This window comes from Podarcis filfolensis (genome assembly GCF_964270895.1).
Source record: "Podarcis filfolensis genome assembly, chromosome: 4".
Lineage (NCBI taxonomy): Eukaryota > Metazoa > Chordata > Lepidosauria > Squamata > Lacertidae > Podarcis > Podarcis filfolensis.
The window spans coordinates 36,912,655-37,056,833 of NC_139607.1; the positions used below are offsets into that span (position 1 = coordinate 36,912,655).

General features: G+C 40.6%; 1 protein-coding gene across 1 annotated transcript; it reads right to left on the bottom strand.

Moving 5' to 3' along the window:
* Nucleotides 1-29,860: 29,860 nt before the first annotated feature.
* On the bottom strand, nucleotides 29,861-116,678 carry ANOS1 (anosmin 1). Its single transcript, XM_083612129.1, has 14 exons — nucleotides 115,849-116,678; nucleotides 100,644-100,691; nucleotides 68,542-68,604; nucleotides 64,881-65,103; nucleotides 58,755-58,939; nucleotides 56,911-57,040; nucleotides 46,421-46,626; nucleotides 44,731-44,875; nucleotides 41,637-41,780; nucleotides 36,760-36,857; nucleotides 35,368-35,539; nucleotides 34,685-34,905; nucleotides 34,414-34,552; nucleotides 29,861-33,984 (listed from the first exon to the last, which is right to left on the bottom strand). The coding sequence occupies exons 1-14, from the start codon at nucleotides 116,089-116,091 to the stop codon at nucleotides 33,926-33,928; spliced, it is 2,076 nt and encodes a 691-aa protein (XP_083468255.1). The 5' UTR covers nucleotides 116,092-116,678; the 3' UTR covers nucleotides 29,861-33,925.
* Nucleotides 116,679-144,179: the final 27,501 nt, after the last annotated feature.

Here is a 144,179-nt window from a genome sequence, read left to right on the forward strand (position 1 = left end):
GCTTTTCAAATATTACTAGCTTGTAAAATGAGGTTGGATGCCAGTGAAGCCAAGCTGGCAAACGTAAGTCATTATGGTATTGGTTCCAGAGTTCCAGTTTCCCTCTTGGCTTCCATTTTTCACATGTGATTATTCATCAGGAACACCTAAAATACTATTTAAAGCTTTACAAGCTATGACTTGGTGACTGCATAATTGAAATCAATACACACAATATAAAACGGGATTATAAAAACAAGAGCGAGAAAACTGACAGGAGCACACACTATCAAGTGGAAATAGATGAGACAGCGATTGCAAGCAGGCAGTAAAGTGAGATGCACAGTTCATTCCACCCAATGCAAGTAACAAACACCTGGCCATGTCTCCTGTGTTTTCCTCTTTTTATAGCGTTAAAGTGCTGGGACCTGTCTCAGGCACATTCGCACACCAGTGCCAGCCAATCTGGCAATTAGTAAGAGTGCTAAAATAAAGTCATGTGTCTCTTAGGTTTGCTCCTTTCCCAACACTAAAAGGTGGGTCTTGGCTCAAGCATATATCACGCCATGTGTTTAAACAATGTAGTTTATGGCCTCTTCAGAGTAATCACCTTTCAGGGTCACTGTGCTAATCACTACTCATTTTAAATCACAGCAAATGAGGGGGAAGGGGAGAGGGAGGAAAAGGAAAGCTGGCTGATATATTGTCACTGACATTTTCCTGGTTCATAGCTTACTTCATCCCAAGAGCTTTGCTTTCCAAATTCCATCTCCCAAATAGCCATAGGGTAGATTTACAGGACCTACGGCACCTTTAGGTAATGTGTACCAATCACTACAAAGCCATGCCTGAAGCTTACCATCGTGCAGAAGACATAATGTAAGACGTGGCACCTTCCAGTATTTAGCTTTCCCCTCACTCTCCTGTAATTTCACTAAAGAGAGGCAGCTTGAAATGTGTTGGATAAAGTTCCCTTCACCCATTTTGTGTTGGATAAAGTTCCCTTCACAAATGGCTCAACTCAGATCGGGACTCTATCATGCCTTCAACCCCCTGATTTTCCCTCTGTTACTCTTTTCACAAGTCCCCACTTGTGAAAAGTAACAGAGTAACAGGTAACATTACCAACCATATCAACAGATTGGTAACCAACAGTTCCCAATCATACCAACAGTAGAGGCCCCACAGGGTGGCCTCCTCAGACGGGATTTTTCAGCCACAGATCAGAGTGTTGGCTTGACCACAGACCCCACTATGGCTGACCCTACCATTAAGAAAAGTGAGACTGTTGCTTCAGGTGGCAGATGTTGGTGAGTGGAGAACAGCAGGAAGATGTTTGAAGACAGAACTTGTATGTAGACAATGGCCTGCATTGTGCTTCCTAAGCCAGTCTGCTGCTCTCTGGTTCGGTCAAAGACAGTGTCCCAGTAAGTATGAATTAACTGTCATTCTGGTCAGCTTTGATACATGGAATAGTAGGCAGTGCCATCTTGTCCTTTGCTTCAGGCAGCAAAATGCCTTGAGCAGTCTGGCCCAGAACCCCATGATGCATGACTACAAAAGATGCACCCTAGCCTCGCCTGTTGGGGTGGGACAACATGGAAGCAGGAGCAGTGGCTAAACTGGGCCGTTGAAGTGCTCTGTCAAACACTCTTTTAAAATCTATGCACCTAATTGAGCATTCTTTGGAATGTTTGAATTGCCTGATTTCTTTTCTGGGACAGGCAGGAAAAGCAGACTCCTTGCTGTAGCACTTTCAATGATTACAGGAGCACTTATTAAATATTTTGAATTTATTTATTCAAAGGATAAGCTGTTCCAAAAATCCAACCATGACTGCATTTGGATGTTATTCTCTTCACCTTATCCCAAGGGACAGTCAGGTCATGTTAAACCCAGGAGATTTGGGCTTTGTGAACTGCCACAATTTATGTCCACATCTCTGGGAGGAAACAAACAGGCTGGCCAATATCAGCATATTTATGCTTTTTTTAAGCTATTGCAGGAAATATCAGAATATCTTGAGATTGTTTAAAGATAAGATCAGGAGCTGCCTAGGAAATTTATTTAACATGAAAATTCTCAGAATAAGTAGGTACACACGCGTGCACACACACACAGGATCACAGCCCACATGCTCAATCACATCAAGCAATAAATGGTTTTCCTTCCGCATGGTTGGGAAGTGTAGATTTAGTTACCTTGGGCACGTATTCGTTTTATGATAACGTTATGAGTCAGTTTATGAATAACAATAACTAAAGGCTACAGAAGTTTCTCCAGTCGCTGACAGGGCTGAGAAATGGGAGCCAGGTTTTCCCTCCAATGCCACAGAAACAACACAACCCGCAAATGAAATATTAGCAGATGCCTCATCAATAATGTACTCGCAATCTGATTTGTAGCCACCAGAGGTTGAAGAATTGCAGCAACAGGGGGAATGACACATCATCCAGGGAATCTCAATTATTTTCCTGCTTTCCAGATCAGAAGAAACCGACAAGCACAAAAAGATGGTGTTTGGGCTTCATGCTGCAGAGCTGTGTCACTTTACATGATGTCTAGTGTCTTCCTCTAGATTGGCCATCTGGATCCAATTCAAGAACATTTAGGTAACAGTAATTATTGTGAGGTAGCATGGCTGAATGAAACATCTAGCTTTTGTCCATAGAGCAAATAAGCATAACACCCGTTGGTGGATGCAAGCAAGCTATAAGTTCAGGGGCAAGCTACCATATCCACAATACACAAAATTAGCTCTCCAGTTAATTCTCACATTAGCTTTAAATGGGGCAAATCACCGCCAGATATATGCTTTCATATATATCTGACACTGAAAGAAAGGGGTCTCCAAAATTCACCATTCCATTTACAGGTAGCAAACGTGTGGGGATAAGGGAGCTGAAACAGGCTAGATAATTTTGGTTTGCAGGGTGCCTATCGCAGCAGTCGGTGGTAGTATCCTCTTTTTCACACCTGTTGGCCTCTGCCACTTATCACTATGATAAGTGAACACGAACCTTTCCACTAAAAACATTTGAATTCTTTTTCAGGTCTCCACTTCCAAAGCTTCAAAACCAGTTTCAGGACTCGAAATAACTGAAAGTTCAATTTCAGCCCTTTTCGTCTGGGCCTAAGCATGTCCATTTTCATATGTTATATGAGGGCGTGGAAGGAAGGGGAATGAAACTACACATGGCTGGTCTTCATACATTCATATGTAATCTGAAAATCCCCTCGGCATTTACTGTTCTACATGCAGAAAACTTGCCTCAAATAATCAGGAATCCTCTGAAAAGATCCTTTTATTTACTTAATTTCAGACAACTTTGAGTATAAACATTTTTTCTCTTGTGTGGTACATATATCATTCTTCACCTCATAAGACACATTCAGAATATTTCCCATATGAAACTCATTTCATGGTAGCTTTATCACATCAATTAGTAACATGACAATTAGGCTTCATTTCCCTCCAACAAGTGTAAAGAAGCAAATGACGTCTATCTCCAAGCTTTAATCTTTATTTTCAGGCTGCTGAAGAGAAATCAACAGATGGCTTTTACATCCTATAAAATTTCTTGTTTGACTTTATTCAGTGAGTAAAAATAGAGCTTTTCCTAGTAGTCTTTGCAGAGATTGGCCTTTAATAAATATCAGATTGCTTTTATTTGTTTTATTTGTTTATTACATTTTCTTATACTACACTAGTGCACTAGGGGAAGTGTACATGGTTCTTATTCCTAACCCTGCTTTATCCTTACAACATCCTTGTGACATAGGTTAGGCCAGGGGTCAGCAAACTTTTTCAGCAGGGGGCCGGTCCACTGTCCCTCAGACCTTGTGGGGGGCCGAACTATATTTTTTGTGGGGGATGAACGAATTTCTATGCCCCACAAATAACCCAGAGATGCATTTTAAATAAAAGCACACATTCTACTCATGTACAAACACACTGATTCCCAGACCATCTGCAGGCCAGATTCAGAAGGCGATTGGGCAGGATCCGGCCCCCAGGCCTTAGTTTGCCTATGCATGGGTTAGGCTTTGAGATAGTAATTAGCCAAGAGAACTTCAGATCTTAGTATGATTTGGAGCCTAAATCTTCTTGATTCTAATCATAAATAACTGCTGCACGCACACACCTACATTTCAGCTGTGCTTCCTACTATAAACCTGCAAAGTGTGGAGGACCAGGGTAAGGTCCTTCAGATGTTGCTGGACTTTAACTGATAGGAGGTAGAGTCCAACAACATCTGGAGATCCATGGGCTCCCTTCTCCTGACACATACCCTTTGACTTTCTAAGTCTATGTATATCTGAAGACATATTGGTGTGTATCCAACAAAGCTGCCCTGCTAGAGCAAGGACCTCCACTTGTACAATGGAACTCCCTTTCCTGTCTCCATGCCTCCCCATACTCCTCAGTATGCTCCAGAGGGTTTGGAGCAGATTTGAAGTAGAGTTCAGGGGAAGGAGATGGAGAGGAATGTCTGCTGTGAAAGCGGAAGTCCTTGGACTAATGAGATGACTTCATTTGATATAGCCCGTTGCACACTGGTATACAACGACATCTCACACAGAAACACCAGCATGATATCTGTGCAGAATATACAGCCGTCATGGTTTCAGCATAAAGATAGAGCTGTCCTGGGTGATTCATTTTTGCAAAGGGTAAAAATATGCAGTTCTGGCAGAATCAGAGTCTAAGATGTAAATTGGTGGTGTAATGTCTGTTGTCTGCCAGATGTCAAGGACCAGAATGTTCTTGTTCCAGACTGTCCATGTTGCCAGTGGGCAGTCTGGAACAAGAACATGCACGTCATGGAGTTACTGATATTACTTCAAGCTTTCCCTTTTACTAACCCCATCCAAAAATTCACAAACAACTGAAAGTTCCAGTACAATATTGTAGCCTGTTTAAATTTCATGCATGGGTGTTGGGATAATGAATCATTGTTTTGAAACATTTTTCTGATGTGCACTTATTATTACTATTTATTAAATCTATTAGTCATTTTTTTCTTGCTACAGGCAACTCAAAGTGACATAAAGAAACTTACCCCCAGTAAGCACCTTTGAAAATAATGAGATTGCTTCTGAATATATATGCACAGGGTTATCTTTTTAGCTCTACACATGCACACACCAAAATCAATGTCTTTTTAATGTGACTGAGCCCTATGACCTTATGCAATTCAGATCCAACTTTATAGGCTAGTTAATGCTGTACAAGCTATTGAGATGATGCCAAAATGGGATGTGGTGTTTAATCATCAGATAGGATGAGACATGAACTGAATTATCGGTATTTGTGATAAGAATATTGCAGAGTCTATGATTTGCTTGTCTGAAGTGGAGATGTTAATAATTTTAATCAGTGAAAGATTATATTAGCAAGCTGCTGTACCATCATGCAATTTTAACTAAAGATTATCTTTGCACACGCCAACTCTCATTTTTTCTAACAAAAACAAAAGCAAAGAAGCCCTATGCTTCAATTGGAAGTTTTCAAAATGTGTGGTTTTTTAAAAAAAAATGCAATAGCACCCATCTCTTTATTATTTTTATAGAATATATATATATTTCTTTTATAAATTACATTATTTGTAAGTAATCAAAGGGGAAGAAAATACAGACATGTGGTGAACTCTGCACATTTGAATAAACACCATCCATTATTCTAACATATCATTTCTACTCTCTGGCGATACAGCCACAATATAAACTCTCTTCAGGGAAATAATAATAATAATTGTACCCTGCCCATCTGACTGGGTTGCCCCAATCACTCTGGGAGGTTTCCAAGAGAAAATAAAAACCCGGAAAAAATTAAAAACTTCCCTATAAAGGGCTGCCTTCAGATGTATTCTGAATGTCATGTAGCTGTTTATCTCCTTGACATTTGATGGGAAGGCGTTCCATCTTCAGAAAGTGCTTTCTTTCAAATAAAATAAAAAGTTACCACAAAGAGCAGCTGGATTTAAGCCCAGAAGCTATATTTCTAACAGAAAGTTCGCAAGGTCATGATGGAAAACTTATTTTCTGCCACATTGCCTCCTACCACTGAAGGGGTGAGGTAAAATTTGGGCCACTGAAGAAAGTGAGTCTTCCCAGCTAATAGGGGGAAATGCCCTTCTCCAGAAACTGACGTTCAAGCTGGAAGACAGAATCTAGATTTCTGTAGTGGCTATTTTATCAGGGCAGATGACATTTGGCTCTCCCACAGCGTTTTCTTTGGAATGTGTGGTTTTTCTTTTTTAAAAAAGGAACTGGGAAAACTGTCTCTTCAAAGATACTGGCTTTATAAGAATATAAATGACATGAGAGGAGACACGAAATTTTCTCCTACTCCACTACATAGAGCAATGATGAGTTGATAGTTAAGGCTGTAATCCTGACCCCACCTACCTGCAAGTAATTCCCACTGAATTCAACCGTAGACGTAGTTAAGATTGCAACCTTACTATAAAAAAAAATCTATCTGCCAAGGAATGCTGAAGTCCTAGAGTCTCCACACATTGCGAAATAATCCTAGAACATCTATCAACAGCTAATTATCTTTGGACAGCTAATCAATTTAATTCCTATCTAAATATTTCAGGTTTCTTGGCTTATTAAGTTCTCATCTACTTTAAGTATTAACCCACATACATATAATTCCCAAGGCAGCAATCCTAAATCCCTCAGTGGGAAATAAGTAATAATGTAAGTTTAAGTTTAAATGAAAATGGCTAAACTATTGAGAGCATAATTATCCCAAGCTGGGAAATGTAGAGCTGAAATACAGTTTACACAGATACAGATAATGAGATGATCTATTTTTTCCTCTAAACTCTCAGGTATATTTTAAGTTTTGCAAGTATATTTAAGGTACAAACAGTTGTGTAAAATCAGTTCATGTAGACTTTGCTAAAACTATTTTTTTCATCAACTGCATGCAATAGAAACAGCAGATATAAATCGCAGCCCAGTTTACCTTAGCTTCCTTGACTACGGATGTTTCTACATACTTTTTGCACATCAAGGTCCCAAGCCACCCCCAAGGAAATAAATTCACACTGAAACATAATTTTAGTTTAAATGTTACTGGACAAATTTTGGCCTCAACTTTATTGATTACAGCAATGTGAGCGGTATTGCCTTAGGCATTGGCAACAGACTATATTGAACTCCTGCCCCCCCTGCAGGGTAAACCACCAAAAGAGGGAGCTCCGTCGATAGCGACCAACTGAAGCTCACCCCGGGGTTCCCGCTGGGTTCTGGCATGGCCCTAGCCCCCCTTGGACTTCGGACTAGATCCAGACCCCTGGATTCTTTTAACGGAATACCCTTATTCATGGAGGGGCAGGTGATGGCCGCACCTCCCCTCTCCCCCACATCACTAAACCAATGCCTAACCGCCAGACCTTACAAAGTTGTGACGATTGCTAAGAGGTAGGCAAAACCCAAGTGGCCACTGCCAATCTTCCAAATGAAATAAAATTCCTACCCAGCCCCTGTTCCAAAACAGACGAGCAACCAAAGTCCAAAGCAAGGCCAAAGGAAAATCCAACTACAGGGCAGGTGGGTGGGTGTTCATCTGCTAGAAGCAAGCACTAGTCTCACGACACGCAGCCCGCCCACCCAAAAACCATTGGCTGCAAGAGCCTGGCATGATCACGGGGCCATCCCAGCAGGGTTAGGGCAAAGCCCGGCCCCTGCCAGGTGGGGGGTGGACCGTGACCCGTGCGCAAGCAGGACCCTTGTCTAAGAGGATCCCATTACCCAACTTCACCCAAGATATGAGAAAAGGCCAAATTCACAGCTCAGTTGTATGCACCATCCAGTGAAAGTTAGTGGTGAATAAAGTTTTGTTCACACAGCACTAGTGAAATGGGAGTCACTTCCACATAGGAAGAGTTTAAAGGCGTCTCAGGGGGCATAAAATATTGTGGACATTTTCCTCTCTACAGGTCTAAAGGGTAGGAAGGACTGTCCTCAGATATCTCCTTGTGGTCACAGAAACCTCCATGACCATTTGCCCTCTGGAACTTCTATTGGGTGGGGAATATCAAAGAAGGCAATGGATTCCCCCCCCCAAAAAAAAGAATAAATCTATGCCAGCCCAGGAACTGGTGTAACAAATTTCCTTCTTAATTTGTCCCAAAACAATATCTAATAGATGGTGCTGTTGGTAGGGTTTTCGATTTGCCTGTGTTATCAATGTTTCTCAAGATGTCTGTAATTTCATACTTACGTGAAAGAAACTGGAAGTACAATGGCCATTTTACATTTGAAAATATATTGAGATAAGCAAACTTTAAAGGTGACTAAGCACAAAACACCCTATACCAATCTGTCAAAATTTTGGCAGAATTAATCCCGTCTGATGGAGCTATAGTGTCTGCAGGTTTCATGCACCTAGGTGAAAAATCAAAATAATGGCCATTTTGGTTTTCCAATGCAAGTCAATGGGAGGATGCGCGCAGATATCCTGAAGTGATCCAAAGTGAATAGAGGCTTGATCTGATGCACCAATGTGGGCCCTGAAACAAAGTGAGAACTGGAAGATGCCTGATACTGAGTTAGACCATCTAATTCTGTCTACACTGACTAACAGTGGCTGTTCAGAATTTGAAGCTATGGCTTTTCCCCCACCCTCCTTTGGCCTTTAAACGTATGCTAAAACTGTACAATACTGTGAAGATGGATGAAGCTGCAAGAAATCAGCATCCCTCTTCTTGGTCACCCAAGGCTTGATGATGCAAGCCTAGACTCTTCATCCTGGATCAAGCCCTCAGCAACAGCTGACCAATAAATGAAGTCATCAAAGGCAAAGCATTTAAGGGATACCACATTATATTTTGGATATATTAATTAAAACAACAAACTACTCTTTGCCATTAAACATCGAGACACACTACAAGAGTTTTGTTAAAGATCCATTGGGTGATCCTGCACATCACAAATGCTCAAATTTACAACAAAAACAAAATGATACCAGCAATATTTTCTGGCTTTCAAGGCAAGGTCCAAAATCATTACATGGTTTACTTTAAGCTCCTAACCAGTTTTCTGAGCAAACACAGATTATATATGCAATACAGTGTATTTATTTTTATGAGAAAAGGGCAATTATAATTAAATTGAGGTTTCTGATTGTGGATGTACTGTACATATCTTTAGTACCATCAGCTTTAGTCCCAAGAAAATCTGAAAACATTAGATGACCTACATGTTGAGGAACGACATCATGCTTATAAATCTGGCTGGGCGGAGGGGGTTGAAATTAAACATTAAAACAGTATTAGTTTTAAAATCTCGATCCATTAGATCTGATTAATCTTCTCAAAATGAACTTTATTGCTATTGTCTCAGCATACCATCTGGACATAGGAGGAGGGAGGGAAATCCAAAATTAATCCTTATTGAAATGAAAATTAGAGAAACTGTACAACTAAAAATCATTTTGTTTTAGCTGATATTTAGCAGATATTTTGCTATAAAATTTCTTTTAAAACATGTTTCACTGCTGTACAGTGATTTCAGTGCACATAAGCAACTTTTGTGGCAAGCAATGAATTCCTATCTATGTCTATTCAGAAGTAAATCCCAGTCAGTTCAGTGAGTTACCTTTTTACCATCTCAGTACTTCTTTATTCTCATATCAGCCTGTGATGTAGGTTAGGCTGAGAGAGAGTGACTGGCCCAAGATCCCCCAGTAAACTTCAAAACTTAGCAGGGGTTTACAATCCTATACCAGCACTGTAACCAGGACACTATACCAAGTGTTAAGAGCATACAGGGCATTTTCCAATGTTGTAGGAAATGGTAGGGGTCAGTGGGTGTGCTTTATCCATATCTAAAATGTCCTGTGCTTCGATCTGTGATTTTGGTTCAGAACTGCTCTGTATAAAACAAAGCTTTGTGATCCCCATTCACTCTTATGGAGATTCTAAAAACGGCTAAGACATTTTTCCCTGTTGGCAAAAGCAGAAGAAATTTGTAGGCACATAAGCCTTCCAAGAGTGGATTAAACCTACCACATTCCTGACAAATATGTCCAGGGGTTTTAGTGAGTTATATAAAAGAGATCCACTTTCTTCCATAATCAATATTAGGGCAATACCTGTATTAGGTGTCCTGAGCACACCCAGCCCAAGGCAGTCAGACGGCCAGTAGTTTAATTCTTTATTGACAAAGCACATACAGTAGCTCCTAAGGTGCACTGAGCACACACACACACCTGGTGACTAGGTAGTTGGCATCCCCTTCCCAGGTCTTTACCTGGCTCTTCAAGCCCCACCTAGTCCTTGGAATCAGTGGGGAAAAGGACGGAGGGGATTCTACCAGCCTGGCCCTCTCAGGAACAGGCTTTTCCCGCACCTCCGATGGATCCTGCACCTCCTCCCCTGTCTCCAACTACTCAGACTCTTCCCCTTCCTCCAGCGCCGGTTCCTGACTCCTGGGTAGCACAAAATCCCATAAATTGCTGACCCCTTCCCCTGTGTAATTCCTTGCACTCCTACTGAATGTCTGAAGTGCACTTTTATTAACCAGAGAAACAATAATGCAATAATCTAGGATGTCATACATTTATTAAATATGCTAACATTGTGATTTGTCACTAACTCAGTACGTGTAGATTTTAGTGAACAGCTTGATGAGCATGCCCGTAAATATTGCTTCAAGTAATGAGAGAAAACACACCAATTTTATACAGGGAAGGTTTTTCAAAGGACGAGTCTAGACAGTGTTTTATAGTGTTTTGCCAGAAGTTACAAATCATTTAACTTTGTGTCAGCTTTGTCTATCAGTCTATTTGGCTATGTGTCTTGCCTTTTATGGTAAGCAAAATGGCCTCGATTTCATAGAAGAAAATACATTAAATTGAAACTGTATTCTTAATCATTCTATGCTATATATATATATATATATATAAACACTTTTTAAAGTTCTTTTTCAGCTGAGTGAAGGCCAGGTCCAGTGTTTATTGACTCTTGTATGCATTTACTGGTCTGTTATATTATGCTCCTTCTGATCAGTCTTGCATGAATTGGCAGAGTACCTGCCAAAAGACTTAGGCTTCAAGATCTTACTGAAGTGGAACGTATCACATCATTGCTTCAAGGCCAGCAGGCAACACTCCCATTTCCTTGTATTGTCTTGTGAGTGCAGTCTCATTCAGTGCTGGTTGGTTTTGACTGTGTTGCCAGAGAGCCCATTTCATGTCCACTTCAGGACTCCCAACACCATGGTTCTGAAAGTAAGACCAATGACATGAACGGATTTGATGGGTTGTTGCCTTCAGAGTTCAAATTACTGAAGCGGGAGATATAGGAGGGCCCTTAATGAAGGCCACAAACTTGTGACACCTTTTAGTTCTATCTCATTTGGGTCAAATTGTAGCTTTTCCCTGGAACCTTCTAGAAAGAGGGCCTTCACACAATATATAAAGGAGGCTGGCCATTTCTCCCTCCATTTGGAGCACTGGTTGTTTTTGATACATAGAGTAAGACCTCCCCCAGCCAAAGCAAATGATAGCACAATCCTGTGCATTCAGAAATATGTCCCACTGAGTTCGGTGGAACTTACATAGAGTAAGTGTGTACAGTGGTATCTCAGGTTACATATGCTTCAGGTTGCATATGCTTCAGGTTACAGACTCCGCTAACCCAGAAATAGTACCTCGGGTTAAGAACTTTGCTTCAGGATGAGAACAGAAATTGTGCTCCAGCGGCGTGGTGGCAGCGGGAAGCCCCATTAGCTAAAGTGGTGCTTCAGGTTAAGAACAGTTTCAGGTTAAGAACGGACCTCTGGAACGAATTAAATACTTAACTCGAGGTACCACTGTACAGCAATGCAGCCTTAACATCTTTATGTACACAGCTACCTTGTCTATAGTTGGCACTTTGCACTTTCGGCCTGCAGCCTAAGGCTGTTTGCCATGACATCAACAATTCCCTGGAGCTTTGGGTTCTAAAATGAATGTGTGAAAGGTTTCCTCCCTGAGATCAAATTAGAGATCATTTATCTCTTCACTTTAATAAAGGAAGTCGATTCTCAGCAATAATATTTGTCAGAAGCTTTGCAAAAGACCTCCTACACCACAGAAGTAGGAGAGGGTTTGTGGTTGTGAATTTTCAAGGCTGATACACTGCTGTGTCAGTTCATTTAAATCATGCACTTTGGCATATTTTACACACATTTTATACTCATTTATAATGTAGTGTGTTGATCCTTCCTTTGTTCAAACTCATGGCTAAGATCTATCACAGCAATCAGGTTGTTTCCTCTAATGAATCCTGCCAAGAGACTGATCGTGTATGAATTATTGTTGTGGTCCCACGCAGAATGTTCACATCAGTAACAGTTGCATAGCTTAAAATGATACATTACTTTGCTGGGGCATTATATAATATTGTTTTTCTTATGTGACACTTCCATGAATCAGAGAAGGGGCAGCTGCAACACTTTCTGGACAGACAAGGCATGGTCACTGTCATCCATGTTCTATTCTCATCTAGGCTAGACTACTGTAATCTGTAGCATGTAGGGCTGTGTGCTTGCACCATTGCAGCCCTGTTTAGGGAAGTTTTTAATGTGTGACATTTTAATGTATTTTTAATCTTTGTTGGAAGCCGCCCAGAGTGGCTGGGGAAACCCAGCCAGATGGGCAGGGTACAAATAAATTATTAATTATTATTATTATTAAGAAAGACACAGAAACCGGCCAAAGCAACCCCTCTTCTTTTTTCTCACACCAACCACCAAGTGCTTATCATTTTCTTCCTAGCTTTCTACCAATGTACCTTTCACATTCCTATGGATTTTTGACCCTCACTGAATCCAAATTTAGCTGGGATATGGAGTTAATCTAGCTCACTGACCATTGCTGCGGGGGGTTAAAAAAATCTCTTTTAAAAAGGACTCTAATGATTGTGCAGTTTTTATTGTGGGACCAGCACAGACACCAGATAATTTTAGAACTGTAGAGTTTGAAGGGACCGCAAGGGTCATCTAATCCAAGCCCCTGCAATGTAGGAACCTTTTGCCCAGTGTGGGGCTCAAACCCATAATTCTGAGATGAGCCCCATCCTCTACCAACTGAGCTAGAGCCAAGTGAGCAACTACAGAGATTAGTGTACTATCTAGTACAATACTAGTAGTGGAGTCTCTTATGCCATTTTGGCTGTCTCTTAGGTCATATTGAGCCTGAGCTTCAACAGCCACTGGCCACCACAAACCACCATTGGCAGGAATGTCAGCAGCAGATACGCTGTATGCTTAGGATAATATTTTATTCTTTTGTCAGTTATGTGGTTTTAAACGTGCATTTTATATTTGGCTTCCTTTAGAAAGGTTTTCTTTTGAAATATTGGAATTCTTTGTCAACTTTGCTGCATAAAATGTGTCTTTTGTAGCTAACCTTTGTAATGTTTTATTTTTGAAATATTTAAGATAATATTTTAGCTTCCTGTTAATTATGTAACTTTGAATGTATACTTTATATTTGACTTCCTTCAGTAATGTTTTATTCTGGACTGCTTTATTTGATGGTTAATGTGTTGTACACCGCATTGAGATTTTTTCTTTAAAATATAAAGCAGTATACAAATGAAATGTTTATTATGATGCTGTTAAAAAACTTAGTAGAGAGAAAATAGACTTCAAGCTCTTTGTTTTAAAAATTTTTGAGTTGTGCTTGGAATAATATACTTGTTCAGCTTTCTTTACTGTTGAATCTCCTTCCAGCAGTAATTTCTGCAGGATTTTGGCCATTACTCTGCTTGAATACATGGAAGCTGACTTCAGACCAGTGGTCTACATTGTATACAGTGATTGGCAGCCCTTTCAAGGCCCCAGAGACATAATTCTTTACAAGTACTGCTACCTGAGATCCTTTAGCTGGAGATGCCAGGAACTGAAATAGGACCTTTGGCATGCAAAATATGCACTTCAGCAATAAACTATGGTCTCTTCCACTTGGCTTCAGTAAAACAACCTAACTCTGTTCAGCCACTAAGTGAGCTGTGCCACATGCTATGTCCAATGGTGCAGCATCTGTCACCAAGAATGTTCTCAAAAGAATGTGTGTAAACATCCCAAAGTTTCTTCTCTCCTGAAGTAAGGCTACATGCCTGGAAAAGATATTGGGTCATTACTGCCTTCTAGCTTCGATTAAGCTAAGAAATATATATCTCTGGTGTTGCACGTATTTGTTCAACCAGATTAAATCATTTGGTGGCAGTTATATTTAACATTTAGCGCAACTTGGAAGAAAGTTCAGAAAACACTCGAAAAATGTATGAGCATTTGAACCTGGTAGTTTGTACTTCGCTACACAATTCTGTTTGTTTGCTCTCCATCTTTCTGATAATACATAACTACTGAAATTTTGTTTCTTTGTTCTCTTTATAGTTCTACACATCCCCTTAATATTGTTAGGATAATTTCACCATCAATGTGCTTGACATTGTACAAGGTGCAAGAGGAACCCATGATAAAAATATTGACACAGAGGAGACAGAAAAACCAGGGAGGGAACAGAAAAAAAATAATATGCTTATTATTATTTACATGTATACTAAGGCTGTAATCCTGTACACACTCAGTGAAACACACTTCTAAGTAGGAATGGACAAATCTGAGTTTTTCTCAATTTCAGTTCAGTACATTTCCTCATCAGTTTGCCATTTTTAAAAGTCCTTGTTAAAATTAATCAGCATTGTAGTGCACACAGACACATTTTTGCATGCTGTTTCCCCTGAAATAATGCATTTTTTGTTTTCACTAATATATGCATTGTTGTGTACACTTTCCTCCAATATATGCATTTTATACATTTCTTTGAGAACTACATTGCAAAAATTGGAATAGGTTGAATTTCAAAGGGTAAGCGCTTCTCAGTTTGCACATGGTTTTGAAAAATGCAGATTGTGGGGTATGTCATGCCTCATATAGCTAAGGTGCTTCACTCTAAATAATGCATGAAGGGGTAAAGACTAAGCAGTCCTTCCAGGCTTAGCAAGGTCACACCTCCTCACTTCCATGTGAACCCTACCAGGAAGGAGGTCTAAGTTGGATGCTCCATCTTTGTGTTTCTATGCATATAATAAATAAACATTAACATTTTGTAACCTAAGTTAAACTGTCTGCCTTTTCTTGCTGCTGTATGGAAAACCACATGAATCTGACCTTTAGAAAGTTTGTAAGTAAACCATGTTTAGCTTCCCAAATGTGTGGTCTCTTTCTATGCTAAGGGAAGTGGGGAAATTTAGAAGCAATTTAGAAGAGAATATTTTAAAGATCTAACACAACCCAAATTTCCATGTTTTACTTTGCTGCATGTTTTGTGATTTTAAATGTCTGTTGGGGCTCTCACCAAAGAGTACTTGCACCAAACCTGGATCTAGACATCCAGGGAATCCCATTTGATTTTACCATACTAAGTATTTCCCCTTTTAACAAAATACCAACACAAATTAGGTAGGTTTGCATTAAAATGCAATGCAAAGCAGATTTCTCTCCCATCCATACTTCTGAGTAGACATTGCACTGTCAACTTTGCTTTGGTAAGTTTTGGGGACTAAATGGTAATCCATGACTTCATTATCATATGCTACTTTTAAAGAATTCTTTCAGCATTCAGTAAGCGGCATGTTACTGTTTTAAAAAATGCTAGGGATCAAAAGTGGTTAAATTTTATAGTAAGTTCGTTATACTTTGTCACTTTCTCGTTTCTACAGACATTGTCCAGGTGACCACTCTCGCTCTCTCGCTCTCTATTTAATTGAAACCAATAGGCTCCATTTGGAAGTACTCAGAGATTCTTTTCATCTTTATTTCTTTACGAGTGTGGCCCAAACACATTTTTTTAGGTGAGTACATAATTCTCTGGAAGCCATTTAGCTAATTTATGAAAACAAGTCCACCGTTTGGAACGTGCTTCATGTCTAGAAGGCTTAATGATTCTGCTTTATATTCCGTCCCCCCTCCCCCCGCCTTTCTTTCTGGAAACAATCAGTCATTCGCGTGGTAGCAGTAATAGGTCAATATAGACTTCCCAAAATGCCAAACCTTCAAAGAAACTTCCCAAACAGAGAGCTTGGTGGGTCCAATGGATAGTAGACATATATGGAACAATGTGACATGTTAGGTGAAATGTTAGCCCACAGAGTATAATAAAGTAGTTCGGAACCTAGGAAGAATTTCAAAGAAGGAAATGGTACATAAAGCTGGAAGAGAAATAATGCATTGTTTAAGTCTCACCTACTTACAACAAAAGGGATGCAGGTGGCGCTGTGGGTTAAACCACTGAGCCTAGGACTTGCCGATCAGAAGGTCAGCGGTTCGAATCCTTGCGACGGAGTGAGCTCCCGTTGTTCGGTCCCTGCTCCTGCCCACCTAGCAGTTCGAAAGCATGTCAAAGTGCAAGTAGATAAATAGGTACCACTCCGGCGGGAAGGTAAACGGCGCTTCCGTGTGCTACTCTGGTTCGCCAGAAGTGGCTTAGTCATTCTGGCCACATGACCCGGAAGCTATACGCCGGCTCCCTTGGCCAATAAAGCTAGATTAGCGCCACAACCCCAGAGTCGGTCACGACTGGACCTAATGGTCAGGGGTCCCTTTACCTTTACTTAAAACAGGTAGGTCTGCAGTGGCATCCATGTTTTCCCTTGAAAATACCACCCAGCAGATCACTGAACATTTGACCCTGCTCCTGAGTTAGACCCCTAGACTATCTACTGTCTAGGCCTCCATTTGGAAAGATTGGTCCAAAGTCTTCAATAGGGGTCTTGTAAAGCTTTGACATCTGAAAGACCAGATTTTTAAAAACATGCACAACTCTTTGACGTGTGTGTTTTTCTCCACCTTCAGCCATCCCATATGCCAAGTCTTGGTGCCAATGACTGAACTACAATGGCAAATCTAAGTAGCTGAAACCAAAAGCTCTCATATTCTTGTGCACTGTTGCATATTAGAAAGGCTTGCATGTCACAGGGTGGATAGGATTAGTGGGTGTGAAAAAATGTCAAAGGAAACAAGATTATGGTACATGTGATGCCCAAGAAATCACAGGTTAAGTACGAAAATAGGGTCTTTGTTGGGTCAGGCTGCCAAAGCTGTCCTTTCAGTTTGACAACAGGTAGGAACAGCTTTCTGTTCTGCCCTTGAAATGAGTCAGCTAATTAATCGGCCTTGATTTTATGTACCTTTGACATACTTTCATGTTCTGCTAAGGGTAAGTATTTCTTTGAAGTGCAATGCACTGGAAATTTGGGCGAGAAACCTACCAGATCTTTTTGAGGAGAAGCTAAGTTTAAAATTTCATGTGGTGTCAGCTACAAAAAGATTGTGACAGGAAATAGATGCCCCAAAGGTGAACTATGAAGCTTCCCAGAATGTGAAAAGATATTACGATAGAATACTTGAATCCCAAACATTTCATGGTGGACATGGTCGCCAGGTGTAGAACATACCTGCAATGCATAGTGAGAGGGAGAGAAAGTCTCAAACAACTTGCTTGCGCATCTAGTGGCTCCCTGGACTCAGCTATGCAGCTGCAAATAAAGTGTTTTAAGTGTGTTGTGAAATATACAATTGTGACACTAGATGGCGACAGTGAGCTATGGCAAATTCAATATATTTTTCAAAACTTTTTTTAAAAAAGCTTTCTCATAGCATTTTTATATGGGTGTAAATTCCACCCGTGTCAGATTAGAACTGTGAGGAACTTTATCTGCTGTTAGAAAGGAACTAGTCTTAGTCCAATTGCCTGCCTAGATTCAGTTGCATTGTCTCCTTCTTCCCCTGCCTAGCAGGGAACAGCTGCTCTAAATGGCTTGTAATGAAGCCTTTTCAGCAGTCATCAAAGGTAAATGGATAGAAAAGGAGGGCACTAAGTTTGGATTTGGGCCTCATTTTCTACACTATTTCCCCTTTCTACCAAACATACAATTAGAACTGTGAGATGTAACTCAACATGAGTGCAGTAGTAGACTTTCATTGCTGAATTAAAACTAACAGAAGATTGTGTGTGGCACTAGTAGTCTCATGTTCAGTCTTCTATCTTAATATGCTCAAATTTCTTCCTATCCTTGGCATTCTATGTGGTTGCTGGGAATGCAGTTGGAAGTAGGACTTGGGGTATTGGCATCCTATATCATAAATACAGCTATGCATCCAACCTAAAGCCGTAAAATTGTGCAATTCACCTAGGCCATTCCTAACAGAGAATGGTCGTGTGGGAAGCTCTCCTCAAGGAGAAAGACTGCAGGTTCTTCAAACACTGTTTATTAAGCATTCCCTCCTCAGATTTCCAGCAGAAAGTCTCCTGCAGAAATGTCAAAACACTAGTTCAAGAGGGGAAGGTAGACAGAGATTTGAAGTCAAACGGGGCGTTATTGGAGAAAAAGGGAAATGTTATTCTCTAGAGGATCATACTATACCATAGGTGTATATGAAGTTGGTGGTTTTGACGTGCACTGAGATGTGATTAGTGCCTTATGCTTAAACATCTACTTTCCTTAATGACAGAAAATTGATTACAACAATGCAATTTACATCCATTTTAGAAGCACAATTCACAGTGCAATGCTTTGTAATAATAGGTGATTTTTCAAAAGCTCAGGTTTTATACAAGTTCAAAACCACTGAAGCTTATTTAAATTCTGTGCTAGCTGTTTAATATAGCACCTGATGAGAGAGTATTGGGATTGCTTGGTGATAGTATCAAACTGTTTATTCTCTAGATTTTTTATTTGTAAATTGTGACAATGCGGGGGAGGAACCAGGCAGACTGATATTTAGCATAAAGGAAGCCTTCATTTTTCAAAGTACAGAACTCTACCTTTCCATGGTGCATGATAGTATGCTCCCTTAACCATAGGTCCAGCTTGTGGGAAATTCTAGTTACAGTGGTACCTCGGGTTACATACGCTTCAGGTTACATACTGTAGTGGTTCTAGGGGTTGCTCGTGCGTAAATCGGCGCCACACCTGGCTGGGTTACCTGGGTGAACTCTTTCTGTCCAGACAGCCACTCACCCGTGGCTGTCTCAATCACTGGCAGAATCCGTCAGTGGGCGTTTCTTGAACTTCTTCCAGCAAAGAAGTTCTTTGACGCCTAGTCTCCGCCTACTCTCCCTGCGCCGAAGCCTTCTGCGCAGGGAGGGTGTGGGCAGCGGAGGACCCGTGCTCTCCCCGCTGGTCTCCGGCGAGGAGTCATGGAGCCACCTCGCCGATTCCCCCTTCTGCCCCCCTTCTCCACTGGTGCTACGCTGATTTCCTTCCCCAGAAGATGGGCTGCTTCTCTCCCTCCCAGGATGCTCTCCGGAATCCCTCTGGAGCCCTCCCTCTCCCTCTGGCTCCGATGGCTGTTCCCTGACACATACGCTTCAGGTTACACACTCCGCTAACCCAGAAATAGTGCTTCAGGTTAAGAACTTTGCTTCAGGATAAGAACAGAAATCGGGCTCCGGCGGCGCAGCAGCAGCAGGAGGCCCCATTAACTAAAGTGGTGCTTCAGGTTAAGAACAGTTTCAGGTTAAGAACGGACCTCCGGAACGAATTAAGTACTTAACCCGAGGTACCACTGTATCAAATTGGGATTCTGATTTCAGGATCATAAATCACAATAGACTTTATGCGACTTCCTACTGTTCACAGCCAGGGTGGTTATACAGTGGGGGGGGGAGCATTTGATCCCGTGCTAAATTTGCCCATTTGCCCTCTGACGAAGAAATGACCAGTCCATAATTTTAATGGTAGGTTTATTGTAGCTGTGAGAGACAGAATAACAACAGGAAAAACCCCAGAAACCCAGAATCCTGGCAGGGGAGACACCTTGATCATAATTTGTTCATTTATTCGTCTATTTTAAATATATACTCTTATCAAACTGCAGGATATTACAATAATCCTGCCAATGTTCTTATCTGTTTACAGTTTGCTTGTAAATATTCAAGAAACCATTTCCATTCTTTTATGAAAAGTTTGTTAGCTTGATTTGTGATTTTCCCCCAGAGGTAACTATGTTTCAGGTTATTATGACACATGTTCTAAAAATGCATTGGTTTTCTGGAATTTAATCTTGAATATATCTAAGAAGAAGTATTTGATCCTTTCTGTGAACCTTTCCCCCTCTACAGAAACCTGCAATGGTACTAATTGCTATCAACAACCAATGGAATCACTGTTTTTTGCACCAGGGCGGTCCCTCGAAGTAAGCATGTAATATTCTGTCATCCCCCACTCTAAGTGGGCTTTGGGATGAGGTGATGCAACGTCAACATTTCAAAAATGTGGGACTTTATTAAACCTATGGGTTTTAAAGTAAAGAACATCTGCTTTGTACCACAAAACAGCAAGGTCTTGGAATAAGAGATAATCCCATGGGCACCGTTTAGAGAAGGAAGAAAATATGTAGGACTGACTGACTCTCTCAAACACAGAGACACAGACACAATGTGGTCTATGTTTCAGACCACATGTATTCCTCAGATGCACCTCTGCCTCTCTGGTGATTATGAGCAAGAAGTAAAGCACAACATATGCTCTTAAGTGATAGTGCTCTTTTGCGATTTCGTCTTGAATCTACCACCTGCAGGCTTTAGAATTTCACTAGGAATTTTCCACGACCTCATAGACAATTGCCAGGCTCAGTCCTCAGTTACAATTATACTTTATATTTGTATATACTTGACTGTGTTTGATATTCAATTGAATCACAAGCAATACTGAGGTCCCCACCATTCTACTATGGTGACATAACAAGCACTAACTGCATACATTTAAAGCCCTAAGCTGAAGCATGGGGACATTTCAATTTTAAACTGCTTGGATGCAGATGCATTCTGATTAACATTTCTGATGGGACTAAAGGACATTTCCTTCATTCAGTGTAACCTATTTCTGATTTCCATCTCTCATAGGTTCTTCTAATCACACATCCATTTCAAGGTTCAAATGACTTATAAATGGCGTACTATTTAAATTGCTGATCAATATTTCTGATACCAATGGAATTAGTTTTTTTTTTTAAAAAAAACCAAAGTCCTACTCAAGGTGGACCCATTGAAATTAATGACATTAAGTTAGCCCTTTCCATTAACTTCAATGGGTCTACTTAGAGGAAGACAGGTATTGAATACCACCCAATGAAATTTATTCCCAAGCAAAAATGTTTAGTATCTCACTGTAAAGCCATGCTCCTAAAAAGGGGTTAAGCTACAAACTTTAGACTGCTTACTTTGGAGTCATGCTATTGAAATCAGTTGAATTATTCTATAGTGTATGTGGTTTAAGTCCTGCGGGCCGTAAAATCACATTTTGAATCTGAAAGAAATGTTTAATCCATTTAAATCTCGAAGCTCAGCCTTGGCAGAAGAATTGAACAGTGATTTTCCTAAATAAGTGTGCAATTATTTTTAGCATTGTAAAAATGTCTAAGAGTATCTGCATGCATGCATGCCTCTGTTAGAATTCCTGATCTATGATTGCAGTCATGGGATTTTTATCTATCACATGACGGTGTATGTTTTGACTCCACAGAGTGGGATGTGACGGAGACAGAATGTTTGTGTTACTGTGTTCCGTGAAGTGGGACTATTGTCCTTTGGTCTCTTTTTCTTTGCTGTTTGATGCTAGAGAGAAAGGGAGCCATATCACAGTGCTCCGTGTGTGTTTATATGTAAATAAAGTAGATTAGCCAAAATGCTGAGTTGCTGAAGTCTGTTACGCATGATGCGCAAACTCTGCGGATCCCTAAGTGTGCCAGTGTCGGTTGGCATTGGTCGCTGTGATGTCCGGGCAGAAGAAAGCTTATGAAGCTCCCAAACGATCGACCAGGAGGGAGAGAACATGCTAGTCGGGCATGTGTCTCTGCCAGGGTCCTACTCAAGTGTAGGCTGAACTCCTGACAGCCTCATCATGGAAGCTGATTACTGGTCCTGGCAAATTATTCTCCTCTGACCCATTCTCTGTAGTGCAGATGGAGAGAAGCATTTCATGTGGCGAGAGGTGACAATGAATGCAAGAACCCCAGAATTCAGAATTCCTTAATTCAGAATTCCTGAATTAAGTTCGAAGGCAAGCAGGGGATGGGGAAGGAAGTACTCACAGAGTGACAGAGTGACGGAGCATGGCAAGGCCATGGGGCTCAATGCACAGGAAGCACGAACACAGCAGGCGCTGAGATGTAGGGAGCATCGGGAGGAGCGTTCTAGGATGCTGAGGTGGGTCAGGGCCCACAACTCTGCTCCTTAGCTGGTGGGGTTTGCAGGCTCTGGGAGAAAGTATGTGATTCCTCAGCTGGAGTAGGCTCAGAACAGGTGAGGGCCACATGTCTCATCAAGCCCAGATGCTGCAATCAGCATGCAAAGTATCTAAGGGAAGCAGGGCTGAGGTGCTGTGTCTGCTTAACTATCCATGTTGATGGATGCTCCTGGACCTCTATAGAGCTGTTCTTTGGGTTTGACTCTGTACCCTGACTGATGGACTTCAGACTTGGCTTACTTGGATTGACACTGGACTATGTTTCCTGACCTTTGGACTTTGCTTGCATGGATTGACCCCCGGACTTTGAACCCTTGACTTGACTTTGTAGGTGTGCTGACAGCTTGGCTAGGCCTTCAGAACAAAGAGGAAAGTTCCTCTGCCCTGAGCATATCTGGTTGGATTAGTAATTATAATGGCTAGAAGCTTGACTTCAATAGGGTTAGTTCCCTCCTATAAAGAGCTCACTCATTGCTTCAAGGTGTAGGGCTCTAGAAGCACTAATAGCTGATATATCCCAAAGGTTGTTAAGGCAGTCCATTGCATTGACACTGATGCTTTCTAAAATATTTATAATCAGTGTGTTTGCATGGGCTTGCAAGGAGAAAACAAATATGGAAGAACCTGCTCTTGGAGTCTTATGTTAGATGCAGACACTCACACCACTTTCCATGTATATGAGTAGTTATGTTTAAGTTATCATGGGGTAATCCTACAGATGACTAACTCAGCATGTCTTCAAATTTTGTGAAGGGGTGAGTGGGCCATGTTCAGTTAATGGACACCCATTTCCATGGTTGCTGCTGTTCTCATTTAGTATCTTTGGGAAGTACTGAAACCACTTCAAAAAAAATGGCTGTGTTTAAGGAGTGAAGCTACACTAGTAGGCTACGGCACTGTAATTTTATTCTAACAGCAGTTTGTTAAGTTAATTTAAATTTTAAAACCATCATTAACCAATCCTTGCATTTAAGATAAAACAGGGTTCTTATTTAAATAAAATAAGCTAAAGGAATAGTTTAAGCTTATTGGAGCTCTGAGACTTTTATCTTCTTTCTAGTTGATGGTAGTCCTCCGTGGTCAACAGCAGGAAGCAGGTGCAGGAAGAGGCATTGTCAATATTGCTTCCTTTGTCATCAAAAGCTCAGCTAAAATGTTTTTTTTTTTTAGTAACAACACACAGCACTTTAATTAGAAAGCCTCCTTGAAAGGTTGTTGTGTCAGTAGCTGGTTGGAGACAGGTGGTTGATCAGTATCTAGCCACCACTGTTCAGCATCTAGCCAGTCCCTTGATGTTAGTCAACTTCTTGTGCCCACTGAGCATGCTCAGTATGCACTGGCCTGCCTTGAGTCCCATTCCCCCCACCGCCGCTGCCGCTGCTGCTGCTGCCTCTTTTAGATTTTTTCCTACTTTCCAAAGATTTTGTCGTTGCTGAACTTCTGCAAACCTTGGATCTCTCCCTTAGATTGCTGATTCCTCCCTTTCGGGTATAAATGCTGCCTGTTTGACAACATAAGGAACAAGATAATATGAACCAGTGCTTCAGCAATAAAGTGGTGTCTGTAATAGCAAGACACCAATGGCAAGAATCCATAAACAGGATTTGAGGCTCAGTAATGCTTTTAAAAAATTATATTATTACCACATTCCTTTCTGTGTAGAAAAACACACACGGAGAATATATGTCTTCGAAGGAAATGCAGACCTCTCTCACACATATTATTGCCATTTTAAACAAGTGGGGCTTCTATTTCAATGAGATAAGAAAACAAGTCATTCTTTGAATATGTTGGGTATAGTTTATTATGTGATGATAAAATCAACTGCTTATTGTGGAATAATTTTGCCCGCTATCTGAGCACCAGGGAAGTCTAACATAACATTTTCATATCGGTTAAAAGGATTTCACTGCAAATCAAGTTATCAAGTTCTATCTGACAGATGATGAGAGATGGGATCGCTCCTACTGTAACTCTTACTGCACTAGAGAGAGAGAAAATCCCCCCAAATATGGATTTTTTTTGCTGATGAAAGCAAATCCCTTTTCCAGTGGTATATAGACCTAAAGCAGCTTCAATGCTAGGCCAACAAAGTTGGCCAACAAGGTCTGGAATTTCTATCCAAGCTTTCTATTGCCCTTTCACTCCATATTGTATTGCATAGTTTCAATGTGGGGTGAGAGCCCCACTGACAGAATAGCCTAAAATCTGAACTGTAGCAAGCCACATTTAAATTAATTAATCCTGTGGTGCACTTTCCAGGAGCACATGCACTGCAAATTACAGAGGAGCACAAATACTGTTTCAGCCTGCATTCAGAAAGAACAAATCCCTGCTAACTTTGTCACTGTTCGAGTTCATGTTGGGAGCAAAATAACCCTTAATCTTTGTGCGAAGGCAATTGTTTTGACTTCTGTATGATTTGATTTGTCTAACTAAATTATCCATGGCATTCAGACACATTTTTTCCCATGAGGTTTTTATTAGCCAGTTAATGTCAAAATGGGTGTTTAATTATCCCGTAACCAAACATAGATTTTAAATGCAGAGATTTTATTTTGCAAGTAGCTTTTTTTTCCCCATCACAAATATGGTAACTTTGTGGATGAGAAATAATTTTACAGCTGTAGAGATAAGCTAACATACAAAAATAAATACCCTCAAAGAATTCTGACAAAAATTATCTATGAAAAAATATACTGTCTTAAATAATCGAATAAAGGCTTCAAGAAACCATAACTGTAAAAAAAAATAAAAAATGCTCTAGTAGCCCCAAGAACAGAAACTTAAGCTGAAGTCTTAGCTTGGATTTCAGGAAGAGAAAGAATCCCAAGGCAAAATAAACCAAATAGGATCAAAAATGGCCTCTCTTTTACGTAGTATTTCGTATTTAGCCTGCACATGTATTGCTACATTCGCTAGCTGACTTTAGGATAATTATTATCAGAAAACTCTGAAACAAAAGTTTCTTTTCGCACTGCTGAGACTACATATGAAAACAAAATGCAAATCATTCAAGTGAGATACCCGCCCCCCGCCCCCCGCCCCCAATAAAGGTATGAAATGGATACACATTTGTAGTTCCTGAGGGACAGACATACAGCAAAGATTTAAAGTAGTGTCAGCTTTGCGCTGCATGATATTATCCAGACATAGGGAACTTAAATTGCTCTTTCTGGCTATCCGGTTATCGGACCGTCTCTGCTATTCATTCACATCTGTTTAAGGCAACTAACTGAAAGTGGGTTCTTCCACAATCTAGGTCATGTAACTCTAGCATAATTTGTACGCCTTGCAGAATTTGCCAAGCTATAGGTGACAATTCAACTTTTTTTTTAGCAAAAGTATTTGGCAAACACGTTTGAAGCAATATATCTGGGCAAGTTACAAAGTAGTCTGATGGAACTGATAAGCAGCTGCACCAAACAACGTATAAATTATGCTACTTCTTGAGATCACTGCAGCCAAGTATTTCAAAAGATGATGCATATTTGACATGGGCAAAATAAAGTAAAAATCTCAAGAGTAATCCAGTAGGCCTTTACCATTGGGAAAGTATCTAATTAATCACAGCCAAGGTTATTAAAACGAGGAGTGGTCTGTCCTTTGTTTTTCTCTGGCTTTCTGGCAGAGATAAATTCATAAAGCAGGTGTGCAGATATCACAACCTGTATTGGTTTAAGATGTCACATTCTGCTTTCAACTGTTAGAATGATCTCAGAGTTGAAGTACTTAAGCAGAAAGTGAGCTCTGAATGCAGTTATTCGGATCAGATCAGTGAGATCAACTCCCAAGTATGTGGGTATATATGCAGTGAGATTTTTTTTTCTTTTTTGCAAACTTTAATTGCTGTTAACCTATTTTCTCTTCCAGTTAGGTTCAGCCCACTTAGCTTCTTTTCAGCGAATCATACTGTTCATTTTGTGTTGATCATGACCCCAGAAAGTGATTGACTTTAGTCACCCTAATGATTGCATAACATGATTTCAAGTTCAAAGAGGCAGCAGACCGGCTACTAGACTTTGGAAAGAATATCATTCTCTATTAGAAAAGAGATGCAGTTCATTGTTGTTGTTGTTTAGTCGTGTCCAATTCTTCATGACCCCATGGACCAGAGCACGCCAGGCACTTCTGTCTTCCACTGCCTCCCGCAGTTTGGTCAAACTCATGTTAGTAGCTTCGAGAACACTGTCCAACCATCTCGTCCTTTGTCGTCCCCTTCTCCTTGTGCCCTCCATCTTTCCCAACATCAGGGTCTTTTCCAGGGAGTCTTCTCTTCAACCTAAATTAGACCCTACCAAGGGGGATCTGCTCCTTTTCCTTTTGAGTGTAAAAATTAGGCCAGAAACAAATATTTTAGTACATAAATTCCATCCTTTCCCCCACCTTACTACCCAGCAAGTTATGCCCTCATTGAAACCTACATGCATAGTAAAAAAAAAAAAAAGCAATCTCTCCAATGGACTTTCACTATGCCCTTTCCAATCTGTATGTCCTCCAGAATGTATGTCCTCCAGAATTTATGGGGAAGTACAATGTGTTATCTTTGGGAAGGTATCCTATTATTTGCCTTTACTTCTGCAGTTTCAAGAATGGTGGCTACAAACCAGCTCCAAATGTTAAGAAGACACCAAGAAGTGTTACCTTGACAGCAGGAACAAAGGTGGGAAAATCCAGCGTCTTACTGGCAAGATTAATTCTCTGTCGCATCACCTGCAGTTATACATTTTCCAAAGCTCATATCTATCTGCAATCCACAGTCTGGTTCCTTTGATTTTCCTTATGTTGTATTGTCATTGGAGAAAAGCCAGTATTTTGGCTTCAGGCCTTTCTTGAGGAGATTGGGTTCATTCCAGGTAATAAAATTATATCACCTGGAAACAAAAGATATAGACATTCCTCCCCCTTTGCCAAACATGCACCTTGAATAGTGTAATACCGGTAGCATATTTGAAGAGCAATAAACTATCACTAAATCAGATTCAATTTGGTTTGGTGCCACATAGTATTGTATTTGCTATATGTAGGCTCCCCCTCCCAAAAATAGACTTCCAGCTTGAAATGGTTAATTGCCTCCTGCTTTCACAGCCGCTAGTAAAAAAAATTGGCCCCTATCAATGATACCTATGGGATTTTATTTCCCAGCAAGTATTTAAAATACAATTGAGCTGACCTTCCTGATAGTTTGGCCAGTGAATGAACTATCATTAGAGGATGAGTTCCAGCCTAAAAAATTAGGAAACGGAACATATAACACAGATTCTACCTCCAGGCTCTTACAAGGAGAAAAGAACACCAGCATATCTACCAAAAAGCAATTTTGAGAAGGCAATAACTTAACTCTGTCCACAGTAAAAGCTTTTTGCTATTTAACTACATGCAAATCCCTAAAACAAGCAGCTAACTGAAATGGATCAATGCTAGGAATGACTAAGGTACAAGGCAGGCAAGCAAAGCGGTCCAGAAAAGAATGAGCAAAACGGTCCAGAAAAATATCCCATAATCTTTGCTTTACCAAAGTCGATGCTGAGTGATATTCCCAACTGAAGAACAAGGGAGGGTGGAATTCCAATGCTACAAGCTTCTAGGGGTGACATGTTTTGTACAAACACTACAATCACTGCCATCAAGAATACACAACAACAACCCTGCTGCCATCCTAAAGGTATAAATTTTAAGCAGGACAGCCTGCCTGGCTCTTGCTTCGAAAGGTTAGCCCCCTGTTTCCAATATCATAGCTGCATTAGAAAAAGGTATAGGAATAAAAGGGCTTGTAAGAAACACCATTTAAATCCAAAGACGCCACCTTGATTCAAATAGCAGCTCCATAAAGGACTTGAAAAATTATCTTAGCATTGAGAACTTTAATAACAGAGGCAATAGAATATGGTTACCAGACGTCCCCGGTTCCCTGGGGACAGTCCCTGGATCCACCAATCTGTCCCCGGGCAGAATCCGCCCCCCCCCCGGAATGTCCCCGGATTTAATGTAATGTCCCCAGATTAATCATATGCCTGGGGACTTCCGGAGAGGAAACATGGCGGCCGCCTGCAGCCTCAGTGGCAGCCTCAGCAAAACCCCACTGCACCTCTGGCTCATGAGGAGACCCTCACCAGTGCCCGAAGCAGTCATCTGGTACAACTCCAGAGAGGGTCTCCTCAGGAACTGGAGGTGCAGTGGGGCTTTGCTGTAACTCTCCCACCTAACAGCTGAGGCGGGAAAAGAAACCTCCCTGTCAGCTCTGCAAACAGCCCTGCTCCTCCTGCTTGCTTGCTTGCTTGAGCTGGGTCTCCTGTTTGCTCAAGAGGAAGGAGCACTTTTTCATGCCTTTAAAGCCCCCTTTGCTGCATTCTGCCTGTGAGCTGAGCTACCAAGCCAGCAGAAAGCAGGATGCTGCCTTGAGCCTTCCCTTCGCTCGTCTTCCCAGACAGAGGCTGTTGCTTCAAAGTTAAGGGTGGTGGTGGTGGGGGAAATTGTCTTGCCTCTTTTGCTCCATTCTGCGTGTTTGAGAGCTACATTGGACTGCCTTCCCTCCTTCCCTTCTCTCTGTGTTACTGTCTGTCTCCCCATTTTTTCCTCCCTACTCATAAACTCTTCCCAATTTTCCCTTAGTCTTTTCACACATTTGGTTCCCCAACCCTATACATCATTATGTGCTGCATGTATGCGCTGCTTCTTCATTTTTCTTCCCTTGCACCCACCCTCACTAGCAAAAAATAAAAGGGGAGGAGGAATGTTTTATGTTTATTTTGGGGGGTGTTTATGTTGGTTCCCCCTTAACAGCTTTCGTGTTCCCTCATTAAAAATGAACCTTAAAAAATTAAAAGGAACCTTTAAAAATATTAAAGGAGGCTACCTCTGCTTGCTTGCTTGCCTCCCTCCCCTTTGATAAAAAGGGAGATATTGGTGGGATGGGGCTTGGGGGGTACCTTCTGTGTCACAATAGCTGTAAATGGAGCAGGGAAGCCTTATGTTCTTTTAAGCTGAGGCTGCTTGAGTTGAGGTACCTCCATTGCAGGGGGTTGGCCTAGTTGCCCCTCCAAGGTCCTTTCCAAATCTGTGATTCTGTGATCATCCCACAGTCGTATTCTCAAACTCTGCTTCCAACTCCATCCCCCAGGTTTCTCTCCTGCTCTGGACTTCTCAAGACAGCAAAACAGCTGATGTATAGATGTAATTATGGATAATAAAGCATGTAATTAAAAAAAAAAAAAACAGTGTCCCCGGATTCATTGAAAAAAATCTGGTAACCATACAATAGAAGAAACATAAACTGGTGTGGAAGAAACATAAATTGCAAACTGGTTAGCAGGAGTTTCCTGAGAAGCAAAGAATGTGTGTAGCCCATGCACACCACCTTTCAAGTTTCTTTAAGAAAACAGTAAGCCAAGTGAGAGCAAGAATGCCTTCTGCCTAGTGCTGCACAGTTGTTTAGAGCAGGGTGTGGGTATGCTGAATTTAGTCCTCCCTCTCTACCCTAGATGCATTAGACTAGAGTATAAAACAGAGGCTATGAATGACCTAGGTCATGCCTAGGTTAGAATCGCAACCACTCTCTATAGAGAACTGTGGTTATAGGCAGGCACTTTGAATCAATGAATTAACAATTACATGAGACTAAATTTCTATATAGAAGGGTAGTTTATTACTTAAACTTATGTACAAAATCTAAACATTAAAATAATGAGGAAACAGCAGCCTATTTACATTTTTTTTTACAAAATGTTTTTACAAGGATTATTCTAAGTAACATTGACACGCACAAATGAACCATCTTTTGTAAAACATATATAAATAAATACTGACTTTTAAATGACTGTTGTAAAAACATGATTTCTACAGCCAATTTAGTTAACAGATAAGTAGTTTTGTTATCTCCACACTACAATTTAATTACATAAAATGGAAAAATATTTTTACATATAGAACCTCTATTAATTACTTTTCAAATTGTACCTTACCAATATATTCAAGAGAGGTAATACAGCTATAGACTTCATGCCTATAACTGAATTATGAGTTTTGGCATGCAAACCATATAGAGCCATCAACATCTGTAGGTATTAATTTACTAATTTAAATAAAGTTTTAATTTTTTATAATAAAAAAACATGCAACAACATATAAGCATCATATTCCTGGTTACAATGTGCAAGTGTATATGACATTTATAGCAACTTGCATGTCCACAGGTATCAATCAAAGGTTTAAGAACACTTAACAGCCACAACAAAAGGATTAAGGAAAAGGATATGTATTCTGAAAATAAATAAGTTAGTATTTACTGTTATATCACCTTTTTTGTCAAGGGCAATACATTGGAATAAAACTATTTGGGCCCTGATCCTATATTATTCAAGATCTGGTTGAAGGCAGATGATATTCTTGTAGCTAAACTCATCCCTACACAGACAAGCCCTGGCATAATGATATAACTCAGTGATTTCAATGCCATTTAAGTATCTGTTTAACTGTCTTCAGAACTACACAGATATCAGCTGAAGTTTTACTCTCCATGCTCATGGATGTTCACTGATACATGTGATTAACTTGATTACTTGCAACTGATTACAAAAACCAATGCTATTGAACAGCATTGGCCACATTCACGTCCAACACTCTACCATACTTTAGGGCTAAAATCCAAACTGAAGAGATTAGAACTCAACATGTATGTGGGTTTTTGTTCTATCTATTGAACAGAAAGAAAAAGCATTACATGAAAACTGAATGCATACAAGCTGTTCTCAGTCCCTCAATATTTGGAAGCTGTCTCCATATAACTGTGTTCACCATCCAGGTGATATGAAATGGCATAAAAGGTATATATGATTGCAATGCTTGAAATGTAATGGCTGCTTCATAGGTGTTAAAGTCTTCTCTTGATACTGTGGTGAAGTGATGAACACATGTAACCTCTCTGAAACAATGAATTGTATTTGCAACAACAAGTACAGAGTTGTTGCTCAAGCCCATAAATGTCTATGGAATAATTCAAGGACATCTGCCTAGTAAGCCTTAAAATGTTGCCTCCACACTTTGTTTTCTAGCTTTCTTTTATAGAGTGGCTTACTTTAAAAAAAGAAAAGAAAATGAAAGCTAAAAATCCAAGCCTGCTGCTGAGGGTGGGATGAGGGAATGAACATGAAGATGAACTAGGTATTGTTCAGAATTCTACACCCTCCCATGAATGTAATCCACTTTCGGATCCCCTGGCAATTATGTAGGGTTTCCATATTTCAAAAAGTAACATTCCTGGCACCCACAAAATTTCCCCCTGACACCATTTTTACACCCCAAAACCAGGACATATCAGGAATTTTCCTGACGTATGGCAAGCCTAAATTATGGGAACTACTTTCAAATGTAGTTCAGATATTCTTTATTTCTAAGTACTGGAAAGCGACACCCCATAATCAAGTTTGACTGGACTTAACCATCCATGGTTCCTTTCCCTTTTCCTAGATTTTTATTCTTCTCTATGAATACAAAGCTTAAAATGAAGGGCTAATGAAGACTTTAAAAAAAAACAACCCATGTGTTCTTAGATTTTTTTTTAGAAGTTAAAACATAAAAATATGAAGGGAAATGTCTTCTAGTGCTTATCACCAAAATCAGAACTGTGCATTAATTAACATGCAGGATATCTAGAAACTTTCTATCAAGCATGTTAATTTGTGCTTACAAAGCAAAATGGGCAAGAGAAAAATGATTAACTGTAAATCTGAAGGCGTCACCCTGTACTATTTTGCTGAAAACATGTGGAAATTATTTAGGCTAATAAAGTTTGGCTGCGGTGCTTCATAACACAGTAAAGGAGGTTTCATGTAAAAAAAAATATTCAAAATCCTCAGAGGTGTTGCTTAGTTCAATAAAATGACATCAATATTTGAATTTTTAAGAACACATGTAATTCTAACAGCTTCATCCTGAGGATCATGTGTACTGGAATTTCTACATGAAGTTCTCTCTGTATCTGCTTCCATGTTCATTTACATTAGAGGTGGGAAACCTCAGGCCTCTCTATCCAGTCCTCAGAACTCTCAATAAGTCACAAATCTTCCCAAAGTTAACACCCCTCACTGTCCTTGCTCTGCACCCTCTTCAAATGCATTTGCCTGGCTGGAATGTGTTCTTGAACTGTAATAATGTCTCTTGCTTGCCTGAGAGATGGAGAGATTGGCGGAGTGGACTTCTGACTTTTTCATAACAGGAATGTAGCCTACTGTACAAAGGTACGAGTTGCCTAGTCCACTTTTTTCATCTAGTCTATCCAACCACTGCCAGGTGGCCTGGAAAGCTCCCCATGTAAGAATATTTCCTTCGAACTGAACAGAGTTTTCCTTTCTCTGATTTATGGCAAGAGAACAGATTGCAACAAGCATTCTTGTGCATGCACACAAAATCCATTATTATTTAGATAGTAAACCTCTTGTTTGGGGGAGGTGTAGTGCCTCTGGTGTGGGACACGTTGTGCTCCTTCTGGGGTAGTTTGTCCACCTTTGGTCCTCACTCTGCACTCAGCTCTTACCTGTGGCTCCTAAAAGCTGCCAGCATGTGATAGCAGCCACACCCGAGAAATGGCTTCAACTGGCCAGCTAAACCAGGTGATGGTAGCCAATGGGTCTCAAAGCCTCTGTCAGTTAGGGATTGCACCCACATGCAGAGAGAGGCTCCAGTGGATTGAGTGGATGAGATCAATAATGGATCTAATGGTCAAAAAGGCAGTTTCTGCACATGTTGTAGATGGAAGTGAGGGGCAAATGGGGATAATCAACCTGGGAAGGTAGGCCATCTAGGAAAAGGAAAACTCTGATTTTAAACCCCCACTGCCTTGCAGGTTATCTTTGGGAGAAGAAAAGGCTAAGGAGTAAACCCTATACAAATCTGGAGGAGAGTCCCTAAGATGTTTGGATGGCACCTTGTACGCCTCCTTCCAGCAACTCCTGCCATTGTCTCTTGGGACAGATGGATGCCAACAAACCTCTTGTATGTTTCTCCTAATGCACACACCTTTCTGCCAAGATGATCTGGGATTGGCAGCATTTACAAATGAATGATAACACTTTAGCTGGGGGGTGGGGGGAGTTCCCCATCTGCCACAGTGCATCAAGGGTCTTCATTAAACCAATCAAAATATGGGATTTGTGGGTGGTGGCCATCTAAACAGTTACTCCGGCCCACAGAAATAGAAGTAGGAAGGGAATTTATACTGTGCAGCTAAAAGTGGTTGTGCTTGCATTGTAACTGGAGACTGCCCTGTCAACAGATTCTGTTTCTCTTGACAAATAGTTACAGGATCAGAGATATAGTAAATTGATAACAGATAAATGTTTGTTTACATCTATACATTTAAAACTCTCTATAATACAAAAAAACCACCATGCATATAGACAGTAAAAGACTGAGAAGTGTGTGAATGTCAAACAGTGTACGCTATGATGCTGGCAAATCACTATATTCATATACTCTTTAAATTTTCATAGACGTTGGATGTTTCTATTTACGTGAATACCGTGATCCTTGCCTGGCATACTTCATCCTGGAGTTCATAAAGCATTTTTTCAAATGATGAGCATCCACTGAAAGCACAGGCCATTTCATAGTCCAGTATAGATGTGTTTTTCTGATATTTTCACAAGAGCTCTTTTATGTTCCTTTCCAGTTAGTTAATAATCCAATGCAACTTAGTACTTTTCAGGTGGTGGCTTATAATGATGTGAGTGGTGTTGCTTCAGATGAGGTCCTATAAAGAAAAACATTATAAATCAACTATGACTGATACAAATCTGTATTAATCTTGGTAGAAGAAAAAATATTTTCTTTTGCATCACTCAGGGGGGGCGTTCTGGGCGGTAGAAGGCTGGCACACATGTAAGCTGCTCATTGCAGGCACCGATAGTTTTCCTGCTTCTTAGAAGTCTGGTGCACAAACCTGAGCCACTGAATCAAGGCCACGGTGTATGGTGAATTCTGGCAACAGGGTTTGGTTTCACCATGTTTAAATGAAACAAACAAAAATACCCTCGAGTGGGCATTCCATCAAGGTTTGTATGGGCATCAAAGTACCTGCCAGGTGTGATCTGTACCTCAGAAGGACAAATAATCTTCTAGTAAACAGATATACTACCTGGACATCTTTCAAAATACTTCCCCATAAATTGTCAATACTCACTGTGTGGAGACATCAGCAAGTCAGGTGTTCGGAATGATTTTATTGTAGCTGGTCCCTCTCCACCTGTTGTCAGAACTTGTACTTCTAAACGGTAGAGGGTCGATGGCCTCAGGTTGGGAACTGTCAGAACATAATGATCCTTAAAAGAAAATAGAGACAGTAAAAATAAAAGCATTAGCTAGATCAAAGATGTTCATTACAATGGTGCATATGTTATTGTCCCCTCAAGTCTTCCCTCCTATCTCACAACACAGAAGTAGCAGATACTTACTACTGGCAGTATTTGTGACTGGGAAATAATGCTGTTGGGCAAGCTGTTTTGTCTGCTCTCAGTTGTAACCTCTGCCCAAGTGACTTGGAACCCTGTCATGGGTTGGTGAAGATTTACTTTTGATATTTTCCAGGAAAAGTGCCCAGTAATGTTGATGTCCTGGACAATGAAAGAGGCAGAAAGATTCTCGGGCTTGGCCAACACTTTGGGGACAACTGGAACTGCAAAAATCACCATCACAACAAGAAGAAATTAGCATTATTAGCATTTCTTTCGAGCTTAAAAACATAGACACATAAAAAATATAGACACACAGAATTCTTTCACTTATTCTGCCCCTATTTTACTGATTCTCACTTTTCCTCCCTGCATCCCTCCCTAGAGGGCTATAGGTAAGGGACAGTTCATTCTTGTCAGGATTCTGAACTGACTGCTTGCAGGACTCTCCACCACCCCAGAGTTCCACCTGCTTTGACTTGCCAACATGCCTATTTACAATGAACTCTCTCATAATTTTATTTTATTCTAATCTTTCGGAATGGTTTTCAAGAGATACCAGATTGTGTATATTGTGATTTTATGTTGTGAGCCGTCCTGAGATCTGCGGGTATTGGGAGTGATACAAATTCAATGCATAATAATAAAAAATAAAAATTCTGCCAGTTTTCCAGATCTCTGCTTACCTCCTTCAGTGGGGCAATTGATGTGCTTGTGCTTCTTTCCTTTAAGATCAGAACAAGGCGGAGTAGTAAAGAAAATACTTTCAGCCTTTAATTGGCCTTTGGATCTTGCTGGCTGGACTGTAACTTTGTATTTGCAGGAAAATAACAGGTCTTGAAGAATTATATAGTTTTCCTACAAAAAGATAGTTTACATATAAATCAGTTTATTAACTTTCATTTGAGGTATCTGGCTTCAGATTGAATGTTTACTCCCACCCCTACATCAAGCTATCTATGCCAGTCGTTTTGATTTAGAAAACAAGATTACAAAAATTAAATGACTAGTTTCCTTATCACGCAGTTAAGTCATCTTCTGCTATCCTATCCTGTTCAACGTATGCCTACCATCGTCCAGACATGAACTATCTCCAAACCCCAGTTCAGAGTTTACACCACCCACCTAGCATCTGGGGTTATGGAAATGAAAGTTATGCCTATGTGTCATCAGCATAATCCAAGCTACTTGATGGCATCGCAGCACCCTGAAACCAAAGGACACAGAGTGGAAGAGTAGTCCTCAAACTACTTGACCATCCAGAATTTATGGGAGCCATCATAAATCAGCAACTCTTGTTCTTTCTGATGTCTTACACAGTAGTAGCATGTGTGGTGGAGCTGCCATCCCAACACAGCATCACTAATGCTTACCTGGAAATGGCTGGGGCACGGTGGGGGTGTAGTGAGATCAGGGCTATGTGAATGCACCAGTACAGCCATGCAGTCCTGCTCCCTGCCCAGGTAAGCAGCAGTAATGCCAGTGTCAGGAAGGAGTTTCCATGCAACCACTACAACACACCACTACTAACCTTACATAGGCCAAATGGACAGGAGGGGAAGAATGCAATTACATTTTCTTACAGCTTGCTTACAGTTGGGAATAAAGATGTAGGATATAAGTCACATGCCGCACAGAATAGATAGCTTTTGAGGTGTGCTTTGAAGATGGGAGGGCTGAGGAGGCATCATCTATTAGGGGGGACGTTCAAGACATAAAAGCAGCAAGGAAGAACAGCAGAGTCATTTAATGTAGCAGGAGATCTTTGGCTGGCTCAGGTGCTAGAGATGGAGTATTTCATGGATGGAAACATAATGAGAAACAAGGACCATAAGATAGTGTGAGGTTTCAAAAGGTAAGGACAAGGAGTCTGTGCTAGATATGGAAGGGAATAGGTATAGGATGATAAATGGGATAACAGAAGAAGTAGTTTTCCTCTGTTGTGGCTCCTCTGAAAACAGTGAGAAGAATTGGATGCAATGGATTTTTTATAAAGATAGTTTCCATACCCCCATATTTTCTTTATTAAGATACTCCTCTTTCTATTTTCAATTTTTGATTACTAAAGTTCTACTTACATACGTTATACCACTGGATTTTTCAGACCCTTTTGTATCATTGTGCAAACAAGACTCTGGGAACCATTGGACATGATATCTGCTCCTGCTGCTGGCATCTTAATAGAACAAAATAGGAAAATACTATTTACACGTTAAAATAACTTGCAACTTTCAAAAAATCACTGCCAGTCCCTCATCATTCATAAGTATTTCACAATCTCATGTACAAAAAAAGGAAAACATAACCAAGTAAAAAGGACACAGCTAAGCCAATATATAATATAGCAGAAATGTAAGAATCAGTTGTTATTTCCACAGAAGACAGGATAGCCTTCTCTTGCAAAATATGTGGTGAATGATCAAAGGGAGTCTGTGCAAACTTTCTAACTTGTTATACATTCAGAACATTGCGATGCAGCTCCACACAAGATCTAAATGGATAGTGAGAAGGAACCGCGTGCTTCATCTTCTTGTTGAAAGGTTGCATGCACCCATGTTATACCCAAGAAAGAAACATATTTCAATTTCTTGGTGTGGAGGACATTCTAAAAAGAATACTGATTTTATATCTCATTAGTGGATAACAATATGAATGAATGAGCATTCCTATTGATTCTACAAAAGCAAAAACCTTGAGAAGGCCTGAGTCAGCAATCCTTGCTTAAGGGAATACTTTAATTAAGATCAGTATCAGCTGCATGAAATAGTTGAGAGAGAGAGAGAGAGAGAACTTTCTTGTGATGACACTCACTGGTATAGAATACTAACGCCCATTTTTTAAATGTCTACCTCTTTTTTGCCTCTATTTTACACTGGCACCCTCATTTTGTGCTGGTGCACACCCAGTATATGTGTACCAACAGCTCAAAAAAAATTAACCAATAAAGCAAAGGTGTAATACTTTGTTCCTGTTTTTCAACGTTTTTTATTATTGTTAGTTGGACATTTATTTCAATGCAAGATTTCACAAACATAATCATTTCTGTATTAGGTCCTGTTATCACAATTACTTCTACATGAGGTGACCATAAAAACAGCCTGCCCATGTTTCTAGTCTTTGATGGCACAGTGATTTGCGCATGTTCTGCATGTGTGGCCAAGCATCAAATTCAACTTGTTACACTATAGGCCATATTAAGGTAGATTTCAGTTGCATAATGATGGGATGAGCTCAGCTCAAGACAGCATTAGATGATCTATTTTGTCTTATTGAGTATAACAAAGCTGCCTATGGCACAGGCACAGCTGCCCATGAACAGGTTCTTAGTAAACAGCAGACTAGGTACTGCTTGTTCCACTGTGGTTTGGAATCTGCCACATCAATGAAAGCCATGTGTAAATCATGCACATCAATCAACAAGCTATGCTTGCTCTCTAGCTTATTATATATTTCCAGTGCAGTCCTTACTGTTGAACCAAGGTTTATTTATTAGCTAGCACACTTTCCATTTGCTGAAAATAGTACTGGACAAGTTGAGTGTAGGACAGGAGATTCTCTACATGACATCCAACCACTACAAGTATTCAGATGGGAAGAGCAGATATTGTACGCTACACAGAAACTGCAGTCATTCTGAGATACTCATATATAACAAATCACCCAGGGTGTGCCTGAGTATAGTACACAGTTTCATATTAAGTGTGAGCAACACTTATCATTAAAAGGTAATTGTGTTGCTCCAGACACTCCATGTGCAGCCTTTGGGGAAAACAGTGAATGACCCAAAGGATAATAAAATAATCAGCACAAAACGAAAATATGCATCCCACATTTGACGTAACTTGGCTAACCTCATGGTGACTGGGGTGGGGGGAAGCCAAATAGCTCCTAGAGTGTTTGAATAGAAGTACTCACAAAACTGAACATCCCTATTGAATACTTGAGAGCAGTATCAAGGTGAGGAGGGCAGAAAAAGAGAGTGGTAACAGCAAAAGATACTCCCATAACCTCAGCATGTGTCTTCTCCCACAGGGGCTACTAGTCTCAGAGTCCTTATGACAAAATGTCCAAAAATATTCTGGGAGTGCTCTCTCCACCATCCCTGCTGCTGCACATAAGTTGCTGGGCTCTCAGGAAACCATCAAAGAGTGAAGTGTAGGAAGCAGAATTGGTGATCCACAGTACCTTCAAGTTTTTTGTGCACATCAGAACTGGCCTTTCAGAAATACTTGATCCCTTTTTTTTGCTTGTGCATCCCCAATAGCTACCCAATTCTCCAGACTGCTCCAAAATCTCATGGCTTTCATAAGCACTAGATTTCTCATGCCACTTCCTTCCACCTAGCCCAGCACCAATGAGATCAGAGGGCCAAGGGTGAGAAAGCTTCTTACTTTAAGTGGCAAAGTGATCACAATTATTGCAGTAAGTACGAACCGATTAAAGCCTTTAAAAATTAGGGGAAGAAACATTTTACTTTAAAAGCTTGAGGATATTGACACTGAAAGGACTTAGAGGCGTCTCATACAAATGCGAAACTCCCAATTCTATATTCATCAAACAGTGGAGCGGAGAGGGTGACATGAGAAACTTTAATTTTAGCAATTTCAGTACTGCACATGACCCTAATTGTCACATGCAGTTAATCATCTCAGGCTGAGAGTTGAGCATGCATCTGTTCCTGGCAACATACTCCCAGAGTTGTCAGCTCCCAGTGCCAAAGAGTTAAAAGCATTTGAGTAAGTTCCCCTGTGTTACATAAATAGCACATAATTTCTAATTTCACACAGCTAAAATGGCCAAAAAAATACAGCCGCAAGCACCCCCCACCCCCACCCCTCATTGACAAGGGTTGAATTCAGGCTGTTTGTGGGATCTACAGCATTTCTCTAATCCCAGCTCTGTGTCAAAAGGAGCAAATGAAAGACATCTTTTATTTTTCCAAAACAGAAACCCATTGTCCTCACCTAATTGCTATATACTTCAGTGACAATTATACCTAAGTAAATCATGAATATTTCCTAAACTTTTTATACTACCTCAGGCACATGTCTATTCATGTTAATACGCATCCCAAAGTGAATGTATTATTGCTATCATAAAAACAGTATTTCAGCCTTAATTTCATTTTAAAATGTGATTAAGATTTTAACAAACTATTCCAGATACTGCATTCTTTGCATTCCACAAATGCTTTCGGGCAGTGTGGCATACTGGATAGAGCACTGTATATGTGAACCTGGCTTCCAGAGATTTAAATCCCAACTCAATAATTAACTCGCTGGGTGGCCCTGAATAAGTGACATACTCCTAGATCCCTGTATGTGAATAGCAACAACATTAGTCACTTACAGCTCATATAAGGGGGAAATAGTTTCTTTTAAAAAAGAAAAAAGGATGTTGTCTATTACAATATGTTCAGTGAAGTCACATAAAAAGGAAGATTATACCAAGGGAAAATAGGCTTGCTCTTCAAACATCACAAACTGATAAATCTAAAATGACAGGAATAAGGAATAATATTCTAATTAAGTTTTTATTTTGTTTTTAGGGAAATATATAATATATATATATATATATATATATATATATATATATATATATATATATTTAAAGCTAGGAAGATGGCAAAATTCATTGTTTTGAAATGGATTTTAAGCAGACAGGCAAGTCAAGACAAGCATCGCAAACCCACCATTATGTTTCCAAGTTATAAAATCTCCCACACAACAGACAGAGGTGTATGCTTAGCACATTATCATATTTCTCCAATTCAGCCACCTTAATCTTAAAATAACTTGTTTCCTAAGTGCCAAGAACCAGCTACCAGCCAGATGAACAGCACTCATCAAAGCATGTAAACAGTAAGAATGAATGAAAGTCAAGAAACACAGTGCTGGTCCACTTGGGCTTGGCTCAGGGGCAGACTTTGGTAATATGGCACCCTGGGTGATGACAAAATATGCCCCAACTCATATTTCTTATTTTCATAGTATTTTTTGTACTTGTATAAATATAGGTATATTAATATTTATTATTATTATTATTATTATTATTATTACTATTATTATTATTATACGCCCCTCAGCTCAGTGCCCTATGTGCAGGAACCACCCGCACCACCCTAAATCTGGCACTGCTTGGCTAAATCCACAGCTTAGTTTTAAAACCCTTCTATAATTCAGTCACCGAGTAGAATTGTTCTACTGCTTAATTAAATCTGCATTTTAGTTCGCATCACTTTATAACAGCTTTAGCTTATATAGTGCATATTCGAGGGTACAGATAGTATTCAAGGAGGAAGAACATTAAACATGTGGCCTCCAATTATACTGTATTCTGATAGAAATATATTGGGTTCTATCCAATGCCAGTCCTACTCAGAGAAAATGCATTGAAGTTAATGGACATGACTAACCGAGGTTCATTAATTTTAGTGGGTTTACTCTGAGTAGAACTTAGTTGGCTACAACGCTTAATTTTCTATTGTGAGTTTTACAACTATACATATACCCTAGTTAACTCTGTAAAGAATCACATCAAAACATAGAATCTTTCTTTCTGGTGAGGCGGGACAAAGCTTTGTTGTAAGCTGCGAAGGGGTTTCCACAAAAGGTCCTGTGATTGGTCTCAATACAACATTTGCACTAAATTGCTGGAAAATATGGTAGGTTGGAGAGCTGGATAAGTACCCAGCCCACTGAAATGGTGGGGACAATGCAAATATAAATGATTCAAAAGGGTACTGTATTTAAAATGTGGTTCTGTGACTTGTATTTCAATTTCTTCACTTGTAACAAAAAGTATATTTAGTCCACAACTGCTCTCATCACAAATTCCCAGAAGATTTTATTATCCTTCTCCTAAAATGCTAATCAAACTTTGTACAACTAGCAGAAGTCCTTCAGTAGTTGGGTCACCATGAACCTATCTGGATTTCAAATAGATTTTTACCCACCTTCTGTTTTCTTCCAATATACTTTCACCTGAAGTTGATCATCTTGATAAAAAGGCACTCCGATTTCAAGAAGACGAGTGGGTCTTCTTCCTTTAAAGGATGGGGCAGCATCAGTTGCTTTCTCAACTATAGATACCTGTTCTTCTGCAAAACAAACATCAGTGGGAAATCTGTGTTTTCATTGGTGAAGGGCATTGCTTTGATTCCATTGAATTCACAGGATATTGCAAATTATTCCATAAATGTAGGGTTTTTTAAAAAAGAAAAGTACACATACAGTAAGACATCCCATTAAATTACAATTCCCGAGTTCCTTGGGGAAGAGGAATGATGTAGAGAGTTGTGGTTAAAAATGGTATAAAAATGTGGTGTAGCTATATCCTAAGAATCAGAAATTGCCCCTTTCTTAAGCATCTGGATTTAACTTTTTTTGACAGCTTCGTTCCCATTCAGGGCTTATCATATTTGAAGAGGTCAAGATCTGGCATGAGCCACAACTGAAAACTACATGAAACCACATTTAAAAGCTGTTCAGCCACATAAAGACATAGTTGGAGTATGCCTGAGAACATGCACATTTGGGGTGGGGCATGCCCACACTTCAGACCCAATATTTTGGGGAGGAATCTCTACAAATGTAGATTAAATATAAACACACAAGACTATGATCAAACAGTACTATTATTTATTGCCAGTCCTCCCTTTTCACATAAATAATGAACTAGGGAAAATAAATCCAAATACCTACACTTTTTTTTTCTCTCAGATTCACTTATTTTCTGCTTCTTTCTCAAAGAAGCCAAAAATTCCCTTGGAAGATCATGATATATATTCATAGCCAAAGTGAACCAAAATGAATTGCAGCCATTATGAATTCATATTATTCAGATAGTTGAACATTCAAATAAATGCAATATTTGGCTAGGCCTTATATAGAGCCAACCAAAGCAGTAGTTGGTAAAACGATAACTTGTATATACAAGATCCAACCCAAAAAATATAAATTAACTAAACTAGAACAGAATATGTGGGGGAAAACCTCAAAGGTGAAATGGACATCAGACTTCACATAACTACATTCTCTGCTATTTGCTGAAGAAACAGGAAATATTAGACAGCCCTAAAGCAGTGCTTTTAAAGTGAGTTGTAGTGATAACTCTATCAGTTCTGTACATTACATAGGAGAATGTGTTTCACGAACACATTTTAAGGTAGAATCCTGTTAAACGAGTTACAAAAGGAATTCCTAGTTAAGCTAATCTAGGACAGTGGACATGCCAGTTTCTCATGAGCTAACTATTAAAATGAAGCTTTACAAAGATTGTGCTTTACAAAGACCTGCCAAGATTGTGTCATACAAAAGTTGTTTTTTTAATAATAATAATAATAATAATAATAATAATAATAATAATATGTCTATACTGCCTTCACAGGGCTGTTTGCAATGTAAAACACACTGTTAGTGTCAGGACTACAAAGATTAGACCTTTGCAAGTCATGCGTAGGCAACAATAGGTAAAGTGATCTGTGACACTGCTTCTGAACTGCCAATCCAAAATATAAAAATCAATTGGGGGAATGATGGGACAGATAACACATTTCACAGAAATATGATCTACAAAAGAGGAAGAAGGAAAGTCAAGAAAATATTAAAAGTCCCAAAGTAGCTGAAGGTGTGAATTTAAAACTAGCTGTGGTAACGGAAAGAGTGAGTGAATATAAACTGCTGAAACCACAAAATTCACATGAGCAGATTAGGGTAACTGAAGCTAGACTGGCAAATATTTCATACACTGCAAATTGAATATGATATGCAGCAGAGAACGGAAGCTAACTATCAAAAAGTAAAAATGTAACAACTACTCTTTTTCTCCATCACTTCTAATGTGCTTAGGGAAACTAGATGAAGTTTCAGAAGTTGGACACACGTAACATGTACAAAAAGAAACTCTATTGATGGTGACCACTTAAACATCAAACATTTTAGCCAAGAAGATGAACAAAGCAATTCGATTTCAGATATTTAACCTTATTTCCTGAAATCCCTCAATAAATAAATAGAACTGAGACTGGTGCTTTACAAAAGAATGTCCTCAATATATTGACTGGGAGACAAGACACATACAGAAATGAAGTTCCTGCCGTACGTCACCCAGGGCTGCTTCATAAATTATAGAAATCAGCATTATGTAACTCTTTGTATAACATGTGTCCTCACAGTGTCTCTCATAATACATAACAGCTATGCTCATGCTTTTGCTGTCTGTACACTGTAGATAATTATTAATTATCTCCTGCCTCCTTGCAGCATTTAAATTGGCTCCTCATGTGTACATGCTATAGGAACTGAAGACCAATACTGGCTCTCATGGGACAACCACAAACTATAAAAAGAGAATAATAGTTCACATATTCCCATGTGTAAGTACTTCTTAGTGCCTTCCATTTAGCTAACACTGGACAACATATAATCTATGAGCCAGACACATAACGTGAGCTAGACGTATAACACACATAATTTTTACCCAACTCAGAGATTCTTGCTGGAACTCCAAAGAATCTAAAAGAACCACACAGGCAGATCAGATTCCAGACTTTACCACAGAATCAGCACTGCCATGGGAGAAGGTTCTGACTGTGTAACATGACTGGGTCCTGCCCATGTAGTTAGTCATTTAAATATGGTCCCAGCCATGTGGGAAGTACTCATGGACAAGAAGCAGCAACTCCCACATGTCTGGGTGAGTGTCTAAGGGCACCCAATTCAGAAGAAACAAAGGATCTGTTTTTCAGTCTCTTTCAAATGCTACCATATTCAGCACTAACCTCTGCGGCACTCATTTTCAATGCACCTCTGGACTCACACATCCCTGAATGAAAGGAGGAGGCAATTTTCAAGCTATATCAGTCAAACTATTCTCTACACACAGGACGGTTGTGCTGCAAGTAGACTGCTAATGAAGTGGGAGAGCAGAGAGCATAAACTATGAATTGGACATGTAGCAAAGGTGTCACCTAGAACATTCATATAGACAGATATCCCCTTAAGCAAATGTTATGAGATGTTAGGTTTCTTTCTAAAAACGGCACTTACTGTTAACAGCTGTCTGAGTGGAACTGAAGTAAAGAGACACTTTGGCACTTTTCAGGCGTACTTGACCCCAGTATGTAACTGCCTGCAGTTCCACCATGAAGTTACTGTTCGGCTGTAGGCCTTCAAGAACTACATAATTCTGGGACTATAATTAAAAAATAAAATATATGCACAGTTCAGTGATGGATTTCCTAAAACACAATCACATTAGAAGTTGTGTGTTCTATCAAATGAACAGGTGAAAGTAGATAAACTGTTGCTGTCTTCTACGCCAACTTAAATTCAATAAAGCAACCATTTTGCCTACAATATAGGTACATTTTATTGCTTTGTGTGTGATGGTTAGGAAACATTTACCAGTCACAAAGCTGGCCGTTGCATTGATCCAACAAGGGGACTTGCTAAATAAAAAATTGTAAAAGCTGAGATTTTTTTTTATTTTTTTTAAATGGGATTGGAAGGTAGTTAGATTTTAGCACTCAGAGCTGGAGCAACTAGAACCATCTCCTCTTCCTTCGTTTCTTTTGTTGAGTTAGCAACATTTGGCTACATCACACTGTAGTACATTTGATACTATTGTACTTGAGCTGTATCAGATTTGGCAACAATTAGCTTACTACAGCATGTATCCGTATGTGCTGGGGTGTCAAATCTTTCTTTACAGGTATGCAGACTGAAGACTAGTTGCCAATCAGTTAGTGCACCCTATGGGCTTAGTTGCAGCAGGGCACAGACAGTCCCAGTGAATCATGAATTCATCTATGTTCAGCAAAGTAGTGGGACATACCCACACTGTCTCTTACAATTTTTTTGCCTTTCGCCCTTGCTGTAGTTTTAGTTTTAAAAACCCAAATCAGTGGAGCATATGAAAGTCGTTGCCCAAATGTGTTTTGGGGGTGATATAAGACTATAGTCCACCCCCATCGTTCTGCCCGGATGCTGAGGTCCAGCGCCGAGGGCCTTCTGGCGGTTCCCTCATTGCAAGAAGCAAAGCTACAGGGAACCAGGCAGAGGGCCTTCTCGGTAGTGGCGCCTGCCCTGTGGAACGCCCTCCCATCGGATGTCAAAGCGATAAATAACTACCTGACATTCAGAAGACATCTTAAGGCAGCCCTGTTCAGGGAAGTTTTTAATCTGTGATATTTTAGTGTATTTTTGGTTTTCTATGGAAGCCGCCCAGAGTGGCTGAGGAAACCCAGCCAGATGGGCGGGGCACAAATAATAAATTATTATTATTATTATTATTATTATTATTATTATTATAGTGTTCTTTATTGTTATTCTCACACTAAACACAATCAGATTTGGTTTAAATGGCACCAGATACTACCTTAAACTATTATATTGCTATTTTGCTTTTTCTATTACTACAATGTGAATGTAGTCAAAGGTAGCCTACACAGGTTTCTGTGGAAATGTCTGAATACAGTAAATTTAGTGTCTGCTACTTCAGTGAATGAACCACAAGTTGCCAATGGTGTGAAATCAAACATTGTTTTATTATTTTCCACACACAACAAAAATAAATAGCCTTCTTTAAAGTTTTTATGTTCCCCTTTGATTACAGCCAACACCTTAATATTCTCTCTCTTTACTTTTTAGTATCATCTTAAGTCAAGGTGTTAAGTATCTTTGACTTAAGTCAAAGTTAACAAGGAATCTACAGTGCCACATTTTTAAATTTAATTACCCCATCTGTAGTCTTCCTTCTCTTCTTTTTAGCTGGTACAAAAGACTTGCTGTTGACTGTCCAACTCCAGAAGACTTTGTAGTGATGGACTGGAATGTCAGGTTCCTCTGGAAGATCCCAAATAATCTTGACACTTACACTTCCATCACTGTTCACTGTTGAGTTGGCAATTCGGAGATTAGATGGCGCAGGTGGAGCTGATGGGTCTGGTGGGGGAGAAGTAAAGTTAAGAGGGCAATTTGTGTTGCTTTACACATATGTAAACATCCAAATGTGCATACCAAGCTACAAGGTACGTGAGTATTAGGCAGCACAACTACAACCTGGTTTTTTTTGCTGCTTCTGATGTGTGCTGTATTGATATAAACTGAAAACTCAATGAAATATTCATTTGAAAATAAAGGTAACATACACAGTATGAATATTTACCAAAAAAAAAAAAAAGAATTACAACCACGTAATAATTAGGTCATTATATAAAAAATTAAGTCAATAATCCAGATAAATGTACTACAGGAACCAAGTATCATAATGGAAAAGGTTCAATATTTTTAAAAATCTAAGATGCCAGAATTATCCATTTGCAGAATACACATTTTTGTTGTTAGGCCAAAGCTGATAGTTCAAAGATCACTTTCTGATTACTTTTGTGCAACTGGCATTTAGCCTTAGATTAGCCTAATTATTATTAATAATAATAATTAATTAATTAATTAATTAATTATATACCCCACCCATCTGGCTGAGTTTCCCCCGCCATTCTGTGCGGCTCCCAATCAAGTGTTAAAAACAATACAGCATTAAATATTAAAAACTTCCCTAAACAGGGCTGCCTTCAGATGTCTTTTAAAAATAGGATAGCTGCTTATTTCCTTGACATCTGATGGGAGGGTGTTCCACAGGGCGGGCACCACTACTGAGAAGGCCCTCTGTCTAGTAATGCAACTTACATGCAGCACAATTTGCACTGCAATTTTATAGCCCCTACTGCCAGAGAATTCACCCTTGCACTGCAGACCAAACTAGTAGGTCTCACAGGGTATCAGAGCTGGAGTCAAGGGTAGGTCAGCAATAAAAAAAGCATGGCGTCAGTGAAGTTAACTCTTTATTCAAATACGCACGGGTCTAGTGATCCTAGCAACTCATCCCAGTAGGACTTGTCCCAGTGAGGCAGTTGTGAGGATGAAGGTCCCTGCCTTTGCACCACTCTCTAAGGCTCCTCCTTTCCAGGGTCTTTCCCAAACAGTTGCAAACTTTGTCTGTGCACAACCAATCTCTTCTCTGCTCTGTTCATTTCTCTGTGTGGTCTGGGAGACCAGCAGGCAGGGGATCTAGTCACAGCAGGAGGGAGAGACTCCCTGGATTCTTCAGCAGCCTATTTCAACTCTGCCTCCTAGCCCCTCTCCTCTCCAGCCTCTGCTTCAGCCTCAAAGTTTGAATTGCCCTCTGCCACAGCCTATTCCTGCTCACTAAGCCCTGTTACCTCTTCTGCTTCCAACACATCCTCCTCTCCCAAGTCTGAGCCTTCTTCCTCTGACCACACATTGTCATCCGACCACCACTTTCCTAGCTCTGCACCTTCTTTCCCATGGTGTTCCCTTGAGGGTTCCTCAGTTGCTGCCTCCCATCACTTTTCTGCATCCAGCCAGTCCATGCCACAAGGAGGGGGTGCTTTAGGGAGCATACCCAAACTGTAGGATTTTGCTACCCCTTCTGTAAAAAGATATCTATACGAGCCACAGTAATAAGTGGCCTATCTGCCTTAGCCAGATAACATGAGGTTAATGCCATCTAACCACTCATCAAAAAGTAGCCTAGTTTAGGATTGTTAACATCAGTTCGACTTCAGCCCCTCACTGCTTAAGGAATGACAAATGCCCAATGATGCAGTATTAGATTCAGAAAATTTAATCCCCCAGATTGAACTAGCAGTTGTAATTTAGCATATGATATAGTAGCTTTATCTTGAGAAGGCAAGAAGTGTATAGCTATTGATAGACTTGTTCTTGTTGTTGTTGTTGTTGTTGTTGTTGTTGTTGTTGTTGTTATTTTATTTGTACCCTTCCTATCCGGTTTGGTTGCCCCAGCCAATTGAGCTGCGAGAGAAACCACATGTCTACTATGCCATACTGAAATGCTGCTATAGTATTTTGAAAACCACACTTCATTTTGAATGTCATATTCCCTATGACATCAGCATATTCACACTGCTGGAGGAAGAGGGGTGCGGGGGAGTGCACTGCCCCTGGCACCACGATCCCGGTGGGGTGCAATCGCGGCTGTACCCCCACAGGTGGTGTGCCATGCCCCCCGGAATGCGCGTCACGCCCCTGCGGGTGGTGTGCCATGCCACGTCCCCCGGTTCCAGAGCATGAAGCTCCCCCACTGCATATTCACTATACAAAAACTGCATTTGCTTTGAAAATACAAAGAGAACTCAAATTCTCCAGGACTAGTTTCTTTAGCATTTAGCCTAAATGAAGTAACATTTGCACACTCTCCAGTATTTTAAAATTTCAGTGATGTATTATGCTAGAGATAAAAAAGAGGAAAGAATAGATAGTGTACACAACAGAAGAAAATATTTGTGAGAGGTGAACTTTTTTAAAAACCAGTTTAATGGCAAGGAATCATGGGAATGGTTTTCTTTTGAAGGTGCTGAATATTTATCTGCCTTTAATAGAAGAAGAAGCCACCCTTTGCACCTTTTGTCAAAATCAAAGGAAGATAGTGGTTCCAAAGCAGTGTGTATACTAATATTATGGTAACAGGAGACTGGCACATTGTTTAAAAATACATTTGCTAGAAGAAATCTTTTGATACTCCTGATGTTTTATTATTATTATTCATTTATACCACAACCTTTATATGATCAATCTTACTCAGATTGATTTACAAATAAAAATGTGTCCCAGAAAATTAGAAACAATGTTAAACAATAGGAAACAAATGAACAGAAGAATGATAAAACATGCTGCATATAATTCACAGTGTGTGTGTGTGTGTGTGTGTGTGTGTGTGTGTGTACATCCTTCTTTTTGAGCTACTACTTGGCAGTGAGTGAACCATCACTGTAGCAGATATTAACTGTTTTCTGCAGAGTTGTTAAAAATAGAATTGCAAGTGAACATTTTCTCAAAAGTGTAAGCCAAATGAACCCAATTCAAGCTAGAAGAAAAGTTATTGTATTTAACTGAACATTTAAAAATAGACATTGACATTTGCTCATTTAATGCACAGTTCACTTAGTTGTTTTTGTAACGGTAAATAAGATGCCAAATGCACTGTCCATGGCCAGACACATTAAGTTCATCAAATAAACTCCAAGATTAACGAGTTCACTGAAAAATCCTCTCATTTGTGGTATACAAACTGACACAACTACAATTAAGGAAGATAGGACTTCCTATTTAGAGATTAGTAGATATGAAATAATTCATTATCATGGGAGAAAATTGAATTGTATGTGCTTCCATCTTGACACATCCCAGTCAAAGTCCTGGGTTGTAAACACAGCAAATTTATTGCTGTGTTTTGCTCAACACTTCTGAGCAATGTAAACATTACTTGCATGATGGGGGGGGGATGTTTACTTCTCAGAACAGTTTAGCTCTCTTACTATAGTATTCTCTTTTTTTCCTCAGGCAAACTGTTATGTTTTGGAAAGAGGAGACAGGCAATTGTTGTCTTACCTCTAGTTTCCTTTCATTTGCCTGCGCTTCTGTTGAAGGGTAAAATGGGTATATGCCTTTTGATTTTCCCGGCACATCCTGCTTTGTTTTTCTCTCCTCATAGCCTGCAGAAAGCATAGAGGGAAGGCAAGCAAGGCAAGGCACAGAATGACTTCTGAAATAGCCAAGACCATGCCCACCATTAGGAAAGGGCTGCACTGCTAAGAGGTTTACTGATCTGGCAAGAGCAGTATGGTTAGACATTTCCATAGAAGCCAACTCCTTAGGGCCTGAGGTCCCTTTGCCCCCCCCCAAAATATTTGAGGGAACAGCCCTCCCCCATTGATGGAATTTTCCATTCAAATGGTGTGTGTGTGCTGTATCTTGTAATTGATTATTTGGAGCGGGGCTTGCCTGCCCCCACCAATATTTTATTCAAGTTGGCAACCCTGTGTTTCACCTGTGCCAAGACAGTACTAGAGTCTGTCATGTGTAGTTGTTGGTAGACCATACCTTCTATAAAACTTGAATACCTAATTTTACAGTCTTGACATTCTGTAATAATGTATCAGCTTTCCAGTCCACAAATCTGTCCCTTCATTCACCATCTCTAAACCCAATATGGATGGGCATATTTGTGTGAGGTAAAGGCCTGTCATTAGAAGATGAAAAGCATGCACAATATTAGTTTGACTGCTACTGTTGCATGTTACGTTACCATCAAGTTATGAGGCTATTCAGCATACCTATTCTATGTGAAGGAATTATACTGAATATGTTTGGGTGTTCACAGATGGATATTTGTCTTTTTTTTAATTCAGCCCTTGGTGGTCAGTTATGTAGTCAAGGCAAACAATAAACAGATGGGTTTTGGTTTAGCTCACAGAGCTATCCTTATTGTGAACAAGCCTTGGACTAAGCAATGTGACAGATATAACACCTTTCACTCCAAGAAAGCAATAGCCTCTGAGTCAAGATTAACATCACACTTGCAAAACACTGCAAATACAGCAATTGGCTATAACAAGCACCGAACAAACTATGCCCATGAGGTATTTGTTTCTGTCCTTAATCAGAAAGCTTCATTACAACTATAAATCATGATTCCAGTTCCTTTTCCAACCTAGATTTCAAGTTTGAACACAGCTCCACCAAGTCTATGGAAACTTCTCCTTCAAACAGAAGCCAATTTGCAGTGTGGTTTGCAAATTAAAGCTGATCAGTCTAGACAAAGAAGAGCCTTTCCAAAAGCAAAGCCAAACTCTGCCTACAGGGTTTTTTCTTGAGCCATGGTTTAGTTTTAGTTTTATTAAAGATCAACAGTTGGATACTGATTGTTTAGCAAAAAAAAAATTATCCAAGGGATAGCCCTGACCCCAAGTTTTACAGTTGGGATTCCTCTTGGTGTAAATTTGAAGACTGGTGCTGGTACAGTAGTATACAACCCAGTGGATTCAGTTAGGGTGAGGATGGAGTGATCTCTGCATGAATAGGTGCAGGCATGCAAGGTGTTTTAGTCTATGCTAATCCTCTAGTTGCAGACAACTGACAGAGACAACAGTGCAGACTAAGTAGCCTACACAGCCAGATGTAGTCAGTGTTAGGGAAACCCCATCCAGGGATGTTTTACCTTCTCATTTGCTAGAGTGTCTAGTAAGTAACCAAATAATCATCTGATAATGTCTCAACAGGCCACAACTATGGCGGAGTTGCCCTGGCTATAGAGATAATGAGGCAACATTACCCCCATTTGGTCAGGTAAGTATAGGTTGTAGTTCAGTTTGCTTTCAATAATTCTTGAGTAGGTCTCCACAGTAGGTGGACAGAGCTATGGCAAGTTGCCTGATAGCTTAAACTCTACTCTCAACACAGGCAATAGGTGAGAAGTCATAGAGGATTAGGTAGATTTGACATCCAGATGTGAGGTCTTGACATGTATTGCCAGGCAGGTTGAGGAAGAAGATGATATAAAGCAGAGTCACCCGTGGTTCCTGGCCCAGGCTGCCCTGAGAATCCATAACCTGCCCGAGGCCACTAAAATTACCATTGAAAATGTATCACATCTGGATGAACATTAGTGTTGCATATTTAACTGGTGAGCATACTTAAATGGTGAGAGAAAAGAAAGAGAATAAATGAATTCATTCCACAATGTGTGCCATAGGGGGAAAGTACATAAGAATCTGGAAAACTCATTTTCAACTGTGTGTGTAACTGCAGGTTTAGCTATAAATTCAAAATCCTTTTACACTTTAGATGAGAGTGCTTTTCTCTTCTAATTTAAGGTGGGATCACCCACGGCTCTCTCTTTAAAAAAAAATGTAACTCTTTAAAGGACCATTGAACCTGAACCACAGACAAGTTTCCAATTATTAAACAGCTTCATGGCATATACAAAGGGATATGCTTTGCCCACTGGAATTGGCACATACAAACCAGCTGTGCAACAATATAAAAAAAATTCATTGGCCCCAAAGGAACAGCAGAGAGAATTTTATTGCTACCAGTGGGAGTCTGTTCTGCTTTTACAAACACTCTGTGTATGTGTATGCATGAAATCACAATACAGCATGGGCACTTATGTCCTGTGAAAACAATACTGCCCGCTTCACTTACTCCTGATTTTGTAGGAAATGCTAACACCATTCACCTTAGAGAAGAAAATCTGTTTCCAACTTTTGGACAAGAACACGTATCTGTTCGTTGATAGGACATAATTTTGGTTCTGCTACCATGGCACTGTACAGGCGCTCAACATAGTGCAGAGAACACTAAACAGATTTAAGGTCACATTCAATCTTACAACTAATCTGCAGGTATGTACTCAACTCTCAGTGGCGTATGTCCTTTTCTTATTATAAAAGTCATCTTGCCAAATGGCAAAACTCATGCCTGATTTCTGGGATGGGGTTGCTTTTTCGACATCCCCACCAGCTTTTTACTCAAGTCAGTACTCAAGTCCCAAAAACCATGTACAAAAATTCTGCTGTCTCAACAAGCATTAAAGCACACACATCTTCCTCTTCATTCTATCCATTATGTTTCTCATCATTCTTCAACAAGTGCTGTATTCCCAGATTTATTTCCAGGTAGCTGAAAGCTGTTCTCAAAAGCAGTGACTAAAGACAATTCACTAGATGCGAATGGGGTGAGGGGAAGACACACCATGTATGCCGCTTTGAAAGAAATGTGGGATAAGTAAAAATCTGAGACAGGTAGATGTAAAGTAACTCTTCTAGGAGCTTATTGTGTCAGCTGTAAGAAGATGTCTTCCCTCTTGCATCAATTGAAACAGAATGAAGAGGTGGTTGCTACTTGAGTATATAGACATAAATATCCTGATCCAGAACTCCTGTACAGATTCAGATATAACCCAAAACAGATTGCATCCAAAATGTGAGGGACAACATATTTCATTCAAGAAGAAATACATGCAAATATATCAATGTCAACTGGATACTGTTAACCTCAAGAACAGTAGAGTGTTCACTGCCTTCTGCTGCACCTATGGTTCTTGAGATAAGAGCAATGCAGTGTTACCCAGAAATTTAAGAATGCTTAGATTCCATTAGGTTTCAGTCAATGGTGCTTAAGTACACAGTTAAGAGCTTGAACCCCAATGACTGCAATGGGAGTCAAGCATGCTTAACTCTATCTAGATTGCACCCAAGACCATAAAATACAAATTTAGCAACAACAAAAAGCATACTAGCATTGCATAAAACGTATTGTAATGAATTTCTGAACCTCTTAACCATATTGTATAAGAAACAAACTGCTAAGATTCATTTTGTTTAAATTTGCCAAGTTCACCTTCACCTATGAAGAAAAACGTCAAGTATTTCAGTGACAATGAAAAAGCTGTCAATAACATTTTTATGAAAGATCAGGTTAACCTTAATGAAGCAAACCAATGAACAGCCCTTCGAACATGTTATACCTCTTTGTGTCTTAATTTAGAAAAAAATAACAATATATAAATCCTGAAACTTTGATAGGGCTTGTGACTTTCAACTGCTGGAGCCCTTGAACCTGCAATTTCTGAAAATTAAGCTCATATTAGAGCAATATATAGTTCTGCTATAATTCTTCAATTATGTACTTTTCTATTAAGGTGCTTTTTAAAAAGCATAATGCAAAAATAGGTATAACCAGCTCTATAAGCTATCACATGTGCAAAGGAGATGGGTTTGCAAAAACACAGCTGCTACTACTACTACTTCTCAAAGTACAATATATATGCAATAAATACCAGCACACACTGGTAGCCTACATACACCTGTATGCATGAGAATGAAGCGCTATGTTGCTCACACACAATACTGATAGTCTGTGCCTGTCAACTGTCAATAAGAGCGGCTGTATCATTTAGTAAAAATTAAACAAAATGTAAACTAAAACACAACCCTGTTTCTTTCTCTTATTTGATGAGTTCCAAGCTGTTATTAAACTAGAAAAACAAGTTCTGGCCTGACTCAAGTTGGTATCAGTATATAAAGCCTATGTTGAAAGCAACTTATGATAGAATACACAAGTTTATCTCTGTCAATCCTTCTAAATATAACTCTTGTAGATCTAAAAGCTGTATTACAAAACTGGCTAAGTTAATGTACCTGTGAATGAGATGAACAAGTAAAAAGCAATTGTTTATTGCAGTTGTAGAATTCAGATTGCTTTTCATCAAATATGTTATTTAGCAATGCTTAGTACTCCAGTTGACTAAGAGGTATTTAAGCCCTATTTGGGAATTAATAACTCCTGTGTTTGACGACAATGGAGGAAGGAATGGGGGTCCCCTGCCACTCACTTGACACCAACATGTATTTTGTGAACCTCTTGGGGAGGGGCCCCCAATTGTTTACTGATCCATTTTCCAAGGAAACCTTTTCAAATACCACTATATGTGTGAAGGTGTTCTCTTCAAACAAAGCACTCATATTTATTAAATGAAATATGAATGGGATCTTTCATCTTTGTTTCAGATTGCACATCCCCAGTAATTATTGTTGATTTGGGATTCTATTCCATGCTGATACTTCAGCATATATGTTCTCGTTAAGGTATATGGCCGAATAAATTCATTTGTTTTAACAAGTTTTTTTTTTAAGAGACTATTTAATCTGTCTGAGGCCATTTTAAAAAGCAAACAAGACGGTGTGGGAATCATTAAAGGAACACGGTAACAACACATTTTGCTGACAGTGCAAGCCTTTATTACTCCCACTAAACTTCACCTAAATTTTATCCTGATTGAGGCAGCAGGAAAGGAATCTGTTCATTTGTATTGCATCCCATTCTGTGACAACAGAGCCTGCTAACACCAAAGGAATGAGAAACCTATTAACACTTCCTAGTGTCTATTGATAGGTTCTCACATGCTTTTCAGAATGTGATATTCACTACATGAAAAGAAATCTACTATGGGACAGCAGGATTATGCTTTCAGGTTTTCAAAAACTATATCATTTTGCAGTTGTGAAAGAGGAAATAGATTATAAAATGTCAGCCTTCAAATAGTATTGACACCAATGTTTTTTTAATACACGTATTAACCAAATTATAAACTTTTTGTGGTACCTTGGTTGGCTGGCATTTTATATATATATAAAATACACACACACACACACAATGGCGCATACAAACCTAAAGGTCATCATTATTTCACAGCATATAAAAATTTGCCTCCTTTGAGAAGTTAAAAATTAATAGCAGCTAATCACTATCAATTGTAAGAATGGAGCCGCTCTAAGATACTATAACTGAGGAAGTAATCACAACTTTGTCCAATAATTATTGCTTGCTGTTTGCAGGATTTTAATAATGTTTGTGTTAAAAACACTTTAAATATGTTGAGTGAATTGGCCATGGACTCAGAAAATATATTGTTGGACCACCAGCACAGTCACACAACAGTTTGAGTTTAATGTAGCACTGAATTGAATATAATAAGGGTTTCACATAATAGCACTATTACCCTATCAGAGCGTTTGTAGCAGTACACCATAAATGAAACAGGTCTTTTTAGTGTATTTTTGGATTATATATATATATTTATAAGCATTAAGGTATTATTTGCAGAGAGACATTGGGGCTTTTCCTTTTGGAACTTACTTATGAACCAGAGGAAGCTGAATGGCTCTTGTTAAGGACTAGACTAATCCAGTAACTCTAGTGTTTTTAAAGTTTAGTGGATTATTAAATGCTCCTAATTTAAAAGAAAAGAAAACCAGAACTTACACACACTAAAGAAAGTATGTCTTAATTTTTTTCCAGAGCAATTGTTTATGTGTGAAAACATGATTATGTCATGAAACGTGTTTGGAAAATAAAAGCAACATACAATGAGATAGAAATGCTGCATCCTAGTAACAGCATAAACAGAAGCAAATAAGAGACGGAAATGAAATTCTAAATGTTCAAAAACTGTTTCCTTAAAATGGCAAGAAGTCAGAATCACTAGTAAAGCTCAAATATAAGCCAAACTGTATTAGACGCTGACCGGGCCAGCAGATAAACAGGCTCAGATTATTTTCACATTTGATGTTCCATGTTGCACAAATACATAAAGAAATCTCAGTTGTTATTACTAATAATAATTTTCAAAGAAACTAAAATGGGAGGCCTATTCGTTACAGCATTGCTTGAAGGATCAATGGCACCTTTAAAAAGAAAATGATAAACTACCTTGAAGCCATTCATAAAGGCAATGATTCAACGAATGAAGAATCACCTGTTGGGAAATTGCAACCACAGAAACGTAGAGGATTGGGTTGCATTCCAGGTAAAGACAGATGTGATATGCTCAATGTTGACACCAACCTTTTGAAGAGCGGAAGTGTTTGCTAGGAGCTGTGAAGCCTCTAGTTCCATGCACGTTAATGGCAGCCACTCGGAATTGGTACCACCTGCTTGGCCTGATGTCGGACAGTTGTATTCTCTCCTCTGTAGTCTGCAGTAGGAAACCAGGTTAACATAGAAACTTAGTTTACTCTGAGTGAATCCTGTATTCACTTATACTTTGTTTAATCAGGAAGGCAGAAGCCTTGGGTCATGGTTTTCCCCTTCTTCATATCCTTGGGTACACAGAAAATGGCCTTATGTCAAGCAACTCTTTGTTTATTGAGTCTTTCCTGTGCTACCTGATAAAGGGTGGAATTCAAAGTAGCACTAAGGAGATCAATATCAGCATATGCTTGCCACATGGACCAATTTCCATTCTCCTCCCCCCACCCCCACCCATGAGCTGTTCTTAAGGTTCTCCTGACCTTGCAGTGCCAATTTGGGGAGGCATAGCAGGAAAGAGGGAGGGAGCCCTATTGTGCTAGAAGGACTTGCTGCTCTGGCTCCCATTAGTGCAATGATTTAGTTGAATCGGGGCCTTAATTTAACTAAAGTTTCTACAGATTGAACCTGGGACAGTCTGCATGTAGAGCAAGTGAACTACCACTGAGCTATCTCAACCATATGAACTTGTGAACCACAGATGTAGGTTGGATTAGTAATTTCACACCACACTATTTTGTATGACTAGCTGTATTTCACTCCTTCATGGAATGTGTTCCTTAGGTAATGCAACACTAGGGTTGCCATATTTCAAAAAGTGAAAATCCAGACAAAAAATCAGTTGAGCTTTTTTTAAAAAAATTGAGTTTTTGAGCTATTTTTAATGAAAGTCACCAAAATCTATACTACCAACATGGGCTGCCATATGGCCAGATTTTCCCCGACATGTAAGCGATTTCTGCCCGGACGCTGTTTATAAGGGCTAAATACCAGCTGTGTCCGGGAAATTCTGGACAGATGGCAACCCGATGCAACACCAAGAACATTTATTTGCCATAGATGGGAATTTAACTTAGCTTCTTTTAGAGTTTCCCTGTATAGTAGATGAAAAAAGTTTTTTCTCTATGCTACCTTCAGTCCATCAACTGTAAAATGGAACCTATCCCAGATGCAACAGATTAACAAAGACATGCCTCTGTATGCAAGCCCAAGCAACACAACATTGAACAATGCATCTATGAATGAATACCAGGGATCAAGATTTTTGCTATACTTGTTTTTGGCAAGTAAGGGAAGCTCTCTCCCAACCCTGGAGCCGTGAAACAGAACTGGAGATGACCTCCACCCCTCAAAGCCCAAAAGCTCAGCAGAAGTCTGGAATTTTTATTGGCTCTGTGCTTGTCAGACATATCAAGCCCCCAGCTCCTGTCTCCAGCTGCAGGTTTCCCTCTGTGTCTGATATTTGACACCTAACAGGCACAGAGCAAGCCAATGTTTCCCCACCTTGGAGCTGAAGTCAGGAGTTCCATGGCTTGCTCCTGCACCTGGTGAGTCTTCTGAGTCCCCAGAAAGCACAAAGTCAAGGCAAACCACGGACTCCTGTCTTGTTCTGAGCTTAAGGGGACCAGGGGTTTCTTTTTAAATTGGCAGAATCAGTCATCTACGCTTAACCCTGGAAAAGAGGAGCAGCAATTTTTATGGACCTCGCTTCACTTCTTGGTGCAGCAAAAGTCTAGATTAAAGGCTGCACTTTGGAGGAAGTGAGTCTCTGGGACAACAAATTCATAGCTGGCCACGAAGACCAGCCAAAACTATTTCACTGCCTGATACTCAGGATGAATGGCCTGAAAATAATGCAGATTTATGTAGAAAGGACTAACCTGAGCTACAGTTTGCCAACTGGTAGCATCATCTTCGCTGGGATGAATCCCATAGTTCCATCTCCTTTGCACCACATAAAGCACAGGCTCAATAGAGATATTGAATTTTGAAGACCACTTCACTTCCAGCTGTCCAGATTGAAGTTCACTGAATTTTAATTCTTTTCTGGGTTTCAAAGGGACACCTGAAACATAAGTGATGCATGCAAAAAAGCTCTGCATAAGTAAATTTGTGGCTCAACTATATATTACTACCACTAAATTTATAGCCCAAAGAGGTCTATCCTCATTATCATGCACTTTATCTTACTGTTCTTCTCCAGTGACTGAATCAGAACAGAAGCATATTGATGAGTCACACTACTCAACCACAAGCCATCCCAAGAGTTGCAAACAGTGCCTGTGGTTGCAATGACATCTTCAAGAGCTTTCATTAGTGCCCACAAAGCTTCTGCGCCACTTCACACAGTCATGAGGTGGCCAAGGTGGTTACCTGTCCCCGCCTCCCCCCCCCCCAAGAAGTATGTAGAGTTTAAGGAGGAAGCTTTAAGAGAAATGCTCTTTCCCACTTCCTCTTGTAGCACTCTGTGATTTCAAGGCTCAGATTAAATCTACTGAATCCGACTTTTACCCAGATGGCTTGGGAAGCAGTGAACTGTGCACACACAGTTTCTCTTCCTGTGTCTTGGGGTGGTGGGGCTGAGCCAGGGGAGGGAAAAATAGTGACCAAACAGGGGTGGCACCCCCAGAACTTGTTGAAAAATCAAAATGTTCCCATTGGTGACCCCTATTCCACTACATTTATTTGATTGGTAGTACTGGTGAGTTTACAAAATGAAACCAGCTATTTAATTCCTCCAGGTGATCCTTTCTGCAAAGAAAGTCAAGACTGAAGCAAGCTCTTTGCATATGCAGCCATTTATAGCAGCAAGCAGCCATTTCTGTGACCACGGTGGCTGCAAAAGGCATCACCATACTAGGAAAGCAGCTGCTAGCTATTACATACTGTTTCACATTGGGAATTATCTTCAGAATACGGTACCTATAGAAAGGTTTTCAAGGCATTGGAGTGGAATAAAGCCAACATCTATGTGATAATATAATATACAGGTTAAATGGGGTGGTGGTGGCAGAACTCACATATTAAGAGCCCCACAAGTATTAACAAATTTCTATGTAATATTGTTAAATGAGACATCACCTTTAGAGAAAACTAAAGGCTCAGCCTTGACCAGAGTATAGAGTTCTAAAATGGACTGCACATTCAGTACAGCAAACATAGAAGCCCAGTCGGTGAAAACTGTAATTGAAACAAGATTACTGTTTTCACTGACTGCTCTATGTTTGTTCTAAAATTCTCATCAACCTTTGCACACCCTTATCCCACATGTAATATGGTTCCCTGCCCACTTTCCACATGATTGGCTGCCACTTGTGAGGAAGGGCACAACACTGTGCTGTAAGTTCACAGGTAAGTGTACTTACATCTTGCAAAAAAATGAGAATACCTTAACAGTTACAGTGGTACCTCGGGTTACGGACGCTTCAGGTTACAGACTCCACTACCCCAGAAATAGTACCTTGGGTTAAGAACTTTGCTTCAGAATGAGAACAGAAATCGTGCTCCTGCGGTGAGGCAGCAAAAGGAGGTCCCATTAGCTAAAGTGGTGCTTCAGATTAATAACAGTTTCAGGTTAAGAATGGACCTCCAGAATGAATTAAGTTCTTAACCTGAGGTACCACTGTACTGGTTTTAGCAGCTGCTCCACATTTATCATAATAGGCAGTTCTGCTTCCAGAGAGGTCAAGCTGGAATTTCTCTCTCCCCTCCAATCCCATTTTTTGAAGTGACTGCAGATTTAGAGGACTGTTTGAGATTTACATAAATTCCCAGCTTGGTTTATGACTTTGGCAAAATCTGAGGTTTGTTGTTTCAACTTCTACACTTCTATGGATAAACAAACCACCTTTCCTAGAGATCGAAAAACAGACCCTTTCTCCAAGTGTTCCAATGTATTACACACACACACACATGAGAGAGAGAGAGAGAGAGAGAGAGAGAGAGAGAGAGAGAGAGAGAACCCTAAAATTGCCAGGAATAAAGCATATCATCAAAAGCTGATACATTTATTTCTGGATATCACTAGATAGCCACCAGTCTTCGTACACTGTAACTAATATTGCTAAGAATGATATTTCAGCTTTATGCATTTGAAAATCCATGCTTAATTATTATGTATAATAACCCTCCAATCTGCATGCTGAGAAACCTTCCATCTGTTTTACATTAGGGTCCGTTGGATTCACTTGATTGGAACTAACTTAGCCCCCCTGGTGGCTGTAATTGTGTTCAGATGGTTCTCATGAGTGCAAGCAGAACATAGCACAAGTGCATTTTGGAATATTCCAATACAACCAGAATAATCAATTTCAAGTCCAGATGTACATTTGCAGTCATTTAGAAATGTGCTTTTTATTAGATAAAAAGATTTGTATCTATCATTGAAGCACAAATTAGTCCTCTGAACTCCAGATTTCTTGGCTTTTGGAAAAATGTGTACCTCTTGGCCTTTTACTGGGTTAATACCAGACAGGTTTTATTTCTTCTCTCCCCCCTGCCATTAGTTATTTTATTTTTTTACATGCAGAGCTGCCGTTGTGGAAACGCTGTTGTCCACCATGTAGACTTAGCATTAAATGGTGACAGGTTGGGCTGAACTTCCACAGTAGGCAGCATTCAAAAGAACATCAAAGGCTTACTAGCTTAGATTCTAAATTTAGATCCTACAAACCTGTGTGGCAGCTTGAGTAGCAGCACATGGAACACAAATCAAGTTCAAGACACCAGTGCTCCTCAATAAATTATAAGAACAAATATAGATTTGATGCATTAAGAGCAGTTAAGTCAGGTTCTCCAACAACAAATAAATAAATCTCCTTTTAGCCACAGCACATATTATCAAGAATTGTAATGCCTTTGTAAGTTACAATGAATATCCGAAGTATGGTGAAAGTTAACCTTCACACCCAGTGTGTGTCAACATCCAGATACATCAGAAAAAAATGATAATCAAAATGTGATTGGCAGCATTCATTACTATTACTCCCCAAAGATGGTCCTGTGAATGGACGGCTCTCAAGCCTGGAAAAATGGTCGAAGGCCTGCTTTGGAAGAGGTTATACTCCCCCTGAAGGAGCAGGTTCATATTTTGGTGGGGTGCTGCTCAATCTCTGTCACTAGAGGCTCGGGTGACCTCAGCGGCTAGGAATATCTTTACCAGCTATGGCTGGCAAATTGGATCCTCCTAACAGAGGGTCCATGTTGTGCTTGGCCCTGGAACTCTTCCCCAACCGGCTAGTGGGCGGGGCTTGCCCCGCTCCAGCCGGTGATGCCACACTTATGCCACTGGCCTTTAGCCAATCGGCAGCGTTGGCAAGTTTGGGGGTTGGGGGTATTTATTTGGCAGCATGACGTGGGGACTCCCTCTTGCTTTGCACTGCCGAACACCCGCCCGCCCACCCGTTAATTAGGTCATGTTTGACCTTGCTTTGGACTTTGGTTGCTCACCTGTTTTGGAACGGAGGCCGGGTAGGATTTTTTTCCAATGTGGCAGATTGGCTGTGGCCACTTGGTTTTTGCCTACCTCTTAGCAATTGTCACAACTTTGTAAGGTTTGGCAGTTAGGCATTGGTTTAGGGGAATGTGGGGAGGGGAGGTGCGGCCATCACCTGCCCCTCCAATTAATAGGGTATTCCATTAAAGGAATCCGGGGGTCTGGATCTTGTCCAAAGCCCAGAGAAGGGCTAGGACCATGCCAGGACCCCCGGGAACCCCAGGGGTGAGCACCAGTCAATATACATTGATGAAGCTTCCCTTGCTGGTAGTTTACCCTTTCAGGCTTCCTGCAGGGTGGGGCAGGAGCCAGTTATAGTTTTGATACCAATGCCTAAGCCAATACCAGTCACATTTGTGTATTTAATAAAGTTGTGGCCAAAATTTGCCCATTAACATTAAAACTAAATTCTGTCTCCACTGTGTCTTTATTACCATGGGGGATAGCTCTTGGAGCTCGGAGCACAAGACAGATAACATCTGTTTCTGGACTGGAATACTGGTCCACGACTGTACATACCCTGACGAGCCTCAGCTTGGATTCCTGCAATGAATTTTTTATGGGGCTGCTCAAAATTCATCTCCGATCATCAGCATTCCCCCATATATGTCAATACTCACTAAATTAAGGGCATTTGCTGTAGTGTATGAATTGTTTTTCTCAAGCACAGTTTGCCTCTGCCCCTCTCCCCACCCCAAAAAACTTCCAGCACACTTCCAGCATGTTCCAGTTTCTGGCAGAAGAGCTAACCATGTAATCACCTACAAGCAACAACTCCGATTAGAATCAGGATTTTAAAAATAAATGTAGGAGTGCATTCAAACATGCAACACCTAGTAAGTGGGTGTTACCAATACTGTCTGTTCTGCCATCCCTTTCCTGTGAGGATATATCTAAGAGTCACTAAGGTGGGAATGGAGAAGAAGGTCAACCAAGGTTAATCATTTTTCATTATTACAGAGGGTCTAATCCCATGTCCATTAAATCTAGTGAAATAAGTGAATTATTCATTTGAAATATCTTTCTGCTTTTAAATCCAAATTAATTCATTCAGCTTTAATCAACTGAAATTTTAAAAAGTATTTTCCTTGGGGGGGGTTCTATTTTTTTATCTTAACCTAACTAAAGTAAGAGTGATGTATCATTCCCATTCCTGTATTATATTTTTTTATAACAATACAAATTTCTTCTACAGTACAATTTTTCAGAGCATAACATTGTTCTTAAGAAAGTTTGTCTGCTACAACTTCCTGTAAGAAATCATGGGAACTATAATCTTCTGATGCAATAAACTTAAAAGCAAGAAGTGCAGTCATGTAAAATCTGACTTCGAAGGCATTTATGAGGAAGAAAACACAACTGTTTTCACCTAAAATGTTAGAAGGTATAAAGCAGTGGTTTTCAACCAGTGTGCCATGGCACCCTGGGGTGCCTTGAATGATGGTCAGGGGTGCTGCGGGCAAAACTAGCTTGTGTCCCTCTTTCTTTCCCTCCCTTCTGTGATGCCCTTTTGCATCTCTGCCTCCCAAAGGCTTGCACAGCTGTTTATTGCAGCAGCCCTGACTATAAGCTCCACAGGCAAATGGTACCTTTGGGACGCACCTCTTTTTGGGGTGAGGGAAGCTCAGAGACCAGGGGCAGCAGCAGCAGCTGCCCGGAGGACTCACAAGGAAAGGGGAGCACAGAGGAGTCTGAGGGAACACTCCACAAGGGCAGGTGTTCGAAAAAAGGGTGAGAGGCTGCCAGCTCTGCAGGGAAGGGGTGACATAACTGGGCTCCTGATCCCCACAGGGGTGCCACAGAAAGAATGTAGTTGGCCAAGGAAGTCGTGGACTCAGAAAGGTTGAAAACCTCTGGTATAAAGTAATTCCAGCATTAGCCTGAAGAAACCTTTTGACAAAACATGAACAAGGCTCAACTGAACATTGGAAGCCATCACACTTCTATTCCACCAAAATCACTTTAAAAACTCTTCAGTTGTTTTTTGGGGAGGTGCAGAAGTAACCACATCCACCCCTTAACTACTGTCAATTGATCCAGAAGAGCTGCTTTCACACTCTCTTTCTCCAACTCCTACCACCACTTGCATGAATTAGCCTTGCTAGCTTTAATAGATTGTCATAACGACCTCACCAATGTTATCCCTTGTTAACACAAACTAATGTTCACTCTTCAACTTCTTTTTTTAAAACCTCCTTTGGACTTATGTGTCAGTCCCTGATTTAACCCTCCAAGTTTGCACACAAAGACTAATCATGCTTCTAGCAACAGAGAAAAGGGGGAGGACTGATGCACCGGAAGTGCTTAGATGGGACAGGGAGTATGAAATCCCACGTACTAAATTGTATTCTATAGGCAGACCTATGGGGCTGGAAGAATTAAGAACCTCTATTTCATTTTCCCCAACCCCTTTTCCCATTCTCCAACACACTTTGCACTCCTGCTACAATATGCAATAGACTACTTTTATTTGCCATGGGCTCCAAAATAAATGCCTACAAACAGTCTCTACCTTTGTATAGGTTTTTTGGTACTTGGCATGTATGTCCACATCCATTGGAACAGCATTTTTTCATGCCAGAGCATTCGCTGTCAGCCTCACAGCTTTCAACACAGGCAGCCGCAAAGCCACTGGCCTTCTCAGGTGCTGGGCAGTCTCCTTGCTTCACCGACAAGATGTATTTGAGGAATTCACAGCTAGTTAAGCATTCATAGTTCTTCTTGGGGAAAAGAGGCTAAAGGGAAAACAAGAAAATTGTACAAAACCTTCAGTAGGAATATCAAAATATTGCTGAAATATTTCCAAGATGTTGCTGAAAAGATCATTCAGATTACAGGCAGTAGCTGTCCAGCAGAGGTCTCCTGACCTGCTCTTGCTTGCATTTCTGCTGCTTGACAGAAGGCATGGGGAGTGGCAGCAACAAGGTTGGCATGGGGCAAATACAACAGTGGAGCTAATATGGCACTACCACCAGTGCAAATATACAACATCAACATCCTTGCTGCCTCCCCCTACATCTTCTGGTAAGCAGTGGCATGGGAGGTCAGGTGAGCACCACTGCCCTACCCCGCCAACCAACTGCTACCAATTACAGGTCTAGCCTTGAGAATTCATATAGATTTATAGCTTCTGAACAATAGCTGCAAAATACAGAATGGTGATGTCTCTGAAGCTGTATCATCATCCCTTACTAAATTAAGTCATTTGCCTCTGCCAGGTCTTCCATATAAAGCTTTCCATAGCTACAAATCACTGCAGAACTGATGGCTACATTGCAAACTACTGTATTTGCAAATGAGTATATGCAAATTTATTTCATTCTTCTTAGGGCAAAGCTTTGTGTCGCATTCATATACAAGAAGCAAAAATCCAACTGCTTTTCCTATGAAAAGGGAGCTACAGGAGCAGAAAAATAGCAGGAGGAACAGAAAGTGCTTAATCCTTGATCTGCTCTGCCCCCTAAGCCACTTCCTGCTACCCACTCACTGTGGCTCCTGTCACAAACATGTCTTTGAAACTCCAAAGAGGGGGAGGACCAGAAATGAGTAAGAAAGGGATGAAAAATCCTTTCTATGTCCCAACCCTCATCCACTGCAGCTCTTCCCTGTGAAAAAGCAGCAATCAAGTTTGTGATACAGATGCTTTGTCCATAATGTGGCCTTAGTTCAGTGTTTGCTGTTTTGCACATTCTATCCCATCATTTCTTACATTCACACTCACACCCACTTTATACAACACATTTTGTGCTTTAGTGAAATATCACTCATTAGCAATAAATTTACAGCATTTGTTCTTACAGTAGAGCTCAGAATGCCTCCATTCTGATTGTATGGAGAGAAAGAAAGAGCTACATTTATTGAATCACTATTTCACCATATATCATCATATATTGCAGTCTGGTTGCCTTTCTATGGCAGCCATGGGCTACAGTGGCTGGCAGAGCTAGAAAGTTTAGAATGATCATCCATGGAAAACAGAGCCTGGGGAAGAACTCTAAGCTTGCTTAACTTATTCTCTCTTTTGGAACCATGATCATAGCTAAATGGTTGCTTTCAAATATAATGCTGGGTAAGGAGATTGTGATTTGTGATTGTAGCTGACAAGGGCAGAGGTTAATAGAAACAAAATGCACCTGCTTTTGTGATTTATGTCTGTGATCAGAAATGGGCAGGTGTACATGTCTGGGTATGTGCCTATATAAAACATCACAAATTTTCAGCTTCTTAATTAAAAATCTTTTCTAGTCCCTTGAGGCATAATATGCCTTTGAAGCTTCTGTTCTTCACCCTAGTTCACAACTTATTTTTTCAGTGAACTGTTAAATATGCAACTTTTTACTTCCAGCCTTTTAAGTTTCAAGCTTAGTTTCAAACTCAAAATCACTAATTAAACAGGGATATTAGCAGATCCTAACTACAAGTGGGGAGTGTTTATTCTCCCAGTCAGCCAACTCCTTTTACTCAATAAACATCTCACAAACATAACAACTTCATATTATAGCTCATCCTTGTCAAGCTCATCATTATTCTTGTGATAGGATTCCAGAAGGGGTGTGTTGATACTTTATTTTGTTTTTTAAAGACATATAAGTAATTTCCAAGTTACAAAATCTGAAGCCCATTTTCTACACAACAAACCTCCCTTACTGGTACACATCCAGACATCTGAATCAATAAAGAAAAAATTTAAGATTCCTCTTATCCTGTAAGTGCAAGTGTACTTAAAAATAAATCCAAACATCTGCCCTTAAATTAAAAACCTAGTGCAACTTATTTCTGTCTTATAGTTCCAAAGTCTACTACATTTCTGCTTCAGATTTTACCAGAAATATAGCATGATGTTCCTTATCATGCAGTGAACAGAAATAGGATCCACATTTTACATAAACATTAGATATGTCCAGCAGGGTGATCTACATACGATATGTGATATCCAATTGGATGTCTGGGATTGAATCCAACCAACGTAGTTTACAAAACCACCAATCTCAAGGAATCTTCTGCACTATCCCTGCCAATGTACAGTTATGCACCTCAGTCACTTTTTACCCAAGCTAAGACACAAGCAAAGTGCTTTTTAATTCCCTTCTACTGAAGTATGATAATCAAGACACATGTGGCAGATGCCTCTATTGCTATGCACTTCAGCTACATAATTTTCATGCAGAAGCTAAGACACAAGAAGCAGCTAGGAATAACTCTTTTAAAAAAACCTATCTGTTATCGTTTACACTCATAAAAAGGGAGTTAAAGAACACAAGATCCCACTTAGTTTAAATGAAACCAAGTCAATGTAGCTTGGTTGTTGCTACTAGTAGCTGTGCATTAGGCCCTGTTAAAAATGAGTTGCCATAATTTAAAAACAATTTACAGTGTATGTCAAATAAACCTAAAACTTAATGAAGTTGTAAACATCAAGTTTGCAAATTTTGTTGGAATTTTAGTTGGTCTTATGGATCTGGTTTTATATGTAACTTTAAGAGTTTTAATATTATCATTCCCCTATTTTTATATGCATTTTTGTAGTGCTTTGTTAACCACCTTGAACTATGGGAAAAGTGGAGCACAAATGTATAAAATAAAGCTCAGTGCCATTTCCTTAAATCCAAGGGACAGAAGCAAAAACAACAGAGACTAGGCCATTGCAAATTCATGCTGTGTTCAGCCCAATAATGTAATATAGTTCAACAGAGACATGCTGAAATCATATTTAGTGCTATTTAACTACAGTACTGGTGAACAATGTTGAATATATTTAGGTTCCACGGTGGAACCTGGCATAATGCCTCAAGGTAAACAATGTTATGGGAGTGGACTTGTGCAACCAGTTTAAGAGGAATATAGAGGTGGTGAGCTTATGGCATTACAGCTTGTTTCCCATGAACAAGTACAGTGCTCACATGATAAGAAGATCATATCCATCATACCTATTTTGGGATGGTCTTTTCACATAGTACTATAGCTCTAATATAGGCCAAACACAGTTGTTCATGTCTCAGAGATTTCTCTTAGGAAAAGATCTGTGCCCACATAATCACCGCTTTTGCTAAGAAGGATGACAATAGAGAACATATCCTATTTGTTAGTTTGCTGTCATCAAACAAACTCATTTAATAGTGTGAATGAAATATACAGGACACAATTTTAAAAAGAGGTCTTTAGAAATGGCATACCTCACAGAAACTTTGGCAATGGTTTTTCTTCAAGTCCCAGGATTCTTTGCAGGGCTCCAGACACTAAAAAGAAGGAAAAATTAATAAATAAACTGTCAGGAATATATATATGTCTCAACTTGTTCAGCCTACAGGACAAGCCTGTTTATTGGAAGCATTAATAAAAGAAATTTTGAACAGAGTTTATCAGGAAGACAAGGCATGTTCCATAGCTACCGAGCAAAGACTAAAGATAGATGTCATCTAAAAGGAGCTCAGCACTGTGAATGTGCTGTCAACATTCTTTTCATATTAAAGGGAACTAGCAGCACATTCAGAATACTTTACGTTACATCTGTCACATAACCGAAGTTATTCTGAACCATTATTAGATTAACATTTCCAATACTCTTCTTCTATAGTAGCATCTGTTTCTTATGCCCACGTTCCATTAACATGCTTGCTTAACAAGGGTTCCAATTATAGCTCCATTGCACTTGATTATTCTATAGAGCTTAGAGACATCAGAGGAAGATAGAGAAAATCATTTCTACAGAGTATTAACAGATGAAATAGTATGATAGTACTTTGCCTACCCATGATATCAAATTGTACATTCTTCTATAAAAGTTCCACCTTAGTCACATATTCCATTTATATAGGAGGCAGGTGTTCCATGTGTAAAAACCCATTTATTTCACCCAAGGCTATCAGTTTGCAATAGAGCCCATTTGTCCTGAACAGAAATGGGAGAGGAGATGGAAGCAATTTTTCCAGTCACACAATTCTAGAAGGCATGACATAGGCATTGGGTTGGTTGCTGCAAGAAAAGGATACAGAACTAGATAGGAATTTGGTCTGAACCAGCACGGCTTTTCTGATATTCCTACTCTGAACTGTCCCTGCTCACCTTTCTGATCTGTCAAAGGTTCCTTCTCTAATTTTTCAGGCTACCTAGCAGCTGAGGATGAAAAAGGAAGTGCAAGCTCCCAGCAGCTTTTGACCCTTAGGTCAGAGACAGCTTTTTCTTTCACCTACTCTTGCAGCAAAAGCCCAAGTTACCTGTGGTTCAACTTAAATTTATCATTGTTTCCAGGATCAGAACAGAGTTTTCTTGATCAGTAGTGAAGAAACTGTGGCCCTCCAGATCTTGTTGGACTCCAACTCCATTAACACTGGCCAGCATTGCCAATGGTTGTAGATTTGTAGTCCAAAAACATATAGAGAGCCATAAGTTTTCCCATCTAGATATTTTGCACCTTCTAATACAAAACACTTGTAGTAGTCGCAAGTACATGATACAAACTTTTGGAGATACTTTCCCATTACCAGTTCCTCTGGAACTCCAATTGTTCCTTAATAACATTAACAAATGATTGTGATTCCTTCCTGGAGGGAAAAGAAAATCCTTCCTGATTATAACCACATCACCTTAACATTTTTCTCTGTAAAAACCGTGTGGTGATTATGAAGCCTCTGATAAAGCTCAAAGTCGGAGATCTGTGAGACTGTTTTCCAGATTTTTCAAGCATCCATTTTGAATATGTTTTTAAGGAAATAGCAAACTCTAACAGCTGTAATTGGGGAACGGGGAGGAGGAGTCAATTAAGTGAAATAACAGTTAGTGGGTGCAAATCTAATCTGGCTACATTTAAGCAACTTTTGGTTAGTGAGCACCACCCTTTGGTGGGAAGGGGAAATTTTATAATCAAAGCCTAGAGTCTTAAGTCAATTAGTTCCAGCTAAGGTTTACTTGGCAACACTGTCTTATATACTGGGAAAACAGGCAATGCTGCTTGAAACCATTTGATGACTGAAATGCCACTTTTGAAAGAAAGCCAGGCCTTGGATTTACAATGGTCATTAAATTTGAAGGGTGAGGCATATGATTAGATTTACATTAGATTAGATTAGATTTACATTAGATTAGTACTTGCATCATATATATATATATATATATATACATATATATATATATATATATATATATATATATATATATATATATATAAAAGATGCAAGTATTAACATAAACACAAAAAGAATGCAGAGTGAGAGTCTTGATGGTAAGCTAGTTGGAAAGAAATCCTTTTATTGCATTTGCTATAATCCACTATCTACTGTTTTTATTGCCTGTCAAGTTGTTGATATCCATAGAAGGCATGCCCCGGTGCATATCAAAGCAAAAGGCAAGCATTGATTAAGGAACAATAATTTAAAATGCCATTTTTCACAATCGGAAGGGCTACAACTTCCTATAAATAATACACTTTATACAAATTCCATGGCTCTTCTTGCTTGCACATAATTTATTTGCATGTCATATTTCCTCAAAGTAAGGCCGGCTGAAGATATGTTGGCACCTCAGGTGAATCGCAAAACGGAGCCTGCTCCCAACCAGGGAAGAAGTTGAGAGTAAAGTTCTACATCAGGGAGAGGAGGAAATAAGTATCTACATCAGGGTCCCCTGCCCCTGTGGAACCTGCTGCCTGAAACAATCACCTCACCTTGCCTCATGGGCGGGCTGGCCCTGTCTCTAAGGTCTTCAAAGAAGAATTCACAGTGCTCATCTCCCAGTTTATTCTCACAGCAATCTTGTGAGGCAGCTTAGGAGGAGATAGTGTGACTGCACCAAGATCATCCAGGGAGATTGTTTCTTGGGCCAATCATATAATGTCTTAGGGGGGCAGCTATATACATTTAGTTAGAAATAAATAAATAAATAATGATAATAATAATTAATGGCTGAGTGGGAATTTGAACCCAAGTCTCTTCACACTTAATCCAATCACCACACAGGTTAGCTAAGCTATACCAGGTTCTTGTTCAGTTATCTCAGTTTCATTCCTCTCTGAAATCTATTTTCTTTATTCAGATTTCTCTGAAATCTATTTCTTTACTCTGCTAACAGGCAAAACCAAAAGACATAGCCAGCAGTGTGATGCCACAAACCTTAGAATGCCTTTCCACATGATCCGTGCAAGAGAGAGCTTATGTCCTAGATCTGTTTTAGTCAGTATTTTTATTAAGTATATATTTAAAACATTTGAGGTTATTTTTCGTGATCTGCAAAACAAACATAAGAAGATACCACAATAATCTCTCCCCCCCCCAACTTCCAAAAGGCTTCAGTTACCACATAATTCAGCTATTTAAAGTTACAATTACTTTAATACATTTAATTAAGTCCTCAGGGAACATTATTGGCATTGTACAAAAAACGCACAGAAAACAAATTTATTTAGCTTTTTTTTTTTTGGAAATGAAAATGGTACTTTAAAACTATGGAAGGATAGTGATTTGGCAAGTTTTCCATTTCTAGCTGTTACAAGGTGGCTTCAGATAACTTCATTCTGCTTTCTTGAAAACCCCATCTAGTTATAGCATTAGATGGTCAGAACATCAGATCTCTGTTTTTTGTAAAAGTGGTTGCTTAACTTGTAAAACTGAAACCAACTTATATTTTAGTTATTAGAATTGAACTGCCATCAGATTATTCCTCTTCTTACACTCTATTGCAAACTCACATTTGTGCGCCTTATTGAAGGAGATGCAACAAAATATTTTTGCTCAGTTTCCACTCCAGAACTTGAGTTTTACAGACCATGGAGCAGTCAGAAACAGGGAGAGAAGGGACCGTCTTTGTCTGAACTGCTACTAGGTTTCTCTTTTTGGCTTCTGGCTTCTCTTTCTAGCACTCCCATTGCCATCCAGGGCGACATATTCCGCATTACTAAATAGCAAAAAAACTGTAGGGCTTTTCACTTCTAATTTCACGCTATAATAAGATGCAGTAGTTGTTTCACTGAAAGACCTGAAAGGGCTTTCTTTGTGAGGCCCATTTGATGGCCAGGTTACCACATTCCGGCATCAGGCATCTTTACTTCCCCAAGCTGGGATGGCGGTGGGAAAGAGAAAGCGTAAACAAGGAAAGCGATGCAAGGTTCTTAATAATGATCTTCCTCACTAAAGAAATTAGGCCTATTCTGTTCCCATTATACCAATATAAGTGAAGTACAGATCAATTTAGGTTCTCCCTTGGGGTGCACAAATCAATTAGGCCCTAATTATTAGAGTCTACTGTGAAACTATTTCAGCTAGTTGCATTTTAAACACACTTAGCACTACAAACGTTGCTACATTTCTGTTCCTTACTTTAAGGGTTGATATGGTTCTTGCTTAGAAGGATCACGGTTAAAATCACACAGCCCTTTACTAAGGTCCCTGACTCATGTTACTTCCATGGTTTGGCAGGCACTGCATAGCAGGTTTTTCCACTGCTATGAAGGCAAGATCAAAAGCCATAGATCATGTGGGAGGAGGCCATAATGTAGCTTCTTGTCACATCAACACTGGCCCTCCCAAAAACTGGAGCAATGCTGGTATGGACAAGAACCATGCTGTGAACTCTTTGGGTTTTCAAAACGACATTTTCTGACATTTGCAGTGTGGGAAAGCAGAGTACTGCATTGTGGCTACTACATTATAGAGGAAATGGCAGAAAGGGCTGTAGGTGAAGACGATTACAGTTCATATTAATCTGTCTTCTGTCTTCCCACAGCAACAACCCCTGAGATTCCTCAGAATATTATCAGGAGTTCATTTACTGGGAAAACGTTTAAGCTGCCTTTTAAGGAAAGCGCTCACAAGGTGGTTCTCAATGCTTCTTTTTTTTTATTCCCAACTTTAATAAACAATAAAATAAGAATATTATTTTAAAAATAATAATAACAACAATAAACCATCACCTCACATTACAGATTCAATAATAAGCAGTATTTCTTAAGTTAAACATATAAATTAATATAAGCCATCTGTCATGGATGATTTAGTTGAGATTCGTGGCAGAGCTGGACTAGATGACCCTCAGGATCCCTTCAAACTCTGCAGTTCTATGATTCTATTGCCAAATAGGTATTCGCCACTAATCACTTCCTCTGGTGTTTGCTTTAAGACTACTGCTCAGGGGAGCCAACTTGAGCCCCTATTATGGGTGCCCAGTGCATGTGACGTCATGACGTCATGCACCACCACCACCCCACCTCAGAAACTGACTTCCGGTGCCTGGAAATCAGGTTCTGAAGCCTTGTGAGACCTTGGGGGCCCTGAAGTGTGGGTGCTGAGCACCCGCAATAAAAAAATTTGTGGGTGTTCAGGCACCCAGAGCCCCCTATAGTTGGTGCCCCTGCTACTGCTACTCTGCCCCACCATTTGACTGGTCTTCCTTCCCTTCCCTTCCTTTCCCTTCTCTGCCTTCTGGAACCTCTTCTAGTTTTCAGCCTGCCTCACCAAATTATACCAGTTCTTAAGGATGCGGGGCAAAATCTTAATTCCAGCCAAGCTGACAAACTTCTATCATTCCTTAAGCTTAGCATTATGTGCAAACCTGCCCACTGTCAGATGTATCAAATATTGTAAAAAAGCAAGGTGAAAAAAATCCAGAACTTCTTGGTTTCCCCTAAATTTACTCCCAAAACAAATGGCTATGGACAAATTCTGTATTCAGCAACAGTCAATGAATATGTCAAAGGCATCTGTAGGCATTGACTAGCCTGCCCATCTGGTCCAGAGCTGTGAGAAAAGCCATGTATTTGACTTTGGGCTTAGCATTGGGAATAAGTCCTACAATTAACCACACACACAAAAATCACAGAATCTTAACTCTAGTGGCCAATTAAGATTCACTAACCAAAAGCTTTTTGTAGACCATGAAAGATTAAAGGGAGAGAGGAACAGAGCACCGATGCTTGCTGCAGTAAGACCAAGCTTGGAAAGTTACAGTAACAATGGCAACAGCAGCAATAGCCAACTTTGAATCTGCTCTATAAACAGCCAAGTTTAACTTGGGCACCAAGTTTAACTTGGGCACCAAGTCTCGTTAACAAATATTCAGGGAGAAGAAACTGAATACACTAATAATTATTCAACAGTTAATGCGTATTCTCTCTAGGCTCTTTTAAAAACCTCTGCATCTCCTTAAATATACTACAACCCAGTGTATTATTTTTATTTAAAAAAATTAACAACAGCTCTTTCCCATTATGGTTGGAAATAAGATTTGTCATAAAAAATACTCACATTAGAAAGCTAGAATTATCTAAATAGGAGTTACAATCCATAAGAATAATTGCTAAAAACATTTCAAAAGCCACTCAAAAGGATACCATGGAAGAGTCATGAGATATAATATCCATAACTAATTCTGTTACTGCTAACCCAAAAGAATGATGCTCAACTTTACAGGCTACAATGTTTGTACTTACTTATACAAACTGCCAAGTTTCAAAGACATTAGGACAAATTTATCACAGAGAAAAATCTAAGAGGCCAATATTTTTCCACGCAGGAATACAAACAAAACCCTTAACTGTGTTATATGCTTCCACGATTACTTTGCTGGCCAAGGCACGGATGAAAATATGCTAAGTATTAAAAGGGAGGGTAAATCTTATTTTCATAAATATTAAGTTTATATTTATAGAAATAAGACTGTCCTCCCTTCTTTCAGCTTATAAACCTATCTTTTATAAAAGTAACAAGCAATCTCTCCTTAAAATGTCATATATCTATCAGATTATGGAACGCTTCCATTGCTCATATTTTTTGCCTTGTAATTTAATAAATCCCTTTGCAGAATTAAGCTAATTTTCCAAACTATCCATGCCATGTTGGCTATAAATGTCATTTCACATGAAAACAAACATATTGTTATTTTCAGCATAGTGAATAGAATTTAAGGTGGGATTCCATGTAGTGTGTGTATGGGGGGGTCCAATGTAATATTTCAGAAGCTCTGTCGTCTCTAATGTTCCATTCAAAAGCACAACCTTTCCTAAATATTGCTAGAAATACTCTGCAGAGTAACTTTCAAGCTTTTTTATTTTAATGATTTCGACCAGTGGTCCCCAAACCTTTTCACCCCATGCACCACTTTAAAAATTCTAAGTGTCTTGGCTGACCATGGCCTAGCATAGCAATTGTAGTGGGCATTCTATGATTTTTTTATTGTAATTTTATTGCTTCTTTTATTTCTTTTTTTATTGGGGGGATTCAATATATTTAATGTGATTGGTGTGCCATCTCCCATTTTCAATAACAAATCTATAGGTATGCCACAGACCATATGAACGAAGCTTTCGGCCATAGTTTGAGAACCCCCTGGTTTAAACATTCCTGCCCAGCTGTTTAAAACAGTTCTCCAACTGACATAATAACAAGAGGTGTTTCCACTTACTGTAAGCATTGGCTGCCCACAAGTGGTAAATAAAACGTTACTTGCAAAGCCATGCTTTTAACCAGGCCAGATTAAAACCCTATATTTAATACATTTTTCCAATAATGTGCAAAAAGCCTAAAACTGTAAACAGATGGTGCACATCATGCATACGGAGCCAAAACAAACCACATCCTCAATGACCATGTGACTTATTCATTTATGTTGACAACCGTCACTATATCATGAGCTTGGGATCAGTTGCAGCAATGTCATTAAAATAGAAACATGGGCAGACTTTACACGTACTACTAAGTGAAAAACCAAGGCTCTTGGTTCACAGCTCAAGCTTTGTCTGGAGTGGTACAAACCATGAGGCCAGGTCTGGATGACATGCTAAGCTAAACTATAATTTAGCTCACAGCACACAGAAGGACAGGAGGAAAACAGCTGCAATATCTTCTCCAGGAGCACATGGGATCATGGGATCACATAGTTTGGTGTAGCATTACATGCTAACAGTTTCAGTGAATTAGAAGTCACAAAGAACTGGAGAGGAGAAGGGCTTGAATCCAAAGACCCTTCTGCATGAACATTTCACTGAACACTAATTAACCAGCTTCTCTCCAACTGTCTTCTCCTCAGAAGCCACTCTGTTAGGACTCCAAATCACTGGACCAGATTTTGGAAACCATGTGGATCCATATGGTTCTACCACAGCTTCCATGCAAATGGAATATAATTTTCACTTGGATCTACACAACCTGAATCTATCAACACTCTGGAGCAGGGCGGGGGGAGAGAATCCAAAATTTTCCACCCCATTTCTCTCTTGCTGTTCCTCTTTCAAAATGTTCTGACATGGTTCTAATCATCTAGATTTAGATAATCTAAATCTAAATCCCACCCCATATTATTTATTTAACTTATTAGCATGATAATGCTGGAATATGATAGACCATGTATAAGCATGAATGTGCAGGAAAAGCAAACCAGATTTTGAACCACCAGGTAAGGGTAATGACTACAGCAGAAGCAAACATTTTGTAACAGAACATCTAAAGATGCCTTTTTCCCTAGACACAAGATTCTACAGAGGGACAAAATTCACAAGTGACATGCAAGCTCATAGAAACAAGATGGGGTGCCACCTCTAACTGGAAGAGCATGGTGCATGCTCTGAAGAGACAATAGCAACTGTACAGCAACAAAGTTGTTACTTGCCTGGCTGAACTGTGCCTGTTGCAGATACTGTTGTTGACAGCTACTGTAATAGATTTATCAGTCTCCTCAAAGTAGTTACAGGATGGCCTGTGTAACAGCAGCCCACTTATTTGCATAAGAATAAAGAAAGTAAGCTCCTTTACTTCTCTTTGCACAAGGAAATTATTTCTAGGCACATTTGCATACAAGCCAGTTGATTAGCTAAGCACTGTTTGAGCTACAGTGAAAACAGAATCTAATTTCTGCTTTAGTTCTTTAACAAGATATAAAGCTGTCTCAATCTACAGCGCATACTTTTCATGTGCATATATACATTTTATAACAAACTGGTGAAGTAAAAACAGGCTACACAATCTGCAGTAGTGAGCTGCTTACACAGATTCAAATTAGCATTCCCTGCCTGTGTTTCACAAACAACAGCCTTTCAAGCTGCAAATAATTTGTAATTCAAAAAAGGTCTATGGTCAATAGACTGAGCATGTGAAACATGTTTTGCACTTAAGAAATCCAAGACCTGTTGAACACACACAAAGTATTAGTTTTCATGTTCTATCAGCTACTGAAAACCTATTAAAATAGTTGTACAATCAGCAAGAAGTTAGGGATTAATCTCAAGCAGTAAATTCATGTGTGTCAATTAGATGGTATCACTTTTGCTTAAGCTATCTCCAAATATCTACTCAATATCTTGTGTGTTCTTGACATTAAAAAAATATACACTGGCAGGGATGTTATATGTACATCAAACCATAAAGTGGTTGTTTTAAACAATCACAATTTAAGATATAACTAAATGTAATTAGCTGGAATCCAACACAATACAGACCGCAGGGTTAGTTTCACTAGGTATAATACATATTAACACTTCTGTCTGGACTTTCACACTGCAGCGCCTTGTTGTATTATGGAACTGTGGCTTTTTGATCAATATACTGACATGATGCACTAAATTTTACATGGCAGGATTCAAAGCGGCTTAGTCATGCTGGCCACATGACCCGGAAAAACTGCGGACAAACATCGGCTCCCTCAGCCAGTAAAGTGAGATGAGCGCTGCCACCCCAGAGTCATTTGCGACTGGACTTAACTGTCAGGGGTCCTTTACCTTTTTATGCATGTTTACATGGAACTCGTTAGATTAAGTTGACCTAATTACATGTAAGTTTGCATGATTGTAGGACATACAAAAGTTTGCTCAGAAGTAAGCTTACTTCAATGAGGCTTACAATGCAACTGGACTTAGCTGAAACTGAAAGGAGTCAGAAATTTCCTGTGTCTGCTCTGTTCTTATTTCAGAGAGACAATTAAACTCCTCTTTAGCATATTGACTGATGTGCTCTCTAATCCTTCCATGACATATTTGTCCAGGTAGGTGTGCTTACAACCTTAAATCAAACAACAGGTATTGGATTCTGAATTTCACAGCCTTTTGTTAACAAATGCAATAGAATCAATATTAGTGGAACGAAATTCTACTCTGCAGAAATGTTAGAATAAATTCAATTTAAAACCATAAATTATTATGCATGCAGAATTTAAATGGCACTTGGCCTATGCACTCCACTGTGGGATTGTAAATTTAACCTCCGGCATTTGTTAACAAGTGGATCTTTCATAGAGCATAACTGTGGCTCCCAAAAGAATGTACTAAAACTACTACTGACTGCTCTAGAATTAAAAATGGTCACAGTACATAAAACAGAGATTTATCAAAAAGTTGTCATGCTTTGAGCTATATGCTTCGTTCCTGCTTAAGAAATCTTCCACCATTAATGCTTTCCCCCCACTTTCACAGGTGTACAGGTCTTCAGTGGACGATGGAATCATAGAACTGTAGAGTTGAAAGGGACCCCAAGGGTGGGTCAACCCACCTGTCAATCACATGAAGTCATTATTACTCGACTTGACTGTCAAGTGCTTGGGAAGTGAAGCACACAGGATGTTGCCAACCGTATGCTCAGCTCTTTGGAAAGTGCTCTTTTGCGTATGAAGATTAAATCCAATTAAACAGTGGTACCTTGGGTTACAGACGCTTCAGGTTACAGACTCTGCTAACCCAGCAATAGTACCTCGGGTTAAGAACTTTGCTTCAGGATGAGAACAGAAATCGTGCTCCAGTGGCACAGCAGCAGCAGGAGGCCCCATTAGCTAAAATGGTGCTTCAGGTTAAGAACAGACCTCCAGAACGAATTAAGTTCTTAACCAAAAGGTACCACTGTGTTAGATTAGCTCTACGTGTGAATGCAATGCCACTAAAATAGATGGTTCATATTATAACACTATGAGGTATCTTTTCAGGCTGCAGCCCAATTCTAGAACAAGTGGCAAGGTGTCCTTCTCGGAAAAAAGACTACTTCCTGAAAAGCCGGAAAGACACTGACAAAGTATGAAGTCTTCACTACAAACATTACTGAGGTGGACAAAACAGATGTCTGACTCATAAGGCAGCTACCTACATTCCTAAAAAAAAGCCTGAGGTCCATTTTTGCATAACACACATACTGAAAAATGTGTGCCCAAACAGTCCTCCCTAGAAAGCATTAGGAGAAGCAATACTGTATTCACATGTATGCATTTTGCACACATACACTCACACCCCAGAGATCACAATACCCACAGACTTTTAGGGCAGGTAGCAAATGGTCAGCCATGGCTCCAGGACAATTTAGCTTGCATAACAAGGAGTGTTATAACAGTGGCTACAAGAACTAAGAAATGGCCTTTTAAAAAGCTCATTAAAGTAATGTCAAAAGAGGAAGGGAAGAGGTAAGAACCAAGATTTATGACATTGCATTCCAGTTTTTCAGAGTGTGCTCCAGTTCAGCCTCTTTAAAACTCCCCTTTCAACATCTTTGGTTGACCTCTGCTGTATACTTACAATCACACACACTAATCCCCTATTGTCCCATGTAATGTCCTGTTTATTAACTTCAGTATATCATGAAAAAAGCAGTGAACAACACTATAGACATATTATCTGCTGTATATGTGACTTTTCAACAAGCACATGTAGCAAAACACATTTTATTCAAAGTACCGTATTTTTCGCTCTACACTTTTTTCTTCCTAAAATGTCTGTACATCTTGTGGAGTGAATGTGTGGTCCCTGGAGCCGAATTAATTGCCCAGGGGTGAAAAGCAGATTATGCTTTTTTTTGGGGGGGGAGGGAAGTGGATGTTGAAACAAAGCCGCTGATAGGCAAGCGATCAGGAGGGAGATAAGGCTGCTGGTAAAGGAGGCTGCCAGGGAAGGGGGGGAGATAAAGACAGCGAACTTGCAAGGAGAGGAGACAGGAATACTAAAACAAGCAATGAGGACAGAAATTAGAAGAAAAGGAGGAGCAAAAAACTGCTTCGGCTAAGGAAAAGACATTAAGGCACTAAGAGGGAAGTGGGTGTTGAAAGGAAGCAGCTGATCAGCAAGCAATCGGGACGGAGATAAGGGTCGAGGCTGCCTGGGAGGGGGGAGGTAAAAGCCCATGGATCCTCGGGATTTTTGCATTGGATCACCCCAAATTCACCATCAGATCACATAGCATGTCCATGGCTACAGCCTGCACCAAAAAAATCACGCACCCACTGTTTCATGGGGCCGCAATGGCACAAAACATGGTTACAAAGCATGGATCCACATGGATTCTCAGGATTTTTGCATTGGGCTACCCCAAACTCACCGTTAAATCACATGTCTGTGGCCACAGCATGAACCACAAAAATCATACATCCACTGTTTCGTTCAGAATATTTTTTTCCTGTTTTTCTCCTTTAAAAACTAGGTGCGTCTTATGGAGCAAAAAATACAGTATATTAGGTAGGAGGCTGTATTTTCACATTTGTTTCCCTACTGGCCAACTCTCCATTCACTGATGCTGACAACTGATGAACAAGTTGCACAAAAAACTAAATTCATTTTCTACTGCCAAATCCCTTTTGGAGGATCAAGAAGACACAGCCAAGATCTTCCTTCTCCACTGTTCCAGGCCCATTGAACTGCTTATTACAACAAAGCAGGAATGAAAGTGGGAGACCAATTCAAAATTTTAATATTGCAAATCTGGGTGTTTTCACTAGGAATGGGGGACAAATTTGATCTTATTTGCATTTCAGTGAGAAACTACCTAATTTGCACCTTTCGAACCAATACACCAGTGATGGCCAAACTTGGCCCTCCAGCTGATTTGGGACTACAATTCCCATCATCCCTGACCACTGGTCCTGTTAGCTAGGGATGATGGGAGTTGTAGTCCCAAAACAGCTGGAGGACCAAGTTTAGCCATCACTGCAATATACAAACTAAAACACGTTGATCTTTTAAAATTGCAATTTTCCTGGATTTTGCAGTGCAGTTTTCCCGGCAAGTAATATGCTCAAAAATGTAATGCTTTGCTAATACATGCATTTTATGCACACTTAAACCACAGTTAACATACAAAAATGCATTATATTATGGAAATTGCTCTGCAGAAATTATATAAAGGCAAAATTGCATACAAAAATGTACACTATATATTCTATTGGGGAAAATTTGCACTAAAATCCCAAGTTTTTATGAGGGGTTTTATTTATAAAAAAAATAATAATCACAAACTGATGTGGAAATATGAAGAACTAAATTTAAGATTGTAAAATGAGAAACCAAAATTGACAAATTCACCTCATCCAAGTTAGCTTGAAGCTAATAATCAGAAGGTTTTTATGCACAGCAAAGCCAACACAGCTTAGAGAAACTTATACCAGCATTAAGCATCTTTTGGAATTGTAAGAGTCATACAAACTTCTGCTTGGCACTAATATTTGGAAAAATAAATAAAAAGCCACCCACCACAAAGAAAGATCTATTCTAATGCTCTTCTGCTGGGTGCACATTTCCTGTTATTCATGGAATAGTATATCCAATTTCCATTCTTAGAAAATTTGTGTCCAAAATTTATCAGTTGTCTGAAAGCTTCCAAGTCCCATTCCAAATAAAAAAAGCAAAATCCAGATTTGCACCACAGGGATTTTAGCAAAGAAAACATAAGCATTTTATCTATCACTTGGCTGCCATCTTGCTATGTGCTTTGAGCACAGGGGAGAGAAAGAATTAAGAAAAAGGTAGATGGGATAATTTGTGTTTTCATTAAAAAACAACACCACACATACACACACCCCAAAGCATCATAACACCAGATCAAGCTGAGAGAACCATTACTAATAAGCCTGATAACATGTACTGCCATAACATTTTTTAACTATCACTGTCATAATTTTAGGGGGGGGAGGCCCACCAATCCATAAAGAGTTAAGGGGTAGATGAAGGTGGGAAATTGAATGTTTAGAAATACAAACGAAGAAAGGGGGATATGTGGGGACTCAGTGAGGTGTTAGGGAGTGGCAATGGTGTCCTCCTATGGGCAGTAGCACTGCCACTCACAAAGACACAGCACACGGAGGTTGGGGGAGTTCTAGTTTGGTGGCTTCCCCACAAGTGTGCACATACCTGCAGGCCAACCGCTGCTGCCAACCACAGCTCCCCTGGCCTTACTGCTGCCTCACCACATCCCTGGCTGGGTAAATAGCAACAGTACCAGCTGCCTCACAAACTTCTGCTGATGGAAGCTGACACTCCTTGATTTTCCTTAGCAGTAGCCAAGCCTTGCTTCTAGTGCAACGCTAGAATCAAAAATCAAACTCCTCTCATTCTCACTAGGAAACTTCCACAAGACTTATTTCAACCTTCCTGATGCTGAATCCAAGCTATGATGTTCCCTCATAGAGAAGTCTTTCAAGAGCTTCTCTGAGCCCTCCTGCCCTGGGCTGAGGTGAGAACCAGTTTCAGTTTTCCCAGTTCTTCCTTCTACTAGGTGAACTTCCTCTCCACCTTAGAACTCTACTTTGCCTTACCTGTTCATTAGGCAGATCCTGCACCTTACACAAGCATGTAAAGACAGAGCACAGACTCCTTATAATATAGGTGCACCATATGTTTAACTTCTGTTCTGCAATATTTTCCACCAGGGCTTTTATTCAGGGAGAACTCACATGAACTCAGGTCTGGCACCTCTCAGGTGGGCACCATTGTCATTCTAAGAGAACAAGGGAGATGTTCATGGTGAGTTCTGACACCTCTTTTTCTAGAGAAACACCACTGCTTCCCACACACGACGTTACCAAATATAATGTTCAGATTCTTAAAAGTCAGTATCCCTTAGCCAAATTGGAAAATAAAACATGAAACACATGAAACACAGTATCATCTCAGGAGTAATATGCCCTGATTTTTATAGCCTCCTAATCCAGTTCAATTTCTTACTTAAATAATTTCACCTTGCTTGGATTTGTGGAAAGCTTCCATGAGAATATCTACAGAGCAGTAAACGTTTGCCAGGTCATAACTTCCTTTTCACACTAAGAACTCACACTGACTACAATGAAAGATTTGCAACAAGAAAAAAAAGCAAAGCTTTAAAGCATTTGGCATTTAGGGATTTTATTTCATGAATCCTTTGAGTCTCTTTATCAGCACAATTGCTGTTCCAGGTGGTATGGGGCAAATAAATTATACTTTCTTTACATTTCTGTTTGTTTCAGCCTAATTTTAAATTTACAAACTTGCAAATGGAAGACGTATGGGTTTCTCTGAAGCAGAGAGAAAATATGTGGGCATTACAGTTGGGATATTCATCAGGAGCACACATGTTTTCAGCAAAGGAATAGTTATTCGGGTGGATGGGGGAGGGCATTTTAAAAACAGTTGAGTCACAGAATACAAACCAAAGTAGTACTTTTCAAAGTTACACATCTATTTCACTCCCCCCCCCATATGACTGAAGGTTTAAATATAGAAATGAGAGTATCTTCTCAATGGCAGATCCTTTTGTTCTTTTGAGTAAATGTTGAAAAAAATAACATTTGCCAGAAAATGTTAAAATAGCAAGACAAAAGTGAAGCTAGATTCAAACAGTTGATCTCATATCATATGGAAAAAGCAAAGATGTGAACAGGGGACCAAGCAGGACATAATAAAATGGTTCCCCTTTCTTGCCCCTAAGAGTGTATGGCATGGACCTAACACTTTCCTAACGGATTTTACCTGGTACTGATCCAGAAGCACAAGTGAGAACAAAACCCATGGAAATTGCATTCCCCAGATTCAATTATAGGAACATACTGAACAACTGGAAAATTTTACATCTCTGCAGATCCTTTTTAGAAGCAGAATCATATTGTTACCATCAGATATTACTGTGGGCAGATATTATCATGCTAACATAAGCATATGCTATTAATTATGCTATTTTATGAAAATTCAGTATTCTAGCCAAACATGTAAAAATGGGGCCAGGAACAAAGGATGGTACCTTCTACTGAGTCAGACAGTGGGTCCTATCCAGCTCAACATTGTCCACATTGACTGGTAGCGGCGGTTCCCCAGTATGTTGTGTTAGGCAAGAGTCTTTCCAATCTCCACCTGGAGATGCTGGGGATTGAATATGGGATCTTTGGCATGAAAAGCATGTGCTCTGCCACTGAGCTTCCCCAAATATCTTCTGAATAATACAAATCAAGTTGAAACACAACTCCAAGGTCCAGTTTATGTACTCACTGGGCTAGCATTCTGAGTCAAAAACATGGAGGAAAGGCACACTCATTTCCCATTCATACAGCATCACATGTTAAGGAAATGTTCCACCTCCAAGGCCCATGATCACCTCCACATAGAGCACACACGTCACATCATCACTTCTGATCTGTTATAATTCAACTTATACACATCACTTCCCCTTAAAAGGTTACCATGCATATGGACCTTGGCCCAGAAGGCTCAGAAAAAGGTGCTATGTATGAATAAGTGAACTGGAGAACAAATCAGGCCTTGGACTTCAAATCTGACAAGTTCAATAGTATTCAGTACATCTCTCTCCAAGAGATATTCCCCGAGTCAGTTTGTAAAGACTCAAATGCACATTTTTAATCACATAGGGAGGCAAATATGTGAAAAGAAATGTTGTGAATACTACACATACACCACTCCAAGTAGCTTCTGAGCATGAGCATGATCAACCATTCGCTGTGGATGAGAGTATTACTAATAGTGTTGATATGCCTTTAATCAACAAAATATGAAATACTGTAAGTACTTTTAATGATGGCATGAAAAATACTGACATGAGCTAACAGAAAATTAATCAGACAATTCAGATGCCATGAGTTTTGCCTTGCGCCACAAGATCAAAAGACTTCTGGAGAACAGACATATGTGTATAGAAAATTGCAAACAACAGATCCCAGCTACATAAATTGTGGATATCTGAACTTTAGAATATTTCAAAAGGCAAAAATAGACAAGTCCAAACTAAAATTATTTAATATTCAGCCAAATAGGGATCTCCAAAGACTCTGAATGCTAATGCTTCAACCAGCATTAAGAAACAAGTAACTGGGTTAATTCTGCCCATTACCAAGAACAAAGAAGGGGCATCCATTGATTTTATTTTCTTTAAAGTTCTTAAGAATGTAGCAAGTGTCTTTTCACTTGTATTGTATACAGCAAGTGGCATTTTTAGGTTGTGAGCGATAAAAGCTCAATGTAACACAGTTAAATCTTTTCTTACTACAAGGCAAAGATAAAATTACATGACATTGCCTTGAAAAGTCATGGCAAGGGGGAGTGGGGACTTGACAGCTCTTCCAGGCTCTATTTACTGTTCTTGCAGCATTCACAGTAACTGTGATCCATAATCAAACAAGGACACAGTATCATGTTATCCACAAGCTTGATAGAATATAACTCAATGTGCAAATTGGGTACAACAGTGGAGCTTGTGTAACTGCTGATGCACATAATGTTCTGCTTCAATGAGGTCATGAAGAAGGACTGGCCATGATCCTAAAATTTCCCAACCATGAGAATCATTCGTATTTGAAGAAGTAAGAAAGCAGGCATTAAACACATATACTTTTAAAAGGTCTGTGACTTTTAAGTAAATAAAAACGGATTGTTCCAGATAGTAAACAACAATTAGGATGCCTTCTTATCAAACAAAGCAGTGTATCATGTAGCAATTTAAATATCAAGTGTGAAAATAGGTGCTAAACCGAAATCATCAGAGTAAATAAAGGAGCAAAAAGGTCAAAGAAGGTCTGACAACTTTATAGTCTTGACTTTGCCATGACAGATGTCCGAAACACACTAAGCTTCTTGTTCCAAGTGACACAAGTTTCATCCTGGTTTCTAATTAAGGTGTTAAACAGCTCTATGTCCAACAAGCTTTTAATGATGTTTGTTCACCCATCAAAACCAAATACAAATGTTGCTTTTTTTACTTTAAAAGAAATTGTGAAACTCAGAATTTAACACTTCATGAAGCTGTGTGTATCTTTCAGTTTTACCTGAGATAATGCTGGAAACAAACTAATTCACTTTCTGATTCTTCAGTATATGCTAACTGTATAGTTTTGTCTAAAATACTGATCTCGTATGTATAAGTTCCAGCCTCAGTCCTGTATACCTGAAGGAGCGTCTCCACCCCCATTGTTCAGCCCGGACACTGAGGTCCAACACTGAAGCCCTTCTGGTGGTTCCCTCACTGCAAGAAGTGAGGTTACAGGGAACCAGGCAGAGGGCCTTCTTGGCAGTGGCGCCTGCCCTGTGGAATGCCCTCCCTTCAGATGTCAAGGAAATAAGCAACTAGGCCTATCTTACTTTTAGAAGACATCTGAAGGCAGCCCTGTTTAGGGAAGTTTTTAATGTTTAATGCTGTAATGTGTTTTTAATATTCAGCTGGGAGCCACCCAGAGTGGCTGGGGAAACCCAGCCAGATGGGTGGGGTATAAATAAATTATTAGTAGCATTAGTATTAGTATTATTAAAAGTGTTACAAATCTTGTTGTCACAGAACAGATACAAGGATAACCTTGGCTAACTACTTCACGCTCACCTTCATCTACCCTACAGGCTTGTGGGAGGATAAAATGGGGATGCACTCTCCTAAATTCCTTGATGGGGAGGGTAGGATACAAATGTTACACTACTAATTATCATTTTATATAAATGTTTTATTGTATTCTTTACATCATTTGCCACTTTGGTACCAGGCCAAGTTTAAGGTTCTTGTGCTAGTTTGAAAAACCCTAAACAACTTGAGCCTAAAGTACGTAAGGGCCGTGCTCCACCAGACCATCAAGATCTTCTGATGGGGCATTCTTGGTGGTCCTCCTGAAGTTCAGCCTGCCTTTAGAAAAGTCCAATATCCAGGGTTGGTTTCAGATAATAGCGCTGGGTGATTAAGTGTTGTCCCCTGGGAACTGCACCACAAGATGCCTCTATTTAACATCTACATGAGGCCATTGAGAGCACTCATTAGATTGGGGTGAGGTGTGATTAGTACGCCACTGATACCCGGCTCTATGTCTTTGAATCAGCAGAGACTGTGCAAGCCCTAGACTGGAGCCTGGACTTGGGTGTGGGCTGGATGAGGGCCACTAAATCAACACTCAATCCTGGCAAGCTGGAGGTGCGGTGGGTGGGCTACTCCTGAGTCCAGGCAGTTGGTCAACCGCCTGCTTTGGATAAGGTTGTATTCCCCCTGAAGGAGCAGGTTTATAAACCGGAGGTGCTCTTAGATCCATCTCTGTCACTCTAGGCCCAGGTAACCTCACTAGCTAGAATTGCCTTCTACCAACACATCTAAAATATTTATTGCAGCTGGTATCCGTCCTGGATCTGAATTGATTTTATGTATGTATTGCTGTTTTAAACTGTTTTTATAGTTACCGTTCTTGCAATTGTTTTTATAGGCAATTGTATTTAACTGTTTTTATATATGTAACAGTTTTGTAAGTCATTTTTATTGCAAATAACTTCAAGAAACCTCATGGTAAGCAATTCATAAACAAAATAAGCAACAACAATAGCCAATTTGTCCTGAGAATCCCATCTGTGCAGAAGCAATGACCGAAAGTACCAAAAGTTTACAACCAATGCTTACACAGGAGGATGCTCAGAGTAGATAAATTATATGATCCCACATAAAGCTTAGGTCTTTACTGTTGCTAAGGATGAAACATTACAAGGAATAAAACTTTATGTTCAGGTTACACTGAACATGTGGGGATGTGGTACTAGTTCATAACATTTCTTCATCTTTTCAATGTTAAATTCACATCTCTATAGCAAATTTTACAAGTGGGGGTATTTAAAAAATACTGATTTTCAAATCTTAAAAAAGGTATTAATAACTTCAATTAGAGAATGTCCAGCAACCACAGCGATATTGTTCAATTACCCAATGCCATTGTCATGCAGATATACTTAATCAAAATAAGGATACCATAAAATGTAAACAAACTTGAAGTTTACTCCACAACAGAAAAACACCAATGAGGAGGAAATGTCCACCTCCCATTTAGTTGCCAGCTGAAATTTAAGAAATACTTAGCAAATCTGTAATTTCCTCACAGATAGCTAAAAATGGATGGATATTTGTTTTCAGAGGCTTAAATAGTAGGTGTCAGCTGTCCAACTTGTGCAAGTTTTCAAGCAACAACTTCTGACCTTGCCTAAATTTTTTCTCAGCAAATGCTTTTAATGAACTTTACATCCGTAACTGCCACCCAGTGAGTGAATAATGAGAGTTACAGATATCAGACAGCAGTATAGTCCAGAACCAAACAAATATTAACAACCGTTAAGCGGACAGCTCCCTTCCTGCTGAGCACAGCCAAACTCCAAATCAGCACTTTTGCCACCCAAGAACAAAAATATCTAGCTCACAGAGAAGCACTGGATCCAGACCCATCTTTTAAGGGGAGAAGTGATGGGTATGTGTCTCTTAAGACATTGAGCCCATACAGATGGCATCAAACCTGCAGAGAGCACTGTCTCATTCCAGAGTAGTTGGTCATCTGTATCATCTTCCCAAGAGGGAAAAATATAGTACTTTGCCACATATGAAATGCAGGTCTATGGAAAAGCACGTGGTGAAATGATCATCTGTATGGTCTTATTCATCCATCAAGTCCTGTAAAATCAGTATTTGCATTGATGACTAACCTTAATGAACATTGAGTAGCTTGACTCTTGCGTAAAAGGTTTTATATTGCCCCTTGTATCTTTACTTCTTGGGAGGAGGAAGTCAAGCCAAAACCGAAACCAGTAGTTCTTTTAATGAGATGCTTTTGCAGTGAAACAAAACTTAGATTTAACTGTAAATGTCAACCCCCTGAATACACAAAACCAGTAACCCGGTCAAAACAAGTGATTCAAGAAACAAAAGTTCGGGAGAGTCTCTCTTTGGGGGGCTGATAAGAAAGGCTGTCCACTCATTCTCCCCCTCCAACGTTACGACCAAACCAACTGAAATGCAGATGAGCCATGATCTGAAATTCCAACTTTTTCTCCTTAAAAGCAACTGTGAGGGTTTCCAAATTGATTATGACCCAATTATGAAGGAAGGGGGTTTAATCCTGTAAATATACAGCTTCCCTGTTCAAGATACTTCCTTTCCTGCTTCCACCCCTCAGCAAAGTTGCAGTTTGCCCTGCAGGGGTAAATATACGGATAGAGAGGCAAGCAAAAGAGTATATATTTTCCAGGTAATGACTAGAGAAGAGACAAACATGGTAAAGGCTCCAAAATAATTTCTGCATTTGTTTTGACTTGTTTTTCTCAGACAAAAAGAAAGGACTAAAATAGTGAACCAGTGGGCTAGTTTGAAATTTCAAAAGAATTATATATCAAATGATGAACGGAGCCTGGTGTGGCTTCTTCAAATCAGAAATGTCTTCTTCATTTACATAACAGGACCAAATCAGAAATGGTTAAACGCATTTTTGTGTTTGACACAAAATATTTTTAAAATGCAGATAGCATCAGCACTGGGACTCATAATTAACAGGATTGCAGCAAGCATGTGCTCTTTCCTCCCCTGATGCATTGCTGAGAAGCCATTGATCCTCCACTGATAATATTTTCAGTAAAAGTGAAAACAAGGCTTCTGGATAAAGGCCCTGTCAAGTAGGGTTGTTATTGGTTTTTGCTAGTCAATGTTTAGTGTAATTCATCTAAACTGTGCTATAACGTCTTCCACCACCTACTAAATCACTGAGCAACAGGGCTCTAGGATTAGTTAACTGACACATTACAAATTAATACATCTTTAGGTCCAAATGGCACACAATGAGAGTTCTTAATGTTGTCAAATAAAATTGTCTATCTTGTAACACAAATACGCAACTCACCACTAAAAGTCAGCCTTCTAACCAAATGACTAGAAGGTAAATATTGTAACAGGGATCTGTCAAGGCACATTAATTGAAAGCATTATTCAGTGCTAGAACTGTTAATCATATAGAAGGACAAGCACTGCTGATAGGCGGAATAAGCAAGGCTTCTGCAAATCCTGCTTCACCAATCCTTTGCAGGACTGGGTTTCTTCTAGATCAGTAAGTGATTAAAGAACATGATGTAAAGGGTAGGAGTAAAACAACAATTTTCATAATTTAAACAAAAAAGTAGTGAGATCCCCTACCTGTACTTGGAATAAATGTTCTATTTCATGTATTTATAAGTAGCTTTGAATCAAAGGTAGCAAAGTTGGTGGACAGCACCAAAATATTCAATATGGCTTTAAAAAATGGAAAAATGGAAAAATCAAATAACTCCAAAGGATTTCTCCAGTCTGGGCTCAACAGGCAACAATATGCTGAAAAAAAGTTCATTGTTAAGTAAATATAAAGTGATAGCCATGGCAGGAGATGGGGTTCTAATTTCACCTATAAACTAATGAGGTCTGAAATTATAGTAATAATCAGAAAAGATATCAAGGTGAAATTTTCAATAAAAATATCAACCAAGTATAGTAATGGTGAAAAAGACATGTTAAAAAGTATTTAAATTAAGTCTTTTGGTATTATAAAGCCTTTATACAAATGTATGGGGCAACTGCATGTAAAATACTGCATACAGTTCTTGCTCAACTCAACCTCAAAAAAAGGCTATTTGTAGAGCTGGAAAAGGTGTAGAATAGTATCTAAAACTTTCATGAAGTACCAGATTATAAGGAAAAGATAAGGTATTAGGACTTCTTTATTTAGGTAAAAGGCAACTGGGACATAATATGAGTTTATGAAATTATTCATCATTAAGAGAAATTTCTCTCTCATAATACTAGAATTTTGGTCCACTAGATGAAATCGAATAACAATATTATCCATGTTTCCTCAAAAGTGAGACTCAGTGTTCAGTGTGGCTTGTTTCATGAATCTGAGGAAGTGGGGTGTAGTTCAAGAATGCTTGTGCCATAATGAAGTTGTTAGTCCCTTGCATCAAAAACTAGTCTAATATGGCTACCCCTCTGAAGACAGTCTTCAAAGTTATACATCATACTTCTCCTGTGATATGAAAATGTTTGACAAACAGAACAAAATATTTCATTGTTTTCCCAAATTTCCACTTTTTCCCAAGGGGCGAAACACACACACACACACACACACACACACACACACACATACTGCTTTTATATGGCTTCAAAATTTCTGCAAGTTTTACATCCGTAAGTCCTAGAGCCGTTGATTCTCCAATCCCAATTACGGAGAGCAAGACATACAAAGGTTAGAGAAAACTGTGCGACTAGAGACATGGGAATGCTGTTTAAAAGTTTTACGCAGTAAATCTGTTACTTACTTTGAAATAGACTTGACTGTTAATTTGTCTACTGTCTCAAAGCACTGTCTGTCTTTAAATCTGTTTGATCAACTCTGCTTCGGCACTGTTTGAACTACTGTTACATGGCACTTAATCAACTGCTTTATAGATGGCAAAGATTTACAGCTGATTAGCCTGCATAGTTCAGTTGTTTTTGCTAAAAGTTCTAGGAAAGGATTGTTTTTGTGCCCAAATTGCTCAAAAGAATGGAAAAGGGGCTTGGTTAGAATCTGCAGTGTGAATATCCCAGATTCTCAACACAGTGCTCACTGAAGCAGATAAAGCCACATTAAAGGAGCATTTACTGCTTCAAAATGCCAGCCTTAATAAGTATCTTTTTGTGTGTGCTTTTTTAAAAGCCTTGGTACACCACTTTTCCCCACATCCCTTTATTGAGCAGACATGCATATACTATAGCTGGAGATGTAAAAGTAAGCCTCAAATGTTTCATTAGGAAAGAGCTACGAGGTTTACATTACTAGTCCTCAACAGTGGCACAATTCAGAAGTTAGCAATGATTCTGTGTCCTTTGGAGCGAGGGGAAAGCAGTACTCAGCAATGAATGCTTTATCTTTGGCAAGTTAAGTTCAAAAATTCAGTTACAGACCAAGAATACAGTGATCAAAACAGGGACAAATAATTCAGTAGAAGAGAGAAGCAAGACACCCAGTGGTTTCCTCTGCAAAATATAATCTTAGTGGAAATTTGTATCAGTGAGTAAATGCAGGGTGTCACTAAACATGAAACGCAAATCCTTCTTACTGATAAATGGCTCCTTCTCCCCTCAGTGGTTACAGAAACTGCAAGTATAAAGGAAATTACATACAACTAGCTCAATTCTGAAAGACAGACACATCGTAATGTTAAAACACCCTATCCTTCAATACATCTGAAGCAAGTTCCTGTGTATTTACTGCAAGACAGTACACTTGAAAGCATAGATTGCATCTGCATTTAACAAGGCATTTTTAATGCAAAAGAAAATAACGTCTGAAACATAAAGAGCATTTAGAACTGGGAAAGAACAGCTTTTAAAGGGTAGTTTAAAGCAGCTGTTTTTCAGCATGGCCAGCTACTGTCTTTTGATAGATAGGCACAAGGCAGAAGGGTTTGAAACTGTTAAGCAAACAAGTGTTCTAATCACATCAACAGGATGCATGCTTCCACTTTTGAAGTCAGCCATCCATTGAAGGGGCTTGATGGTAACTTCTTTGTTAGCAATTGTTTCCAAAGTGGAGAGATTCTTTAAGAAAAATGCAGGGATCTTAATACTTATTGATATGGACAGAATTCTAAACTCTGGCTACTTGTACAAAAGGAATTCTGTAATGTGTTTTGTCAAAGGTAAGGCAGGAATGGGAAACTTCTGCAGCTCCAGATGCTGTTGGACCATTGCTCCCATCATTCTAGACTAGGGCAATGATGGAGTGTGTTTTCATGGTGCCTGGGGCAGGGCAAGGCACATAGGATGAACAGACTCCACCACACCCACCCAGCCCTCGCCACTGCCAGAGGGACACTAACCTGATTCATCGCTGCCTCTTGGCCTCCCTCCTCTCCAGCCTCCTCTTCTGCCTCTGCTTCTGGACTGCTCTCTGCCACAGACTCTTCCTGCTCACTAAACCATGCTGCCTCTTCAGCTTCCAGCACCTCCTCCTCACCATCTGCTCCCTCTTCTCCCTCTGATCACTCACTGTCATCATACCACCAATCTCCTGGCTCTGAGCCTTCTTGGGGGTTCCTCAACTGGTGCCTCCCTCCACTCCTCTGCATCCAGCCAATCCATGACACTTGGTAGCAACAGTTGAACGAGTCAACTACTGTGTGCATTTGGCCATTTGTTAGTAGGAATATGCACAGGATCTATATCACTTGCTGCATTATAAATCCAGCTCTGCTACTTTGTAATTTATAAGCACCCCAAAACATTTTAACTCTTACAGATAAGAAATCCCTATATATAGCAAATTGCATGAGCAGTGACAAGTGAAGAAAGGTTTGTAGAATGCAATTTTCCTTTATGCAGGGGTGCCGAAACTTTTTTCAAAGGGCCAGATTTGATGTAGTGAACATGCGCCAGGGCCGACCAAAGTTGCTGAGCTTTTTTTAGGATTTTACACCAGGACATATACTGCCACGGGGCCAGATTAAATTGACCAACGGGCCAGATTAGCCCCCGAAATAGACTTTGGACGTGCCTGATTTAAGGTCATCACATGTATGGGAAAGGTAAGCAACATGCTTTCTTAGGTATATTTTTAAAGCTAAAACACATTCTAAGCAAATATACCCCAAGATATTCGAAGTAAAATGTGCCCTAACTTCAAATACCATCCATATTACCATAATTTTCATACATATTTTGTGAATATGCCACATTTTAAAATAAATCAGCCTTTTTATTTTTAGTAAGACACACCAGTAGAGGAAGCCATTCTCTTTCTTCTCTGTTGGTATGAAGCCTGATTTCAAATATAACTCATCCCACTTTCTCACAGGTAATACTTAAAACCATTGCTCTACTATAAAGTTACAACCTTGCATTATTATTATTTTTAATTTAAGAGCTGTGATGCAATTTTATAAACCATACAACAGTAACTCAGCATACTTTCCAAAAAAAAGGGCTGCTCGTAGAATTATATTTGTATTTTTTGTAATGAAATGTTCCCATTAGTCCTCAAATGCACACTAATATGTTTGATAGAAGTCTCCCAGCATGAAAACATAGAACACTTACCATAAGAATGACAGTACCATGGGGCAGGGCAAATCACAACATGATTTCAGGCTGAGTTTGATGCTGGAGGCACAAATGAAAACTGTGCACTTTTATTTCAGCGGACTTTGACAGATGGAAGGGTGCAGCAAATCTCTAATTGTTTAGATCATTAACTCATCTTTCCACCTGCATTCTCTCTGGGAAGAACCCAGCAGGAAGCCTGAAGAACAGCTCACAGCAGAATTTTGGAGTGTGAGCTATACTACAAATAAATTGGGTTTTTTTTCTGAAACATGATGTTTATCTGGCTGCTGTGTTTGTATCCTTAGTTAGCTTTTCTTTCACAAAATCCTCTCTGTTCTGAAGACTACAGATGGCCTTTTGGCCTTGCCATTGGGTCAATCAATCAATGACTATTGTCAATGTATTGTCGGCACAGAGACGAAAAAGTAAAAGAATACCAGATTGAGATTCATGGTGCGTCATGATGTATCACCACTTATTTCCAGCCCTTGTAAATGCCACTGAATAGGCATCCCTAAATTATGCTCTCTGGTCACTTAGTTTTCAACTGTGCTCAAACTGCAGTACTAGAATTCAAAGGTGTAGAATTATCAGTATTCAAAAATTACCTCAAAGTAGAATTTCCTTTCTCATAAAATGCTTGCACACTTAATTATGTTTGAAGTAATTCATCCCATCAGAAACATATCATCAGTGTTTATTCACTATAATGGTCTGTTTCACACAGTAGGGTGGCCTTCTTGCAGTAGCCTGTTGCCTTCACAGAAGTCATTTATTCATACGATCAGCTTAATATATGAGCTGGAAGTTTACAGTTCTCAGCTACTTCTGTCTCCTATGCACATTTCAAAGTGCCAGAGAAAGTTCTTGCAGCTGCAATTCTAAACTATAGGCTCATAAATTACGTTGCTGAAAGGAATGAGCAACCCTTGCTAATGCTAAAATAAGTAAGTTAGCCCACTATGAACCAGCCCTTAGTAGTAATGAATACTATTTAATAACAATTAATTAGCAGTATTTAAAAGCAGTTGGGGTCCTTCCCACCCATGTTGTTACACTGATTGCAAATTACAACAGCATGAAATTATATGAAGTTTATATATAACCAGCTTATTGTACTGAGGAAGAAGTGATTTCTTCTGTTGACATATAGGGGGCTTTGGGGGATCCAAATGTGCTTGTGTACAGAAGCCTGTAGACAACCATGCAGCACAAAGGTATCTTATTAGAAACTGACAAACAGGGATGCACACTTAGACGTATTAATGGAGTGGACAGAATCAGCACAACTTGACACTTGTCAGGCAATGGATAATTAAGGAGGGATGATGGTTATGCAGATCTTTGAAGGTGATGACAAGAAGATTAAATCAACTGCGGTACATAATTGTGAATGAATGGCCGGATTCAAGGAAGAAGAAAAATCAAAGACAAGACTCAATGGAACAAAGTTTAGATTTAATTAACTCTTTTTCAGTTGATGTTTCATTAGACAAGATACAGATATCCTTGAGAACATTCAGCAGCCTATCATATTCCACAAACAATCCAACAGCAACAACGTCAGGGTTCTGATATTTGCTGTTAATGGGGAAATTTGGGAAACCTGAAATAGTAGACCATGCTGGTACAGAAGATAAATTCTGACCTTTTTTCCCCCCTAGGCATTGTCAACTGCCTTAACTAAGACTTGCCAAAGGTCTGGAACCAATATAACAGAAGGAAAAATGGAGCTTCAATGCACATTATATATTTATTTCCTAAAATTTATACACTGCTTGTTTGTGAAAAACCTCAAAGCAGTTTACAAAAAAATAGCAGAATAGCATAGCCTCACATGGACCATAGCATGAGTCAGTCACCACTTTTCTCCTCCAATGCAGAATCTGAATAAATGAATATCTTAGAACCAAAATCCATGTTGAAGTTGAGTTTAATGGATAGATTTACATGACTATTTGCTTCCTACTCTCTTCTGTGTCTTCTACCATGCTGCCCCTCTCTACACCTATTGCCTCCTTATCCTTTCTTGGCCAATAAATTATACTAAAACTGGACTTCCCCGTGGCAAGCAAACCCAGCCATACCACGTGAACCTACTTGCTGCATTAAGAACTGTGATACTGCAAATCTTCAGATTCTCAAATTAGGCACCAGAAACACATTCCAGGTCCGAGATGCACAACATTATGGAGGAGAACCCCACCATACATTGTTCTATTTGTTTCAGCCACAAATCACTCACCACATAACAACTTCTTTTGGCAACAGCTCTATGGCTATGTTGTTTAAGGTGTACTGTTCACCCCACCCCTAGCAATGGTTCCTTTCCAGGACAGAGTTGGCGTGTATAGGCACCTTGATAAAATGGCAAAAAAAATATTAGAGAGCCACTAGAAGTCCTATTCCGTGATTAACCATGGAACATGTGTGCCACAAGAGCTAGCAATTGCCAGACACCAGCATTCTTTTTATTTCCTAACTAGATACCAACCCATATACATAGATATATAGCACAGAAGAGGGTAAAGGGCTAAAGCTCTCCTACACACACCCCATACACAAACAAGTACCAATCCTGATTGGGCATTCAGTGCTGGTTATTTCTGAATGAAAAATAATGAATTCAGGGGCAATGAATATGCTTAACATTTAATGTAGTCTGCTCCTCACATTTTAACCAATTTTGTGTCAATTTAACCTAAAGAGAGAAAGAGTGTGTGTGTGTGTGTGTGTGTGTGTGTGTGTGTGTGTCAGAGAGAGGGAGAGAAAGATAGAGGGGGTGGAGTGAGAGAGAATATGCAGAACAGAACAATATTGAAGAACAGATGAATGTATGAAATCGTTTTCATTGTTTCATTACAGTTTTGTTTTCAAGTAGCCTACTTTGGGTCATAACAACCTATTCATGTCAACATTAATTACCAGCAGCAAACATGAGACAGTGACAGGCTTTGTTGCCCTTCATTGGTTTTTATGAAGTTTAGTAGTCCTAAGTTAAAGAGTCGCTTGTGAACATCACATGGGAAATAGCTTGATGGATGTTCCTTATTTCACAGCACAACTGCATCACTCAATCAATAGAGGAGACACCAGGGTTAAACATTTTTTCTCAAAAGAAATCTTGTATCTGTACAGAAATTCTATAAAGGACATGACAACTAATCCCAAACTAAACTAAGTAATTGTGAAATTTGGAGGATTACCTCCCTAACTGACCCTTTGAGGACTCCCACCAACATCCATCTTACATGAGGACTATAACTCCTTCCTTAATCCCCTAATTTCTGCTGCTACCAGCCATTTCTGGTAATATCTTATTCCCCAAACGACACATAAACAGTAGCAGGCGTAAGACAGATAAACAAGGAGGCTTACTTTAAAGGTTAAGCAAATATATTATTTATTCAATCAATACTAGTAGCAGACAGCTTGGTGAGGAAGCGGTGTTCACCTGACCTCCAGTCAGTCATGTCACTGCTGCTCACTAGGTGGTGGAAGGAACAAGGTCAGTGCAATACAAGTGCAACAGCAGGAGCAACAGAACAGCACAGTGTAAATGGACTGTGTAGCCAATCCACTGATCCCACAATTGCATTTGCACCACACCAACCTCGCCCCTCCTCCTCTACCTCCCTATAAGCAGCAGCAAAATCTTCCAGAAGACAGGTGAACACAGTCATGCCACCCAGCTGTCCACTGCTGAATTGTATTTACAGGATAATATGATTTAGCGGGTTAGATAGAATTACTATACTTGCATTCTTGCTTGTATAGTAGCTATTCTGTTAAACCAGTTCCACTTCTAATCAAAACAAATAGCCCTTCTCCCAACTTCTCCTCCAGTTAGCACTCATAGAAGTCTAAACTGAAGTCTTCCTGCTGGTCAGGAACTCACAAAGAAAACATCACAGAAAAAGTATTTCAGTTGCACCCACAGACACACACACACCAGCTTATTGAGATTCACTGTTGTTGAGAAATCTGTGTACCTTTTTGTTTCAAATGGAATTTCTCAATTCATAAAACAGGGCAGTTCTTCACTGAATATCACTCCTTACAGCACCTCAGAGCTTCTGGGATTTTGGTCCCCACTTAATATAAATTCTACAGAAAGTCAACTACGTATTAAATATAGATCTCAGCATACTGCAGTGCATGTCCTTGTACCATTATGAAATCATGGAAATTTTGGCTATATACTGTTTTACCGAACATTTTTCTACAATACTGGTTAAATAGTTTAGAAGGTAAAATTCTAATGCAGGGAATAGACGCACTCGGCATTGTATGGGAATGAAAAGAGCAGTCAGTGGCTAAGCCCTATGGTTCCACTCTGACCCTCTAAAGCTGAATAATAATTGTTGCTTCTCTCCAGGCAACTTAGCAAGATGCTTTTCCAGTAGAATCAAATAGTTATTAGCTCACTTGCACTCTAATCTTTCAAGGGTCAAAGAGTCAACACACACACACAAAGACAACAGTAAGACTAGCTGAAAGCCCCAAAGAAATTAAATTACTGAATAGCATAAAATATATAATCTAGGGAAAAGCACTTCTCCTTTCTTGAACAAGAATTGCTTGTAGAATAAATATTAAGTACATTTTAGGTCATGTAAAATTAACTGGCACAATCCAGCTCTAATAAAGCAACTGTAAAACCCCACAGGGTGGTATCCAACTACTAAGTCATGCTCAGAATATAGTCAATGACTTGGTTTGCATGTTGTCTTACCATTCAACACAAATAAAGATAGCTCCTGGAACTTTGCTGCTCCATGCAGCAGCTAAGTCATGGTTTAGCTTAGTGTGTTGTCCAAGCCTAGGCTATCTCCTCCTTAACCATCATTTGTAACAGGGTTCAGATGTCATGCCAAGCAAAACATTGGCTAAAGGGGCTGCTATCTCTGCCTCAAAAGCCAGCATTTTTGCACTAAGCCATAGTTTGGGCTTAGTATGAAATGTGAAATCAAGCTATTGAGCTCTATTACAGTGGTACCTCAGGTTAAGTACTTAATTCGTTCCGGAGGTCCATACTTAACCTGAAACTGTTCTTAACCTGAAGCACCACTTTAGCTAATGGGGCCTCCAGCTGCCGCCACGCTGCCGGAGCCCGATTTCTGTTCTTATTCTGAAGCAAAGTTCTTAACCTGAAGCACTATTTCTGGGTTAGCAGAGTGTGTAACCTGAAGCGTATGTAACCTGAGGTACCACTGTAGATTAATGGGTCTACTCTGAGTATGACTAACACTGGCTATTGCCCATTAATTACAAACAGAAGAGAGCCAAGATGTTTAATTGAAGTAAATGGAAAAGGGAAGCAGTTGCGTCACAAGGTGGGGGTGAGGGGGTGATTCACCCCGAGTTTCATGTCTGGGAGGGTGAAAAGAAGGCACCCCATGGGGTGCTTGCCCTGCCGCCCCAGCTGCATGTGAAAGATCCTCCGTTCACGGCTGTAGCCCTGAGCAGAAGATCCCGCCACCGTCCATGCGGCGCTGGCGGCAAACAGCTACGTACAACGCATGTGCGGTGTTGCACGCATGCGCTGTATGTAGTGATGCCACACATGCACTGTACATAGGGGTTTGCCACCGGCGCCGCTGAAGCGCCATACAGACTGTGGTGGTATCCCTCTTCCCTGGCTTGCCGTAAGCGGCTCCTGCTTTGATGCTTTACAGCGAGCCAGGGAGGGAGGGAGGAGGACGGACGGACGGGAGTCGTGGTTCCCGAGAGGACGAGCTTCACAGCTTTGCCAGCGCCCCAGCAAAGTGGCATAGCTCCCCACTTCCCCCTATGGCTTGGGTTACTTTAGAGTTGTGGGGGTGGGGCACAGAGGCGTAGGAAAGGGGGTGGACATTCTGCACCCACCCACGACTTCCAAGCCTACCCTGAGCTGTCGATGGGGGGGAGGGGGTGACAAAAAAAAATTCGCACTGGGTACCACCTGGGCTTGCTATGCCTCTACAGGGAAGTTCTTACAGGGCAGGATAGAAGGAGAAGGAGAAGGAGAAGGAGAAGGAGAAGAAGCAGAGGCAGCAGCTACCACAAAGTTTTAATATGCAGCAAGTGATTACATACATATAGTCATTGTTGACAAGATTTTAAGAGTTTTGTTGTATGCGAAGAATATGGAAATAAATGCATTGTAGTGCTTAGAACAAAATGAAATGTATAGCAATCCATAAACAATAAAGTACAATGATGGATAACATTTTTGTACTGTATCTTTGAGAGAGAGAGAGGAAGTTTCATACCTTTGAACACTGTTTGTGATTCTGGCACCAGACTAAGGAACCATTATTCTGGGGGAGAGAAAAAGAAGTAGAAGTATTAGTGACATATCTCCTTCTCAGGCTAGGCCAATATTTCCTGTGCATTCCCATAGTACCTCTTTCCCACTCTGAAAACAAAACAAGAATTTGTTTCCATTTCTGGTTAGGTTGGTGACTTTCTAAGAATTTTTTGTGATGCCAACTTCCCTTGCTGACTTGACCAACAAGGTGATAACAAGGGTGCTCACTCGCAAGCTTATTCCCCACAGATAAGCCACTTGTGAAGAACATCCTGGAGAATAGAACCCCCTGCTCAGTCAAGGGAGAGGAACGATGTCTCCTTTCCCACTTCATCATGGTTGTGTGTTTAATTAGGTTGTTTCCCCCCTTATTAAACATTAGTCCCTGCCCACAAAGTAATTTGGGACTATATCCAAGGTGCAGAGGGTGGTCCCTAGTTGGCCCAGGGCAGTTCATCTTGACTGGGGTCTGCAGATTGGAACCAGAGAGTAGACTAGCATGGTTGTGTGAAGTCCTAATAATTAGTATATAGCTTTTATTTTATTTGTTTTAAAAAATGATACATACAATTCTGGACATATACCTCACAGCAGATGTAAAATAACATGCACTAGCAGGCAAAATCCATATGTTCATCCACCCAGTTCCTTTGATCTTTTTTATCTTCTTTTTTGAAGCGTAACTGATAAGAGACAGGGTGCTGTAGCTCTTGACATTGTGTGCACTATCCCTAGCACATGTGGTGCTTTTGAAAGGTGCTTCTTGAGTCATTACCATGCCTTACACTAGTCAGGACGGCCAAATAAATACCTTTCCAAATACATTAAAGGTGGAGATTCTTCCAAAATATTTAGAAACATAAACATTTCCGCATTAGCACTTTACATCTTCAGCTCTTAAAACCGTGTCATCTTAAAATCTAATGCTCTTTGGTTGGCAGCAACTACCCATAAAGTTATCTTAAATATACTAAAGCACACATATAAATAAATGTGAAACATAAGACTCATGCAAACGCTTGTGAATGGACAGGAACAGAAGACATAAAAGTTTAGGAGGATGTCATAAATAACATACAGTTAACAGAAGTACTTTAGCAGTCCCTGTGCCAGCCAAGAATTTATTATTTCCTTTTCCAAAACCTAGCCAGTAGTAATGTTAAACTAATATCTCATGGACTGCTTTCAATCCTTTATTCTTCCTATAAAGGAATGACAGAAGAGAACAATGATTGCAGCTGCAGATTAGTAGCAACTAGCTGCATAGTTTTACAGCTCGGTGGCCTCTTTTCACTAAATCAGATGAAGTACTCCTGCTTTTGGAATATGTTGGTCACCTGGAACATTCTATCATGATAAATATCCCAAATGCAGAGGCTGCTTCTTCTTGCCTTGAAAGCTGCCACACTAGAGGCTTCAAACACAATTTCAAAACACAAACAATATATGTAGCAAAGTCATCTGCTTATAAATTGCTAAACTAAAATGCTACAGTGGACCCACAACTGGCATTCCCTTTCCATATGTGAATGCAAACTTGTGCAGGGAGAAAATAAACAAACAAATGGAGAGCAGGGGAAATCTGCCATTCCCTGTTCTCCGTTTACTTGTTTTTCTTCCACCTGCACACCCAGGTTTTCCTTGCTTGCCATGCTCTCGGAGGGTCCCAGCGCCCTCTTGCAAACTTCCCAGAACCCAGTAAGCAGGTCTGAACCTCACAGGCAAGTGGTTCCAGGGGCTCCTGACTTTGCATGATTTTACCTTTGTACACAGACCTTTGGAGTCAAACTCTTGTGTAAGTGGTGGGCCAACTGTAGACCTGCTAACTGTGTGCGCTCATATGCCAGATACATGTCTATACATATTTCCTCCAACACAAGTCCCACAGTGTTCAAAATCCTCGGTAAGGGTTCATAGGATTATAGCCTCAGTCAGAACATAACCTCTGCACACAGTCCAATATTTGCAGCCATTTCTTTCAAATCCCAATGTTTGGGATAGGTGTGACTGCACTTATTCAGGCTTCTTTGGAATACTAGGAAGAATCAGGGAATGGGTTCTTCATAAATACCACAGACAGGCTTAAGTTCTAAAAATGTCTACTTAAAAGGAACCCTGCTGAATTCAATGGACATACTCCCAGGAAAGTGGGGTTAGGACTGCAGTCTAATGCATCAAATTGTAAGGTGGCAAGACTTTCGCTATGGCAAAGTAGAACTCTTTCCTTTCAGAATCTGCCATTGCTGTCTTCTAATTCTTAGTATTATAAGCAATGTAATAGAAGACTAGCTTTTTGTTACATTTAGAGTAAATTTCCCATTTTCTATCCCCCCCCCCTCCTTCTGAAAATATTTCTGTTCACAATATGGGTGCATTTTAACTTTTAATGTAAAGTGCAAAAAATGAAAACTGGTAGGAGGTCATAGGAGCCAACTTCTAGGGGCCAAGGTTCCTTCAGCTTCCCCCAATAAAATACTGAGGGGGCTGCCCCACCCAAGTTGATGGGCATTGCCATTCAAATGGTGTGTATGTACTGCGTCTTGTGGGGTGGGGCTTACCTGCTCTCCCAATATTTTATTCAAGTTGGCACCCCTAAATTAAAACAGCCTACAAAAGTTGCTTGCCTGCAAAATTATTTAGTATGTATAGCCAAAATGGGAGTAAGATTTACAAGCCAATTATCACTCATGCCATTATTTTTCTTTCTGAGGTCTCTGTGGTTTCATCAAACTTTAACCACCCATGTAAGTCTTTTTCCACTTCTTTCAAAATGAGGAATGAGACTTTCAAATGAACACCAAATATATATCTGAGATACAGCTATGGGACATGCAAGCAAGTGTTGTGCCCCCACATTCCTTCTAATATCAAAGTTGGTATGCATATCACTTTGGTTGTGAAATGGGCCACTGTCAGAAAAAGTACTGGCTTCTGCAAATTCAGGGAACTCCTATCTCTTTATATAGCTATTAAGTTTTCTGCCCCTGAATCTGAGCACTTTAGCAGTAGTTAGCACAAGGATGGGAAATCTGTTGTCCTTCAGATATTACTGGACTACAATCATTCATGACCATTGGTCATGCTATCTATGGGCATTGGCGGAGGAAGAGGAGTGCGGAGGGAGCGCACTGCCCCCGGCAGCACAATCCCGGTGGGGTGCCATCACAGCTGCCCCCCCACGCTAGGCACCACGCCCCCGCAGATGGCACGTCACACCCCCAGGACACGTGTCATGCCCCCCAGGACATGCGTCACGCCCCTGCAGGCGGCACACCACGCCCCCGGGATGCACGCCAGCCATGCCCCACCTGCTCTCTGCCTCCCCCCCCCCCTGGTGCCAGAGCATAAAGCTCTGTCTGTGCCACTGTCTGTGGGCTGATGCAAGTGAAATCCAACATCCTCATCCCTGACATAGAACAACAGGAAAGACTTCTGAAGTGTGGAAAGAGGCAAATGTGTACATTTCCCCCCTCCTAAAATCTTTCTCCTCCCTGCCCTGTTATAGGTTTCTGTTTCAAGAACACTTCTGTTATGCAAGAGGAATATTGTTGCAAATCCCAAATTGTATACTTTTATATGCAAACATCAGAAAGCAACTTGTGCAGGTCTCTCTCACTTTCAGCTAGCTCCAGCCAGACACACTCAGCTCACTCATGCACAAACTCTGGAAAGCACTGGTCTGAGACCCTAATCCTGTAAAATGAATTGCCCATTCAGGGGACCATCCACAGTCATTAAAAACATAACCCTGAGAAAACAAAGGCCCTAGACACTCATTCACCATGATGAAGCCAGCCAAATCCACAACAGTGTTACTGCCCACAGATGCATACGTGGTATATCTACAGGCCTCCGGGCAATGTGCAAGTAGTTTAAAAATTCATTCAAGTTCTTTTCCAATACCTTTCTTTTCATAACCAAGAATGACAGAAAATCTATCTTCGGGAATATGGAAGAAAATCCTTTTGAACAAGAAGCAACCTTCTTCTCATCTATTTTGTTTCATCACAGTGCCCAAGGACAAAGATTTAAATTGCAAGATCATGAAGTATGCTTTTTGCAGGCATGTGATGATTTGATGGTATTTGACAAAATTGATCGCTGCAAATGGAAAAGGTAGAGCATCTAAATCTTGAGCTAAAGCACAAAGGTAGGTAGAGATATTTATTGCACATACAAATGATGAACAATACTGATGCATTTCATGCATTTAAGGCTATTTTTTGGTGGATGAACCAAATTAAAAACACATGGTATAATGATCAGAAAGTGTCTTGGAGGAATTGATTTATATAAGAACTATTCATGCCCAATAAAATGCCAATCTAACGTTGTCCCTCCATTCTTACATTTCCTGGCAATAAAGTTATATGAGCTTGGTTGGTACCACTTCAGAATGCAAGCTTAGAACTTAAATGGCTGAATAATTCTTGAATGGTCCTTCTTCCTAGCTTCCTTGACAGATTCATCACACAGGACATACATGTACATATAGGCTTCCCTACTCCAGACATCCATGCTCAACAAGAGGAAATCAGGGCAAGGAAAATTGTGACATTTCCCCCCCCCCTTCCCTCCCTGTCCCTTTGCCTTGTGTGCCGTGGATTTTTAAATTGTAAGGCTGTGGGCAGGAACCTGTCTTATCCTATTTGTTTGTATGTAAACCACTTTGGGAGGGACGTGGGTGGTGCTGTGGTCTGAACCACAGAGCCTAGGGCTTGCCGATCGGAAGGTCGGCAGTTCGAATCCCCGCGAAGGGGTGAGCTCCCATTGTTCGGTCCCAGCTCCTGCCCACCTAGCAGTTCAAAAGCACATCGAAGTGCAAGTAGATAAATAGGTACCACTTACGGTGTTTCCGTGCGCTGCTCTGGTTCACCAGAAGCAGCTTAGTCATGCTGGCCACATGACCCGGAAACTGTATGCCAGCTCCCTCAGCCAGTAAAGCAAGATGAGCGCCGAAACCCCAGAGTCGTTCACGACTGGACCGAAGGTCAGGGGTCCCTTTACCTTTACGTTTAAGCCACTTTGGGAGACCTTTTTGGTGGAAGAGTAGGGTACAAATGTTCCAGATAAATAAATAAATTACTATTTTTCAATTAGCATGTGTATATTAGATGTAGAATTATACCAAAATGCAATTGTGACATTCAATATCATTCACCGTTCATTTAGCACCTTTTTAATGCCCTTCCAAACCCTTAAGTCAGTGGTGTCCAAACTTTTTTCAAAGAGGGCCAGATTTGATGAAGTGAAGGGCCATGAGGGCCGACCAAAGTTGTTATCCTTTTTTTAGGAAAACTGCCTTTCATTCAATACCAGAAATGTGGTAAAAGAAGAAGAAGAAAAATAGAATTCAGATAAATGATATCATGGAAATGGCACTCTCCCTCATTTTATGAGAACTTTTAAAAACTTATACAATAGGGAAAATCCTGTTCAGAAGCACTTTAAGAAGAAGAAGAGCAGGAGTTTGGATTTGATATCCTGCTTTATCACTACCCTAAGGAGTCTCAAACTAACATTCTCCTTTCCCTTCCTCCCCCACAACACACACTCTGTGAGGTTAGTGGGGCTGAGAGACTTCAAAGAAGAGTGTCTGGTCCAAGATTACCCAGCAGCTGCATATGGAGGAGCGGAGACGCGAACCCGGTTCCCCAAATTACGAGTCTATCACTCTTAACCACTACACTTTAAGTCTAAGAAAGTGCATACTTGTTTGTTAACTATTTACAGCAGGCATCCCCAACCTGCAGCCCTCCAGATGTTTTGGCCTACAACTCCCATGATCCCTAGCTAACAGGACCAGTGGTTAGGGATGATGGGAACTATTGTCCAAAACATCTGGAGGGCTGCAGGTTGGGGATGCCTGATTTACAGTATAAGAATATAAAGTGTTTAATTCTTTTGCATCATTTAGGGCACCAAGGATCCCAACAGAATACAACCCATTCCATTACACAAGGGAGCACAAAGCTAACTATTGCATTTATCATTACTACCTCAAACTACCTTGAAACACTGGCCAAGACTATCTTAAACCAAGGCTACAATTTTCAGAGTTGCAACTGCATCTTACATATAGCACATGAGCAGTGTGGTACATGCTATAGAAGTGCTAAAAGGACTTCCAGCTCAGAGAAGTCCTTTAGTCATGTACACATACATACATACTATACACACCTGCAAACACACACACACCCTCAGCGGTAGAGAACATGCATGTAGAAGTTCCCAAGTTAATCCTTGGCTTCTCCATTGAAAAGGATTCAGGTAGCAGGGCTGAAAAATACCCTGGGAGCCCACTGCTAGTCAGAGCAGGCAATATTAGGTTGGAAGGTCTAATTTGATATAAGATAGCTTCATAGAGGGACGTGGGTGGCACTGTGGTCTAAACCACAGAGCCTAGGGCTTGCTGATCAGAAGGTCGGCAGTTCGAATCCCCACAATGGGGTGAGCCCCCGTTGTTCGGTCCCAGCTCCTGCCCACCTAGCAGTTCGAAAGCACATCAAAGTGCAAGTAGATACAGTAAATAGGTACTGTTTCGGCAGGAAGGTAAACAGCGTTTCCGTGCGCTGCTCTGGTTTGCCAGAAGCGGCTTAGTTATGTTGGCCACATGACCCGGAAGCTGTCTGTGGACAAACGCTGGCTCCCTCGGCCTACAGAGCGAGATGAGCGCACAACCCCAGAGTCGTTCGCAACTGGACCTAATGGTCAAGGGTACCTTTACCTTTTTAGCTTCATATATTCATAAAGTATTTATTTCCCCCCCGAAATAGTCTCCCTCTACAGCTTGACCACTCCCAGTTCTTCACCCAAATTCACATAAACATGGGAGAATTTAAGTACATATTCTGATGTAGTACTTTGCAGGTCCAGATTCCACTCTGCATCCTAAAAATTTGTTAGAAGAAGTGAAGCCTTAGCCACAATGCATTGTTGAAATAAATATTAGCAGGCACTTTACATGTTATTCTGATTTGTGATTCATTTTGACTGATTTTATCTAGGGTGTCTCTTTTGGAGAATATATTGTACACCACTTAGAAACTACAATATTAAAGGGTATATACGTTGTTGAAATAAACATAAATACACGCATACATTTTGGAATGGGGCATCAAGGTTCACTTGCAAGTGAAATCATTATCTTCTGTAAGGTTGCTTTTTCCAAGATCATTCTTGTAAAAGCTTACACAGACTCCCAATGAGCATCAACACAAAATGAAAAAAAATAACACACAAATGAGATTCAAGGGAGGCATGGAATTTCCAAAAAATACTAAGATTAAGAAGCAAATTCACATTAGTCAGTCAGGGATTCCCTGATGTCTGTCCTAAACAAACAAGTTTAAATATCCAAGGTTTCATCTTAGAAATCTATTTTGGATCATCTCCAGAACCTTGAAATCCACCTACACAACTAAACACTATATGGAAACATCTGCATTTCTAGCACTTAATCAACATAACACACAATGTAATTTATTAGGTAGCATTCTTCTGCCTATGTCTATCCATCTGCACTTTGCCACTCTCAAAAAGTCTGGCTTTCCTCTAATGGAATAGAAGAAGAGAGAAGAGAAGAAGAGTTTTGGATTTGATATCCTGCTTTATCACTATCCAAAGGAGTCTCAAAGCGGCTAACATTCTCCTTTCCCTTCCTCCCCCACAACAAACACTCTGTGAGTTGAGTGGGGCTGAGAGACTTCAGAGAAGTGTGACTAGCCCAAGGTCACCCAGCAGCTGCATGTGGAGGAGCGGAGACGCGAACCCAGTTCCCCAGATTACGAGTCTACCGCTCTTAACCACTACACCACACTGGCTCTGAATAAAGAACACACTGGTTCTGAATAAAGAACACAGGAATAGGAACTGGATCACACCTGTGCATATGGGCTAAGAATACTGTCTTTCCTATTTTATCACATTTATAAGCAATGCTCTGCAGACTACATGGCTCTAGAGATTCCTATAAAAGCCTAATATACTGAAATCTGAAGGTTCTCCAGAGGCATCTCTTCTAGACAGACACACAGACTTTTCCATTTGTCTAAAACAGGGATGGAGAACCTATGGCCCTCCAGCTGTTGCTGGACTGTTGTTGGGCTCCAATTACTATCAGCCTCAGCCAGCATAGCCAATGGTCAGGGATGGTGTGATTTATAGTTTAGCAACATCCAGAAGGCCACAGGCTGCCCATCCCTGATCTAGAACATGTGGGTAAAGTGTAGTAATTCTTCCATGTAGCGAACTAAATTTTTCTAGAATTGTAGGGTTGGAAGGGACCACAAGAGTCATCTAGTCCAACCCCCTGCAATGCAGGGATCTTTTGCCCAATGTGTGGCTCAAAGCTATGGCCCTGAGATTAAGAGTCTGATTCTCTACCAACAGAACTATCCATAACACTGGTTAAGTTACATATGGATACCACAAAGCATATCACAGTTACACAGTTACAGAGATCGATACATGGCAGGAAGTGAAATAGTTTCATTCTTGCCAGAGTGACTATATTTACAGAAGCAACAAAAACACTAAGCATGAAATGCAGGTATGTTGCTTGTCCATTTTCCTTTTCATTGCTTCCCTTCGAGGCTTTTTTTTACTGTCTTGGGCCTACTTGGAGAGATTACACAGGAAAACATTAATGAGTTGTTAAAAGTTAAGAAACACACCTACAAACCTCTCTTTTATTTCATTTATTAAGATATTTCTATAATATTTCCCCCAAAAGCTAAAAGTGCTGTAGAACAGCAGCAGCAACAACACCACCACCACAAAGACACAACATCCAACCACAAAACCAGAAAGTTCTGTTGTGTTAAAGTACCTTGTGTATTTAAGCTTCTCTACAGTTGGTGCAGTTTTCATGCATGACAGAGAACCAGGCAGCTCAATCCAAATTAGAATTTCATTGCCATGCTCCCAAGATTATAGCAAATTATGAAGTGTCTGATACAAAAATGATATATGGAGTCATTAGACACAAGAAACATTACAATATGGTTCACAGCCAAGCAGGGATTAAGAGGTTTTATCCAGAGGTTGGCAACCATGAGGGTCGTTTAGCTGGCCCATGAGCCGCCCCCGAATTGAGCAGCCTGCTTGTTGAGTCCCTGCACGCTGCACTAAACCGGCACAGCGCGGTGCGGGGACTCTCTTCTGCAGCTCTGGAAATTGCTTCTGCGCATGCCTAGATGCCAGAAATTGCATCTGCACAGCCATGATTTTCGGTATCTGGGCATGCGCAAAAGCAATTTCCGATGCCATGAACATGTGTAGACGCGACTTCCAGCATCGTGCTGCGCCGGTCCAGCCCACAGAGGATCTCCGCAGGAGTGATCCAGCCCATGCCCAGAAAGCTTGCTGACCTCTGGTTTTATCTCATCCCCTAAAGAAGAGTACGAGCCATTCACATCTTAGAAGAGACTCAATTTCAACAACTATGGCTGAAAACTATGGCTATGGCTGTGTTCTTAATAGCTTTGTATTTGTCTTGTAGATATATCTCAACTCCTGATCTTCCTCCAAGGAGCTCAAAGTGGCACACATGGAGATTATTATCCCACTTTAGCCTCAGAACAACTTTCTTCCACAGGTTGGGCCTCAGATTTCCTAGTGAGCTTCAGGACTGAGAGGGAAAATTACCCAATTCTCCTTGGCCCAATGCCAACTACCTAACTGAATGTGAGCAACAACTGGACCATGCAAGGTGCACAGAAGTTTCTGAAATCATGTGCACAATGTGGATGTCTAATACACTAGAACACAACCTATTTCCGTCTTCACACGACAAAGATTTAGCTATGTTTTCTCCCAACTGTAATCTGCCATACTCTGCCCTGCAGTGCCACACATCTATCGCTATTCACAAGTGCACAAGGGTATTTTACTACTTGAGTTGAACTATTTTTTTTTTTACCAATTACAGAACACACAAACAGTTCAATCCCATTCCTCTGGAGCATTTCATGTAGAGAAAAAGTGTGTATGTATGGAACTATTTTTTAAAAAAACAGCTCTGACGAAACTCCAAAGCTTGTATACTATTCCCTACAGATTGTGGCCCAGTAAAAAGCATCATTTAACCTACTTTACTTCCTTCGAGACCAGCTTAGTAACTGCCATCAAAGCAATGTCTCCATACAGTAAATCAAAGACTGGTGCAGATGAATCAGAGATCTCTTAGGACGAAACATGCAAGTCTTGTATTTGTTGCTATAAGACAATTGGTCCTGCTGTTCAAGCTATAGCAGTTTTCGCTTCTTTTAAAGTCTGAAGACAGGTAATGGATTATTGTACTGCAGCATCATTTACACTTTAAATGTCCTTCTGAATTGGCTATGGTAAAGTAACAGTGCAAAGTTACCTTTGTTTTCATGACAGAACAATGCTGACCACACCTGCTTGACCTGGACATCACCTGTATATCCCAGGTAGTAAGGACAATGTTATGTTTGCCATATCCCTCTTCACTTCCTCTCTTTTCCCAATTAAAAGAGAACAGAAAGTTTAACCTTTATTAACAAGATCACTTCGCCTTTTGTATGTTACCACTGCTTCAAGTTTTAGAAGTATTTAATCCCCTATAATTTAGATGGATTGAATTTTTCTTTCACAGGTTAGGATTAAAGCCACTGATTTGCAATTGATTTGCATGGGGAGGGGGAACCAGCCAGTTATTAAGTCCTAACTGAGTAATTTGCAGCTTATTTCACCCCAGCTAATTAAAATGTAATCACTATTGTTTGGCAATGTGCATTCTGTCAGCAGTTTTTACTTCAGAAAGAAATCATGCCAAGAAAGCACGCACATAAAAAGGCCTTTCACTAAGAACTGGCTGGTGTAAATTGCTTCCTTTAGCCAGTGAAACTGTAAAACAAAAAGAGTTACAACCAACTGACAACAGTAAAAAAAAAAGTGGGGGTAACTAATCCCCTTTCAGGATAATTAACTGGGTTTAACAATTTCCAGCTTTTGATATATCTCCTGAAGAAAAGACATGTTCATAGCAGGCAGTTTTTGGTTTGGATTTTTATCCAGTGTATCTTTATCTAATCAATACTTAACTATACTAATCATGAATGCAGATGGGTTATAGTGTGTGTGTGTGCACGCGCGTGCGCACGCTATACACCCTGCATTCTTGAAACAACAGAATGCACTTCTGATTCTTCTTCTTTCTGGTTCACCTGGGTGAAGATTAATACACTGATTACAAAAGTAGGCATTTTCATAGACAGATGAAATGTTCTTGCCCTACCACAGATTGTTCCTTGAATGTGAAGTCAAAGTGCTCCGTAGGATAATAGTGAGGATCACAATCAAGCTCTATCTCTTTACTTTTTCATCATGTAGTCTGGATTTGGTTTTATTTGTCTTGCTTTGCTGTGCTTTGGAATCATCATACATACATTGTGCATTCAAATGAAGAGCTTGTCTAAAAAGTGAATGTGTTAGGTTTCACTTGCAAATGGGATGCTGGGAAATTATTATAATTCATTCAGTTCATGGCTGAGATTTTCTTTTTCTAGGTCTCAACAACCAAGTAAAGAGTAAGTGAAAATATGAAAGTGAATGAAAACTAAGAGTAATAGAAGCAGACCCATTGATTTCATTACATCTCCTCTGAGTAGGACAAACATTGGATATCTCTCTCATGAATGCAAAAAGGAAAAAAAATGCAAAAGTAGATGAATAGCACCTTTCATAACCATTCTTTAGTAAGAACCATAAGGTCTTGTAGCATTTTATAGCCTAAAAAAACTCACTACGGCATAAACTTTAATGGACCAAAGTCTACTTCAACCTTTAGAAGTGTGCTACAGAGTGCACCGTACAAACAGGTGCAGTCAATCCTATACAGTATACATTTGCTTAGTACGATCTCTCATTGAGTCAGCAGGATTTTGTCACAGGTAGTAAGTGAGAGTATTCTCATGCCATATCTTTGCTGACTAGTCTGTATTGTAATTCTTGCCTACTTCATGGAATATAAGTAATCATATATACCTTGTGCTGTGCATTATGCATGTATTTAATGTGAGAGCTTAGCTCATCGAGAAATACTCTACAAATGTTGATGTTCCCCGCCACAAGTTAGCAAGGCTCAATCATCTTTTTATATACAATAGCTTTCCTCCAAACCCTTCAAAACGAGCACAGGAACTTATCTCTGCTCACTCCAATTATTACACTCTCCTCCCCACAAAGTGGATACAGCACATGTGAACAGAGAAAGTATTTAAAGTGGGTTTGTTTAAAAACCAAACAACCATTTATCAGAGTTCCTGAGTCACTGTGTCAGCAATATGTGCTGAATTTTAAAATGAAGAACTTATGGATATGATAAATATGTCCATATTGGAGTTACCAGTAGCCAGCTTGCTCTTATCTTTGAAATAAAATCTACTCAAATTGATGAAAGTAGAATTCTGTGGCACAAGATATGCTATGTTCTGTTGTAGAATCTGGAGAGGCCACATCTGTACAAATGTAACAGCAGGTGCTGCCCTTTACAACTAGACTACAACTCTGTACCCTGTAACACACCTACATCCTATTTATTTCAACAAGGCTTAAGCACACTTAACTGGACATAGGATTGTAGCCTTAGGGGGCACACTGCATCCCTCCCACCCGGCAGCTTCCCACGCTGTTGATTGAACGCTTTGCAATAAGCAAGAGATGCACACAAATAGCCTCCTTGTTAAACAAGGTGCCCTTTATCCCTGCCTTGGTTATCCCAGAACTACTCATGCAAGCTGCACTGGCAGAACAGATACCTGGATGATTCTGTTCCATGGTGTGAATTGCCAGGAAGTAAAGAAGAACTAAACAGCACTAATATATTCATGCATACCCATACAAGAAGCAAGGTTCAAAGGTCCAATGAATATAATTATGAGACGCAGATGTGCATTTAGATAGCAAGCTTTGGACTGGAAAAAAAATACAATTAGGCCACAGTCCTATACTCTATTACATAAGAGGAAGCCTCATTGGGCTTAATGAAACTTACTTCTGAGTAGGTGCCAAGATAAAGGCTTGTACTGTTAGCCCCACATGATCAGAGGTTGTGCTCATCTGGATTTTTAGAGTAACTGTAGTTTAAGCATAGAAAGTGATGGCAGGAAATTATTTTTTCTTTTAATTTTTTTCTTTAAACCAGATCAGAAGGCTACAAGAATAACCCCTTCACTCAGGAAACCAGTACCTATTCTGTACGAGGTTTTTGTAATTCTACACAATAAAACCATGGTTGCATGTAATATCCATATTCTAAGAGGCAGCATAGAGGGATGTTTTTCTGTATCTTTTTTCTTCTGGTCTGACAATGGACATTTATATAAATGAATTTCTGAAACAATGAAAATCAAGAAAACCTTTACTGAAGGAAAAACTATTCCCCAACACACATGAATTTTGAATATAAAGTAGCTTATGGTCCCATCATCTTACTACTTCATACTTTCAGAATGTCAGCCTAAAACACGGTATCATCAAATTTGCTTACTTTTTAAAGGAGTGCATACATAAGAAACAAGATACTACATGCTGCAAAAATGCTTAGGGTAGGTAACAGAAAACACAGTTATTGATTATCACATCACCACCACCCATTCAGTTGCTTTTGGACTCAAAAGCACTGGTGGAAAATTGAGCTATTATCGTCTCCTGCTTCTTTTTCCAGGCAAAATCAAAACATGATCGGCACGCGAGTGATCAGGGAGAATTGCTCCAGCACATTGCCTGTGGTAGGAAGCACAGAAGCTACATTACACACTCTGTGCTATCAAAGTAACTGCAAGAGAAAGAAATGCAAAGTAAATGGGACACCTGCAGAGATCCACATAAGAAATTAACTTCTTCCCTCCCTGCCTTCAGGGGTCACCTTTTTCAAAGAGCCCTGTTTTCTGAACTTACAGCCCAACCCTATGCTGCGTTAGGCAGGCTGGAACATCTAAAGCCCGTGATTTCAGTAGAGTCAGGCAGCCTGAATTCTGAAAAGAATCAAGCAGCTTGTGTGCTAAACTGTTCCTGGCCAATCAAACTAGCAAACCGGTTGCGAGCCTTATTGCAAAGACACAACTGTAGAATGCAGGGCTGCATTCAACCACAGTGAAGTGTTCAGCATCTAACAGGACTCTCTCTCATTCACACATGCAGACACTCGCAGGCTTGTACTGAAAGGGACCAGTAAGAATGAACTGAATTTTTACTGGGCAAGGGAGGGGTTCCCCTGTGTACCTTCTTCTACCTTTTCAGCAATTTCAGGAGTCAAGCAATATAGACATGCCAGGACGCTTTCCAGTAAGAAAGAAGCTTACTGGAAATCACAAACTTTTATCATGGGTTGGTGAATCCAGAATAACCACCTCTCTCTAGTTACTCGCACTCACTAGAAAGAATAGAGACCTCTTTGAGCATTCGGATAAAATAATAATTACTGTACTAACGTAGATGGGAAATATGTGCCACACGTGAACAGGCATCGCGGAAAGGAAAGGGGACATCAGCCCTTATTTGTGGTTTTTTTTTTTAATTGTGTGTGTTGCTAGTGGGGTTGCGAGTGACTGTTAAGGAGGAAATAATCTGCTTTCAGAGGTTCGGCGATCGCCCTGTCAGACCAGGCACCCCTGTCGCCCCACTTCAAGATCGGCGTGGCTTGATCCGGAGTAACTGATCACCTTCTGGTTCTATGGTCAATGCAAACACGAATCCACTTCTCCCTTAGAATCACAGAGACACGTGTGTGTGTGTGTGTGTGTGTGTGACCCTTGGGTTTGTGTAAATAAGTAATGGGGGGGCAACTGCCGCTCTCTGCTCACTGCGCTTAACGCCTCCCGATCCCCCCCCCACCTCCTCCAGCTTTACGCGTGTCTCCCGGGGAGCAAATCCCGCCGCGTTCCACGGGACTCGCGTAAAACGCGAAGGAGGCTCCTCAGCCTTGCGCGCAGGTGCCGCCCGCGACCCCTCACGTCCCCTCGTCCCCTTCCTCCCGCTCCCTCTCTCACGCCTGAAGCCGCTCAGCCTCGCGCTTCCTTCCCACGGAGAGGAGCGCGCGAGTTGGAGCAAGCCAGGTGCGAACCAAGTCTCTGCGGAGGGAGAGAGGCTTCGCCCTGCCCTCCCGCCCGGGAAGCTTCTCGCTTTCCCTCCGCCCGTACCTGGAAATGCTTGAAGAAGGCGGAGATGCGCGTGATCTGCAGACTGAGGCACCTGGAGGTGCACCTCGCTCCGTAGACGCTGGCCGCCGAGAACGAGTCGTCCTGCCTGCGAGCCGCCTCTCCTGCGGCGGCTGCGGAGGCAGCAGCAGCGCCGCCGGCCGCCACTCCGGGCAGGCAGCCCCAGGAAGAAGCCGTAATCCAGAGGAGAAGGGTCAAAGGCACGCCGGGCTCCTGAAACCCCATGGCTTTGTGTATAACGCGCGCCGGCGAGAAGGAAGCGCGGGAGGAGGAGGAGCGGCGAAGCCCCGACAGCAGCCGCCTTCAGGACGCTCTCGGTGCGCCACTGAGGCGAAAGGAGGCGAGACGAGGCAGCCTCGGCGCGCGGAGCAAACTCGGCGAGGAGGGGAGGGCGGGCGCGAGAGAAAAAGTTCAAGCATCCAACTCTCTTCAACCCCCCGACAGTCTCCGCCGAGCTCACCGCCCTCCCCTCACTCCCAGGAGGGGGTGGGGAGAGGGGTGACAGAAGGCGGCGCGATTGGCTGCGGGAGGCCTGAGTGGCAAGCGCGGCGGGAGGGGGCGGGGTGTCTGACCGCCGGCAGGTCGCGCGAGCGGCAGTGCTGCTGAAGCGAGGGAATGGATAGTGGGGCGGGCGGGGGGGGGGGGCTTGGCGTTGTTGAAAAGGCGGGAGGCTTCGGGTGAAGAACTTTCTGCCGTGCTGCACACGGCATGGGCTGAAGCGTTGCGAAGCTCCCGCGAAGACGTGCGCCCCTCTCCAGCCAGGCGGGCGGGAATCGTGCATCTGTGGCGCGCAAAACACCTGACGGAGCACCTTCGCGAGCAAAGGGGCAAAGGCTCGAAGGGATGAGGGCCTGAGGGGAGGTTGGGCTGCCTGAGGCGGAGCGCCAAATGATCCCCCCCCCCACACACACACACACAAACTCAAACCATAGCTGTCAACTTTTACCTTTTCTTGCGAGGAATCCTATTCGGAATAAGGGAATTTCCCTTAAAAAAAGGGAAAGGTTGACAGCTATGACACAAACCCACAAGTATTGAGTTATTTTGACGCCTGACGCACGAAATCGCACAAGTGCCTCCTCTCCCCAACAGTAAAAATTAAGAATTATTATTATTATTCATTAGCATCCCTTTACTGACATTCTGAACCATGGGCAGGCAAACTAAGGCCCGGGGGCCGGATCCAGCCCAATCGCCTTTTCAATCCAGCCCGCGGATGGTCTGAGAATCAGCATGATTTTACATGAGTAGAATGTGCCCTTTTATTTAAAATGTATCTCTGGGTGATTTGTGGGGCATCAGAATTCGTTCATTATTTTTTTCAAAATATAGTCCGCCCCCCCCCCAAGGTCTGAGGGACAGTGGACCGGCCCCCTGCTGAAAAAGTTTGCTGACCCCTGCTCTAAACAAGCAGCCTGAGGCATCCACCGCCTCCTACCTAATGGTAGGGCTGGTATTGTCGGGGGCAGGGGTGCCACCTTGAATAAAATATAGGGGGCAGGTAAGCCCCATGCTGCATAATCGGTCACATAACATGGCGCGCACACACCATTTGAATGGTAATACCCAGTAACTTTGGGGTCGCCTGGCCCCCTCAAATATTTTATGGGGGGGCAATGGGTTCTCGGCCCCTAGGAGTTGCCTCCTATGGTCTGGGGTAGAGAACTAATCAGAGAGAGGGACAACTGCCCCACGTCAGGACAATGTCCACTGTAACCAGACACAGACTTTAAGGCTGCGTCTTAAGAGGACACCTTTAAGTTAGGTGCTGACTTTAAAAACACAAGTCTTAATAGTGGCACAAACTCTTTTCAGTACATAGTCTTGCATCTTTACTCAGATGTAACATTCTGGCACTGAAGGAATTTCCAAACCTGACAGTGGAAAAACAGGAGTTATTGAAACTGAAACTGCAGCCTAAGGCAAAGTTCAGATACAGCCACTTAATATGTTTATAAATGTTCACATATTCTTAGAGAAGACAGTTATGGAAGCAGAATATTTAGAGCTGTGGTGTTAGCTCTTTACTTAAAACTGTTTTACTCTTTAAGCATATTGTAAGAGCAGACAAATATGTTCTCCTATAAAATTAGCTGATGTGCATATAAACACTGCACAAGCACACTAAGCCTAGTGACATAAGAACAGACATTTTTCAATTCTTGTAGGTCCTGTTGCATTTTCTTTGTTCAAATTTCATATTTCTTTGGTTGCCGGAATATTTCATGGGTTGTTGTTTTTTAACTAAACATATCATTTTGCCTTAGAAATTCAGCAAAGGGGCAATTGCTTTTTTCCCTTTGAACTGCCATCAAAACAGAAAAGAGGACATATGTATCACTTGGGGCAATGCTGCAACAAGAGGGCAGCTCTGACATCCCAGATCAAAGATGAACATAAATTTGCATCTTGGCAATATCACTAGGAGATTGGAAGAAACCTTGGCAAGAACGTTCTGTTTATGCAGCACCATCCTAAAGGTCTTTCCAGCTCCGAAGGTTCCTGGAATTTTTGCATGGTTCTGCACTGAGTCTTGCCAGTGGCTTTGCCTGGAATTTGGCAGTGATTTAATGTTGTGGCAACAGCAGAAACTTCAGCCCTTCTTGCACCCCCAGCTACCATAGCTTGGCACAACTGAACTACACACCTTACTTTTCCTAAGGCTGTAAAAAAAAAAGTGTCAAGAGATAATAGCTTGGCAACCTAATCTTTAACATATTTATTTGGAACTAAGCCTTTCTGTTTAAAGTGAGACTTGTTTCCAAATAGCTGTGCTTATTCCAATTTCATGCTGAATGTAGCAGGTGAAGCTTGTAGAAAACCTCAGTGCGTTGTTTAAACATGAAGTTTTGAAATCATTAAGTCCAGTGCCCTTAGGTAAAAACTGCAACATTTTAAAATGCCAAACATCTTGAGCTGTTAAAAGTTTGCTGAAGTTATGGATAAGAACTACTTTCTTTTTTATTTTTAGCTATTATAACTGGCATTCACACGACCTCAAACTCTGTAAATTGAAAGTACTGCAGTAGAGATACTTCGCAACCTAGTGCTGGGACCCTAATCTAGTAACAGAGCAATTCTATAAGATCCATTGAGTTCAATGAGGCTTGGGTAACGGGGTGTAGGATTGCAGCCTAAAGCTACCTGGAAGTTAGTGTGTTTGCTTATCCAGCTTATAACACTCTTCGAGTGCAGAAGGTAATAAGGGACGTGCAAGACGAGAACAGGCAATTGGCAGGCAGTATGAAGCCTCGGGATTGGCAAGGCCTGGCATAAACAGGAGAAACCTGGCCATCTGCCCTTGCTTGTTCAAGTAACCTCTCTCAGCTGCACTTCAGTCATCAGCAGGAACCCAGAGACTGGATGTGTCTAAGGCTGTTGCTAGCTACAGACCAGGCTGGCCCTGACATGTACATGCTGGGCTATATGTATTATGAAAATATGCCTTGGTGTGAGCATACATTTCTAACTGTAGCATGTACTTTGAATCCTCAAAGTATTACTTATTATATATTAGTATTATCAGTCTTCCCCCCCCCAAAAAAAGGAACTCAAAGCAACTTCCAAAAACAAACATTAAAAACAAATATAAAAACAAGAGTTTGAAAGGGTAGAGATGCAAGTAAACTGAATAGAACAAGAGTTAGTACTTCCATATGAGACTTGAAGCAATATCCAAGACCTCCCCTTCCCACCCCAATTTGTTTTGCAAACCCTAACATTTCCATTTCTTGAGAGCATAGGTGTTGGACTAGATGATCCTCGTTGTCCCCTCCAATTCTACAATTCCGTGAAAGCCTTAATTCATGGAGTCACACAGTCTTCAGACTTCTGATATAGTTTTCTCTGTCTGTCTGTCTGTCTCCCTCTCTCTCTCTTACACACACACACACACACACACACACACACACACACACCAGGGTGGATATACAGCTAGACAGCCTATATCCAGCTAGTGAGCACCCCATGACTTATTGTTAATAACCCAGGAACACAACTACCAGCTAAGTTCTCAGTCCACACCACTCAAGCATCAGCCCATCTTCCCCTCTTAACTGAAAGCCTGTAGAAAAGCACAGCTTTCCACCCACCATATTCACCATGAAGTTGCTACAGTAAGTGCCACACTTTTTAACAACAATAAAAAGAGGTGCCGGTATTGTGTGCCCCCTGGAAAAAAAGCCCTGAAGGGAACTATATTGCAGGTGGAGCAAGAATCCAATCAAGCTCCAGGTTCCAAATTAATTAAGTTTTATAAATTAAATAAGAATATAAAGGAAAACATAAGAAAGGCAGCTTATTGGCCTGCCAAAATATAATTAAATATAATAAAACAGCTTACTGTTCTGCCAAAACCTAAAATAAGCAGTCTTCTGTAGCAAGCATGCACCTAGAAAGTCAGGGTCACTTTGCTGTTCCCAGCAGCCTCTTACAATAGTTGGGAAGTGACAAAGCATAAAAGGAAATTTCAATATTGCCTGCTATCTTAATCAGAAAGCTCTTGAGTTGCAGCCAAAGGGCAATTGACTGGGGTGTGAGACATGTAAACCAAGATGATCAAGGGTTTGGAAACCAAGCCTTATGAGGAACAGTTGAGGGAGTCAGGTATGTTCAGCCTGGAAAAGACGAAACTGAGAGGAGATATACCAGTAATAGCCATCTTCAAATATCTTAAGGGCTGTCACATGAAGATGGAGCAAGCTTGTTTTCTCTTGCTCTGGAGCGTAGGACCTGAACCAATGGCTTCAAGTCACAAGAAAGGAGATTCCAACTTAACATCAGGAAGAGCTGATCGACAGTGGAACAGTCTGCCTCGGGAGGTGCTGGACTCTTAATTCCTTGGATGCTTTTAAGCAGAGGTTTAGTTGAGATTCCTGCATTGCACAGGGTTGGACTCAGAGTCCCTTCCAACTCTACTATGATTCTATATCTGAAGGAAGGAAGGTGTTATTGGAGGATATTGGAGTCTTAAAAGTGACAGGCTTTCTGAGTTCAGATTTCCATCACAATGTCCTTATACTCACACTGTTTATAATGTATGTTTGACTGACTTTAGCCTTCTTCAGGCATTACTTTCATGCAACCTGTAAGGGGGCTGTGGAAGTGCATATTTAGCAACACTTCCCAAAGTCATATCCCTTGCCATTCCCACCCAATGGGCATAACCACCCAGTGGGCACACACCTCTGCCATAGCAGTGGAGCTGCTCCAGACAATTTAGAAGCCTGGGAGATGAGGGTTCCTAAACCATGCCATCAGTCTCCATGCATAGAACAGGGCCTCAACATGGCATGGGCAGAAGGAGCCATGAGACTTTCGGGGGTGGGTCTGACTAAATGCATAGTCCCACTGCCTCTGTTTTACCACCCTTGCCTCTTCATGAAAGGAACACCTGAAGAGTGGATATGCTACATCAGTATGCTCATTTTCAATAGAGATGCATGTTATTAAGAGAAACAAAAAGAAATAAATGAAACAAACTGTTGCAAAGTGTATCACTTCTACCTAACATACTCTGTTTATATCTAACTGATCTGTCCCCATTAGACACATTTCTATAATATATTAGCAGGGAACTCCATTGCCAACCTCCATTAGATGTACTTAAGATTAAAGGTACTTAAGAGGTAAATGCCAGGGAATTGAAAGAATTTAACTTGTATTAAATATGCAGCTAAGCACACATTCCATTCCATGAAGATAAGCATGACACAAGAAATTTGCAGCCCAATCCTATGTAACTTTACTCAGAAATAAGTCCCACAGTGGCTACCCTCTTATGTCAATTTACTTAAGAGTAAATCCCATTGAACTCGGCCTGTTAATTTTGAACAAATATGCATTGCATCAATTCACGAGTGGGACATATCTCCAAGTAAAAGCGCACGGGATTGGGCTTCAGAGTACGCAAATCACTAGTGTTAACAGATATTCAAGTAATCAATATAAACCCAGGGGCGAAACTAGACTTTATTTCACCCAGGTCAAAGACCCAGTTTGGCACACCCGCGCACACACATGCATTTATGTAAACACACACACACAGGCTCAGAGCCTCAATGGCACCCCTCTGGAGACTTCACCTGGGACAAAACACCTGGCTACCCCCCCCCCCAGTTACGACTCTGATAAACCATGTTTGGTTCTGGGTTCTAAAGCAGCATCTGCCCTGTTCAGTATGCACACATCTACAGGCCATTTGGGGAGTGAAACAATTCCATTCCATTCTGTAGTGTGTGTGTGTGTGTTCAAGGGTTTGTATATTGGCTTTTTAAGCCTCTGTAGTGGTATGCTGAGAGAAAAGTATTTTATTGGTTGAATCAATAAAATGCTGGTTAGCTGGTCTCGCTAATGCTTTAAGTATTGTGTCCATGTTTTGCTTTCAGTTAAGATCTAAAACCACCCCATATATACCTAACCTGTGAGTCACATTCACCGCTGGACTACAACTAATACTGAAGTCCTAACCCTACTGACCTGGGAGAAAGCACTTTTGAATTCGGTAGGACTTCTGAATAAACGTGCTTAGGACTGTGCCGTAAGTTATGTCCACCTTTGTCTGATACACCAACAGTGTGTGCAGCATAGGTCCTGTGGTATTGCTACTGTGGTTTTATATGCAGGGCACACCAATACATCTCCACTCAAAAGTAAATCCCAGACATTTCAGTGGGACCTATTGCACTGAAATAGGCAGATTACTTATAAAATAGCATTTCATTTACTGGAGAATTTGGACCCAACAGGCTACTTCAAAAGATGTGAAGAATCATCACAGCCCCTAATGAGCCTATTCTGCTCCTCAAAAAAAGTTATTATTTTATATGTTTTTCTGGAAATTAGCAAAAACTAACAAATTCTTCCCCCCTGTTCTGGCTCACTGTCACAAGATGTTCTGTCAACAAACTAACCCAACTAACTGTAAACTGGCTTCATGCCTTGTTTTTCATCTCACTTTTGTTGCTGCTGCTGTTGTGTAGCTTTACCTCAATAGCAACACCATGTGAGATGACAGGGGGAGAGATACTGCAGCCTAATTTAAACCATAATGTTGTGAATATAACCTTTAAATGGTAAGAAAGTTCTTCTCATAGGGCAGAATATTTTGGCTCCAGATTATATATTATCAGTAAGAAATATAAGTTAAATGCTACTTCCCTCTTAGTTCTGTTAAACTCTGATACTTTAGACCCCTGGGAGACTCAGCCTTACCATGAGGTTACATATAACAACCACAGATTCCAGAGGATTGCCATTTTTTCTGCCTCCAGTTGCCATGTAGATGAGTAAAAGAAGACTGGGGAGGAGGAAAGCAGCTGGGACCTCCTCCTTGAGAGCCCATACATTTGCCTAGTACCCATAAACCATAGTTTGGATGACCATGACATGTAGACCAGAAAATTCTTATTACTGGTTTTGACATACTGTAGCCTCCCAGCAAATTTGAAAGCCCATTTCCAGGAAGATGACAATAGCAAAACATTGATCGCTGAAGCCCCAAACAACCATGTTACCTCTTCCTATAGGTGTAGAACTGTCAAAAATGCTGCTTTTTAAAATTGGGTGAATGTATTCGGTATACCTATACAAATCTGGAACAATTACCAGTAGTGGTCACTTGTTTGGGGCAGCACTGCTTACCTGGCTTCCAAATACTGGGGTCACTGCCAGTTACCGAGAGCGGGAGTGAGCAAGGGAGAGGTCAGTACGGTGCAGGCACAGCGACAGAGTCAGTCAACCATTCCTGCTGCCGAGCCTGCACCGTGCTGATCTCATTGCCACCTTAATTCTTAATCCTCTTTCTCCATAACCAGCAGATACCCCTAGCATCAGCAAGTCATGAAAGGTGTCCAGCCAAGCCATGCTATCCACTACAGATGACCAGCCTCACAAGCAGTGCTTTTCCCCCCTAGAGAAATAGGTGCTCACTATGAAGTTGTTACAGTAAGCGCCACACTATTTTACAACAACAAAAAGAGGTGCCGGTACTGCGTATCCCTGAGTACCCCCCTCCCCACCAAAAAAAAGCCTGTAGGGAACTATATTACTTGGTTCTAGATTCAGGTAGGTAGCTGTGTTGCTCTGACGCAGTCGATATATATATATATATATATATATATATATATATATATATATATATATAGTCCAGTAGCACCTTAGAGACCAACTAAGTTTGTTCTTGGTATAAGCTTTCGTGTACAATTTTTTAAATTTTTATTACTTGGGTGGAGCAAGAATCCAATTAAGCTCCAGGTTCCAAATTAATTAAATAAGAATATAAAGGGAAACATAAGAAAGACAGCTTACTGGCCTGCCAAAATATAATAAGATACAGTGGCGCCTCGGGTTAAGAACTTAATTCGTTCTGGAGGTCCGTTCTTAACCTGAAACTGTTCTTAACCTGAAACACCACTTTAGCTAATGGGGCCTCCCGCTGCCGCCGCTCCACCGCCATGCAATTTCTGTTCTCATCCTGAAGCAAAGTTCTTAACCTGAGGTACTATTTATGGGTTAGCAGAGTCTGTAACCTGAAGCGTATGTAACCCGAGGTACCGCTGTATAATAAAACAGCTTACTGTTCTGCTGAACCTAAAATGAGCCGTCTTCTGTAGGAAGCATGCACCTAGAAAGTCAGGATCACTTTGCTGTTTCTGGAAGCCTCTTACAATGATACTGCATACCCTTGCATAACCCCTGGGGTGGGGGAGCACTGATCACCAGTACCTCTCTAGATCAATGTGTTCACTTTAGTAGTTAATGCATATTTTTATTTTACTGATTTGCATGAAACCCATCAAGAACTGACACAACTTGGGCTCTGCTTCAGGACTTGTTGGCGCTCCTGTGACTAAAAGATGAATTTATTATTGTCCTTTTGGATTGAAGCACCAACACAGAGCAAACATATGGAATTTCAACACACTGTGGCATCTACAGCATGACGATACGATGCTGTGAGGCTCGTTGAGTTCAAAGGGGCTTAGTGGGGATATGCACAAGATTGCACTGAGAGTGTCATTCAGTTGCAAGAAATAAATAAAAATAAAGCTTTGCTGGTGGACAATAATGGGGGGGAGATAGTATAGATTCACAGAAGGATTTCCACATTTACTTTCTGGCAGAGCCAAGTCTAGAAAGAAAGAAACAATAAATGACTTTGACAAGATTCAGTAATTTTTATATTTGCAATCTGTGGCCAGGTGTTATACATGCCAACTCACTTTAAAATGTATTTTTTATTTTAAGAAAGCTTGAAAATTCTCCAACTTTCCATTGTTCACTTTAATGTCTAATAATATTATCAACGTATGTTTGTATAACATGATCACATTTTTTTAAAAAAAATCTATGAATTCTGCTTTCCTTAGATTAAAAAGCTGCAGAAAGGACATAAAGCCCTTATTCATTTGAAAGTGAGTAGTTACAGAGATTATGCAGTTGGTTGTGTTAGAAAGGTCATAGTTACCAAGATCATCAGTCTTGCTTTGAATTCCTTTTAAGTGGGAGCTTGGTTGTTCAGACAAAAGGCTGGCTGTTCTATGCCAGTAAAATTGGATTCCCACATAAAATGTTGTCCTCCAAGGAGCAGGAACACCCAGCCCAGCCCTAAAATACATTTACATGGAAATAAGTCTATTGATTTCGATTGAACTTAGATGTGTGCAGGATCAGGCTATAATAAAGAGTGAACACTACTTGCACTCAATCCTTGGTTGTACATTCATTTAGGTACAAGTCCCTGCAATTCCAAGGGAAATTACTTGAAAAGCTTGATTTGAGCCATGACTGAAGTCTGGGAATTTCTTTTCAATGAGAGAGCTCCATCTTGGGAAATTAGTAGTAATACTAAAGGACAGAAATCATCTGGGCATGTACAGAGTGAGGTTCAGCGTAAGAATATTTCACATGCGTATTATGTGTGCATGTAGCAAACATTTACACAGAGAGCTGGTATTGGCTGTAGCTCCCTGTCTTAAGTACGTAAACTAACAAAAACTGTATTTGTTGACATTTAACAAGTGAAATTGCTCAGTGTAATCATTTTCAGTCACTACACATCTGTTTTATACTCTGAGTGAATACAGATGGCTATTTACCAAGTGACAACTTACTACAGTACATGTAACTATGCATATAACCAGTGACCTGTAGCATCATGGCAAATAATGAGAAAAACATTACCAGTCCTCAGAATGCAGCTAGAATTATCAAGAAATCAGGAGAATGTCGTGTTTGATATGTTGTTTATCTAAAAAGACATAGAGTGCAACCCTAATTCAGAAGAAAGTCCTATTGCTTCCTTACTCTTGGGTAAGTGAGGTTAGGATTGCAGCCAAGCCATTTTACAAAAATTAAAATGGCACAGTCCTTATAATCTAAAAAGAAACATGGCACATGAGGAATATTCCTCTACCGCTTTACCCCTAGGAAACGGTAGAGGTAAAGAAAGTAAATCATATGAAGATGTAAAAAAGTGAGCATTTAACTAGTGTGCATATGTATATGGTTAAAGGTTACCTCTCGCCTCCAGGTAAATGGTATTCTGCATCCACCCCCTTCCAGGAAGGAGAGCATAGAGAGAAAATGCCAACCTGTTGTTTCAGTGGTATGAGACTGCAAAAACCGCCTCTGGTTCATGCATTTGTTCTTTTCACTGCCCAACCCCACAGTGATTCCCTAAATCCTTCCCCGTTTCCTATTTTTTATGAACCAGCAACTATGGTTTGTGCTTGTCCTAACTATAAAAAGGGACCCCTGACCATTAGGTCCAGTCGTGACCGACTCTGGGGTTGCAGCACTCATCTCGCTTTATTGGCTGAGGGAGCCGGCGTACAGCTTCCGGGTCATGTGGCCAGCATGACTAAGCCGCTTCTGGCAAAACAGAGCAGCGCATGGAAACACCGTTTACCTTCCCGGCGGAGCGGTACCTATTTATCTACTTGCACTTTGACGTGCTTTCAAACTGCTAGGTTGGCAGGAGCAGGGACCGAGCAACAGGAGCTCACCCCGTCGCGGGGATTCGAACCACCGACCTTCTGATCAGCAAGTCCTAGGCTCTGTGGTTTAACCCACAGCGCCACCCACGTCCCTTCTATGCCCTAACTATGGTTTCATTCTATTGTTGAGTTCTGATTTTCAGAACAAATGCAAGCTATATTTTGCCAATCTACATGAAATGGCAACCTATGGTTTGCCTCAGACCAGAAAAGGGAACCATCACTCATGACAGGAGAAGAAGGTACATAATGTATATGTCTAAGATTTGTTGCTTGTTTGCATAGCTATGAACCACAGTTTGCATGACACCTGAAACCATAGACTGTACTGAACGTAGCTTATGAACCAAACCATAATATGAGCCATAAAATGTACTGGCAAGGCATGTTTCAGAACTGCTTCTCTGCTTTTGCTTTCTTGCTCAACATACCTGTCTCAAATGCACAGCAGCTTTGAAGGGTGATTGCAAAGACGTAACTATGGTTTGTCAACAGAAACATTACAAAAACCCACAATTAAACTTCGTTAGTCATTATTTGGAATAATGTCTGTATCACAATGTGATTTCCCAGGCTAGCTGGAGCTCAGGAATGTCTTATAAAACCCTGCTCACTTATAAGCAAGCAAGCTTGGGACTGCAGCTCTAGACAGCAGATACTAGTTCAATCCTTCTGTAAATAAAGTAGTCAGGGAAACACCCAATAAAACATAACAGCACATTTATAAGTATCTATGTATACCTTCATTGCAGTGAAAGGGATTAAACTACATGGTTAACAGAACACAGTTTTGGAAGCAAGTCAAATGTACAGTTTTCACATTTTTTGCAATCCTATGAGGAACGATTATTTGAGTTTCTCACAGAAGTACGCTTGACCTTTTGAAGCCACAAATAATAGAATTAGTCACACACTAAGCAAACAAACGTATCCTTTTGAACTATCTTTTTAGCAACCATTAGCCATGGTTTCATTTTGCATTTTGATATTAGAAATTCTCTTCTCACCACCCATTTTGAAATGGATAATAAGTTAGAAAGTTTTACATCATAGCATTCTCATGTTCTTGCTGATAGACGGAAAAGGTATTTCTGAGCTCAATACAGAAAGTAATTCTAACAGAAACAACACTTATACAGTCCCCAAACAAGCGAGTGAAAAATCTGGAGTACAAAGATAATATGAAACTAGTCTCTAGTGCTAGAAACTCTGAAACTATAAGCCACCTTTCCTGAATATCAGGCTTTATGAAGGTCATTGGTTGTTTTTCTACAGAAAACACTGCCACATACTGGTAATGTGGAGTAATTAACAGTGCATTAAAAAGATCATTTAAAAGGAATTCTGGTTGAGGTTTAAATAATCATTTCCAAGGAATATTTACAATAATCACCAGCCCCAAATCAATATTCACACCAAGATTTTAGCCGGGAAGTCAGAAAACCATCAGGTTCATGACAGAAGAACCCATTAAAGTAATAGCACCGTAATCCTTGACATGTTTATTTTGCAAGCCTTAAACTTGCTTTGGTGAGAAAAGGGTGCATGGAAGTCAAATCTATTTATTAGCAGAAAGAGAGGAAAACTTAATTATATTTCAAATACATGGGTAAATTTTAAGGTGACCATGTGCAAAGGACAATAAGGGATCTCTGCACCTTTAATAAATACATAGAAGGGAGAAATTCAGCATAGAAGAGGGACAACAAAAATGGGTTTTTACAAGCCCTTATGGTCGCCAAGGGACTGATACTTTGAGCCTGGAAGTATAAATACTCTCCATCTATAACACAACAGCCTGAAGAAGTTAATGCCCTTGCCACATACTTTCTATAAACATCAGCTTCAAGGATACCTATTTGGACATTTTTGGATGGAGTATATCAACCTGTATGTGTAAATTAAGATGGATCTATTGATGTCTGCTGTGGATGTGGGCTGACAATTCTGTCTTTGTTTATTGTTGTTTTGCTTTCCCCTTTTTGTGTTTTTATTTTTTATTTCTTTAATAAATATGCAGTAAAAAAAATTCAATCAAAAAGAAAACATACTGTAGATGAGGGAATGTCTTTTGCCCTGCGTGACAAAAATTCCATTTCTATACAACTACTTGAAGTACACACATCTTGCATTATATCTCATCAGGTTTCCAAGATGGAGAGAGAGAGTTATGCAAAATAGACTTATGTATATTCAGTGTGACTTTGGGGTACGGCCCTGCAGCAGTTTCCTCTTCACACGAGGAACACCTGAAGAGGGGTAGAGATTAGAACAAATATAGTGAATGGCTAACCCTGTTCACAACCACCAGTCCCAATAATGGCCAGGGACCTGGTGTTCAGACCATATTCCTTCCCTCCCTCCTAGAATTCCAAAATTTGCTGTTATCTCTTTCCCATACTGTACAAGTGTCAGTGACTTAGATTCCCCGTTTCTGGTATTGACTTGTTGGCTTCAATTCTCCTCCTCAGGGATCAAAACGAAAGTTGCCTGTCCCAGAGATGTGGTTGATAGAACTACCTTACTAATTTTCTATGTGTCTGTCTGTCTGTCTTTTAATTTGTATACTGTCCTTTATTCAAAGATCCCAGGCTGGTTCACAACAGAAAAATACAAAATAAGAATACAAAATACATAACCAAACAGAAACAAACCAATAACCAAATAATAACTACTATTATTTTTATTTTATTTTTATTATTGAAGCACCCGTGAGGATGGTGCTTTTGAGCAAACAGCTTAGCATTCTCCCAGCCAAACTTATTTAGCAAACTGCCAGGGGGCGAATCAGAAGCCCAGAAATTATTTGCAGACTCGCAATAATGCCAACCACAGCAATTCCAAACTACGTCATAAATTATGTACATAGAACCCAGGTTTGCCTTGCAATAACATTTTGCCTTACAGTCATAATCCGGGGAAGGAGCAGCCTAAAAGATATTCACCAAAGTATGTGCATTTATATATACCTTCAGCATTTTGCCTGTTGACAAATGAAGAGGCTCATTGGGAGAATATAGTCCTATAGGCACACCTGTCTGCAAACCAAAACACAGCTGCTGGGTCTAATTTAGTCTAGCTTTGCAGTGTCCAATTAATGTGTTGTTTTTTTCAGAAGTGCCGCCATGAAAACGACACCTTCTCAAAAAGTGCTTTGTTCCACATATAGTTGCTTTCTTTGGCTCGGATTCTGACAGCTGTAGGCAGGTCGAAACTACCTTAACATCACAAATACCACAGCGGTGTCATTTGCTTGGAATAATTCCTTTCCATTGCAAATGTGAGCATGAGTAAGAATTAACTTTGGCCAAACTAGAGATGAGATACTGAGATGGTAATAACTTGATTTATCTTCAATAATTCCACTGACATCCAAGACTGAAACCAGCATCATACGATAGTTGTGATCCAGGATGTGACAACTGACAAGCGAAGTTCCCGTGGAAGAATTCTGGGGTGGGGATGGGACAGGGAAACCAAGTGACCGTTTCACACATCACAGGAGTTATGCAACTGTGCTGGGCAAAAGGAGGTGACAGGTATCAATGGTTGAGGGTTGCCCACTGACTTCAGTGGGCATGTTGTAACTTATTTATTAACCTACTTAAAATATTTGTGTCTCACCATCCCATGCAATAAGCCTTCATTGTGGTTCACATAATTAATACATTTAAACACAGCATTGGATCCAGGTGGTTAGTTCAAATTAAGACCCAAGTCCCAATGATTTCAACTAACTGAGGGAGCAATCTGCACCCTAGATCTGCCAGGGTTTGGTGTCTGGAATAGCTGGATTTCCAAGTAAGCTTGCACCCAGCTGTGGCTACATTGGCTGAAGTTCAACATACCAGCTCAGCTGGAAATACAAAAGTTGAAGTTCTCCATCCAAGGTCAGTTGGGATTTAATCAGAGTTCAGCTGAATATGGCTGAGTTGAGGTTGGGGTAAGCCCTAGCAGGGGGAGGCTTACCCTTATTCCAAGGTCTGTTCAGCTCAGTCACATGACCTAGCAACATGACCTAAGAACTGGCAAAATGGTGGCCAGGTTCAGGCACAGTGTGGCATACATTGGCATATTTTACCTTGGCCATAAAATGTGAAGGCTTCCAATAGTTTTGATTGCACTGCCTGTCTAGATCCAACCCATAAAATGCAAATTCCACCAGAAAAACAAAACAAGTTAAAACTCTTCAAATAAACGAGCGGACCAAAAAAAGCAGTAGAAGCATAATATAAAATTGGTTGAGCAAATGAAACTATTTTTTTACTTGGCGCTGGAGGATTAAGCTGTCTGGGGGAGATGTTCCACAACCAAGGCACCACAACTTACAAGGCCCTATCCCTGGTCACCACCCACCTCTGAAGGTGGGCCTCAGAGGGTGGGCAGGCAAAATTCCCCATGCCCTGGTTGCAGTTGTTTAGAACTTTATAAGTCAAAGCCAGTTCTTTGAATTGTACCCAGAAACAAACTGGAAGCCAGTGGAAGTATTTTAAGACAGGAATAATATGTCCTGAACGACAGATTCATCAACTGCATCAAGTTCACCTGGTACAGAATATGGCAGCCAAGGTGTATAACAGTCTTCAAAAGCAATTGCAGATACAGCACATTGTAATAATCTCACCTGCATGTTACTGGGATATGATTAGCTATATCTTGCGTCCTAACCTTGCACCTGTTTTGCAAGGATAGCTATGCCATCACAGGATATCTGCAAACCATGAGAAAGCATATGATCCCTCCTAAACTCCTCTCCTCCCTATGTCCCTGCTCCTTTTTCTGCCACGTTCCCCTGCAATTTCCCACCTGCTTAAAGATTTTGCTGTCTGTAGCATCCTGCAGATGCAGGGACATCATTATGTTGATGTGATGTTCTTCTCCACCAGTATCATGCTTTGTGCTGCTGGATCAATCCTATCCAATATAACTCAAGAACAGTATAATTCCAGGGAAGTTTCACCCTGTGAAAATTCAATAAATACCTCATGCAATTAATTTTACAAGGGGGAAATTAATCTCAAATTTCTTCAAGGGAAAACAGAAAGAGTACATGTAAGCAAATACATTTGCCCAGTCCCTGACAAAGCCAATACAAGGCTTATTAAAATTAATGGTCTATACCACCAGAAAAAATTACTTGAGGCTTGTAACCTCCACTTTCTAAATCAGGATGTCAGCCCACGAAATAATATTCTTCAGTCCCAGAATATTCTGAACTAGACAGATGTCAGCCAGGCAATCCTACACAAAAAATTAAATATTTATCATAAAAATGAACTTTAAAGACATGCTGACAAATCCAGCCCACCTTCCTTATGTTTCTTTTCCTCATTAATGTTTATATATGAATATGTAATTCTTGTCCTACTACTGAGGTGAGAATGTTCAAAACAGGAAGCCTGTTTTCAGTGTCATTGCATACTTTTGCTAGAATCCCTTAGGCGGCCAGAATTCAAAGCCATCCATGCACACATGAACAAGACCTCCCACTTGTGTTTATCTGACTACCAACAGGACTTTAACCACAATTCTCTCAAAGACCACTATAGTGCCTCTCAGGCTGTCTTCAGACCTGGTCTAGTTTCCTCAGAACTAACAGAGAGCTTAGCCTTGGCCCTTTGGAATTTGTGAGCTTTAAACTTGATACTAGGTCCCTGCATAATTTTATTTTTTCATTACCATTTCAGTCGCTCGCTCTTTCCCACCCCCACCCCAATGTTTATGGTGCACCAAAGCTTATGGAGTTAAAGCAGCAGCAGCCGCCCACAAAAAGGAGATAACAGATACATACCCTCCAACACAACACAGCCTAAATCTGGGACACTGAATCCATGTGACTCATGCAACTCGCACCGGTTCACGGACCCCCCAAAAAATGCTTTACTGGGCAAGGTCTCAGCCCAAAATGGTCAGCAAGCAAGGGGCCCAAAATGGTTGCCATACTCTCACAGGGGAAAATGGAATGTCCTGTATTTTCCAGGGCAGTTGAAGGGTATGCAAGCATGCTTAGCTGAACTCTGAGGTTTGCAAAATCACAAAAATTGGAGGACAAGGGAAGCAATAATCATGCTCCCCCCAAAAAAAGGGGGGCTAGGAAACAAATATTCATGTACAGTGGATGCCTAATTCACCCATGTCAATTGCCAGTAAAAATAAAACTGTTGGACTCACATAACAGACTTTTTGCTAGGAGAAATAGGAGAAGGGAGAGAAAGAGATGCACCTAGAGACATGAGATTGAGGAACCAGGAGCGGGAACCAGGAGAGAAAGTGGGGAAGAGATACATAAGGAAATGTGGAATGGATGAGGCAGGTGCAGAGATAGTTTACATGAGGGTGCAAAGGAGGGGCAAAGAAAGCAGAAACCAAAACTGAGGTGGGGAGAAGCAAAGGGGTGGAAGAAGATGCATTTGGGTGATGGAGATAGGGGCTGTTCCACACAGCAGAAGATCCCAGGCTCAATTCTCAGTAGGACTGGGATTGACTTCTGTCCAGAACCTGGAAACCACGGCTGGTCAGCTGTCGAGCGTGGCAAGTCCTCCCCCTCCCTTCAGTAACTTCACAGATAAGAATTAACAAGCAGTTGATATATTTATAGTCATTTCATTATAGCATTGTGTTGCAAGCACAATATACAGCCCCCCGCAAGGAGGGTAGTTGCCTACTCTAAACCCTCCTTCTGATTTCCGTAGCAAGAAAGGCGCCAACGGGAAGTTCCTCCCCTCCCTCTGCCTCCTTTGTTCTCTGATTTGTTCCATTGTGGAGGAGGGGTCCCACACACTCCCGATTGATGTCTCTCCTAGCCGTCTCCTCCCTTCTGATTCCCTTGCCATTATCTCGTAGCTAGGTAACTCCTCTCTAAGCTGTTCAGCTTCTGTGTCTGTGTCTGCCTCTTTCTCTGCTTCTGAAAACACTGGAGTTGAGGGGCGCAAATATTTCCCCTTATCTTCTGAGAGAAGCTGATCTGCCTGCGACTGCATTCCCCAGTCTTCAGATCCAGATCATTCCCTGACATCAGTGTACTGAGCTACCAGTGGGCCTGACTTGGGACTGTCTGTGTTCTAAGCTCTTCACTGTTTTCACATGTTGTCATCCTCACCAAAACGTCACCCCAGATTCCATAGGTTAACTAAGTGCTGTGCGACATATCTTTGTATCTTGCTTTTCCACTCAGGAGCTCAAGGTTGTGTGTGTTATCCTCTGCTTCCCCTATCCTGAAAGACCACCTCTTCCCATATGCCCAATCACAATCCTAAAGATTAACCAGAAAATGCATCATTAGAAGCTCTGTAGCAGCCAATTCGTGATTTATTCACAGGTGCGCCCTATCCTCCGGATAGGCTGACACTTGGTACACAATAGTACGTGATGAAACACTCTGTAACAACCAAAAGCTGCAACTGCAAACTTTGGTGGATATATTAAAGGTTTCCTCACAATGAAACTGTGCTCAACCAAAATCAATAACAGGAAGGCAGGGGTGAGGGACGTTGGAGAATAATCAAAGAGTAAAACCCAAAAGTAAATTGCACAACATAAATCCCAGCTCAGATTCAGGAGTGCAGATAGTGTTTGCTCAGAAAAAAATCACCATGCTGAAAGATTTCCTGTCAGGTAAATTGGAAAGATCCCCAGAAGACCTATAAGCCTTATTCAAGGAGGTGTCTATGGAATTTGAAAAAAAGTTAAAAAGAAAATAACTATAGCAAGTGTTTGCTTGGTAAGAGTATCCATGAGTTGAAGAAAGGGATGTGGCAACACTGTCTGAATAAACGCTGCAGAAATTGACTCCCGAAGAAAACCCCAAACTGCAGCTGCATTCTTAAGTCCACTGAAATGAATACGATCAAATGTGCTTCACTCTGTATTTGATTGTGACTGTATTTGGTAATGTAGAAGGAAATTAGGGCTGCATTCACAAGGCAGTTCATTCCAGTTCCCTGTCTTTTCCCTAACCATTATGGAACTATAGTGGAATATCTCACAAGTTTAGAGCTCGTTTCTGTGTTATTTGCTTCCAGAAAAATCAATTTGCAAATAATATGGAAATGAGCACTAAACTTGTGCTGTATTCCACCAGAGTTCCAGAAGTAGTTTTTACATCATGTGAAAGCTCAAATACGATGCAGAACTTAACAGTTTGGGGAAAGCTGTGAAAATATGTGTTATTTTACATTAGAGCAAATAATGTACACTATTATTTTCTTTGATGATGATGATGATGATGATACAAAACCAGCTGGACTGTTATGTCAACTGAGACGCCAGGTGGCAGTGTTTCCATTGTGTTTCCATGAGTGAGAAAGCACTTGCAGAAACACATGAGTTCTCTTTGATATAAGGACCCCGTGAGGGATTCCAGAATAATTACAAGAAGGCCCAATTACAATGCTGGAGTTCCAGCAAGAGCTCACACTGCGCAGACTGAAGGCTTCCTTTCCCCATTAGAAGCTCTCCATCCCTGATCCCTCTCCTCGATGCCATTATCTATCTGGAATACTTTCTTCTTTTTGCCATTTCAAAGGAGAAATTTTTTGACATGGTTTTTAAAAGCATTCTGTTTAATTCCCCCTCACACACACAAAAGTAGCGTCACATATCAAGTACACAGTCACATCCGCTCCTCACAGAAAACAGGCAGCAAGCAGAATGGAATAAACTGAAAAGAATAAACAGAACAACTGGGAAATTTTCATAAGAAATAAATCACATAAGTAGACGATCAAACAAACATGCAGCATATTTATCACATACAGTGGTACCTCAGGTTACAGACGCCTCAGGTTACATACGCTTCAGGTTACAGACTCCGCTAACCCAGAAATAGTACCTCAGGTTAAGAACTTTGCTTCAGGATGAGAACAGAAATCGCGCGGCAGCGGGAGGCCCCATTAGCTAAAGTGGTACCTCAGGTTAAGAACAGTTTCAGGTTAAGAACGGACCTCCGGAACGAATTAAGTACTTAACCCAAGGTACCATTGTACTAAAGTTACAAAAACAAGCTAACGTGTAGTAAAGGATCAATTCCTCAAAATGTTTGTGTGTGTGTATGTGTAGGGAGAGAGAGAGAGAGAGAGAGAGAGAGATGGTGGCACCTTTTCTCTGCCAGCAATTGATGCAGCAGGGCGTGTGGTGGCAGCAGCAGATATGGGAATGGCAAGAGTGGCGGGAGTGGCATCAGCAGCAAGGCAAGGCGGCACTTCCTGTTTCGCTTCAAGTAGCGAAATGGGTCATGCTGCCCCTGCAGATTGGCCACTGTGAAAACTGAGTGCCAGACGAGATGGGCCTTTGGCCTGAACCAGCAGGGCTTGTCTTATGTACTTATGTTCTTAGTATTCACTCCTGCATTTGAAAATAAAAGAATAAATAGCATGGGTAATCTTTGAGAATCACATGTGAAAAAGTTTCCAAACTTAGATGGAACTGTTATCCATGCTACTAACATTCCAGTTTTACCATCTAAACAAGGGGTAAAGGTAAAGGTGACCCCTGACCATTAGGTCCAGGTCCAGCCTTTTTATACCTACCGCCCACTAATGCATCTTTCTTGATGGTAAAATTTCCTTACCGCCCACCAGTGCTCGATGGAAGGAGGATTCAGCTTGTGCCGTAGAACCCCCTGCCGCCCACCTAGAATCCTGAAACTAGTGGGCGGTAGGGGCCAGGTTGACAACCCCTGATCTAAACTATAAATTTCCCATATGGGGTTATCTCCTTGCTCATTAAAAAGAGAAAAGGCCATGTGATTACATTGTGCCCATGTCTCAGTCACATAGAACCAAACACATGAGCAGCTTCTTAATGGTGGGTGGACTAATGTGTGGAGATCAGAAGCAGGGCCAGCAGGATGCCCAACACTAGGAGCAGGGCCAGGAATGTGGCCCCATTCCTCAGTAATCTCTCCTTTCACAAAAGTAAGAGGCTCTTGTTATCTAAAGCATCTACCTTTTTTATACAAAGTTAAGAGTGAAAAGTTGACAACTCTTAATGCAACTCTGTTATAAAACTTTTCCTCCACTCAATAAATCTACTTTTATTTTTCACAAGATGAAACTCATTCACTTTATCCAAAATCCCAGTATTAGAACCTGAAGAGGATGGATCAAATCTTTTCCCTCCAACTTGTATCAAACAATATTGCTCCTTCGCTTCTAAGGATTAGGATTGTATGTGGCAAAAATATTTATCTGGTTGCTCATAAGAGCATTTGATATGCTCTTATCTTGAGACCAGCTTTTGAATCCTCTTGAAATTTCTCACCAATATATCCACAGATACGACAGCAGAGTTCGCCTAAACCAAATGTAACAAAACCTGAATTAAATCAAAGACTGTTTTCATTCCATTAAGCCAATCAAAGGGAGGCCTTTGCTTCAATATACATTTCGGTGTGTTATTTAAAATATTTATATGCCTTATTGGTGCCAAATGGTGTGGCTTAGCAAGAATGTCATTAAAATAACCATCATAAAGGGGAAATGGTGGCTCTGTAAGAACAGTTCAATGGCAAACCCAATTACCTAGAGGGGTGGTGCGCTCTTCCTTGTTGCTGTTTTCCAAGCAGAGGGTAATCAGTCATCTTTTGGGTATGCTATACCTTTGAATTTCTTCTATTAAGTAGGTGTTGAAATGGATGACCTGTAAGTCCCTTCCAAATCGTACAAACCTACGAAACAAGCACTTGTAAGGTGACATTGACAAAGAAGGATTCTGCCCTTCCATTGTATCTAAGATGGAGCTGAATCAGATAGGAGCATCTTTATCCACACACAAAAGTTGTAGCTGGTTACCAAAGGCATTAAAATATCACCAGATGGTCCTACATACAGGAGATACCTCACTACCCATAAAAGTTCTGCTGGGAGGATTTTTGATATGTTTAATGGGAGAGGTCAAACGCAGAGAATTCTCCTTTGTAAGGAGTATCAATGTGGAGTGTCCCACCTGCAGACGTACTGTGGGGTGTTTCAATTAAGACGTATTCATCAAATCTGCAAAGAAATAGCTATATTGTGGTTGGAGCTGGAACTTGGATCTGCAACACTATCAATTACTGCCCTGGTATTCCTTACGTCTTTGCAATATAACAATAAGACTATTCTCAGCCCCCCCCCCTTTTTTTTGCAGCCTACCCTCAGGTTGATATTAAGATGCAAACTGAATCAGATTTCACCCCCATCACTGCACACAACTCAAGACACCCCGGCACACTCTCTGTTTGACTCAAACTTTACAGTGCATTTAGTGAACAACCTCTGAAAAGATGGAACATGAAGTCATCGTTCTCTTTTTTTCACATCCCAGATTGACAGCAATCCCACCAGGATTCCCTCTAGTACTACAGTTTGAAATCTTACGGCCAAAATCTTATGGTAAATGTCAAGGTTTTGAAATGCCAGCATTGCATTCTTGTTCTTATTTTCCTCCAAGTCTGTTTGCCACTGCCTTGCCTTTCACCCACACCTTAGTTTAAATCTATATGCCTCTATACAATCTGCATGCACACAGTAACCTTAATTTGCACGTAAATGAGATGTAATTACATCTGTTCTATTTGTTCTTCTGAAATAATTTTAGAAATGCATTTTAACCTTGGTTTTTGCTTCATCGAATTCGGTAAATTAGCAGCTGTTTATCTTTGCTTTTTAACTCACTGGATATCTCATTAACTTTATTGCTCCTTGCTGAATTCTTCCACAACTGCTCTGTAATTCTAGTTCTGAGCTATGAAAAATTGGATGTAATAGTACTGAATGCCATTTCAGTCACCAGAGCAATTGAGAATGGGATTTGCATTTCCACATCCATAGATGTTAAATATTCCTCTTTTCATTCAACTCACACGCTGTACATTTTATTTCATAGACATTTAATGACCTTTCCCCCGTATCTCCTGTCTGTCAAAGATCATGAAATTCCATTGAGACTGACACAATGGTAAGATGGAAAAGAGAATGTATGGGGATAATGTATAAAAGAAGAATTCATAACTCATTTCTCCTCCAAGGCCTTCGCTGCCATTGATGCCTGGTTGTTTTTTAATATCTATTTAAAACATTTTTGGTCTGACTTTGCAGCTGCTGGATTTATTGCTGTACAGAGCAACCCAACATGCACACCCCTTACACCAGGCAGAGGGGGCAGACATTGGAATGAGCAGAGGTATTCCTCTGTTCAGCTCTCCCAGCTAAGGCAGCTGCCTGCCATCCACTGATCATGTGGGTGAATGGGAGGCAGTGAAAATCCTCCAAATGAGGAATTCTGAGGGCAGGGAGGAAGCATGGCTGAGCCAAGATGCACTGGATCCTAAGACAGTCTCACTGCCAACTGCATAGCACCATCGGACCCAGTTTGGATTGGGCCACTGTGCTAAGCCTGGACCTGTTGCAGCAATCAGCCTGGATTGGGTCCAATAATCCTGTTCCCCACCTACCTTCCACCATGGGCTTTATGAGCAGCAGGGTCGCTCCAAACAGCTTTGCTGGCAGGTGCGTGTGTGTGTGTGTGTAGTATTATACCCTCGTTTCCCACTAAATTATATGCAGACTAGAATCACTGAAATTAATGGGTCTAGGATAGTCATAGCCATTCATTTCAGAGTATCTACTCTAAGTATGACTAATATTGGCTACATCTCCGGCAAATGAATTTTTCATGAATTTTGATTTTGAGAAATACATTTGCAGCGGTTTCTGAACATATATGAGAATGAGAGGTCTAAAATGAAAAATGAAAAACCTACTTAGAAAAAGCAATTTTATGGGGGGGGATTAGGCTGAAGCTATTTGTATTTTGTATTGGTATTTAAAATAGTTACATACCACTTTTCTATAAGATATATATACACAGTGCTTTTTATGGGGGGATGCAGGGGGACGCATACCCCTAAACATTTTGTGAATCTAAGTTTGGCCTCATTGGGGAGCAATATTTCAATATGGGTAGGAAAATGAGAGTACCCCTAAACATTATTTTTAGGGGGGAAAGCACTGTGTGTGTATACACACACACACACACACACACACACACACACACACACACACACAGTGGTTTACAACTTCAGCATAAATTGACCCTAGTTCACACATAAGCTATTGTCTTATGTGTTCTGATATGGGAGTATAGATAAGGAGGCATGAATGTAACTATTTGTGCATTTGAGGTGCAGTGGAGGGATTTGTACCAAAATCATGAAGAGTTAAGGAGTTACTATGAAAATTACTTAATGGCCAAATAATATATCAATCACCTGGGAAAGTGCCAAAGGGTTCAGAGCTCATAAAAGCCAGAACATGTGACAAGGGCATCTGCTGCAGTTTTCTTCCTCTTCCAGTTTGCTTAGGAATTGATCCCCCCACACAACGGCTTTTTATGATCATCAGGCACTTCCCATGAGTCAGTTGGATGATATTTTCCCCCTGCAGTTCTTCAGTTCTTATTCAGAGTCTTTCCTTGCCAAAGAATGCTCAAAGCAGTGCTTTTCCAGTGATCATTCCACAACTATTATCTCAGCCCAGGGCCATCTTCTTATTCCTTGTTAACGTTCAGGATCGAAATAACAGACTAGAGAGATTCCTGCGATAATGCTGCATAAATCCAAACAGAGAACCTAGCAAAGGGAAAAAGCAGTAAAAGCAGATAGTTTGAACATATGGAACTGTATAATTCCAAGTCAGGCTATTGGTCCATCTATCAAGCAGTAGTAGCCGAATGCTGTCTACTTGGTCAGGGAAACAGTTCTGCAGTGTTTGAAGGCTTGATCATCCTGGTCCTTTAACTGGAAGTGCCCTGGATTGAAACTGGGCCCTTCTACATTCTAAGCATGTGCTCTGCCACTGAATTAGGGACATGAGAAGAATCCTGGTGGGTCAGACCAAAAGCCTATCTCTTCCAGCATCCTGTTTCTTACAGTGGCCAACAAGATGCCTACAGATCCTTCAAGTGTCCTTCTTTTCCAGGGACATCCCTGATTTAGAGGCTCTGTCCTGGTTTCTGATTTGATCCCAGAATGTCCCAATTTTCCTTAGGATGTCCCTATTTTCATTGGAGAAATGTTGGACAGTATGGAGTTATCTGACCCCCGAGCCATCTGAAGGCAGTCCTGTACAGAGAAGGTTTTTTTTTAATGTTTAATGTTTTATTATGTTTTTTATATATATGTTGGAAGCTGCCCTGAGTGGCTGGGGCAACCCAGTAAGATGTGTGGGGTATAAATAGTAAAATTATCATTATGGAATGGGACGTCCCTATTTTCATTGGAGAAATGTTTGGCGGGTATGTGCCTATCGATAGGGCAGGTACACCTTGCCCTGATCATTTCTACCAACAGTAAAAGGAGTCACTTTATTGGGACCTGATAGCCAAATGAAGAGACAGAGACAGAGGTTGGGTTGAACTAAGGTCACTTTATTTAAGAAAGAAAGAAAGAAAGAAAGAAAGAAAGAAAGAAAGAAAGAAAGAAAGACAACAAAATCCACAGCAGTGACCAGAGGAGAAATAACCACTGGGAAGACCATCGAGAGAAGAAATGCCATGGTGCGTCTGAAGCAGCACAATCGGACACCCTCGTCTGCCCCAGCTGCAACAAAACATGTCTCTCCCACATCGGTCTAACAGCTTGACTTCACCCGCCCCCCCTCCCAATGGTGCACTCCTTCATTGTCTCCCAAGACAGATGCATGCCTACAACAACAACTATCAAAGTCATCGTCATCAGCAGCAGCATCGAACCATTAATACAATTCATTATAAACTCACGGTGGTTCAAAATATCAGAAATGCTGGCTGCTGAGCACTATCATTCATCCTTGCCCTCCAAACCAGAATTGGACATTGCATTCAAAGTAGACCTTTAATTTGGTATTACCCATGAATTGCACTTATATACTTTTCATAACTTATGGAGCTGTTCTCTTGTTCTATGGTGGGTAGCAGACCTAGGTTCATCCAGTGCCTGAACAGGGCCCTCCATATATACAGTCACATAGCTGGCCCAATACCTTTTGTTTCCTGAGGTGAAGGACTAGATGCATTCCCTGTTCCACGTGCAGAAGCTGACTGGCCTAACAATTGAATGCTGGCAATGTCCTCATTGTGGAAGGATGTGTGGATCCAGAATTGGCCTCCACAATCACTTACAGACTCATTGTTAAAACCGTGTTTATGGAAGACAATCTTACTCAGCTACGAGTGATCGCCAAAGAAGAAGAAGAAGATTACCTTTCACCACAGGATAGCTTAGAAGGTGACAGGAAGACTGCATGCCACACATTGGTCTCTTTCCAACCCCCCAGCATTTGCTGCCTGAAGCAGCCCCCTTCCTCTTCCAGAAAATGTGCAGAGATTGGAGGCGGAGCCTGATGCTTCTGTGATGCTCCTCCTCTTGGCATGCAATTGTTGAACACATGGAAGAGAGTGGTAGCCAATGAATGGTAAGGCATTTCATCTTCTCCAGAATAAAGAAAAGCTGTTATCTCGAGACGGTATTTATAGTTTAATCAATTTGTGGTGCCATTTCCATTTAAAGTTGCACATATCCAGCCACTTAATAGTGTTCCTTTCTGCAGAAGAGTGAATTTCTCATATTGACAAATTAAGACTGCCAAGTGGGCAGGTACAGATTGCTGAAGAAAATAGAGCTGTGTCTATAGCAGTGACTGATTATCTGCTGAACAACTGCATGGTTTCTTCTGGAAGTAATAGCAGAAATAATTTGATTAGACTCTTATTTTAAATGTTGAGGATTCAGGTGGGGGGGCCTTAAATGCTATAAGTTATTGCCTGCGGCTGATAGAAAAGACATTCATCCTGGATCTCCTGGGTGTGGAATGAGTTGCAATTTGCAGAGAGAAAGAGAAATCCATTGCAAGTGCTTGCTATTTTAAGTTCCCCAGATTTCCATGACAAATGAAGCAATTATTATGTGTCAAGGATGCAAACAGTAATTCGTCAACATTTCAGCTTATTAATTCTAACATTTCCAGTCTGTGTAACATATTTATCACATTTTATTGCTTGCTGATGAAAAATCAAGCTTTGTTCTCTCAATTATCTTTGAACCGCAGCCAGGGGCGGTGGGTGTGGTCTGCCCCGGGTGTCATCCCTGAGGGGGGTGACATTTAGCGGGCCGCCCACCCACGACTCCCAAGCCTACCCTGAGCCTTCCCCCCTTCCCCCTTTGTTTTGACAGCTCGGGGGAGGCTTGGGAGTCGCAGGCATGCAGCGTGCAGTTGCCCCCCACTCCCGGGCTGCTTCCTGGGGGGGGGAGCCTCCCCCTGAGCTGTCAAAAGGAAGGGGGGAGGAAGGAAGGCTGCTGGCAAAGCAGTGCGACTCCCCACCCCCCACGCCCAGGAAGCAGCCCTCCAAGTGCAGCTTGCTCCACACCCCATGGCCATCTCACCCCCATGGGACACTCGCCCTGACCCCATGGCCCCACCTCCAGGTGCACAGTATGTGCGTCACTCCAGGTGATGGAGCAGCTAGCTCCACCTCTGACCTCCACCTCAGTGAAAAAGCATCTGAACGGTTTGTTCCAGACCCCATCCAGGTCCATAGAGCTAAAACTGTAGCCCAACTGTTGCTTGGCATTCTTATTTGAGCAAGGAGTATTGATAGCACTCTGGAGAGGACACAATAGAGTTTTTGGAGAATATTTTTGGGGTCCCCTAAACGTGTACTAAGAACAGTTCTAAACCTTGAAGTCTCTTTGAGCTCCCTCCAAGCTCATGCCTAGGACACTAGTCTCAATTATTGGCTTTGTATCCATTTTAGGAAATCTACACAGCTGATTGATTCATTTTTTACAAATGCAGTTTTTTGAGATTTTTGTGTGGAAAGATAAACGAGAAAGCTGAAGCAGGCAAAGAACTGAGAAGGTGGGTTTTTCAATAGTTAAAAGCCTCTTCCTTCTTGATCTTGTTCCCTGGTATGCTTGGGTTTCTGTATTTATTTTATTTATAAAAATGTTTGTATACCACTATTCATTAAAAAGATCAAAGTGGTTTACAACAACATACAAAAATACCCCCCAAAAATGCCAGAGATCTACTGTTACAGGTTAATGTACAGGTTATGTTTAATTGCCTGCATAAGCTTGGTGGAATAGAAAAGTTTTTAGCAAACTAGTTTTTTAAGACTAGAACACATTTTCAAAGACTAAAGCAAAAGGAACCTGTGAATCTCTATTGGTAGAGCATTCCTCGGGCAGTGGCTGACTTGGGTACTATGGCGCTGTAGGTGAGGCCAAAATTTTGTGACCCTGCCCCACCCCGCCCCGCCCCGCCCCCCCAGCCTTTGCGCTGCCTTCCCAAACCTGGC

Bases quoted from the DNA above. Each gene is read 5' to 3' on its own strand.
- ANOS1 (XM_083612129.1), bottom strand. From the start codon at position 116,091: ATGGGGTTTCAGGAGCCCGGCGTGCCTTTGACCCTTCTCCTCTGGATT. The intron at 65,104-68,541 runs GTATGCCATTTC...TTTTCCCTTTAG, and splicing joins ATTGCCAAAGTTTCTGTGAG to CCTCTTTTCCCCAAGAAGAA. The intron at 57,041-58,754 runs GTTAGTCCTTTC...TTCCTACTGCAG, and splicing joins GTTGGCAAACTGTAGCTCAG to ACTACAGAGGAGAGAATACA.